The sequence below is a fragment of the Linepithema humile genome, chromosome 2 (genome assembly GCF_040581485.1).
Source record: "Linepithema humile isolate Giens D197 chromosome 2, Lhum_UNIL_v1.0, whole genome shotgun sequence".
In the NCBI taxonomy this organism is placed as follows: Eukaryota; Metazoa; Arthropoda; class Insecta; order Hymenoptera; family Formicidae; genus Linepithema; species Linepithema humile.
This window is the reverse complement of record NC_090129.1, coordinates 13,965,729-14,079,707: the sequence shown is the minus strand read 5'-3', so window position 1 is coordinate 14,079,707 and position 113,979 is coordinate 13,965,729. Positions and strand designations below refer to the sequence as shown.

The 113,979-nt window shown below is 38.4% G+C and overlaps 9 protein-coding genes, 3 long non-coding RNA genes and 1 pseudogene across 17 annotated transcripts; 4 read left to right on the top strand and 9 right to left on the bottom strand.

The window, feature by feature from the left end:
- Positions 1–16,111: 16,111 nt before the first annotated feature.
- On the bottom strand, positions 16,112–16,984 carry LOC136997851 (uncharacterized protein F54H12.2-like). Its single transcript, XM_067349247.1, has one exon. It carries the CDS (start codon positions 16,982–16,984, stop codon positions 16,112–16,114), a length of 873 nt encoding a protein of 290 aa, XP_067205348.1.
- LOC136997850 (uncharacterized) lies at positions 16,984–17,451 on the bottom strand. The gene has a single exon (XM_067349246.1). It carries the CDS (start codon positions 17,449–17,451, stop codon positions 16,984–16,986), a length of 468 nt encoding a protein of 155 aa, XP_067205347.1.
- Positions 17,452–22,230: 4,779 nt separating this feature from the next.
- Positions 22,231–25,240, bottom strand: LOC136997735 (uncharacterized). Its single transcript, XR_010888354.1, has 2 exons — positions 22,513–25,240; positions 22,231–22,433 (listed from the first exon to the last, which is right to left on the bottom strand). It is a non-coding gene; the product is annotated as an uncharacterized lncRNA (long non-coding RNA).
- A 3,541-nt stretch (positions 25,241–28,781) lies between these two features.
- LOC136997736 (uncharacterized) lies at positions 28,782–29,196 on the top strand. The gene is made up of 2 exons (XR_010888355.1): positions 28,782–28,914; positions 28,994–29,196. It is a non-coding gene; the product is annotated as an uncharacterized lncRNA (long non-coding RNA).
- Positions 29,197–30,239: 1,043 nt separating this feature from the next.
- On the bottom strand, positions 30,240–32,766 carry LOC136997849 (uncharacterized). The gene is made up of 3 exons (XM_067349244.1): positions 31,765–32,766; positions 30,386–30,811; positions 30,240–30,305 (listed from the first exon to the last, which is right to left on the bottom strand). The coding sequence occupies exons 1-3, from the start codon at positions 32,671–32,673 to the stop codon at positions 30,240–30,242; spliced, it is 1,401 nt and encodes a 466-aa protein (XP_067205345.1). The 5' UTR covers positions 32,674–32,766.
- Positions 32,767–43,965: 11,199 nt separating this feature from the next.
- On the bottom strand, positions 43,966–44,587 carry LOC136997848 (uncharacterized). The gene is made up of 2 exons (XM_067349243.1): positions 44,502–44,587; positions 43,966–44,458 (listed from the first exon to the last, which is right to left on the bottom strand). Exons 1-2 carry the CDS (start codon positions 44,585–44,587, stop codon positions 43,966–43,968), a joined length of 579 nt encoding a protein of 192 aa, XP_067205344.1.
- A 3,118-nt stretch (positions 44,588–47,705) lies between these two features.
- On the bottom strand, positions 47,706–48,656 carry LOC136997847 (uncharacterized). Its single transcript, XM_067349242.1, has one exon. It carries the CDS (start codon positions 48,654–48,656, stop codon positions 47,706–47,708), a length of 951 nt encoding a protein of 316 aa, XP_067205343.1.
- Positions 48,657–49,978: 1,322 nt separating this feature from the next.
- On the bottom strand, positions 49,979–50,770 carry LOC105668093 (uncharacterized). The gene has a single exon (XM_012360277.1). The coding sequence runs from the start codon at positions 50,768–50,770 to the stop codon at positions 49,979–49,981; it is 792 nt and encodes a 263-aa protein (XP_012215700.1).
- Positions 50,771–51,121: 351 nt separating this feature from the next.
- LOC136997846 (uncharacterized) lies at positions 51,122–52,114 on the bottom strand. Its single transcript, XM_067349241.1, has one exon. The coding sequence runs from the start codon at positions 52,112–52,114 to the stop codon at positions 51,122–51,124; it is 993 nt and encodes a 330-aa protein (XP_067205342.1).
- A 22,700-nt stretch (positions 52,115–74,814) lies between these two features.
- On the top strand, positions 74,815–76,098 carry LOC136998174 (uncharacterized). The gene is made up of 2 exons (XR_010888817.1): positions 74,815–74,973; positions 75,135–76,098. It is a non-coding gene; the product is annotated as an uncharacterized lncRNA (long non-coding RNA).
- A 17,818-nt stretch (positions 76,099–93,916) lies between these two features.
- Positions 93,917–95,761, top strand: LOC136998171 (uncharacterized; annotated as a pseudogene).
- Positions 95,762–96,230: 469 nt separating this feature from the next.
- Positions 96,231–97,059, top strand: LOC136998173 (ATP-dependent DNA helicase PIF1-like; the record flags this gene model as incomplete). The annotated part of the gene is made up of 1 exon (XM_067350591.1): positions 96,231–97,059. A coding segment is annotated over one exon (717 nt), but the record flags the coding sequence as incomplete, so codon positions are not given.
- Positions 97,060–97,199: 140 nt separating this feature from the next.
- On the bottom strand, positions 97,200–112,056 carry LOC105667321 (uncharacterized). Of its 6 annotated transcripts, XM_067350589.1 has the most exons (16): positions 111,686–112,056; positions 111,097–111,287; positions 110,089–110,337; positions 109,846–109,991; positions 106,843–107,024; positions 104,087–106,166; positions 103,365–103,972; positions 99,113–99,947; positions 98,820–98,984; positions 98,562–98,708; positions 98,375–98,467; positions 98,232–98,318; positions 97,901–98,130; positions 97,626–97,785; positions 97,417–97,535; positions 97,200–97,293 (listed from the first exon to the last, which is right to left on the bottom strand). In XM_067350589.1, the coding sequence occupies exons 9-16, from the start codon at positions 98,971–98,973 to the stop codon at positions 97,240–97,242; spliced, it is 1,044 nt and encodes a 347-aa protein (XP_067206690.1). In that variant the 5' UTR covers positions 98,974–98,984; positions 99,113–99,947; positions 103,365–103,972; positions 104,087–106,166; positions 106,843–107,024; positions 109,846–109,991; positions 110,089–110,337; positions 111,097–111,287; positions 111,686–112,056; the 3' UTR covers positions 97,200–97,239. The 6 variants fall into 6 exon arrangements, 1 of the variants encoding a protein (XP_067206690.1); XR_010888812.1 differs by lacking the exons at positions 97,200–97,293; positions 97,417–97,535; positions 97,626–97,785; ... (4 more) ...; positions 98,820–98,984; positions 99,113–99,947 and adding an exon at positions 102,056–103,015 and having other exon boundaries at positions 111,686–112,055; XR_010888814.1 differs by lacking the exons at positions 97,200–97,293; positions 97,417–97,535; positions 97,626–97,785; ... (4 more) ...; positions 98,820–98,984; positions 99,113–99,947 and adding an exon at positions 102,056–103,015 and having other exon boundaries at positions 109,846–109,980; positions 111,686–112,055.
- Positions 112,057–113,979: the final 1,923 nt, after the last annotated feature.

The window sequence follows — 113,979 nt, the reverse complement described above, 5'->3', positions numbered from 1 at the left end:
GAACGCCCTGCTCCTAGAACGACGGAAGGGATGGGAGCGAGTACGACCGGAGCTTCAGAGTGCGCCCTGAGGCTTGTCCGAGTCGTACTCGGGGAAATGGTGTCGGTCTGCTCCGCGAGCCGGCTTTTATACCGATCGCGCTACCCCCACTTGGGGTGCTACCCTACCCGGCAGCTACCCCTTCTCAAACTACTACCCTCGAGTTGGGGGATCGGAATGCGGCCCGTAATGGGGGGTGTACACGTGACGCCCGTGTGGCGCTTAATAACAGTGCGTACTGTTACACTACTCTCCCCCCTTGAAAAAGAAAATAAACATATTTTTGTAAAAAAAAATTGCTGCCGGAACCGCTTGAAAAAAATTTACTAAGTGGTGTATAAACCTCTTATATTTATTAGAACGGTGTACACATAAAATCGGCCGCAAAAATCTATTTGTATATAATTACTTATAATATTGGTCGGTAACGGACGCGATAATTTTTTTCAAACTAGATAACAGACGCAAGAATGAAACAACTATGAAATGAGGAAAATTAAACGCTAGTAGTTTTAGACGATAATGAACGCAATACTTTCTTAAACGCAAGAACAAAAACGTCTATTAAATAAGAAAATTAAACGGTAATAGTATTAGACGGTAACGAACGTGATATTTTCTTAAACGCAAGAACAAAAACGTTTATTAAACGGTAATAAACGCGATTATAGCAATAAAAATTACTCTTCCTCGACTGACTTTGCGGTTTCTATTAAACGACGCGTGGACCGGGGCTGACCGGCGTGATCGAACCGGATCAGCCACCGGCCCGTTGGCGTGGAGGCCCGGTATTTACGGGCTTGATGGGCGGCATGGTGCGGGACGCTCACCACGGTCCCGTCCAGTGATGCGATCTTTCCCACAGCGGTCCCGGCTCTGCTGCCTCACACAACCTTACAGAAGCGCTACGTCACGTATCCGTGTGAGCTCGGTCGTTCAACCAATGGAAGAGAGCGAACGTCTCCCTTCCACCGAGCCGACACAACAGACGATAAATGCATGCTACTTGCTTGTTAAAAGCAAGCGTTTCTGATTCAGAAAAGAAATTTTGAGGCGAGTGGCTGGAATATTAGAGATCACCTGTTCGAGACCTGCTTCGTGCAACTTTCTTTTCTTTTTTCCGCATTTGTTTCTAACATAGTAAATTATTTGATAATATTTTTTTGCCCAAAAAATAATATTTTCTATTTATTATTAACCAGTTGAGTGGTAATGTATCATATATGTACAAAAAAAGTGCCAAACGTGATAATGTATCATATATGTACATTTCTAAATATCTCCACTAATTTTCAATAGATTTGCATAAAACTTGATATCCTAAGGTTTTTTGGGTTGCTGAACTCGAATCTGTTATCAAAATTGCAAAATTCAAAATGACGGATCCAATATGGCGACTGTTAATTGTTAAAACGACTAAAATATTAGATTATAATATTAGAAAATATTAGAAATGATACGTTCAGAAATCAAATTGAGGTCAAGAATCAGATTTAATAAGGGTTGTATTAGAGAATGTGTTGTTCCACCGCATCTTGAATCAGCACTTCTTGATATACATTTTTACCAAAAAAGTAATGTAGACAAATTTAACCGAATAAAAATCAAATTCACGAGGTTAATTTTGAATTTGGAATTGCGAGATGCTCATAAGCATTTACAGGAAATCAGATTTAGATTGTATAAAAATGCGAATATAAAATCTCATAGCCTTCCTTTTTATATAGAAAGTGAATTTTTCAAAAAACAAGAAAATCTCAAAATTAGGTTGCTAATGGATTCGTTCAAAAGAATAGATAACAAATTTACTAAGACATTGAAAAAGCATAACATGAATTTGAACATTAAGCAGATTAATTTCTATTGTAAATATAATTTCAAAAAAAAAGGTAAAGAAAAAGGCGCCAAGTACACGCTCTTGTCACAACCAAAACAAAACAGTATTGTTTTACATTTAAAAAAAATTGCCGTATATATTAAACCTATCAAAAAACCAGTCGTATATATTACCCTTTCAAAAAAAGCTGTCGTACATATTAAAACCTTTCAACAAGTAATGCTGTTGTGTATATTAAAACTATAAAAAAATATGATATCAGGAAATGACGCCAAGTGGGATTAAAGAACTATGAAAAAAGTTGTACACTATTTCTATAAAACTCTTCTATAAAACTTTTATACATAAAGCTGTCGTATATATTAAAAAAAAAATCTAAAAAAATGCTGTCGTATATATATTATTATATTGCATACTATATTTCACCATATTTTACATTTACTATACTATATATATTATATATATTATTACATATACTATACGATATATATTATTTATAATATTACATATACTATATATATTATAACAAATTAAACTCATAAATAAAAAAAATAAAAAAAATATTAAAAAAATAAAAATATTTTAGCAAAAAAAATTTTTAAATATTAAAAAAATTTAATTAAAATAAAAAAATATTTATTAAAAAACGCAAAAAAACTTGGCGTTGCTACAGTAAACTACATGTTAACTTACATGATGTCAACTTATTACATTATGTCAATTTATCGTCAATTGTTATATTATTACTAATTTTTTTGCTTTATAATATTTTGAGGTGTAGCAACGCCAAGTTTTTTTGCGTTTTTTAATAAATATTTTTTTATTTTAATTAAATTTTTTTAATATTTAAAAATTTTTTTTGCTAAAATATTTTTATTTTTTTAATATTTTTTTTATTTTTTTTTTTTATGAGTTTAATTTGTTATAATATATATAGTATATGTAATATTATAAATAATATATATCGTATAGTATATGTTATAATATATATAATATATATAGTATAGTATATGTAAAATATGGTGAAATATAGTATGCAATATAATAATATATGTACGACAGCATTTTTTTAGATTTTTTTTTTAATATATACGACAGCTTTATGTACAAAAGTTTTATAGAAGAGTTTTATAGAAATAGTGTACAACTTTTTTCATAGTTCTTTAATCCCACTTGGCGTCATTTCTTGATATCATATTTTTTTATAGTTTTAATATACACAACAGCATTACTTGTTGAAAGGTTTTAATATGTACGATAGCTTTTTTTGAAAGGGTAATATATACGACAGGTTTTTTGATAGGTTTAATATATACGGCAATTTTTTTTAAATGTAAAACAATACTGTTTTGTTTTGGTTGTGACAAGAGCGTGTACTTGGCGTCTTTTTCTTTACCTTTTTTTTTGAAAAGGTTATTTTTTGAGATATTATTTCTTTTTTTTTAGTAATTAGTTTTGATTGTGACAAGAGCGTGTACTTGGCACCTTTATTTTACCTTTTTTTTAAAAAAGGTAATTGATAGAATTTTTTTTTCTAATGATATATATACGACAGTGTTTTTTAAAGCTAAAATAATGAAATATTAGTTAGATTTTGCTAAAGACGGCCCATCATCACCCCAGTTATACTTTCAGTATACAGCATACGACGGTCCTCTTTAATTAATTAAGTTACAAAAATACAAAATTCTATAAATATCATATTGTTTCTAGGCCATTGTGTTTTTCTAATTGAAGCATCATCAGCTTTAATCCAATCATTTTTTTCTCTATACAGGGTGTCCCATTTAACTTGAGACAACTAAATATTTCGAAAAATAAGCATTGTACGAAAAAATGTCCCAAATAAACTTTTAATATTATCAAGGGGGACGTCTGCCTGTATAAAAATTAACCCGCCCCCACCGCTCCTTGGGGGTGGGGCGGGTGGCAACTTTGAAATTTCAAATGGGAACCTCCATTTTTTATTACAGATTCGGATTCCTTGGAAAAAAATACGTAAGTTTTGTCTGAGACATTTTTTCGAATCGTGATAGATGGCGCTGTAATCAGTGAAAATTAGTTTTTGCCATTTTCTCTCACCATCGAAGTGCTTTATTTCAGTGAGTCCCTTTGCCTCTCACTATTCAATTACAATAAATGCTCGAAATGATGACTTTCCATTTCGATGCATTTATTAACTCGAGCTTGGAATACTTGTACACATGTAGAAAGTGTATCTGGCGTTATTTGTGCGCAAGCATATCTAATACGTTCCACCATGTTTTCTCGAGTATTTGGTACTTTTGTATACACTTTTTCTTTAAGGTAACATAAAATTATTTCAACTTTCAAAATTATTTCAAAATTATTTCAACTTTCTTCTTTAAAGATAAATAATCCATTATTTATTTGCTGAAATAAAGAACGCGTCCGTAAAAAAACAAGTAGCTAGCGTACCAAAACTATGAGGCATCTACATATGTAGTAAATTTCTGAAATACTGAAAATACTGAAAAGGAGAAACAAAATAAATGAAAGAAATTAAGTCAGAACAATTCTTCAATAACTGGATTTTTTAAATTTCAAGTCAAGTAAATTTTAGTAATACGTACGCTAGCTACTTGTTTTTTTACGGACGCGTTCTTTATGTCAGCAAATAAATAATGGATTATTTATCTTTAGAGAAGAAAGTTGAAATAATTTTGAAATAATTTTGAAAGTTGAAATAATTTTATGTTACCTTAAAGAAAAAGTGTATACAAAAGTACCAAATACTCGAGAAAACATGGTGGAACGTATTAGATATGCTTGCGCACAAATAACGCCAGATACACTTTCTACATGTGTACAAGCATTCCAAGCTCGAGTTAATAAATGCATCGAAATGGAAAGTCATCATTTCGAGCATTTATTGTAATTGAATAGTGAGAGGCGAGGGGACTCACCGAAATAAAGCACCCCGATGGTGAGAGAAAATGGCAAAAACTAATTTTCACTGATTACAGCGCCATCTATCACGATTCGAAAAAATGTCTCGGACAAAACTTATGTATTTTTTTCCAAGGAATTCGAATCTGCAATAAAAAATAGGGGTTCCCATTTAAAATTTCAAAGTTGCCACCCGCCCCACCCCCAAGGAGCGGTGGCGGCAGGTTAATTTTTACACAGGCAGACGTCCCCCTTGATAATATTAAAAGTTTATTTGGGACATTTTTTCGTACAATGCTTATTTTTTGAAATATTTAGTTGTCTCAAGTTAAATGGGACACCCTGTATATATTACAACGTTTATAATTATCTATTTTATTTAGTCTCTATTAGGCCCTGACCTATTATCATCTCTTTCAGTTTAATAAATAATTTAATTATAGTTGTTATAAATAGAATTACAAACTCGTATTACATAGTTAAATTAAATTTGCAATTTATAAGTGGCATTCAAAAATGATATTCAAATACATTGAGTACATGAGTTAGATAATTAATTAAATATGTTAGTACGTATTATTCATGTGATTAGTTATTTAAAAACAATATACTACATATAATTATTTTTAACATGTTCACAATTTATACTGACAATAAAAAATAGAAACTAGCAGATATTACATTATATTACCACGATTTGGCCGTTCTGCACGTGCGCGACGTCTGTAGCCTGCGTACGGGATATATGTATAGGTACAACGCTTGCGCACAACGCACAGAGTCTGCTCTAAAGTGAGAAACAAATATCATCCGCACCGTAATATTTTTCGAAACTCTCAAGCACAATCAGCAATGTAGGAGTATTATACATATTTTATTTCACACACGTATACCGCTATGTGGCCAGATTTGAGACACAAACAGCAGCAGCAGCAGCAGGAATAAAAGGATTACCGCATATATGCGCAAGTCACATTGTACATGTGAGCTCCGCGCTTCGCATGTACATGGCTTGTGCATGCGTTGCCGGCGATACATGCCGATATGTGTACATCTGAGATACTAGCCATCTATCGGCAAGAATTTATAAAGTACATCCCAGACGACTGAAATAATTTTCATAGTTTTCATGACATTTTGACTTTAGACTTTAATATCTTTATTTATACAGCATATAGAGCAAAAACAAGCATACTTTTATTATATATTTTGGGTAAGCGCTATCGATTGAGCCTATTTTTAAATCGATCGGCTCAGGCATTACTGAGATCCAATAATCTCGGCTCGTCTCAACTTTCGGTCTCGCGTAAAGATACACGGTCGGTCTTGCGCTGCGCGTGAACTTGGCGCGAGACACTGCCGTGTCTCTTGATAATTCAGAAGAATTGAGGTCAAATCTGATAACGGGTGTCAATAATGGTAGTGTTGAAAGGGCGTATTCTGTTGGTCGTCCTCCGATTTGTGACAATAAAATTGAATCCGTTACTTTGTCTCCAGATGCTTTTACATTGGAGATTCCATTTGATACCATTTGGAAAGAATGGTTCATCAATCTTACTAGCTTTGACATTCCAAAAAAAGTTCAATTGTTGTTACAGTTGGGTGACCGATATACTCCCTTAAAAATAAAAGACAAAGATAAAGTCTTGTTAGATTATATGAAGTATGTAGAAATAAATATAAGTAAAATTGATGAGGATTCTGAACAGACATCAGGAATAAGACTATTCCAATACTGAAAAATTTTTATAACAACAATATTAAATACAACTCGCAAGAAAGAGCAATTCTTAAATGGATGGATTGTACGAATGATTTCATTAAAAAACATCCTGAAATCATTTTAACTAATGCGGATAAAGGCAATGTAACGGTAGCGATGAATAGATCGGATTATATTGACAAAATGAATGTTCTTTTATCTGATGGGAGCACATATAAAATTGTGAGAAAGGATCCGACAAATAAAATTGTGAGTGATCTACGCTCGCATTTAAATAGATGGAAGAAAAAGGAAATTATTAACAAAGAAATGTATGGTCGTTTATTGTCTAGTGAAGGTATCCTACCACGTGCTTACGGACTTCCTAAAATCCACAAAGAAGGCTTTCCTCTTAGAATTATTGTTTCTAGTATCAATAGCCCATTATATAATTTGGGTTGCTTCTTACATAAGATCCTTAATAATGGTATTCCCAAACCTAATAGTTATGTTGAGGATAGTTTCCAGCTTGTGAAAGAGTTGAGCAGCATAAGCATGAGACATGATTATGATCTTGTCTCACTTGATGTTGTTTTGCTTGTCACTAATATACCTATGAAAATGGCTATTTCCAGTATTAGAAGTAGATGGGAATTTATTGACAAAAAAACAGGATTTTCTCTTGAGGAGTTTGTTATAGCTATTAAATTCGTATTGGAATCTAAGTATTTTAAATTTCAAGACAAAGTATATAAACAAACCTTTGGTAGCCCTATGAATTCTCCTTTGTCCCCCTTTATCGCAAATATTACTCTTACGGATATAGAAGAAAGGGCTCTCAAAATCTTGGTTTCGAAACCTCTCTTCTTTTACAGATATGTTGATGACATAATTTTGGCGGCTCATAACAACGTTATCAATGAAATAATAGAAATTTTTAATTCGTTTCATGAAAAAATTAAATTTACATGTGAACGAGCTAACAAAGGACATTTGAGTTTTTTGGACGTAGAATTGATTGAAGAAGGTGACAACATTATTATCAAATGGTACCATAAACAGACTTTCTCGGGGAGGTACCTAAATTTTCTCTCTCAACACCACATATCACATAAGAGAGGAGTTATCTTTGGAATGGTTGATAGAAGTATAAGCTTTCTCATCCACGCTTTCTTCAAGATGATCTTAACAACATCATTAATATCCTACGGAATAATAATTTCCCTCTTCCATTTATTTTTTATAATATAGAAGAAAGATTAAAATATTATTCTTTTGGCAACAAAAGAATACAAGGTGGAGAGAGTGGAGTGTCAGAGGATCGTAGAAATAAGTTTTAAATAAATTTTACTATTCTATATGTTAGAGGCATATCTGAGAAATTTACGTCCATGACTGAGAAACATGGTTTTAGAATGTCTTATGCTAGGGAATGTGATATGAGGTACTTCATAAAGAGACACAAGGATATTTTAGAAAAATGTTTACATTGTGGTGTGTATACAAGATTTCTTGTGTGGATTGTGAGGCAACTTACATAGGTCAAACAAAGAGAAGGTTGGAAACTAGGATTAAAGAGCATAAAAATGACATTAAAAAAAGCACTTCTCCTTCAGTTATTTCTCAACATCGGTTAGAATTTAATCACCAAATGAATTGGGAAAGAGTTAGCATTGTAGATAATGAAAAATCATATGTGAGAAGACTAACTTCTGAAATGATAAACATAAAAAACATAAAAAATAAAATAAGATATGTAGATGACATCTTAATTGCAACAAGAACAGACAAACTCAAAGAAACATTGAACGTTTTCAACTCAATAGAAGACAGACTGAAATTCACCATAGAAATAAGACCAGACAACTCAATCAGTTTTTTAGACACCCTCATTACAACAGAACAAAATGAAATAATTTTCAATCACTACCAAAAACCCAAAAATTCAGGCAGATTATTAAATTTTAACTCAAACCACCCAATACAACATAAAAAAGCAATCATTAGCAATATGACAGATAGAATCTTAACATTGTCACATCACAAATTTCACAAGAGCAACCTTAATAAAGCAATAAACTCATTACTTGAAAACGGATACCCACTAAAATTTATTTTCGAGAACATGAGAAATAGGATTAACAAATATAATAATGACAAAAAAAGTACGGTAAACAAAGAACATAGCAAAAAAACAGAAGAAAAAGAAAAGAAATATTTCACTATACCATACATGAAAAATGACACAAAAAAAACTAGAAAAGAAAATCAAAGAACACGGATTCTCACCCGCATATAGTTGCCACAATAAATTAAATACATAGGGGAAGGTGGGGTAAGACGGACCCCCTAAGCAAAAATGGTTATATTTTTTATATTAATGACAAAAAATAACTGAAATTTAGCATGAAGAAACTGTAGAATGTTTATTATAAGATTATAATGTTAAATTTTCAAAATTTGCAAAAGTTTGAATTATTATTAAGATTTTTAAAAACTTAATTTTGGTCCGTTTTACCCCATAGGTGGGGTAAAATGGACCAAGCCGAGATAATATGGATCAAGAAATAATTTAACTGATCAACTCAAAATCAAAACTATATAGTATTTATTAAATATTTTTGAATAAGAATAGAAATTAATTTAACATTAATCATTTTATTATACACACAAATCTTTAAAATAATTATAATCTTTATAATTTTTAACGTTTATATTAAATATAACATTAAATATAACATTTTAAAATAAAGCATGTAAATAAAATAAATAATTATTATAAAATCTGTTTTTATTTGAAGACATTATTTTCAATAAATTTCAAGTTTCTTCTACTTTTAACAGTGCGTTTTTTATTTTTCATAGCTTTTTTCAGTAAAAAAAAATGAGATGTAAAATATTTCTCAAATCAGAGCAAATATATAAGCAGAAAACTATAAGTAGAAAGTATAAGTAGAAAATATAAATAGAACAAATATATAAATTGGTCCGTTTTACCCCATTTAAATTGGTCCATTTTACCCCACATGACAACATTAATATTATCTTATTTTTATTTACCTGTATCAAAATTATTTTTTAAATGTAACTGATGAAATATTACTTCTCAATAACCAGAAATATGGAACTTGTAGAAAAATTTAAAAATATTAAGTTTTGCAATCTTAGTCACTTAAAATGTAATACTAAGAAATTAGATCACGAGATCTATTTGCAAGAATTTGACGTTTCTTTATAAATAACTTACGATAGTCTTATGATATAATGACGTAATTTTTAAACAGTTAAAAAGCATCAAAAAGGAAATTAATTTTATGTTTATCCAGCAGATAGAGGTACTTACTAATAAGATCTAGCAAATGGACCATTTTACCCCGCGGTCCGTTTTACCCCACCTTCTCCTACATAAAAACCGGTAAAGACAAATTAGAACACAAAAAACAAAATGACATAGTATACCAAATAAATTGCAGTCAATGTGAAGCCACATACATAGGACAAACAGGTAGACAATTACAAACCAGAATAAAAGAAAACCGTAAAGATATAAATAAAAAAACGGAAACACTATCAGTAATATCAGAGCATAAAATAAAGTATAACCATGAATTTGAATGGGACAATGTTAAAATATTAGACAAGGAACCAACATACAGAAAACGGTTAATATCAGAAATGATACACATAAAAAGACACACACAAGCAATAAATAAACAGAGTGATACGGATTTCCTACCAAATACTTACTTACCTACACTGAGATCACTCCCTCCAATCAACAAATAATCATACCATCAGTAACGATCTCTCAAGACAAGACGACTCAGTAAGAAACGAACAACACCAAAAGTAACAAGTCACAATAAAAATCAATCCAGACAGTCAGAAGAATTAAGTTGCCATGTCTGACACACGAGGAAAAAGCAAGGGGTGGACAAAAAGTTCGTAAAAATGGACAAAAGAGACCTACACCAAAAAAACAACCAGTTTAAATTTTGACTAAGAGACGCAACAAAAATTAGATTGTAAGTAAAAACAGCAATAGGGCCGAAGAAGACCCAAAAATTACAAGTAGTCAGTTTATATGTAAGTTTTCAGTAGTAAAAACAATGTAAATTTTATCCGTTATAGCGCTGAAGAAGGCCCAAAAAAAAAGGTGCCGAAACGTTCGACAATTAGATGTAATATATACGACAAACACATGTAAAATATATTAATAAATAGCACCTAGAACAAGCTAAGGCTCAATAAATAAGCGTGTATCACCATTTTAAAGTTTTAATTGAAAAACTGAGCCTAATTAAAAAATTCTTTTTATAATAAAAAATAAACATAAAAAGACAGTCACACGGTCTAAACAAACAAAGTGATACTGATTTGCTTTCTGATTCTTATATTCCTATTCTCAACTTATTGCCTACTCTATAGTGTTAGAAAAATAATATTTTTCGCAAAAAATATATTTTTGCTGGCTGGGATTGTGGTTGCCCCTTCTCCTTTGATTCTCTCTCCCTTATTTCCTATAGTATTACATGCCTTCGGGTCTTCAATTTTAAAATGTAACATCAACTCACAGTTGAGAACATGGTGACTTGAGATTAACACCGCAACTGCAATTTCTCACAATCACATAAGTGATCACCAGTATAGACCTCAATAATGATGAATTGAATCAACATAGTTTTAAGTACAGGTATGCGACATAAAATATTAATTAAAAAAATTTTTTTAAGCAAATTATTATCTTGACCTCAATTTTATATATAAAATCACTAAGATGTACAAATATTTAGATTAAAGGAACACTGAAGATGGTTGAATGATCAGCCGAAACGTTTGTTCTAACATTGGTGTAATAAAAAAAAATATATATCAAGAAATATACGATCTACTTGGGCTTGAGATCCTCCTACTACTATATCTATTTAAAATATTAGAGTTAGGTAAAATATTTATAAGACCTTATTTGTAGAGCTTTTTATGAGCTTCATTTTTTGTTTGATAACTTTTTTCGTACAATGAATATTTTCTGAAATAATTAACAAAAACAGTTTTATTTTTTAATCTTTGAGGGGGCTGAGGGGCGGAGGGGGCATTTGCGCCAAAAATCCATTTAGGAATATTATTTACTAGATAAAATAAGTATTTAGGCTGAATATAAGCCAAATCGGAGATGATAGCTGAAACCGTGTGAGCTTTTCGGGCGCGGTATAGCTCGCCGGAATCCAAGTTCGGTCGGTTGGGGGTGTGTCAAAGAATGTACGCGCTTGGTTGATAATAAATTAGAAGACGTATTTATTCAATTAATATGTTTGATGACTGTGTGTACATGCGATGTGTGATTACAATGTATGTAGCGAGATTTGTATAAATGAGCTGTACGATTGTGATGCGAAAGAATATACAAGCAACGGCGAAATAAGTAGAAGAGTATCGGTGCAATCGGTATAATAACAACGGTGAAATGATTATAAAGCAACGGCGAAATAATTATCGAGGCAGCGGTAAAATAAATATAAAGTTTGACGTGAGGCGTCTTAGTGCAATCGGCGGAACGATCGGCGCAAGCGCTGTGTGATCGAGTCGTGACGGTTGGCACACGACGGAGCGCTTGTCGGTGAGTGCGTTCGTAGAGTATCGCGAGTCCGTTCGATAATATATCGATGCGGACTATTCGGCGGCGCGGATTGATCGACGCGGTTTTGCCTGCCGGATGGATTATAATTCGAAATCCCGGCGAATAAACGCGATATATGGATTAGGATGCCGATTACGCTTGGCAGGAGTACGAGAACGCTCGTACGAAGGCGAGAATAGAACGGCAATCCGGCTTGGTGCACGGGAATGCCCGTTGCACGAAGATCGGTGCCTAGAGAGGCCGAGTGCGCTCGGCGGGAGTACGAAGATGCTCGTACGAAAGCGGAATTAGAACGGCGATCCGGCTAGGTACGCGGGAATGCCCGCTATACGAAGATCGGTGCCTAAAGGAGCCAAGTACGCTCGGCGGGTATACGAGTACACTCGTATGCTGAGGCAAGAATACCGAGGACGCTCGGCGGTACACGAGAACGCTCGTGTGCTGGAAAAGGCATAGAATCCGAGTACGCTCGGTCGGACTACGAGAACGCTCGTAGAGTGATGTTCGCTGTCTAGCAGCGAACGGGATCTGGTGAGAAGACATACAGCCGGGCCTCTTTTATACCCGGCTGGCAGCCGACTGAACTCGGATCGGCAAGCATCGGCGGTTTCGGCGGCGGGCCCCCACTAACGAAAATTCGGAACGGTCGGGTGTGGGGGTCTTTTCGGCGATTGACCGTCGTTGTTTTCGATAAAAATTTTATCGGCGCTCTATGCGCCCTTGGTGGGCTACAGACGATGGACGGTCCGTAGCCGTAACGATGCAGCTTGCGGGCTGCACCGTTACATAGCTTTTCGGAAGTCCACCCCCCCTTTTTGATCCACCTCCACTTTTGACTGAAAAGTCGTAGTAAACATTTTCAAAAATCATTGTTCTTGTCTTGAAACGCCCTTTCAAATGATCCCCATTCGACCCATAGTGCCATTTAACATTTTACACTTCTATTCTGCCCCCCCCCCCTCCGTCCCCAGGCGGTAGAGGGAGATCCACACCCATTCCGAAAAGTTGCTTTTCCGAAAACTTTGAACCCACTGTTTCACCGTTTTCTGATATTTTAATTTTTGGAGTAGTATGTTGGCAGGTATAAGGCGTCACAACAAACCCCCACCACCTACCCCATATTTGACCCAGTGACCTACTTATGGTCTGGCGTCAAAACATTCCCCCACCCCTCTCTGACGGGATGGGAAAAAAGATGGCGGTCAAACAAGATGGCGGCTACGGGTAAACAAGATGGCGGATGTTGACAAGATGGCGGAAATTTTTATTTTTTTGAATTGAGAAAATCCAAACGGGGTTCGAACCTGGATCGCTGGGTTTCTAGTCCTGGTCCTAGTCTGCTGGGCTACCTATAGATCTAATGAAGTAAGTAGTAGGGTCATATTTATAGTAGGAGTGGGATGACGTAAATTTTTATTTTTTTTGAATTGAGAAAATCCAAACCGGGTTCGAACCTGGATCGCTGGGTTTCTAGTCCTGGTCCTAGTCCGCATGCCTACCTATAGATCAAATGAAGTAAGTCGTAGGGTCGTATTTATAGCTATGGGGCCTGGCAGGTATGGGACCTGGCAGGTATGGGGCATCAAAACAAACGACGTCACGCAGTCGAGAAGGGGTCGTATTTATGGCGGGGCCGCGTCTATATGAGATACCCCGGACTCTCTGGCAAGTATGGGGCGTCAAAACAAATGACGTCACACAGTCGCGAAGGGGTCGTATTTATGGTGGGGCCGCGTCTACATAAGGTACTCCGTACTCTCTGGCAGGTATAGGGCATCGAAACAAACGACGTCACACAGTCGCCTCTAGTCCGTGAAGGGAAGGGGCGTATTTATGGTGGAGCCGCGTCTATATGAGGTATCCCGGACTCTCTGGCAGGTATGGGAAATGTAAACAAACATCGCCAAGGTGTCGGGCGGGGGATGATAGAACTACGACCTGTGAGCGGGCAAGTATGGGAGAACAAAAGAACGACGGAGTCAAACGGTGGATTCTGCTAGACCAATATTCGACGAGATGACGACTAAGGGGGTGCAAACGGTATAGAACATGCGCCGGTATAGCGAACAAAAGAACGCAGCGACGAATGATCGGACGCCTTTTAGTCTGATATTCGGCATGTTGGTTAAGGAGGCAGCGATATCGCGTGAACGGAGTGAGCGTCAGCCACCCGTTTTCGCGGATTGAGCGTGCTGTATGGAATGGGGAGTGCAGGAACATGCAAAAAGAGGAAGGAAACAAACACGAGAAATGGAATACAAAATCGTTTATTTAGAATTTTTCTTAAGAATACATAATTGAACATTACAGTCAAAATATAAAAATATTTTATTTGACTTACTGAATACGTTCTAAAAATATTATTTCAAAGCATGCATCGAGAAATGTTAAACATATAAAATAAAATGTTTTATTTGAAATTTTTAAAAATACATCGTTGAATATTACAACAAGTACTTGTACGTACTTTCGTTTGCTCATTTTTTTTACAATGAAAAATTTTGCGATATAAGCATACTATCAGTCTGTCGTTTTGGTTATAATCATCGGTGAAAAGACGAAGAAATTGCTCAAGGTTGTAACCAAGAGACAAATAGTAAAGAAACACGCAACAATATTGACCGCATGTTTGCGAAAAAAATCCTTGTAGCTGCTCGGTGTTCCATCGATACGTGGTGAAATTTTGTCGAAGTCGCAGATGAAATCGTTGATCCGAGTGTGGCGGGATTCCGTAACTATCGAAATATGTGCCGGTACCGTGCTCGTCGATGTAAAAGGCGACCCAGTGTCTTCCGGGGCGATCATGCTCGTCTGTATTAGCAACAATGGCTGTCGACCTCGTTCACACCCTCGGTAGTCTGTCGGCAGGATAGACTCCCGCATATCTGACATTGAGACGATGCAACGCATGTAAGATTTCCAGCGAATTCATTTGTCGCGTAACAAGGCGGTGCTCGTGCGCGAGGAATTATTTGTATAGTAGAGTCGCAGGGGTTTATCTCCTTTCGCGTAGAGTAGACGTTCTCGAATGACTGTGCGGAGATGATTTGTTGAGCGTTGCTATCGGTAGGATATTCTTCTTTCTTTACACATGGTATATCTTTTGCAATGTAATTACGTGATTGATTTTTGTCTTCTTCTTCTTCTTCTTTTTCTTCTTCTTTTTTTTCCGTAGCGTTACGCCACGCCTCGATATTGCGAATTATATCGAGATTTTTATTCTTTTTCATAAAAACGCCGCTGTCAGCTTTTTCGCTTATGCTCCAATTTTCACGAGAAAGATCATCGCAGCTCGAAACGATGCTACACTCACTGCTGGTGTTTTGAGCACCTATCCAACGTTTCAATTTGCCGGCGTTGCGTAACGCGCAAAGAAATTTGTCTGTAGAGCAAAATCGAAAACCGTGGTGAGAGCACCGATGTCCGCTCTCTTTGTCTTCCGACAAATTTTTAAACGCCGGAGAAATTCCTTCTAGATTATATACGTTTCTGGAAAGTAGACGCCTCAGATAGCGGGCCTTTTCTTGCCCCCTGCTATAGATGTAGCGCACTCGACGTGTTATTTCTCGCAGTTGTATTACGAAACATTTAGGATCGGTTTCGTCATCGAACCACTCGATTCCGTGATAATTTTGCGAAAGCCAGTTGTTTTCTCGTCTCGATTTTTTAGGTAAATCGTCAAAGGGATAGGGTGGCGTCATAATCCAGTGTCCGATGATTGCGGAGTTAAGCGCAACAACAGCCACTTCTTTAGGAATAAACTTCTCGTCGGCATCGCGGAAACCCTGTATATCGATGACTATATCCATGGTTATGTCCAAGTACTCGCTCTTTCTTCTCAAACGAAACGACGCCGTTCGCATCTCGAACAAAACTGAATCTCTTTCCGCTGCTTTACACGTCATTTAAGAAAACAGACGTTAGGGAAAAATGTACGTAGTAGTGGTAGTAGTAGTAGAGGTGGGGGGTTTGACGTTATAAAAACCTAACCGCCAAAATCGACGATAACTTGTCGAGAGGAGTCTATTTCTAGAATATTGTCGAACTCTGCATAAACGATACAGTTAACGGTCGTGGTAAGTGCCTTATCAAATTTCACTTCTAATCGCAAACTACCATGTTTCGCGAGATTCCAATGCCCGGCGCAATGAGCGGACAAGTCGGGGGTAAGATCAAAAGCGAAAAGAGTGTAGCCCTGGGCATAATTCTCTCTACTTATAGAATTTCCCTCGTTCAAGAAGTGAATGCCGGTTCCCGAGAAAAGCGTGTGGTAGGCTTCGACGTAAAGCTTTTCGTTTTTCGAGAAGTTCGGTTGTAACGGCCTACTGGGAATTTGCATACCATCGGCATACAGAGAAAATAAATTTATACCGTAGTTTTTGAAATTAAACGGATTCAATTTTCTATCGCCATTAAACGCTCTGTTATCGACAAAACCGACTATTACACGTTTCGGCAGTTGTCCGAATATTACATTATCTATCGATTCTCCTACAAGTCCGGCGTGAATCGTAAATGTTTTAACCTTGACTTTTGTGAGAGGATATTTGGCGGTGGTTTTACTCAACATTCTCGCGTGCGAGAGTAACACACCGGGGCTTATCTTAGCTCTTCTAACGAGCAGACTAGCGTCTAGAAGGCGTATTTTTGACACCGAATTAGATTCCATGAGGCAAAACGAATCTTTCGAGCGAACGAGCCTCATTCTAACTTCCACCCCGTTGATTAAGAATTTATCCTGATTGAAAACGTCGCAGTGAAGATGACCTATGAGATCTAGCGCCTGTCCGTCTCGAATGTAACGCGAGCGTCTCACGAGAGCCTGATTCGTGGCTTGCGACTCTAGGAGAGCGTCCATTAAAAGCCCAGGGTATCCGCGTCCCATAGGCAGGAGGTCAGATGGGAGTTTTTTGCGGGTGAAGAATAATTTAATAACGCCTCGATGTAAGCCCGATACGCGTAAGCGTTGTTTGGGGGTGACACGAGTTTTTGATTAAAATATATGTCGATTTGGTTGAACATGGAATGCAGTAAATGATTTACAGGGCCTACTTTGAACTCGGTGTTGCCAGCGGCGGTACCGCCTCCTGCTAGGGGGGAAGATTCTACGCGCACGCGAAGACTCAACATGGTGTGTGTAAGATCTAGATAATCGTCCCCATGGCCAGGTATGACGAATTCTATAGGCGCGTCGTCCGCGAGCGACGTTACGGGTTTGTAATAAATCCATTGCGATCTCTCGATGCTGGTTTGTGTAGGCGGTAAAGAAAAGAGATCGAGTTCACTCTTTAAGCACTCGTTTGAATGTGTATGAAGAAAGGACATGCTCCGTAAATTCCTAATTCACACGCCAATTAAGAGAATATGTCGGCTACACTGCGTTTCTTGACTCGACGACAGCGTGCGGATGGCTTTTTTTTGTTGTTGGTCTTTCTACCTGCCGTGCGTATTTTCTTCGTTGCCTTTTTTTTGTTCGTAATTTTTCTTCGCGCGTTGCTATTCTTCGCCGATTTCTTTTTGTTCGTCTGACGATGAGGACGACGACGGCGCTTAGAAACAGCGTTGCGTCTTACGTGACTGAAGAAAGGAAACTGAAGCGCAGCTGTTTTCGCGGATAATTTATAACCTGTTCTCTTCATCAAGCTAGTTATTTTTTTTTTGGCTTTTCTTTTGAGATTTCCGCTCGATTCCTTGAGACGAGATTTGACCGCCTCCTTGAATGGCGTATTATTTTCGACATCCTCCATCACGTTAACGCCGGCTCGTAAAGCTTCTTTACCAACCGCTCGTACACCTTTACTCAGATAAGGAAGCACCCTCCTGAATAATCCTCCGAGAAAACTACCGATTCCGTGTCCTCGTTGATAGGGTGCTCCGACGAAAACCCTCGTGATTCCTCCGCTCCTACCTCCGCTATCGTAATATTCGTGGTCCTCCGGTCTAGCCATAGCGAGCGGCTTTTCCGACTGATTTTTTTTTACTGGAAACGTCTAAGTGCAACGTCACCGTTAGCGTTCCCGATTGGAATGGTATTCTTTTTCCGAATTGATCTTTTATATCTATTTCAATCCTGCGGAAATACGTTTGTCGTAATGGGATATAATGCGGGACGGAGAAATGTTTCACTTTATTCGCGCCGTACGCGTAATAATGTCCGTAATATTGCAGCTCGACCGGTACTATTCGAAGAAGTGGAGTTTGCACATCGCCGGTTATATAAGGTTCGCAAATATCGCAATAAACAAAGAGTTTATCGAGAATACCACGCAGCAATCCGTGCAGTTCGACGGTATAGAAACTTCCAGCGCGCACTCCTTGTTCCGTTTTAAACCCAAGTTTAATAAAAGGCGCTGTAAAAATATCTTTGGAATTAGGTTTAGTCGCAGTGAGCGTAGTATAATATGCGGTTTGTAGGCGATTGCTAGGCGTTGGTATGGCCCCGCCGCAGCCGAGTATTCGTAGAAGATTATCGGAAATGTTCATATGATGAATCAGATTGCATTTATTTTCATCGCATGTAATGTTGAACAAGATTTTACCGCCGCTAGCGTCTTCTAGTTTTAAATTAATATGCGAATTCGCATCTTTGCAAGCCGAATTAATAGCGGAGATAAGTTCCTCGATATTTTTGTAAATACCATTCGGTATTACGCCTTCCGTCGACGTTAACGGCGCCCCGTTTTTCCTTGTATCGTGTCCATTTTCAATATCGACGAATCTAATGACATTTTCAACGTGGTTTATGTGTAAAAAAGTAGTGGGAAATTGGATCTCGTTAAGCGCGACTTCCCATTCGCCATGTAAGTGTATAGGTTGAGGTAATTCTGTGGTGAAGGAAGTGGTTGCATTGTGCGGAAAATAACGCATGCTGCTATTGCTGGGAAGAATCAAGAGAAATTGATCCGTCCTCATTTTGAACAAGCGGAGTTAAACTCGAAGCAGGAATCCAAGAATCAAACTTACTGGGATAACCACGCCAACTAACCAGCACCTGCTTATTATTACCGCGACCCCGGCTTCTTATCACACGGTCGACGATAAACTCCTCCTCCTGCAAGTTTTTCTCAACCCGAGCCAATTCTTGTTCGTAAAAAATGCCGTCTATGACTTCTCCCGCTAAATCGCTCAACTCGTACACACGTGGTTTTCGCCAATCGAGTATGCGATGAATTCGAAATATCTCCTCACTCCATCGCGCCTCGTATCCTTTCTCGAAGACGACTTTTGCTCTACTGATACGAACGTGATCACCGACGTGGTATTTAGCCTTTTGGCGTTTTTCGTTCGCTTCGCCGTTGCTCTTCCATCGTCGCGTTATATTTTCACGCGCGATACGCGCATTTTCTCTCATAACAGCATACGGTTGCATTCTGGTGCTCGAATGACGGGTGTGATTATAGACGTTTACGATATTCTGCAAAACATCGATGTAGCGTCGTGTATTTTTATGCGTAAATTAACGCCACATTCGTTCTTTCAACGTTCTGTTGAAGCGCTCGACGATGGCGGCTTTGACATCCGGATTGCGGGCTACGCGAAAACGAATGTCATTTTCTTCCAAAAACTTTTGTAGCGATCGCCCGACAAATTCTTTACCTTTGTCCGTTTGTAGGTATACGGGCGCGCGTCCGTTACTTCTCGAGAGCACGTTCTGAAAAGCTCTCATTACGGAATTACTCGTTTTGTCGCGCAATGGTTCTACCCAGACATATTTACTAAGTACATCGATAATCACGAGTAAATACGAATATCCCTTGTTGTAACTTTTGAGATTTCGGAGTTCGATCAAATCTGCCTCCCACAGATCGTCGATATTCGTTACGTTGTAATGCATTCGCGGAAATTTCCGTCGCAATGGACGATGCAGCGTGTAGGCGTCTTGCGCTTCGAGCCATCGCTCGACATTGTTACGGGGTAAATTCGCCGCGCGAAACAGATTATCGACAGCCGAATAGCCGGCATAATGCGCGGGATCGTAGTACAATTTTTCAAGAGCCGTCATTCCAATTTACTCCATTCGAACAGGCGTCTCGCTGGTGGAGAATCCGTGTTTCTCTGAGGAGTGGAACTCGCCGCAGGACCGGTAAATTTCGCGATATTTTGCGAAGAACCGGCTGTTAATAATTTTTTATTTCTCACTAGTGCGGAGGGAATGTTCAAGTCGTGAAGTAATCGCGCGAACTGAACTCTTCCCGCCGCTTTCACGGTTTTTCTATCGCGCATCGCCTCGTTTATCAGGTCTGAGATATTTGAATCTTTTACGACGTTACCGTCTATGGTCACGACTTCGTATTCATCCCAGTTAATTCTAGTCGACGATGCTTTATCGAGTAAGCGTTTCGTCAGTAAGCGAGCTTCGGCACGGTAAGATTTCGGTACGCTTTCCACTATTCTTTCGACGCTTTTCATCACTCCGAGACTCGCGTCGTGTTCTTTCGGGAGGCTTCTCGTATGACTAGAGCCCGGAGCGAATGAGTCCGTGAGATCGCTCGGCGGTACTTCTTCGCGAGTGTCCATCACGTCTTCTTCCTCTTCTTCTTCCTCGGCGTTACGCGCGTCTTGATTTCGTCGTCCGTGTGCTACTCGTACAAAGTGAAGATATCGCCAAAGAACCTCTTTGTACATCTTCCATTTTTCGGCTTCGTCGTTCGGATAGGGCGAATTAAGAATTCGACTCATCTCCGCATCGAGTCTGGATAGAGCGGTTCCGGGTGTTCGTACGGAATTATAATTATTATTATTATTAGCGCTTTCGTCCGGTGTGTTTTCCACGAGCGGTGCGCCGTAGTCGGTAGTCGGTTGATGCAATTGACGCTGCATTCTCTCGAGATTTTCCGTAGAAATTAAAACCATTTTTTTCGCCCTTTCTATAACACTCGATATTATTTTCTCTCTTGTGTTTTAAGCCGTCACCTTGTCTATGATTCGCGAAAATAAGGCCTCTAATAGAGAAACGATAATATAGGATAAGAATCCACCTTGTTGTACCAATAGCTTTCTTTTATTCTTCCAATTTCCACGCTTTGACGCGATACGACGTAGCGTCGTTTTGTATTTGCTCAGACGATTTTTTTCGCGCCGTTCGAGCGCAACGTTACCATTGAGCGTGTTGAAAACGCATTCGCAAATACAGCGAATAAATTTTTCGTCCGCGGTTCGCAGGAAGAAGCTGCGTTGATTTTTGTTCAGATGACACAGCGCCTCTAAAAGACACACGTTTCTCTTTCCGACCTAACGTCTAGCGGTTTTCGTTGCACCGTCCGACGCCGCTTCTTTCATCGTGAGAAAGTCTCTTGCAACTGTCGTCTCGCGAGTGTTGGTGCATACTTTTTATACGCTGGAGAACGATCTGCGCGGTACGTAGACGTAACGCAACGCATCGTCGAGAAAGATGCTTGTCCGAAATCGATATTTGTCCGGAGTCGATTGTTTCAGATCGAGTAATAAATATCCGTGGGGGCGCGAGGTTGCGTCAAAGTATGCTTCTTCTAGAAACTTTGGGTCATCGGGGTATACCTGTCGCGCGAGATAGCGAATTTGAGCGCGATCGCGCGGGTTCTTGAAGACAACGATGTAATTGGTATTAAGCGATATGTCGCGCTGACAGCGTCCCTGGTGAAATAGATTTTGCGTGATAAGTATAACGCTGAGATTCTTATGGTGACTACCCTTTGTAAAAAGATCCACGATGACGTCGCACGAGGATGATTCTCTCATAAGATCGTCGATTATCACCAACTTTGGTGTGAGAGGATCGTGGGAATAATCATGCGCTTGTGGCAACCCCTCGCGAAACTCGATTGCATTTTTCTTTATTTTTCCCGCAGCGTTCCTTTTTTTTTTTTCTCAAACGCGTATTGAAGTTGTCGATAAGCATCCTGCTATTCGGCGTAATAAAATAAAACTAAATTAAAAATATAATATTGGCTCAAATTATTCAAATAAATTATTAACAACAAGCTACAGAGCCCAAGCTGGATTTTCGTGCTTAATTTATTAATATATTATAACAAATGTTTAGGTCAATCTAGACGTTTCGACCATCTGGTTGTGGTCATCTTCAGTAGTTAGTTATTATAAAATCCGGAACATATTAATAAACAATCGTTACTTATAAAACTAATTCGGATATTACAATCTTCTTATATTCGTTACATTTAAAAATTGTTTAGAAGGACAACACATCTTGAAAGTCATGTCTCTTCTAATAACACCAATCTTAAGATCATCAGGAAGGAAATCATGTTTTACATTAAACATACACGATGTCCTTTTTAAGATTTGAATTGTGGTTGATTGCAATTATTCTAAAACCAGCATGAACCAATGTCTACTTTTATCTTTATATTACTTGTTATTTATTAAAATTACTAAAAATATTCTTACCTCAATGCATAGCAGTACCGTCATGTTGTGTTTTCGTGTAAACTTTCTTATTTTAAAAAAACTAAGAACCAAAACTATTCGGTGTAACGAGTCAGTTTGCTAAAAATGATATTGGAGGTCCGTGTCGTTTGAGTGGACATGGCAAACTAGTTGAATATAATAGAGGATATATTAGAGAACTCGTATGTGAAGGAGATTCGTGGTGGGAGAGTGAGTGATCTTTAAGCAGTAAACAAATTGAGAACTGGCAAATACAAGTTTGGCAGTAACTCAGTATCGTTCTGCTTATTAAGACTCGTTTTTTGCCGTTTTATGTGCAACATCTCGGAAATAAGCCTTTTGCTATAAGACATTTCCTTGTCTAATATTTCTACATTCTCCCAATCCATTTCATGGTTTTTTTCTAATCTATGACAAGAAATGACAGAAGGGGATCCCGTTCTTTTATTTATATCCGACTTGTGTTCTTTAATTCTAGTTTTCAATTTTCTCTTTGTTTGTCCCACATAACTAGCCTCGCAATCATGACACGTTACCTTATATACTACATCACATTGGCTCATGGATTCAATAATGTCTTTCCCTGTTTTTATAAACCTATTAAGTTTATTGTTACACGAAAAGGCTAAATGATGATTGTATTTTTTCATGTTCCGTGTGAATTTATCAAAAGTTTCTTTTATATATGGTATCGTAAAATAACCCGTTCTATCATTGCTATTTTTGTTTTTATTACAACAATTATTGCTAAATTTTTTAAGTCTTTCGTTAATACTATTAAAAATTAATTCCAATGGATAGCCGTTAATTAAAAGTAGGGAAATCATTTCCTCGATGTTCTTGTGCCAATATTGTGGGTGTGTTAACTTTACAACTCTGTCAAATAAGCCAATGATAACACCTTTTTTGTGTGCCATGGGATGATGCGAATAAAAACTTAAATATCTGCCCGAAAAAGTAGGTTTGTGGAACAAAACAAATTTAATAAAATTGTTTTCCGATATTAGTTTAACGTTTAGGAAATTGATATGATTATTTATTCCTTTTTCCAATGTGAATTGTAATCTGCTATGCATTGAGTTGAATGTCTCCAAAACTTCGTCTAAATGATTTTCTGGAGCCGTAAATAGTATGTCGTCAACATACCTAAAATAAAACGGTAATTTGTAAGGTAGACGTTCGATTGCTGAATTTTCCAAATCTTGTAACACAAATTCTGCTATTATTGGAGAGAGAGGAGAACCCATTGGAGTGCCAAAAATTTGCTTGTAAATTACTTTATTAAAACTAAAATACGTTGAATTTAAAACTAAATTGATACCAATTAAAAATTCTTCTATTGGTATGGAATTGTACCTTCTAATCCATTCCCATCTGTTTTTTATGCTTTCTATTGCCTTTTCAACAGGAATGTTCGTAAAAAGAGAAACAACATCTAAAGAAGCAAGGCAATGATCCGATTCTAAAAAAACACCGTTCAACTTTTCAACTAGATCAAAACTATTTTTTATGTTTCTTTTCGAATTAGGTACATTGTTTGCAAGGATTCCATGTAAAAAGTTAGCTATCTTATATAACGGGCTATTAATCGAAGATACTATTACTCTGAGAGGATATCCTTCTTTATGGATTTTTGGCAAACCGTAGGCTCTAGGTGTGTTTCCGTCCGTTTCCAAAAGACACCTGTATTTTATGTCATCTATGTAACCTCTCTCTCTCCATCTGGCAAGTAGAGACCTCAGTTTATCAGTTAATATTTTAGTTGGGTCTTTTTTAACAATTTGGTAGGTGTTGGTGTCAGAAAGTATGTCGACCATTTTTTCCATATATTCTGATTTTTTCATGACTACTGTACTATTGCCTTTATCAGCCCTGGTGAATAATAGATCAGGGTTTTCATTTATAAATTTTTTTGTTTTGTACAACCAATTGAGTAACTTTCTGTCATCAACACTATTGCGGGAGTTTCCCTTACAGAACCCATTTATAATTGATATAGTATCATTTCTAACAGAACATTTGTAATCTTCACTCTTTCTTTCAATGTTTCTTTCAATGTTTTTTATGACTTCAATTGACATCGACATTTTTTCCGTGATAGGCATGTTAAAGCGTTCTCCCAATTGTAACAAAAGCTCGACCTCTTTGGGAATTACAACATCTGATAAATTAACGAACCATTTTTTATGTTTGTCGTCTAAGGTCGACTGAGAGTTGAAATTGTCAGGCATTATTATTATATTCGAATTAATATCAGACCCAAAATTATTATGTGTTTTCACATTGTTAGTATTGAAAGCAATTGGTTTGATACTTGCTCTTCTATCAATGTTCTGTTTAGAAACTAACCATTCAATTTTTTTGTTTATCTTAACTAAGTTCCTAAACCACAATTTTTGGGAGCGTCTCTCTTGCCCATTAAAAAACGTATTGTATAAATTGAGTGGTAATATTCTAGTTACAACCTCATATATTTTATGGCATTCTTTTCTGACGCATTGTAAAGTCGCGTAGGCATCATCTAATTCTAATCTTATTATTTTTCGAATATGCTCCTTCCTGATATTATCAAAGATTGCTACTGATCTATGGTGGTATAGTTGTAGGCAATTTTTAAAAACAAATTTCAAATGTGAAGGAGTTAGATCTTTTTGTAGACAATTTTTAAGAAACCTGATTCGAATGCGTAATTTAATGCTTAAATTAACATTATTCATAAAATTCTTCAGTTGCAAAGTTACAAATTTGCCAAAATGAAATTGGACAAAATTAAAAAAGGATTCACGCATTTTGAAGCTTGCGTTTATAAAATAAATTAAAAATATAATATTGGCTCAAATTATTCAAATAAATTATTAACAACAAGCTACAGAGCCCAAGCTGGATTTTCGTGCTTAATTTATTAATATATTATAACAAATGTTTAGGTCAATCTAGACGTTTCGACCATCTGGTTGTGGTCATCTTCAGTAGTTAGTTATTATAAAATCCGGAACATATTAATAAACAATCGTTACTTATAAAACTAATTCGGATATTACAATCTTCTTATATTCGTTACATTTAAAAATTGTTTAGAAGGACAACACATCTTGAAAGTCATGTCTCTTCTAATAACACCAATCTTAAGATCATCAGGAAGGAAATCATGTTTTACATTAAACATACACGATGTCCTTTTTAAGATTTGAATTGTGGTTGATTGCAATTATTCTAAAACCAGCATGAACCAATGTCTACTTTTATCTTTATATTACTTGTTATTTATTAAAATTACTAAAAATATTCTTACCTCAATGCATAGCAGTACCGTCATGTTGTGTTTTCGTGTAAACTTTCTTATTTTAAAAATAAGAAGATTGTAATATCCGAATTAGTTTTATAAGTAACGATTGTTTATTAATATGTTCCGGATTTTATAATAACTAACTACTGAAGATGACCACAACCAGATGGTCGAAACGTCTAGATTGACCTAAACATTTGTTATAATATATTAATAAATTAAGCACGAAAATCCAGCTTGGGCTCTGTAGCTTGTTGTTAATAATTTATTTGAATAATTTGAGCCAATATTATATTTTTAATTTATTTTATAAACGCAAGCTTCAAAATGCGTGAATCCTTTTTTAATTTTGTCCAATTTCATTTTGGCAAATTTGTAACTTTGCAACTGAAGAATTTTATGAATAATGTTAATTTAAGCATTAAATTACGCATTCGAATCAGGTTTCTTAAAAATTGTCTACAAAAAGATCTAACTCCTTCACATTTGAAATTTGTTTTTAAAAATTGCCTACAACTATACCACCATAGATCAGTAGCAATCTTTGATAATATCAGGAAGGAGCATATTCGAAAAATAATAAGATTAGAATTAGATGATGCCTACGCGACTTTACAATGCGTCAGAAAAGAATGCCATAAAATATATGAGGTTGTAACTAGAATATTACCACTCAATTTATACAATACGTTTTTTAATGGGCAAGAGAGACGCTCCCAAAAATTGTGGTTTAGGAACTTAGTTAAGATAAACAAAAAAATTGAATGGTTAGTTTCTAAACAGAACATTGATAGAAGAGCAAGTATCAAACCAATTGCTTTCAATACTAACAATGTGAAAACACATAATAATTTTGGGTCTGATATTAATTCGAATATAATAATAATGCCTGACAATTTCAACTCTCAGTCGACCTTAGACGACAAACATAAAAAATGGTTCGTTAATTTATCAGATGTTGTAATTCCCAAAGAGGTCGAGCTTTTGTTACAATTGGGAGAACGCTTTAACATGCCTATCACGGAAAAAATGTCGATGTCAATTGAAGTCATAAAAAACATTGAAAGAAACATTGAAAGAAAGAGTGAAGATTACAAATGTTCTGTTAGAAATGATACTATATCAATTATAAATGGGTTCTGTAAGGGAAACTCCCGCAATAGTGTTGATGACAGAAAGTTACTCAATTGGTTGTACAAAACAAAAAAATTTATAAATGAAAACCCTGATCTATTATTCACCAGGGCTGATAAAGGCAATAGTACAGTAGTCATGAAAAAATCAGAATATATGGAAAAAATGGTCGACATACTTTCTGACACCAACACCTACCAAATTGTTAAAAAAGACCCAACTAAAATATTAACTGATAAACTGAGGTCTCTACTTGCCAGATGGAGAGAGAGAGGTTACATAGATGACATAAAATACAGGTGTCTTTTGGAAACGGACGGAAACACACCTAGAGCCTACGGTTTGCCAAAAATCCATAAAGAAGGATATCCTCTCAGAGTAATAGTATCTTCGATTAATAGCCCGTTATATAAGATAGCTAACTTTTTACATGGAATCCTTGCAAACAATGTACCTAATTCGAAAAGAAACATAAAAAATAGTTTTGATCTAGTTGAAAAGTTGAACGGTGTTTTTTTAGAATCGGATCATTGCCTTGCTTCTTTAGATGTTGTTTCTCTTTTTACGAACATTCCTGTTGAAAAGGCAATAGAAAGCATAAAAAACAGATGGGAATGGATTAGAAGGTACAATTCCATACCAATAGAAGAATTTTTAATTGGTATCAATTTAGTTTTAAATTCAACGTATTTTAGTTTTAATAAAGTAATTTACAAGCAAATTTTTGGCACTCCAATGGGTTCTCCTCTCTCTCCAATAATAGCAGAATTTGTGTTACAAGATTTGGAAAATTCAGCAATCGAACGTCTACCTTACAAATTACCGTTTTATTTTAGGTATGTTGACGACATACTATTTACGGCTCCAGAAAATCATTTAGACGAAGTTTTGGAGACATTCAACTCAATGCATAGCAGATTACAATTCACATTGGAAAAAGGAATAAATAATCATATCAATTTCCTAAACGTTAAACTAATATCGGAAAACAATTTTATTAAATTTGATTTGTTCCACAAACCTACTTTTTCGGGCAGATATTTAAGTTTTTATTCGCATCATCCCATGGCACACAAAAAAGGTGTTATCATTGGCTTATTTGACAGAGTTGTAAAGTTAACACACCCACAATATTGGCACAAGAACATCGAGGAAATGATTTCCCTACTTTTAATTAACGGCTATCCATTGGAATTAATTTTTAATAGTATTAACGAAAGACTTAAAAAATTTAGCAATAATTGTTGTAATAAAAACAAAAATAGCAATGATAGAACGGGTTATTTTACGATACCATATATAAAAGAAACTTTTGATAAATTCACACGGAACATGAAAAAATACAATCATCATTTAGCCTTTTCGTGTAACAATAAACTTAATAGGTTTATAAAAACAGGGAAAGACATTATTGAATCCATGAGCCAATGTGATGTAGTATATAAGGTAACGTGTCATGATTGCGAGGCTAGTTATGTGGGACAAACAAAGAGAAAATTGAAAACTAGAATTAAAGAACACAAGTCGGATATAAATAAAAGAACGGGATCCCCTTCTGTCATTTCTTGTCATAGATTAGAAAAAAACCATGAAATGGATTGGGAGAATGTAGAAATATTAGACAAGGAAATGTCTTATAGCAAAAGGCTTATTTCCGAGATGTTGCACATAAAACGGCAAAAAACGAGTCTTAATAAGCAGAACGATACTGAGTTACTGCCAAACTTGTATTTGCCAGTTCTCAATTTGTTTACTGCTTAAAGATCACTCACTCTCCCACCACGAATCTCCTTCACATACGAGTTCTCTAATATATCCTCTATTATATTCAACTAGTTTGCCATGTCCACTCAAACGACACGGACCTCCAATATCATTTTTAGCAAACTGACTCGTTACACCGAATAGTTTTGGTTCTTAGTTTTTTTAAAATAAGAAAGTTTACACGAAAACACAACATGACGGTACTGCTATGCATTGAGGTAAGAATATTTTTAGTAATTTTAATAAATAACAAGTAATATAAAGATAAAAGTAGACATTGGTTCATGCTGGTTTTAGAATAATTGCAATCAACCACAATTCAAATCTTAAAAAGGACATCGTGTATGTTTAATGTAAAACATGATTTCCTTCCTGATGATCTTAAGATTGGTGTTATTAGAAGAGACATGACTTTCAAGATGTGTTGTCCTTCTAAACAATTTTTAAATGTAACGAATATAAGAAGATTGTAATATCCGAATTAGTTTTATAAGTAACGATTGTTTATTAATATGTTCCGGATTTTATAATAACTAACTACTGAAGATGACCACAACCAGATGGTCGAAACGTCTAGATTGACCTAAACATTTGTTATAATATATTAATAAATTAAGCACGAAAATCCAGCTTGGGCTCTGTAGCTTGTTGTTAATAATTTATTAAAATAAAACTCTTTGGAAAGAAACATCGGCCATTTCGGATAGATATTTGAGAAAAGTTTTTACAAAGACCGTTTTGCCGCATCCAGTGGGACCGCTGACGATAGACGTCCAAGGATGTTTCCAGCGTATGTCCATCTTGCGAAATGAACTCTTCGCCGTTCGCTCGCGCCTTCATAAACGAAAAAAATCAGCGAAACACTATGACGCGATAAGCTTACTGCCCACTGACGGCGGCGGCGGCGGCGGCGGCGACCGCTTGCTCGCGCTAGCGTACAACTCGCGGACTCGAACAAGCTGATTCGGTCCGCGGAGACGCTGGACAAGCGCAACCACCGAAATTGCTCGCGCCAGCGTCCAAGAGTGGAAACGCTACTTTGCGCTTTTTTTTCTCGGAAAAAAATGAGGGTTTTATACGGGAAAGTATTAGGAGGAAGAAAAATCTTTAAGAAAAATTATGCGAGAAAACATTTATTTTTACGAATAAAAGTACATGATTTGAGAAAAATAAAAATATTCATTTTTATTTCTTAAATTTTTCATAGTTTTTACAAAGTTTTTATACAATTATACATTTTACATTTTAAAACTAACAATATTTTCTTAAATTAAATAAAAAAATTTTTTATTTATACTTTTTACAAAAATTTATAAATCTACTTAAAGCTATTTATATAAAGTCGGAAAACACGCGCTAACCGTCGACAGCGAAAGAGCGAAAGAACAATTCTGTAAAAACTATCGAATCGCGTAACCGTAAGGAACGGAACAACTACTATTGAGAAATCTACGTTTCAATAGCACAGGAGTACAAGCTTTCACTTCGTCGCGAGTTATTAACTCGTGAAAAGCCGTACGCCGAATTGCTCTGAAACGTAGATTTATCGATGTTCTATGTGACTTTCCTTCTTCTTCTTCTTCACTTTCCTCTTCTCGTCCCTCTCGCTCTTTTTGCAATATTAATTCTCTTATACTATTAAAATTAACTAAGCATGAGTGGCCCGGTGGCCCGAAATTTTATGCTTACGTTGTTCGCACACCGGAAGGACTCACGCACGAAGTTTGCAAAGTTTAGGGTTATACCCTTTACTTTGCAAACTTCGTGCGTGAGTCCTTCCGGTGTGCGAACAACGTAAGCATAAAATTTCGGGCCACCGGATACAAACGCCTCGATGTAACTACCGGACTCATAGCTTTCGAGTTCGTTCGTCATATCGCCCAAAAAATTATCCGTACGCGGCTCGTATTCGGAAGGATCATCGCTGCTTACATAAATGCAAGAATCGGTATCGTAATATAAAACGCGCCGATCTAAGCGTTCTAAATATTTATACAGCACTAATCGCGCTAGCGCCGTCGTGTACGCCGCTAAAACGACGTTGGTAAGAGGCGAGGGAACGTCGGCCTCTTCCCGCAGTCGCCATGAAACATACCCCGAGTCGAAATTTTTAGCCTAGATTAAACCTACAAGTTTTGTCGAATTTGGAGAACCAATGTAAGCTTTAATTCATATATATAGATATAACATTACATTGGCTATTGCCCTCCTTTGATACTAAAAATTGTTACTTATTGCCGTTTTTTCCATGTGGAAGCTCAAAAGAGTACCTACTGAGAACCTCTAAAAAGGCTCCAGGTTCTATAAATATGTATTTCTAGAAAATAAATATTCAAAATTACTTAATAATCTATTATCTCGTATACTCTACTTGCATTTAATGTATGGATCTTGATTTCAATAAACAATATATTAATTATTATAATTTGCTTAACTGTAAATAGGCTACTATAAGCAAATATTATATAAATAATATTCACTTATCTCTTACATATCTATTTGCAGTTAAGTAAATTACATAATTAATGTATTGCGCTTATTGAAATTAAGATATGCATTAAATACAAATAAAGTAAATGTGGTAATAGAACATTAAATAATTTTGCATTATAGGTCAAATATGTAATAAAATTTAAATAAAATTTTGAATTTCAATTGTTTTTTGTTTATTCGAATAAATTTTTAGTTATTTATAATACTAAATATAATACTGAGTTGCACTTAATTTTTAAAAATATTTTTTACTATTCATTTGTTATTATTTATTTTATATTATAACATTTATTATATTAATCTGAAATAATAGAAATTGAACTCAATTATAGATTGAATATTAATATTTTTATTGCTAGAAATTTCGATAAGATTTGGAGATTCAAAAGAGGTAGGAGTTGTAAGAACGAAAGTAGGAATTGTATATTTAACATCAATAAAAATAAGGGTTTTCTAGGACAACAAGATTAAAGAAAGGCCAAAAGAAGACATAACATTTTCAAGATAGAACTTGTAGGTCAAGGAACATTATTAGAGGCACAAATAACCATGTATGAGGTTTATAGTAGGTTTTAAATTTCGACTCGGGACATCACATCTTCGTTTACCGGCAGTATTTCGGTTATTTCATGTTTGGGGCTTGTGAGCAAACTCACTAATCGTTGCTGAGTTTTTACGATTTCGGTATTCGTTAGATTGGATCGTTGGCCGAATTTCCCCCAAAAAGAATTTAAACACAACTTCGCGACCGAACGTAATCCTGAATTTTTCGCGATATTGTTACTTTCGAGAACGATACCTTCGGTTTCCTCGTAATCGCGAAGATATCGTTCTTTAGCCTCGTCATCGGTACATTCACTCGGCCACCCGCTGGCTTCTTGTTTTAATTTTAAAAATGTATTAATATATTCGGCGAATAACCCACCCTGCCGCGTACCGTGATCGTAGCGTATTGCGTTGTACTGCCAAATCTCGCTAACCTCCGACACGAAATAACCTTTTTCAAGCGCTTTGCGCAATTCGCATGATACCCATGTACCTGTAAATTCACGTTCGAAAGGCACGTGTGTACAATCTTGGCGTGAAAATGTTTCGCAGCAACTGCGGCACAACGCGAATAACAATTTTCCGCGTACGCGATACGGTAACATGGGGTGAAAGAGATCGCGCGGTGCGAGTACTTTGCAACGTACAAGGCCTTCGACGGAGTCGAAATTGTAATTCGGGCCTTCTCCGATTAGCACCGAACATTCCTCCCCGACATACACCGTGGGATGTCCGATCGGAAAAGTACCCGTTTTTAAAACATACGGATACAGAGAACATACATCGATGTATCGTATCTTCTCTGTACCCGTAATTTCATACCGAGTCGCGACATTCCCCGTACGGCCGCCGTAAAACGCATCGCGCGGATTGAGCGGTTCGTTTTCAACCATTTGATGGTGCTGTAAATATTCCCGCATTACGCTATTTACAGCCATCGCACGATCGAAATCGCACTCCCATTTCTCCGTCACCGTGTATCCGCGTTTTCGAAGACGATATGTCGTTGCGACGGTATGCTCATAACGCAAATCGATCGTATCCCTACGTTCGCTGTTTACGGAGAGGTTACTGTCGCGGTTAATTCTAAAGCACGACGGGCAACCGTGCCAAAAGCATCCGTGAAATTGAAACACGTGATGTCGCGTTACGCTGTTTTCTAACGATTCGTAATATCCGTCGACGAGTGTGCCGTCGAGTACGCGATATTTGCGGGTACGCCCTGCGTGAATAATGGGATGACCGAGCTCTCGCTCCATCCACACCAGCCAACGCAGTGCTTTGCGCGATTGCGTATTCGCGTGTCTGTACCCACCCGATGGAATTATACCAATCTCGCTTTCACGCAGAAAGTTTTTTCTAAAAACCCTCATACACGTGGAAGCGATTGTTGTATATTCCTCGAATGGGCACACTTTTCCGCGCCTCAGGAAAATTTTCCTAAAAGCCATGCACGCTCGCCTAAGAATATCCACGTCGTTGCGACAATAGCGCGATATCTCGAGTTGAAAATCAAAAACAAAATTCGTCCGGGTTAACTCGTCATGCCATGCTAAAAACTGTTCGCGTTCTTTCGTATTCATAGTTTCCGGAGAGTAATACTCGACGCCCGGCAACGGCCCTACATAGAATTGATTATCGAGTGTGTTAAATAAATGCGGAAAGACGCCTTTATCCAAAGTATTCGCCAGCCCGAAAGCCTTTGGTAATTCGGATAACCGCATCGGCATATAATTAACACTGTCGATAAATTTGGTATTTCCTACCGTTAGTACTATGATTTTAGTACCGCTCAAAATTACACGAGGTTCTGTCGAAATACCACTTTTTACTAAATATCGGAGGATAAATTGCGCGTTGAACGATTTTGCGTTATGAGCAATACAAATTATTTTTTTTAAATATGTCGTCGGACGCGTCGCAAAATTTACAAATTCTTTAACGGGATCGTGACAAAATGTAAATTCGCGGATATCGCACCAACGACACCGCACCAACATATCTTCTATTTCCGCGCACGATTCGCAAATCTGCTGCGCGACGCAGAGAGTAGGCACGTGAATTTTTACATTAGCGGTACCTCGAAGCGTTTCATCCTGTCGTGTTTCGAAATCGTAAAACACGAATGCGGAGCGGTTTTCTGTTTTCGACACGTGTTCATCCTCATTTTGATCTTCGAAATGCTCTTCCGAAGAGCGACCCGCGATGCTACTCGAAGCTCGATTGATCGGCATCATGCAGCAATAATGATTTAGCGGTTGGTGAGAACGACACGTGAAACAGAAAGCCGCGCCGCATTCGTGCTGTTTCTTTCGTTCGATTACACGACCGCACTCACTGCAAAATCGTATAACGCTGCAAACGCTTTGAAGCGAATGCCCGTCGTACGATTTTTGCGCGCGATGACGCTCGAGGCACGCGCGATTAAAAAATTCGCGATTACATTCCGTGCAGCGTATTCGCTCATATTCGAATCTCTCGCAAGTTGGAACCATGTTACAACGCGGGCATTTATTAGAACATCGATGCCCTTTCGCGTCACTGCGATAAGCTACGTTGCACGGAATGCAATACCCTCTATTTCCAGCAGCGGCTCTTAAATTTAAAATCACGCTATAATGACGCGATTCGGCGACAAATAAAATATTTAATCGAGATATAGGTTCTCGATGTAGAGAGGCTAGCACCGCTGTTCCGTCGAATAACGGTTTACCCCCGCAACCAAAAGTGTCGGAATTGTAAACTATTATCGCGACATTTTCCGCGGCTAAATATTGTTGGAAATGTTCGATTTCTCTAATTCCGCAACCGACTTCCGGAATCGCGATACCGACTTTTTTTATCAACTCGCCGGCGAGTTCGCGTTGCAACGACGAATTTCGTGTTCTCACCGCGTTCCATCTCGCATGCAACTCGCCCGTACGCACATTTCCACGCTCGTTATAAATCTGTGCCGTCACGAGCGCGCGAGGAAAACACAGATTATCGCTGTTGTTTATTGTTAAAATCGAACGTTTACCAACAATATCTAGAGCGTTATATCCGCATCCCGCGGGAGGAGTGATACGAAAAACACGGATATTAAACTCTTGCGCTACGTTTAACCCCCCTAAACTTTGAGCTAATAAACTCACGAGATTCCAAATGTTCTCGGGAGTCAAATCGTTCGCCGGACGGAACGATATTCCAGCGGGGCCGTGAGAAAGAACCGAAGAGTCGAAAGACAATCCAACATAATCTCCCGGTACGCATGAAAATATCGCGTAAGAGTGAATTTCGCGAAACGCGTTTTCCAATCGTGTGTAAACCTCCCCTCCTCCCTCGGGAAACGGAAGTATACGGAATCTAGCTTCTCTACCCTCTATCCCGAAATTTCTAAACCTACGCGTGTTTTCCGATACTAATTCTATATAATTAAAATTATCGCCGACCTGATTATTATTCCTTTCCGCCGCCGATGCTGCATCGATATCCTCCGCTCGCCTCGTTTCCTCCTCCTCCGTTCTTTCCTCTTCCTGCGGCGCTCTTTCGTCGGTTTCGCCACTCGATTCCACGCTCGACCGAGTTTCCTCCGGCTCTTCTACTCTACCACCACCTGTTTGAACTGCAAAAGTCAAAATTAAAAAATTAGCGAATTAATTAAAAAATTTGATAAAATATTATATTTTATATCTTCATGCTCGAATTTTATTTGCAATAAAAATCGAAAAAGTGTTAAATCAGCTCACCTCTAGATTTTCTTCTTTTTTATTTTACACTCTCGTTTGATAATTGTAATCGGGAGAGTAAGAAATCACAGGGGGTCTGTATCCTGTGAAAATTTTAATGTTTAAAAAATAAAATTCGAGCATAAAAGCAACTAAAAATTTTCAATCTTTCTTACCTCTGTCACCCATTCCCCATCCGTCGTGGCTTTGTTCATCCTCTCCTTCATAATTCCTCTCCTGTAATTCCTCTTCCTGCTCTTCCTCCTCCTGCTCTTCTTCTTCGTCTTCCTGCTCTTCCTCTTCCTCCTCCTCCTGCTCTTCCTCCTGCTCTTCCTCTTCGTCGTCAGCCCCGGGTAATATTACTCTCTGTTGACGGTCGTTATCTAAAAATTTACGTTATTAATTTTTCAAATTTTTAGTTATTTTATGCTTCTGCTAAGATAACTTTTCTTATCACTTACTGTACAAAGGACTGAATATTTCCTCCTCATCGAACGAGCTCACTTCGCGAGGAGCCGGCTGACTCGTCGATTCGTTGCTCACAAGATCGACAAGCTCCGGCGTAAGAATAATTCGCGCGCGAGCTAAAACATTAAATTTTTTGAAAAATTTCCTAATATTAAATCAATGCTGTTATTTCATATAAATTACTTTTACAAAGATCTATTACTTACACGAAGGTTCAGCCTCAGGCGAGGTATCGGCTCGCCGTCTTACTCCGCGGCGTTGAGTAGCTCGCTCTTCGTCATAATTTTGACGCACGCTACGCGCCACACCCTCCACCGCTATGACTTTTTTCGGCTCGTGACATTGTAGCGTTCCTAAAAAATATTGATTTTAATTTTTTTAAATTTTGTTTTAAATATTCATAATAAAAAATAGAAACTTACCATTTTTTACCGCACCACGATAGTAATTCAGCAGGCCGGCGATATAGCCTCCCGCATCCTCTTCTTCGTTATCGTTAAACACACGCCTCATCTTGATTATTTCGCCGGCAATAATCAAAAGCTGGAGGTAAATCGAGAAATGCCCCAAACGGAATAAAACCGCGAGCACCGCGCTAGGGCACGCACCCGCAAACTTTGCGAATACAACATAATTATTATCGTCGTTGTCGGATAACGACGATAAATAATTATCGATGCAGAGCCCGTTTAAACTACGCGTCAATCGCAAAACACGATTCGATAATTTCCCGCAAACTAGACATTTTTAATTCAACGCGGCTTCGATACGCAGTGAAATCACACGAAGACGGAAATACAGATCGCTATAATCCCGAATGCGCGAGAAAATGTGAAACTGCGATTTTTCAGCGTCTTCCCGTTTTATATCAGTTTTCCCCCCACCTTGAGAAAATTTAGGAAAAAAGCATCGTTTTCAAATATTTTTATTACACTTCCTTTGAAACTGGACAACGGCCCAGGTCCTTTCGGCGTACAACGTTTCGGTCATTTCGTCATACTTTTCACGATAATCCTATTATTCAACGAACGATAGTTCAAGATAGGAGAGCAAGGTGCTTCGGAAAAAATAAAATATCAAGTTGATTGATTCAGGGTAAGAATAATCCTATAGTATTGAACACGTAGTAACAATTCCTATGATAAACTTGTTAAGAAATACTACGCGACGGGTAGAAATTCTATTGATTGAATAAGAATAATGCACTATATATCAATTGCGTAGTAAAAACCACAATAGGGTAGCAAAAATTTTTCCGTTGTAAGATCATGAAAATTTATTCCGTAACATGTCGCGACACGAAAATTTATTCCGTAACATGTTGCGACGCGAAAATCGAAACTTTCTTTATCTAGTAGAATTTTCGTGAGAATTCGGAAAAGTAATATTTGTTAACGCGTCGCCTTTGCGACCAATCATAGTGCTTAAAAGTTTATATGTGTTCAAATTTCCCCCACCATTTTCCGATTTTCTGTTACGCGAAAGATTGTAACATTTTTCTCATTCGTCTCCTAGCATTCGAACCTACAAGTTCAACAGCGAACAAGTTTCAGTTTTCGTATTTTTGTTTCGCGTCTGCGTATAAAAATCAGTGTCATGGATAAACGACGGGAAATTGTGAAATCCGAAAAGCCGACAAAGTGCAGCGACACTTCCGAAGCAAAATGCGACATCTCCGAAAAAATTGTGCAGAATTGCATGCTGTTATCTACAACATATGGATTGAATTTTTCCTATACGAAGAAAATTCATGTTGGGCTGCAAACTTCAATCAACGGCGACGAGTTTGATTTTCAACCTTTCGTTAAATTTTCATCCAAGGGAGCCGATGGTATTTGCTTCAACATGGCGGAATGGCAAAAATTTCAAGAAAATATGAAGCAAATGTCGGATTACTTAAATGGAAATAGTATTACGGCAAACTCGATTATTATCAACAAGATAATTATAAATTTCACCACTGCCTATGGAGCAAGAGCTTTGTTATTGACATATCGAGAAAACGGACAAGAAGTTCAACCTTTGGAAAATACCACGACTAAAAAAGAAATTCATGCTCCGAAGAAACGCCGGACTTATTCGCTCGCTATAGCAATGCAGAGAGCTAGTTTTCTGGGGCAAGAAAATATACTCGAATGTGTAAACGCTAATTTGAATCGACTGAATATAATCACCACTAGTGCCAATGATTGCGCTAAATATCTTATTAATGAAATACAAATAAGACTACCTATCGTGGGCTACATCGAAAACGATATTATAAAACTCGCGTTCAAATCTAATTGTTACGAAATACAAACTAATGTACGTACGCAACTAAAAGATTTAACATTTCTCGACGATCAATTTGAAATTGTATTTTTAGAATTAATCGCTCTTTACTTCGATCAAATTGTACATATAATTAGATTTCAACGAAAATTGTAATTCATACATTAATGTATACTTTTATCATTTATAATTAAATTTGATTCTATTGAAAATCATAAAATGTATAAACTTTATTTTGTCAGTACAATTATGTATTCTTAAGAAAAATTTCAAATAAACGATTTTGTATTCCATTTCTTGTGTTTGTTTTTCTTCCTCTTTTCACATGTTTCTGCACTTTCCAATCCATACAGCGCGCTCAATCAGCGAAAACGGGTGGCTCACTCTGTTCACGCGATATCGCTGCACCCTTAACCAACATGCCAAATATCAGACTAAAAGGCGTCCGATCATTCGTTGCTGCGTTCTTTTGTTCGCTATACCGGCACGCGCTCTATACCGTTTGCACCCCCTTAGTCGTCATCTCGTAGAATATTGGTCTAGCAGAATCTACCGTTTGACTCCGCCGTTCTTTTGTTCTCCCATACTTGCCCGCTCACAGGTCGTAGTTCTATCATCCTCCGCCCGATACCTTGGCGATGTTTGTTTACATTTCCCATATCTGCCAGAGAGTCCGGGGTACCTCATATAGACGCGGCCCCGCCATAAATACGACCCCTTCTCGACTGCGTGACGTCGTTTGTTTTGATGCCCCATACCTGCCAGGTCCCATACCTGCCAGGCCCCATAGCTATAAATACGACCCTACGACTTACTTCATTTGATCTATAGGTAGCCATGCGGACTAGGACCAGGACTAGAAACCCAGCGATCCAGGTTCGAACCCGGTTTGAATTTTCTCAATTCGAAAAAAAATAAAAATTTACGTCATCCCGCGCCTACTATAAATACGACCCTACGACTTGCTTCATTAGATCTATAGATAGCCCAGCAGACTAGGACCAGAACTAGAAACCCAGCGATCCAGGTTCGAACCCCGTTTGGATTTTCTCAATTCGGAAAAATAAAAATTTCCGCCATCTTGTCAACATCCGCCATCTTGTTTACCCGTAGCCGCCATCTTGTTTGACCGCCATCTTTTTTCCCATCCCGTCAGAGAGGGGTGGGGGAATGTTTTGACGCCAGACCATAAGTAGGTCACTGGGTCAAACATGGAGTAGGTGGTGGGGGTTTGTTGTGACGCCCCATACCTGCCAACATACTACTTTTTGGCTCTTACCATTTTTGGCACAAATCTTTCGGAAAAGTCTACCTCTCAACTGGTTAATATTCGCATATGTTAAACTAACAATTTTAGAAATAATACAGATCTGCTATTGTCAATAAAAAAATGAAGTTATTTTAAAATGTTGCAACAAAGTGCTAATTTAACATATGCAAATATTTTTAATAAAGATAAAATAATTTCTTTTAGCCAAAAACATTATCTAATAATTTACTTAAAATAAATATTGAAAAAGGAAAAAAAGTTACAAAATCACAGTTTTCAAACAGGAGATTTTTAATATTCTTGCCATTTGCCTTACTCGTTTAGCCATGCTTGCTATTTTACATTTATCAACATGAAAGATTACACACCTGCAAAACTTTTATTTATTTTAAACTACTGCATATTAGCAAGAGTTACTGCAGTAACTACATATACATGTACTGTGGAGATTAGTGGAGGAACACAGTAACATATTAAAAATGCAGTCAAATAGATGTAAGATTAGTAATTTTATTAGTACTAATAATATTTAACGAGATATTTCATAGTTTATGTAAAATTATGTCAAGTTAAAATATAAAATATCTTGTAAACCATTCAATTTTTGGCCATCCTAGTCTTATAACTTTTTACGACAAATATTACAAGAAATCGATTTATATAAAAAAATTAGTGTCCTTCCATTTGAAAAAATAAAAATAAAATCTCAGAAGCGCCTCCATCCAAGGTCAAACTAATATCCCTATATTTTTTCCCTCTCCAAACCCTACAACTTTTATTTGAAAAATTTTTTTATTTAACTCAGTGTTTCTGAGATATTTGAGTGGATCGTTTAAAATGGGACACCTTGTATTTCTCATTACTCTTGATAGCATTGCAGGCATAATAAATACAAAATATATTTTGTATTTATAGAAAATTATAAAGTAAGTAATTTTCCCAATTCGCCAATATACGCGCAACGCGCGTATATCAAAAGTACAAGTACAGTAAGTATACAAAGGTACAAGTACAGTGAGTATACAAAATACAGTAAGTATATAGATACAAAAATACAGTGTCAACTACTGTAAATTATTTTAACCTGTAAATAACGGGTGTAAAAAAGTGGTACAATAGGACTCCAGCCGACGATCCACTTAAAAAAAAATCGAACGCGCCATAAGTGGAACCTCAAAGGTAGTGCGGAAGACCACTACTTATTATTAGTACTAATAAAATTACTAATCTTACATCTATTTGACTGCATTTTTAATATGTTACTGTGTTCCTCCACTAATCTCCACAGTACATGTATATGTAGTTACTGCAGTAACTCTTGCTAATATGCAGTAGTTTAAAATAAATAAAAGTTTTGCAGGTGTGTAATCTTTTATGTTGATAAATGTAAAATAGCAAGCATGGCTAAACGAGTAAGGCGAATGGCAAGAATATTGAAAATCTCCTATTTGAACACTGTAATTTTGTAACTTTTTTTTCTTTTTCGATATTTATTTTAAGTAAATTATTAGATAATGTTTTTGACTAAAAGAAATTATTTTATCTTTATTAAAAATATTCGCATATGTTAAATTAGCACTTTGTTCCAACATTGTAAAATAACTTCATTTTTTTATTGACAATAGCAGATCTGTATTATTTCTAAAATTGTTAGTTTAACATATGCAAATATTAATAATAAATAGAAAATATTATTTTTTTATGCTAAAAAATATTTTCTAATGATTTACTATGTTAGAAACAAATGCGGAAAAAAGAAAAGAAAGTTGCACGAAGCAGGTCTCGAACAGGTAATTCTCTAATATTCCAGCCACTCGCCTCAGAATTTCTTTTCCGAATCAGAAATGCTTGCTTTTAACATGCAAGTAGCATGCATTTATCGTCTGTTGTGTCGGCTCAGTGGAAGGGAGACGTTCGCTCTCTTCCATTGGTTGAACGGCCGAGCTCACACGGATACGTGACGTAGCGCTTCTGTAAGGTTGTGTGAGGCAGCAGAGCCGGGACCGCTGTGGGAAAGATCGCATCACTGGTCCCGTCGTCTAGACGCATCCGAACTGGCGTCGGCGGTGCCGGATTCTCAGTGGGAGCGACGGCGGCGGCTGTGCTTGTCATCGTCGGCGGCCTCCTTGCTACTGTTTCTGTCCGAGCGGTGGTGCTTGTCGGCGGTGTCCGACGCTCGGTGAGAGTGGTGGCGACGGCTGCTTTCTCTGCCGGTAACCGTCTTGCCGTCGTTTCGGGACGGGTAGCGGTGCTTGTTGGTGGCCTGGCGGTGGCATGGGCTAGCGGTGGCGGTTAGGGCCTTGGGTGGCCTGGTGACGACGGCCTTTGCTTCCATTGCCTATTGGAGAATTTCCCGGCGCAGCGACGGTATTTTTGCCGGGATCTTCGTCGGCGGTATGGCATTTGGACTAGGCCGACGGCGCTGAGAGGCTGTGCAGGCATTTATTCGCCGTTTTGGTTGTATTGGCGGTGGCGTCGTAAGCCAGACGGCCTTACGGCGATGGTCTGCGTCTGACCGCTGGATTGACGTTCCTGATTTCGGAAGTCGTTTCCAATTGGCGACTTCCGTCTTTTCCTCTTCGGAGCTGTCTGTAACTTCTCCGAAGAGTTCGGTCACCTTATCTCTATAATTAGTTATTACAGCTCCGAATAGTTTAGATACCTTATTCTTATATTCGGTCATTTTTGCGGTTTTACTTGCTGCAATGCGAAGATTTGAATTAGAAAACTGTGTGACGTCGCGCTATTTATACTGAAATTCCCGGGTACTGCGAGGGGGCGCGTTCGGGGGGTGGTTGCCGTGCTAAGTACGCCGCGTAGCAACGGGTTGTTTACAATGGCGTAGGATCTCGGGGACCTGAAATCCACAGGTGTCGCCTCAGGGGGGCCCTTCTTTAGAAGATAAAAATTTTATTTTTAATATTTTTTTTTTCCAAATACAGTGGTGTAGGCTCTAGGGGGCCGCGGTACAGTGGCGTCGGCTCCTAATTTTTATTTGGTTATTTCTTCGCCTGTTTCTGTTTCTTTCGGTGCTCGTTTTAAGTCCTGGACGTGTACTTGTCGGTACCATCTGCCTTCAGAGTCTCGCAGGTCGACAATTACCGGTGAAACAATCTTTCGGATTTCGAGTGGCCCAATATATTTAGGGGCTAATTTAGCATTGAATGCTTTGGCTTTGTCGGATAGTGGTCGTTCACGTTTCCACACGTGTTCTCCTATTTTCGGCCGCCAATTTCGTCGTCTTAAATTATAATGACGCTCTTGTTTTTGAAAGGAGCGTGCTAGTTGTATTTTAACTAGTTCGAAAGCGTCTTTAAGTTGCTGGCGACTATTTTCAGGATCTCTTATGTTGCATTTATTACTCCGGTCTTCTGGATGCGGTCGAGATAATTCTCGGCTGTGGTTGAGATAAGCCGGTGTGAAGCAGGTGGCTTCGTGTTTCGCGGTATTCATTGCAAACTGCAATGCTGGTATTTGCTCATCCCAATTTCGGTGATCCCGTCCAACGTATTGAGCAATCATTGTCTTTACGATTCGGTTTGCTCGTTCGACAGGATTACAATACGGTGCGTAGACTGGAGTCGTACGGTGCTCGATGCCGAAATCTTTTACAAGATCCTGGAATTGACGGGACGCAAACTGAGTTCCATTATCGGAGATAATTTGCTCAGGACAGCCATCGGTATATTAAACGGCTTGTGACCTCACGGGCAAGATTCGTCGCGGTAGTTCGGCGTAATGGAACCATTTCGATCCACTTGCTGAATCTATCTAGCATGGTTAATAGTCATGTGTGACCTTGCTTGGAACGCGATAAAGGGCCTATCAAATCGACGGAAGCTTGTTGCCAGGGTGCGATTACTGGAGCGGTGTGTAAATTTCCGGCTGGTTTTTCCTGTGGTGTTTTAAATGCCAAACAATTCTCGCAACAACGTACATATTTCGCGATCTCCCGAAATATGTACGTTCCGCTTCTTCGGTACACACTGCTTCCATTGCTCGGTACTTGGTGTTTCATGGAAGTTTAGATCATGTATTATGTGCCGAAAAAATTGCCCGCTTATTACTTTGTAGTCTGGTAGCTCTTCCGGTTTATTCTTTACTGCTGCTTTCATTCTATCGTACCATTGGCAAGCGGTGGTTCGACTGACAGCATTTATTATTGGTTCTCTGGAAAGAGCATCGGCAACGCGATTTAGTGCGCCTTTACGATATCGAACATCGTAATCGTATTGCTGCAATTCAAAAGTCCATCTGCCAAGTCGTCCGGTAGGAGATTCTAATCGTTGTAACCATCGTAAAGATTGATGGTCAGTCAATACAGTAAAGTGATACCCTTCGAGGTAGTCACGCATTTTACGAATTCCCCAAACAACAGCAAGGCATTCCAGCTCGGTAGCGCTGTAATTCTTTTCTGCCGGATTAAGTGTTCGGCTTGCATACGCTATTACTCGCTCGCCATTCTCATGGTTTTGCGTGAGTACTGCCCCTAAACCTTGAGTGCTGGCATCGGTTTACAGCACGAAAGGTTTTGTGAAGTCTGGACAGGCATGCACCGGTGCTGTCGTCAAAGCCTTTTTAAGGTGTTGAAAAGCGGCTTCTTCTTTTTCTGTCCACTTCCATCGTGCATTTTTGCGTGTTAATTGCGTAAGAGGCGCAGCGACAGTCAAAAAGTCTGCTATAAAACGTCGGTACCAGGAGGCCATTCCGATGAATTGCCGTATCTTTCTTATGGTTGTTGGAGTTGGCCAATTCGTAATTGCGCTCACTTTTTCTGGATCGGTGCGGATGCCTTCCTTGTCAATTATATGTCCAAGGTATCTTAGGTTTTCACGGCAGAAATGGCATTTCTCTGGATTGAGCCGTAATTTAGTCTTTTGTAATCGGCGGAATATTTTGGCTAAGTGACCTAGATGCTCCTCGAAAGTTCGGCTAGCGACGACGATGTCGTCCAGGTAGACTAGCACGTGCGGTTCGAGCTCTGGTCTTATAACGGTGTCGAGTAGCCTTTGGAAATTGCGGGTGCCGAGTGTAACCCAAAAGGCATTACCCAAAATTGCTTGAGTCCTTGGCCAGGTATGGTAAATGCGGTAACTGGTCGGCTTTCTTTAGATAAGGGTACCTGCCAATACCCATTTTTTAGGTCTAGAGTTGAGAGATAGCGGGCTCCTCTTAATTTCTCGAAGGTAGCAGTGATGTGCGGCAATGGATAGGCGTCTTTCTCTGAAGCATTATTTAATTTTCTGTAATCTATACAGAATCGGTGAGTTCCGTCTTTTTTTCTAACTATGACAACCGGAGAACACCAGGCACTAGTTGATGCTTCGATTACGCCTTGGCTTTCCATTTTCTAGATTTTATCGTCAATAATTTTCTGCATGGCCGGATTTCGTGGCCGATATCATTGCTTTATTGGAGGTCCTGGTTTTAATCGAATATTATGTTCGATTAGGTCTGTGGGGCCTCTAATCCTTTCGAATTTCGGTAACTCTTTATCTAAAAATTCTTTTAGCCGGTATGGTTCTTTTGCCTTATCAAGAGCCGGAGCGGTGGTAACAAAGCCGATAGTCGAGTGCTTATATTGCGGTTGAGCCGGAGGGGCGGTAAATTAATTTGCAATTTAGCCCAAAGATCTGTCCCAATGAGAATGGGCGTACTTAGTGATGGTAGTACCGCAAATTTATGACGAACTGTCTTTCTTGGTATTATCAACGATAAATGGACAGTCTGGTTAATGGTTACTTCTGAACCATCTGCTAAATGTATTATTTCGCTCGTCGTGGTCGGCTTTCTTTTTATTAATTGAGCGGTCTCGCTATTGAGCAGTGAGGCTTCAGATCCAGAGTCAAGCAGAGCCCAAACGGATTTTCCTTCGATCTTCAGAAGGACGTGCGGTCTCGGCGTGTACTTTATTTTGATTCAGGCCGGGCGTACGCCGCTTTTCCCCCGACCCGCGTTTCGTTTCCCTTTAGAGAATGACAATCTTTAGTCAGGACTCCATCTTTCTCGCATTGGGAGCAAAATTTCTTAGGCGTATGTTTGCAGTTCCAGCGGGTGTGTCCTCGCTGCTTACATCGCCAGCAGCATTCATCTTTGTTATATGTAGCTGGGGCGACTGAGTTTCGGTTGTTTTTCTCGGGGAACCTTGGTCATCGCTCTTTTTGGCGTTGCTGAATCTTTTTTAGATTCACGACCTTTGCGTGCAGTTCGCTCAGCGTGCGTATATTCTCAAGTGGAATATATAATTGGAGATCCAAGTTTATATTCTCGTAGATTTGCTCTAATTTCTCTTGTTCCGAGTACCCTCCGGCTCGTCGCATTAACGTCTGTAATGCTATGGCAAAAGCGTCGAATGGCTCGCTTGGTTGCTGCTGCCTGCCTTGTATCTCTCGTCTGAGTTGTCGCGGGTATCCTGGTGGCAGATAGAACGCTTTAAAGTCCAGACAAAAGTCGTACCATGAATTCCAAGAGGCCCTATGGTTTCTAAACCATAAAAAGGCATTGCCTTTTAATGCTTCCGGTAGGCCGAGGAGTAGCTGCTTGTTTGTGAAGCCATATTCCTGGCCGAGCTCCTCTACCCGTTCCAAGAAGAAGAACGGATCCTTGCCATCAAAATGGAGGCCCCATTTCCTCATTTTGTTTAGGAGCTTTGCCCGCTCTATAATACTTAATACCGGTGAGACAACCAATTCCTCCGCTGGCGCGTCGTCGACTTTGGCCGAATAATTGCTCTTCGGCATATTGTCCAGGTTACCCGCGAAAGATTGAAACAGATCAGGCCTTTGTGAAATAAATAGCCGAAGTCGTTTTCTAAAGTCCCGGTACTATCAATGTTATAAGATTCTAATATCTCAACAACTTGGTCTTTAAGTAAATAATTAACCTATGTACTCATTTGTCTCTAAATCTGGAGTCTTGTTTTAACTTTAAACCGGTCCCTGTTTGGGCGCCATGTAACGGTGCGTATTTTTACGCCTCACGGGCGGTGCGTAACGATGCGGAATTTCGACGGTGCGTAGGTAGCAAAGCGGATTCTTACGACGCGGAATAACTCGCCGGTTCGCCAGAATTCGTTCGTGTGGTTTTTCGGAAGACTCCAAATTAATCAAAACAAATTAAAAGCAAAATAAATATTTATTCAAGAGAGCGTTTTGGATTAACGATATAATTATAAAAGAAAACATTTAACAATGAGTACATAAGTATTTCCCTATCGGTTAAACTATTTAATATTTCGTCGGTATAAACGGATACAAATATCGGAAATAAACGGATAATGAGTAAACTGCGTAATTTCTTAAACGTGTCGCGCCTTTGGCCGCAATTAAACAACTATGAATATGATTAATCCTAAGTCGGTCGGTTTGTACGGTACGGAGTCAAAGTATTAAAAAATAAGTGATACCGCGTGTATCCGAGCCTTGCTAAGTCGTCGACGGTTGTCGGTGCGCTGTGTCCGAAGACAGAGAGAATCTTTTCTCGTGCGAGGGATATAGGAAGTCGAACGCCGGGAACACCCGACCGAAGCAGGGAACGCCCTGCTCCTAGAACGACGGATAGTCGGAAGTCGAACGCCGGGAACACCCGACCGAATCAGAGAACGCCTTGCTCCTAGAACGACGGAAAATCGGAAGTCGAACGCCGGGAACACCCGACCAAAGCAGAGAACGCCCTGCTCTTAGAACGACGAGATATAGGAAGTCGAACGCCGGAAACACCCGACCGAAGCAGAGAACGCCCTGCTCCTAGAACGACGGAAGGGATGGGAGCGAGTACGACCAGAGCTTCAGAGTGCGCCCTGAGGCTTGTCCGAGTCGTACTCGGGGGAATGGTGTCGGTCTGCTCCGCCAGCCAGCTTTTATACCGATCGCGCTACCCCCACTTGGGGTGCTACCCTACCCGGCAGGTACCCCTTCTCAAGCTACTACCCTTGAGTTGGGGGATCGGAATGCGGCCCGTAATGGGGAATGTACACGTGACGCCCGCGTGGCGTTTAGTAACAGTGCGTACTGTTACAAACGTTTGTAAACGAATTTGTGATTGGCCTTATGTGTGTCCAATATACTCGCCGGTTAGACGTAGCGTGATCACTGTCAAATTGTGCAAACACCTACCCGTGCCCGAACATACCGCCCGCCTCGTATCCAGAACGGTACGATAGGTATCGGAGAGTAGACACAGCATAAGCAGAAGTTCCAGGAAGCGAGATTATAATAATGGTTCATATGGAACGGAGCTTCGCATTACCAACGGTTCACGCGGAGTCACAGTCTACAGGGAGACGACAGACCTGTGCGATAGGTCGCATGAATACCAAGTCCTTGTTCCTCACGCGCACATGTCCGTCACCACCTGGATCAGCCGCGACAACTCTATCTAGGCTCCATTTCGACGGCGGTAGCAAATTGTTGCGTAAGAGAACAAGCTCTCCGGATTTAATTTCAAGGTGCGCTCGAGTCCATTTTGTCCGTTGCTGAAGAGTGTGTAGATAATCGCGGGACCAACTCTGCCAGAAGTGCTCGAGCATCGCTCGTACCCGTTGATATCTCGACCATCGATTCTCCTGGAGCTCGAGCACTGACTCCTCGGGAACGGCTGCCAATAAAGCTCCAATTAGGAAGTGTCCAGGGGTCAACGTCGCGAAGTTTTCTGGATCAGCCGTGAGGGCGGAAATGGGTCTCGAGTTGAGACATACCTCTATTTGGCAGAGAAGCGTCGCGAACTCGTCCGACAAAAGTGTATGATTACCGACAACCCGACGTAGGTGATGTTTCATACTCTTTACGCCCGCCTCCCAAATATCACCGAAGTGAGGCGCCGCGAGGGGAATGAAGTGCCACGAAGTGCCATCGGTGGCTAGTTGCGTTCCCAAATCTGAACTGTTGACGATACGGCAAAATGTCGTCGATAATTCTTTCTCTGCTCCTTGAAAATTGGTTCCATTATTGGAGTAGAGGTCGCTCGGAATGCCACGACAAGAGGCGAATCGCTTAAAGACGGCGAGAAATGATTCCGTCGACAGATCGATAACTAATTCCGAATGAACAGCGCGTGTCGAGAGGCAAACAAAAACGGCGATGTAAGCCTTGTAGGCCTTCTGCCCTCGACTTTTGCGCATAATAATGGCAAACGGGCCAGCATAATCGACACCCGTATGCAAAAACGGACGTGATGGCGAGATACGAAACGCCGGAAGGTTGCCCATCAGTTGGATCGGGATAACTGCTCGCTGACGAACGCATGGAACGCAACGGTGTATCATCGATTTCACGAGGTTCCTCGCACCGACGATCCAATACATCTGTCGAATGACGCAGAGAGTCAATTGAGGGCCTCCGTGTAGTGTTTGCGCGTGAGCGTGACTGATAATCAATACACTGATTCGGTGTCGGGGTAGAATTACTGGGTGCTTCTCTGTGAAAGCAAGAAACGAGTTTTCCAGCCGCCCGCCTAGGCGTAACGTACCCTTGTTATCAAGAAATGGCGTGAATTTGAGCAGTGGATTCCTCGACGAAATCGGTTGGCCTTGTTCGAGCGCGTTTATTTCGGAAGCAAATGAATCGGCCTGAGCCTATTTACATCAAAAGTCTTTCGCAGCGTTAATTTCGGTGGCCGTAAGGCGGGAACTAATCCCCTTTGTCAATATTGATCTTATCCGCACGCGGGCAATGAATCGGAGCACATACGCCGTAACTCGTAGTAAGCGAGTCCACAATGACATTCTATTAGGGAGATCGTTAAGCGCGAGTAGATTCGGCGTGACTTCGGCGTGACTTCGGCGTGCGTCACAACAGCTTTGCGAAGTTCGGCCGCTATTTTGCGATCCAGCTCGCCCATCTCTTCATGGATACGACATGCTGAGATCGGCCATGACGTAGGTGATTCTCGCAGCCAGGTGGAGCCGGTCCACCACTTATCGAAAGATGGAAGCTCATTGGGAGCGATGCCGCGTGACGCAATGTCTGCGGGATTTAAGTTTGTCGGTACGTGCTTCCATTCCGCCGCGGGGAGCGCGGTTTGAATTTCCACAACCCGATTGGCCACAAATGTCGTCCACGTGGCTGGGTGTTTCTTCAGCTACTCGAGAACGATAGTGGAGTCTGTCCAACAATGGGTCGGAACGTTGATTAGTGGCATAGTCTTGGTAACGTAACGGAGGAGCCTGACGAGAAGCACGGCCGCGTTCAACTCCAATCTCGGGATGCTAAAGATTTTAACAGGCGCTACCTTTGATTTCGCCGCAATGAGGACTACCTTAACGTCGGCGTTAAAGTAAGTAATTCGCATTTAAGCGACAGCTCCCATGGCCTTGAGTGAAGCGTCGGAAAAGCCATGTAGCTCTGTACTCGTCACTTGTGTGGATTGTCCAATCCAGCGAGGAATTCGGATTTCGGCAAGAATCGCGAGAGATCTACAATAATTCTCCCACCTTTCGTTGAGGTTTTCGGGAAGATGGTCGTCCCAGTCACATTTCCGTATCCATAGCTCCTGCATCAGTATTTTTGCGACGATGACTACAGGCGTAGCCTACCCTAGAGGATCGAAGACTCGTGCGACTGTAGAAAGCACGGACCGTTTAGTCGAAGCCGCAGAGGGCGGGAGCGAGACCTTGAATTTAAACGAGTCGTTCCGCGGGGACCACGAAATGCCGAGAACCTTGATGCTGGGTTTCTCTTCTAGCGGGTACTCGCTTGCCATAGCTTGATCCTTCTGTGGTACGTCTTCAAGCATTGCGTTGTAGTTAGCGGCCCACTTCCGAAGACGGAAACCGCCCGCCGCGAGCAAGTCGATCAATTGAACTCGCGTAGCATTCGCGGTTTCTATATCGTTCGCGCCAAAGAGTATGTCATCAACATAAGTCTCGTTGAGCAGAATCGAACGTGCGAGAGGAAAACGATCACCCTCATCCCTGGCCAGTTGATGAAGTACCCTTATCGCGAGATAGGGCGCTGGAGCGATACCGTACGTAATCGTACGTAAACGGTACGACTGAATTGCAGATTGCGGAGAAGATCTCCAGAGTATTCGTTGATAATCCCTGTCCGCGGGGTGCATGATTATTTGGCGAAACATCTTCGCGATGTCCAAAATGTAGACAAATTTATGTTGCCGCCATCTCATCAAGATGGTCGGTAAATTGGTCTGGAGTTTGGGTCCAACGAACAAGTGGTCGTTCAGCGACGTTTGGTTTGACGTATTGCCTGAAGCATTAAATACGACCCTGATCTTAGTCGTCAGGCCGTCCTCCTTCCTTACCGGGTGATGCGGAAGGTAGACAACGGAGGAGCATGATGGTTCCGTCGCGGAGATGAGCTCCATGTGGCCTAAATCTCGATATTCTTGGAGGAACGAGTTGTATGCAAGGGCGAGATGCGGTTTGCGAGAAAGTTGTCTTTCAAGTTTGCCGTAAAAGCACGAAGCGATTGGCAATGATTCTCCGATCGGCGGAGGCAACTGCTTAAACGGAAGGCAAACGATATAGCGTCCACTCTCCCCCCTGTGTGTCGTGCAAAAATGCGTTTCGCAGCTTTCTTCATCGGCCGTGAGAATTGATTTCGTGGGAACCTCTTCTGTTTCCCAAAAACGCACGAGGAGTTTATCAAGATCCACAGACATGCTGTTTACGGAGGCAGCACAAACTGACGCTTGTGCGTCTGTCTCGGTAACAATCTAACTGAAAATTGTGCATTGCGCAGTAAGACTTTCCAGTGGACCTTTGCGGAGCCCTTCTAATAATACAGCTCCGTATAAGTCCGCTCCAATGAGAAGTTGAATCGACGAACGATCGGCGGGATCGGGATCGGCGAGGTCGAGACCGCGTAAATGTGGCAACTTCGAGACGGGGCTTCTCTTAGAAGTACCGTATGAGGTGATCTTACTGAATACGTAGGCTGTCACCGGAAGCGATGGGTCATTTGATTTACGCGACTCGAGAGCGAGGTTGACCATGGATTTTGCGGTGCCCGAATATTGCTCTCCGAAGCAGGTCACAGGCAGTGTCGTACGTTGACGGGACGTGCGGAGATTTTGGCTAATGTTTCCGAGATGAACGAATGCGTTGATCCCTGATCCCTGATCGAGCAGAGCACGCACTCGTACCGTTCGGTCGTCGGGGGTACGCAATTTCACCCAGGCGGTGGCGAGTAATACCGTGGCATAATTCCTCGGCGCTCCTGTCGACGCAGTGAGAACTGATGGGCCAGCAATTGGCTTGTTTACATTGGCAGTATTTGCGGAATTGTCCTCGGAATTTGCATTGGTTTCGAAATGCTTATTATCGCGGTGCAAAGACGTATGGTGTGGCTTATCACATTTATAACATTTGCGCGAATTTGTACAAGCAGTGGTCGCATGACCAAGACGCAAACAATTGACGCAACATTTTAACTTCTTGACGAGAGCGAAACGCTGATCCGCATTCAAGAAAAAGAATTGTTTACACCGGAAGAGCAAATGGCTCTCAGAACAAGCAGGGCATTTTCGTGATTCATCGATCAGCTGTTTATTAGAAGTATGAACTCTCGCATTCAAACTACGCGATTTCACGGCTACGCTTTCGCTCGCGCCAAGAGGGCTCTCGTTATCGAGTCCTCGTATTCGCCTTGATATGAATTTCGAGAACGCGTCGTAAGTGGGAGGTTCATACGTGTCTCCTAACTCCATCTGCCACTCTTGACGTGTTCGAGTAGGCAATTTCTTGACGAGAATTCACCACGTCGCGTAAATTGCGAAGCGCGCTAGCCGTCTCGTTCTTGAGAATTGGCAATTCCGCGATCGCGTGTAAGTGTGAAAATTGATTATCAAACGCGTATTCGCAAATTCATCGGTTAATGCCTTCCACGCAGACTCGAAGTTACTCTCGGTTATTTTGAAATGGCGCAATAAAAGAGCAGCATTGCCTTTGAGACTCGCCTTTAAATGATGTAATCGCGTGACATTAATTAATGACAGGTCATTTATAACCAACGATTCAAACATGTCGCAAAAATGCTCCCAGTCTAGTCGATCGCCGGAAAATTCGGGAAGTTTGATTCTGCGGAGTCTAGTCGCGGAGATATTCGCTATGGTCGAATTAATTGCACTAGCGTCTCCGGAGATGGTCCGAGAAGAAACTGCATGGTCCAGGGATCCGATAGCCTCGGTCATGTAATCGGAAGCCTCGAGGTATGTTTCTTCCGCTCGGAAGAAAACATTGCGCGTGAAGATTCGAGCTGCCCCTTATCCTCCTCGGAGTCAAGATAGAGTAGCTGGAAGTTGGTGTCCCGCAGCTTCTCCTACATCTTCTCCAAAGCAGCAAGCCGATTCTTCACCTTGGAAATCGTGAAATTGTTCACACCGAGTTTTTTCAAATTAGGCAGGGCACGGGAAAGTTGCACGATGTTGGCGTCTTGCCTGGTGAGCAGTTCGTCGAGCGACGACATTGTACCTAACTGCGTGAGAGTCGATAAGTGGTAGAATAATCAGGAGCAGCAATGTACACCCGGTACATTCACACGCGTGAATTGCCGGACTCCGTTTTGCGCGCGCGCAAGAGGAGAGGATCGCGCAATCGGCGAGCACCGTTTTATTGACGGCTGATGTGCGTCGGCCCGATGTAAACACAGCTCAAGGCCGTGTTAATGTTAGAAAACAAAGAAAGCGCTATCCCAAGACAACGAGCTGGATCCACTCTCGAATCAATGTTTGACGCGTGGCGAAAGGAATTTCACTTAATCACGCACGCACAAATAGTGGCACTGAAATTACGCCCTGGAATTATTAGAGCGACTTGCGATTAATATCGAGGTGTTAATTGTACTTGTTTCACTAATTTGTCCTTGTGTAATCCGCCCGCAATCCAGCTCGAAGGACCAGAAAATGTCGCAACACCTTCGATATTATCAAAACATTTCTTATTTTTTGTTTTGCCGGAGCGGGTTTCTGGGAATGGTGTTAAAAAAATAGAAATTCCACTGGACTGGCTTAGCTGTTTTATTCGCGCACACACTTTACACGCAGAACCGACGGAATAGACAAGATTTGAACAATATGAATCTCGGAATACTCAAATGGGAACCTTTGCTAATTCGGCCCGAGTTCTGAAAACGACTTGACTAGAAGCCTTTTAAATGAATAGTAGTCAGGCTCGAAATCGTGGCCTTCCCCTGCTAAAGCCACGTAACGACCGCGCGCTTGATCACTTGGCTGCGAAACGTTTGTAAACGAATTTGTGATTGGCCTTATGTGTGTCCAATATATTCGCCGGTTAGACGCAGCGTGATCACCGCCAAATTGTGCGAACACCTACCCGTGCCCGAACAGAGATGAAGAGGCTCTCGGAATCCTAAACAAGGTCAACATGGCTACGCGAAATCCTGAAACAATAATGGACAAATTCATCTTGAGCGGAGATGACGAGCAAACCAAAGTCTTGTAACGATGCAGCATGCATCGTCACGGCTACGGACCGAACATCGTCCGTAGCCAAAAAGGGCGCATCGCGCGCCGATAAACTTTTCATATAAACACCGACGGTCAATCGCCGGACGGCCCTCCACACCCGACCGTTTTCGAAATTTACCAGGTGGGGGTCCGCCGGCTAAACCGCCGATGCTTGCCGATCCTTCGCCAGTCGGGCGGCAGCCGGGTATAAAAGAGGCCCGGCTGTACGCTTTTACCACCAGATCCCGTTCACTGCTCGCCAGTGAACGTCCTGTTGCGAGAGCACTCGTAATCCTTCGAGAATACTCGAAGTCTATGTCCAGCAGCCTCACGAGCACGAGCATACTCGTGCACCAACCGAGCATACTCGGCCCCAGGAACCGCTTCCACGTTACGGGCACACCCGTATCCTCGCCGAGCATACTCGGCTCTAGACCACGATACGAGAATACTCGTATTCCTGCCGAGCATACTCGGCCGCCAAGAACCGTCCTCCGTTCCTTCGTGCGAGCATACTCGCACGTTACCGAGAATACTCGGTTTCGTTTCCTCGCATACGAGCATACTCGTATATTACCGAGCATACTCGGTTTCGTTTCCTCGCATATGAGCGCACTCGTATTATAACCGAGCATACTCGGTCTCGTTACCTCAATACGAGCACACTCGTATATTACCGAGCGCACTCGGCTTCATTCTTACATACGGGCCTACCCGTATACCACCGGGAATACTTGGCTCCACGTTAGAACACCAGCCATTTCGAGACGCGGGCAATACGCGCGTCCTCGCTCCCGTCTTCATCCTTTTAAAATCAGGTCCTCAAATCCGGCAGGCAATCGCGAACTAATCGAACCAGCGGCGAACATCGACACCACCGCGCACGCGGCCGAACATATCGATCAGTCGATCGATCCTTGCCGTCGCTCGAACGCATCGACCCACGCGCTCGCAGTCGCCTAGGGGCCACTGCAACACCCGCGCTTGCGCTGACGCTTTCTCGTCAGAATTATTCATCACCGCCGAGATAATTTATAAACCGCGTTCAAACCAACACATTAAAACGCTCTGTATCCACACGGATTTGTAAAGTATAGACTTCATCAGTTAAGAAATAAATCTTGTTTTATTACTTCATTTTATTTATTTCATCCGAGCATTCTTCTGCGTGCCCCCAACCGACCGAACTCCTGACTCCAACGAGTTACTCCGCGCAAAACAACGTACCGTTTCAGTCTCACTCATCGTAAGCTTGAGTGTCCAAAGATTCGGGCGAAAATTAGAACGAAAGATAAAACCATTTACTCTCGTGTACAAAATAACAAGCGGCAAAGCCAAACGTACAATCTACGCGGATTGGGCCACAAATGTCACAACGTGCCCAGCGCGAAACACCCAAACAGATCAAAATACACCATCGTTGGAGGAATACGTGGAGACGAGCAAAGAAGAAGCATCGCGCAAAGAAAACGTCAACCCACGTCAAAACGATGAGAATGTCACACCGGAAGCTTCAATCAGCAAAGAACTTCCTAAAATAACTGACATAACCAACATTTCAAGGGGGATGCGGCATATCATCGACAATATCAAGACTAACGTAATCTTAAGAGAAAAGCGTAAGCGAAGCGACACGCGAATATCCTATAGAGAATCGTCTTTAGATGAGAACGACGAACAAATCATGCGTTTAAAGAATGACAAAAACCGTCATTCCTAGCGCAGAGACCAAAAAAAGCGAAGGCGCAATATAAGAAGGCTTTCCGACTCAACTGAATCGATGGCATCGGAAACATCCAAATCTATCGAAGAAGGGGGAATGCGACCGACAGAAGTGGGTCACGAGGCGGAAACCCCAGCCCAATAAAGGAGCGAAACCACGCGGCGAACGCTCCGGCAACCAAAGCAGCGGACCTTCGGTGATGGAAAAATTCCCAAGATCACAATAAATTTTAAGTTAGTTTTTTTTTTATTTTGTAAATACGTAAAGATAGACTTTTTATTTGCCATCCGAGCAACAATTATTCGCTGTTTAAATTACATTAAAAAACCAATAGATTAGCGTAACAACCGTTCCGCGTATACGTAGGACACGCGAAACGGCGTTCTAGCAATTAGGACTACACGTAGAATACGTAGTGATAAGTAGTTTAATAAGGTAAACCGCGTTAGACTAATTATTAAGGAACCGGACAAATCCGGGAATTATGATTTCGTATTAAAGATATAACGTACAATTTTCAATAACGCAGCAAGAATAGATTCTTTTAAATTCGAATCACCGCCGTGGCGAAACGAGTCACATATTGATAGCGGTGATTTTTTTATTATTATTATTATTGAAACGCCAAGTCGCATACGTAAAGCGACGCCATAATAACCGAACGTCGGCATTTGATCAAAAACCTATGTCGGCGAAGTATTCAAAGGCGACCGAAAAGTAAAAACTCGGTCAATACTAAACCGAGCGCGGCAAAACATTCGCCGCGAGACATTCCATATAAGACGAACAACAACAAACGCTTTCCGATGCGGTAAACAACCGGCGCCTTTCATCAACGGCGGCGGAAACATGATTGGCGGACGACAGCTACCACCTGTGAGAATCCGGATTGGCTGAACCCAAGAAGGAAGGGAGGCGATCGCTGTCGGAGTATATAAAGAACGGAATTCACCATCTCGAGGAGTTGGTGCGCAAAGACGGGTTCCTGGCGTGTCTCACGGCGAGTCACGCTTCGAAGGGACACCATGGCCACCTTATACCATCTTAATCGTTAAACAGTAGTGCGGTGATAGATTATCGCGACTCCTACCGCAAAGGAGGATGTACGTGAAGTGTTACTTTTACCATTATGTAAAAACGATCAATAAATTGCGATAACCAATTTATGTTTGATGTGGCGACGCGAAGAGATCGCACATTCGTGCAAGTGCGTGCGCCGTTATAATATTTTTTTGATGTACTTTTGTGACAAACAATAAACTGTAATTTTATTATCATACAAAAGTGTCAAGAGTCATTCCCAAATACTTACCTCTCACGTGCGTTCGATATAAACTTACCTCTCGATGGGCTATTCTCTTCGTAGTGAACATCCTGACGTACCAACTACGATGGAGATCCTGGAGGCATCTTGGAAATCTGAAAATAAAAGGAGAAATTAGTAAAGTCCTGCGTGAGAGTGGCGCGAATAGTGAAGTTCAAAGTATTCGTCGCAAATGGATTGCAGTGGTACCAGCCAACTGTTCCAGTGGCGAGATCCAGCAGGACATTGAAGAATCACAGCGACGGGGAACTCTTGCTGTTGCTTTGGATGGGTCAAAGCAGCTGGCGACCGTGACGCCTGGCGAAACCACTGATGTCTGCGGGCCGGTAAATCACGCATGGTTCCCTTCCACCTTACAGGTTCGGTTGATATCGTACGTGTCCGGTCACAACCTAACCTTGAGACCATCCACCGGTCACGAGCCGGAAAGCAGCAGCGGAACCAAGGGCAACCGGAGCGGAGCCTGAAACACCGCTGAGGCAAGGGAGCAAAAAACCGGAAACAACCGGAAAACAAAATACCTCGCGAAAACGGCGAATAATCTGGCGTGAATAAAAACACTAAAAGTTTGTTTATTTTAATGTATTAAATGCATCCGTAAAAACGGAAAACAAATTATTTTGATTTAATTAGAAGCCAGTCGCAATATGTTAAAGCTACGCCTCGTAGATATTAAAAGGGCGTAGAACTTAGATTAAGTGTTCTATTTACATTAGTTATTAGTCAGTAAGTGTAAATATAACCATAATTTAGTGTCTTGACCGACAAGACGCTAAATTAATTTTCAATAAATTTTATGTTCGTCATTGACTCGCGAATTCATTATTTTATGTTATCTAGAAAACAAACGCGAGTCACGTAACCTCAAAAGGAGGATGTTTCGTTATTATTAGTATAATTTCGTTGTCATCCGTAACTACAGGCAAAAACCAATTTTATTTGTCAACACGAGTAAAAATATTCGATCGGCCTGTAGCATTTGATTTCTATATAAAAAATCAAAAGAACGATAGCGCAGACAGCGGTAAAAGCTATCAAAGAAACCTGAAAATAAAAATAGTCGGTCAATATTTAACCGAGCACCGCTAAACTTTTACCACTACGCATGAATGGGCTATTGTCCTTTTGATGGCTCGATGCCGCCGCCGCCGACGTCAACAACATGCGTCTTTATCGGGTGACCTTTACACCGATTGGCGGAAGTCTAGCTACCACATAATCTGGAACCGGATTGGCGAGCGCCGCCAAGGAAGGGGAAAGCGGTAGCCAGGAGATATAAAAGGGAACGATCGAGCCAAGTGGGGGAGTCGGAAAGAGTCGCTCTCGAAGGTGAGAATCGAGAGTCGAGAGCTCTTAGCGATCGGATCCCGCATCGACGGCAATAATCTTACACGTAAGCAATGATGTTTCGGCGAATAGTGGGCCGAACATCATATTGAGGTCCGGAATTGTCGGCCTCACGCGACGCGAACCGCGTAGTGCATAATACCAAAATGTATCGTGCGTGTAATAATCACTTCGGTGATAACTGTGAATAAATATTTTACTTCATTAAAATATTTCAACCTGTGTCGAACTGAATTACATCCATACCTACCTTAGCGCGAGTCATCCAACGATCCATGTGGCAATCTGGCAATCCTGGGAGTCCTGTCATCCTGTCATTAAAATTCCATATTTTTTATCCAAAAATTATTATTTCAATATTTCGATTATCTGAATTTTATTTCAATTTTTATAGTTTTCAATGTAATAAATAAACCAACAGAAAAGCTACGATTAATAAATAGATGCGCGAGTGTAGTGTAAGCCGTAAAGCTCGCGGATGGGATTACAATGAGTCCGATTCGACCGAGAAGGCCGACATCCGATAAGGAGGCAGTGGATCAACCGACGCAGCGTTCAACCTTGCTGTTGGTAAAGGGAAAAACAGCTGGCAACTGTTGATAGAAGCGAAAGCGCTGAAACCTGGAGGCTGGTGAGTCCACGTTTGGTTCCTTCCACCCTACGTGTCCGGTCACAACCGCATGGTCGGTCGTATTAGTCCGCGATTAGCGTATTTCATTTCTTATTACAAGTTTATTAAATATATTGGCCTTAGCCATATTAGTGTTCAACCCAAGTCGTAATTAATTCACAACCATCCACCTAACTTAGTAAAGACATTACATTTATATTTTGATAATTCAAATAATGTTTCGTTTAATCGTTCCATAAATTTGGATTAACTTTATTATTTATAGAGATAATTTCTAACAGCATAAAAAAATTTAAATAACTAAAATTAAAATTCCATATTTTTTTGTCCAAAAATTATTATTTCAATATTTCGATTATCTGAATTTTATTTCAATTTTTATAGTTTTCAATGTAATAAATGTTTAAATTTATTTTACTTAAAATATATAGATTAATGAGTGGAAGTGGACTGATCCAGTTGCTGCATCTCAATCACATACTGGCTATAACAATAAAACTACTACTAGCACCTTCTCAAATACAAAGTCGTCGTTTCTATCTGTGGGGCTAACTAAGACGATATAATATATGGCGATACGTATTTTATTTTTTTCCTTATTTTAATGTAAAAATAGACTATTTTTAAAGATTATGCAAAACAAAAATAACTTTCCCTTATTTATTTTTGTAGACATTTGAAAATGAGAAAGAGTGTGAGAGAGAAGATTTAACACCGCTTCAAACTCCTCAGAACACAGAATCTAAACAGTCTTTCTTTTGTATACAATCGCCAGTGGCACCAGTTTAGTATACATTATTATTTTTATAATTAGAAGAAAACTTATTAACGTATCAAGCTAAAGTATTTGATCAAGCTAAAGTATTTTTACGTAATACTTAAACCTTTATCTCAATATGTATTTATACATTTGTACAAATTGTTAATTCTAGATTTTGACTAAAGATTTATCAAATAGTTCTGAGGTAGCTGAAATTATTCAATCACAACAGTAACTGGATAGTACTCAACATAGAATTAGAGTTAATGATAAGACGGTTTGTTATCTCCAACATAATTATAACATTGTAGTTTTTATTTATTCTTTCACCTAAATTATAAGTTTTATTTGTCTAGGAGTCGTATAACTTTTTAATTGAAGAGGGGGAAGGTCTGTCTATTTTGTCCATCCAAAAACAGCACGGATTTTTAACACCGAGTGCTCGCAATTGATTATCACGGCTTATAATACGAAGAGAATTAAACAACATTCTACTGAAACTTCCTCTACAACAGAAACTCCGTACTTTAGAGTAAGTCTAATTTTATTTATTAAATTTTTATATGCAATGTGTAATAAAAAAAAGTAAAAATTATTTTTTAATATATTTTGTTTCAGGATTTCAAGTGCAAAATTTCAAGCGTTGGCAAAGGAAATAACAGAAACATTTTCTGATGAAAAGGAAAATACATATTACGAACAGTTCGTGGTAGACGGTGAACCAATTAATGCAAGTGGCAAATTATGGTATCACTATAATTATAGAAAAACTGTTCTTTATAAAGACAAATTATTATTGCAAAATCGTAAATCTAATACTGTCAACCTACATTGTCTGAAGACACAATTGCCAAACTTAATGTTTTGAAGACATTAGTCGATTCATGGATTAAAGTGGCAACTTTATGGCGTGAAACGTTCGAAGCACGGCGGATATATTTAATGAAAGAAAAAACAGAAGTTAAAAATTATTTGAAATCACACGCGTGTTTGCGAGTTGAGAAAGTTCTTAAATTATTTTAATCAGATTTCAATTATTTGTATCCTGAAAGCTCATCATTACTATTAAATTGGTCAAAAATAAGAAATTTTTTGATTAAAAAACTATCAACAGTAAAAATTACAAATGTAGAAGATAAAGGTCTTGTTCATTTTTTATCAACATTGTCACTTAAGGTTTAAGGCCACTTGTGGTTTGTTTTCAATTTTTTTAGTAAATTAATCAAAATATTTTTTTTAAAACCTCAAACAAAATTAAAATTTGTTACAGATAATCAAGATACGATTTTATTTTATTTGTTGCCATATTTTAGCGCTCAGAATTAGTTGCACATTTCGGGCCGATTTCCGAGACAACGCCTCCTGTTCCCCCACCACCGCTCGGCCGCTGGCGGTCGATAGCTCTGGCTCAGGAGCGTTTTATATTAGAAATAGGCTGGATTGTTTAGGCATCTTTCGGGAAATCATAACATTTTCTTCACTACATAAATAATGTTTATTTTTATTAATACATAATATATATATATTTAATTATTAAATGAAAATAAACATTATTTATGTAGCAAAGAAAATATTACTATTTTTTGAGAGGTGCCTCAACAACCGAGCCTATTTCTTATATAAAACGCTCCTGCGTCAGAGCTATCGGCGGCTCGACCGCCAGCGGCCGGTCGGTAGTGGGGGGACAGGAGGCGTCGTCTCTTGAATTGGCCCGAAATGTACAACTAATTCCGAGCGCTGCTTTACAGTACATATAATATTACTTTAGATATTGATTACTATGATTACTATATTACATTACATATAGATTTATCGGGAAAATAAGAAAATTTTTTAATTTAAAAATTTTTAATGATTAGATATATACAGATTTGCAGGAAAGTTTATGTAAACAAATTTTTAAATTATAAATTAGCATTTTGTATGTTATTCAGTAATTTACTTTTATCGAATTGTTTGACCTAACCAATTGATTAGGTCAAACTGTTACACTATTTACTTATACGATAAATTGACTGGGTAAATTCGACTGGGTTCTTATTCCTACCACAATTATGTCGCCACTGTCAACGCGGAGTTCACGGCTACGAGACCAGGAGCCTTAAGAAAATAAATATCTTTATACTTTTTTTCGTTAATAGTCTGCTGGTACCTTGGAAACGATATTAAATTTAACCAAACTCAAAGTTGGAAGTATTCTCGCTCAACAGCCAGTTCCTGTCATTGTTGGACCTATCCTTGAAAACACGGCGTCATATATTATTTTAAATAACAGAGTCTACACTGTTTCAAACACAGGTTCGTGTTTACGTGCAATAGATTTTGCGTTCAAAATTTGTTTCGCAATCGACTGCGAATATCCACCAAATGCATATTCCTTATGGATGTTTCTTCAACAAGGTTATTATAAAATAAAAAACCGCGGAGATATTGTTCCAATAGCTTTGCGAGCAATTGTAGGTAAAATTTGTAAAGTTATTAACACACAATAATACCGGTAAGATAACGTTGTAAATATTTTTTTTGTTTTGAAAATTTTAACGATTTCAATCAAACAAAATGCTTTGCTTTATTTGTAAATGTGATTTTGCGCATAATATACGAGTTAGTACATTACATTCAGTCGGTACATTCAGAAGAAAAAGTTTTTCGATGCGCAGAAGAATTTTGTTCAAGAGCTTATTCGATATTTAGATCTTTTAAACGACATTGTTATAATGTTCATTCGATACGAAAGTCTCCAATTTCTCAGAAGATAAAATCAATTTCTCAAAGTCGCGACTTTAGTACTGATAGTTCTCTATCCAATGTAAAGTTGTACGTTTCCGATACAATAACACAAGTTTTTGTCACTAAATTGCAACGGATGAAATGAATATTGCTCAAAGAGAATTTTCAAATGGACAATGTAATGAACTGTCTAATGACATTACTATTAGAACATTAAATCAATCAGATCAAATTCATCATTTAACAATGATGATTTTTCCAAATGAACAGTCTGCATCATCTAATCGTTCTGATTATATAAAATCGTTGGAATTAGAATTAATATTTTTTTCAAGATTATATGTTATGTCAGAAATTCCACAAATAAAAGTTATAGAAATAATAACACACTTTTCAAAATTATTTAAATTATTATTTGGCATATTACAAAATTGTCTTCAACAATTGCAACCAGATAATGTTTTATCAGAAAAACTTCAATTTATAATGAATACTGTTAAACAATTTACTGTGTCTTTAGAGAAATATGAAACTGAGCGACGATGTTTTAATGAATTTCAAAAGATTGATACATTTATACCACCTGAAACTTGCAAAATTGGAGAACGAAAAGAGTATCAGATGCAAAATGATACTGTAATTTTCTAAAACTATTCCAGTATTTGTCCAATTTATTCCAATTTCAAAAGTTTTGAAAGCTTTTTTTGAACTTCCTGACATTTTTTCTCATACACTTAATTACATTCAAAAACTTGACAATGCGAATAAAACAAAGTATAATTTTATGCAAGGATCTCTTTGGCAAAATAAAAAGATTTTATTTGGTACAAAATTGTATTTCCTGTAGCTATATATTATGATGATTATGAATCTAACAATCCTTTAGGTAGCCACAAAGGCATAGCCAAATGTGGAGCTGTATATATGAGTGTGCTTTGCTTACCTCAGGAACTTCGTTCAAAATTAGACAATATTTTTCTTTTTATTTTATTCAATACATTGGATAGAGAAACTTTTACTAATGAATCGATTTTTTACAAAGCTGTTGATGAGCTTTGTAAATTACAACAACAAGGTATAGAAATTTATCATAATGAACAAACTAGTCGAGTTTATTTTTCTCTTGAACTTATTCTTGGCGACAACTTAGGTCTACATAGCATTCTTGGTTTTAGTGAGTCTTTTCACGCCAATTATTTCTGTAGATTTTGTTTAACGCATCAAAGTAACATTAAAAAAGTATTGCATAAACGTGATTATAAGCTGAGAGATAATAAAACTCACAACGTACATATAAAACAATGTAACATTTCTAAAAGCGGAGTGAAGGAATCATGTATTTTCGATTCTGTGCCAGGTTATGATTTATTTGAAAACATGAGCGTTGATGTACAACATGACTTTTTAGAAGGAATAATTCCTTACGATATTGCACTTTTTATAAATCATTTTATTAATATTGAAAAGAAATTTACTTTGATACAATTAAATATTTTAATTCAAAGCTTTCCTTTTAACAAAAACAAAAAAAATAAACCAGTTGAAATTAGTCAGACCCATTTGAAAAATAAACGCCTTCAAATGTCAGCCGCTGAAATGCTCACTTTCGTAAATTATTTAGGACTTATAATTGGTCATTTGATAGATAGAGAAAACAAATATTGGAATTTGTATCTTGTGTTAAAACGAATTACTTCTGTTATTACTGCTACAACAATTCATGTTAATGAACATGATTTATTAGCCGTTGAAATAGAAGAATATTTGCATTTACGCGTTGAATTATTTTCGGAAAATCTGAAATTTAAACATCATATTGCTATACACTATCCAGAAAGAATGAGATTATTAAGTCCGTTATGGAACATTTGTTCTATGCGTTTTGAGAGCAAACATAGAGAAGGAAAAATTATCACACATTCTGTCATTAGCAGAGTTAATATTTGTTACACTGTAGCATTGCGACATCAATTAAAATTAAGTCATCGATTATTAACAAAAAAAGTAATATGTGCACCGTACGAGATAAGTTCAAAGCAGACTGAGAGTATTGCAAATATTTCACATTTACCACACAACATTGATTCAAGTTTCGGTGTTGTTCAGACTTTAAAATGGATTAAACGAGGTAATTGTAACATAGAGTGCAATACAATCCTGATGATTCCATCAGAAAATGGACCTATCTTTCACAAAGTGACAGATTTAATTTGACAATCAAATGAGAATATATTAATATTAACAGAAAATTTAAACTCGTGTTATTTAAATGAACATTATGAGGCTTATAAAATAATTGATAGTCAAGATTTTTATAGAGACTGTATTAAATTGCAACAAATACTTTCATCTACAATAATAATTACATGCCAAATTAAATCACCTAATGGTCATAAATATATACCAAAACTCTGGATATAAGATGCGAAAATTTGGTGTATACGAATTTCACTTCTTTCAATCTTGGTTATTATTTATAGTTTATATTATGGTTTAGATTATATATTAGTTTAAATATGATTTATATAATGGTTTATAGATTATTATGTTACATTATACGAGAAACTCAGAGGAAAAGTGGATCAAGTCTATTTTTGTTAACTGTTAGAAAATTAGTTCAAAAGTTATAAAGTTGTTTCTTTATGTTTCGACAAAATAATGTAATAAAATTGTAGTTAAAAATATTCTCTGTTAAATTTTCTTAAATTAATCGAGAACGGTCGTTGTGAAAAGTCGAATCACTAGCAAGTATTATTTGTAAATGCTATCGCGCTAAATTCTATAAACACCGTTCTCCGCGTACTTATTTGCGCGCTTTTTTTGTTGTTTTCGAGCCGACTTCGAGTTCGCATTACAAGGGACTCATATGTCCTTTATATTTATATATGTATACTCTCTCTTTATCTGTACTTTAGATATCATAAATCTATCGACACTGTTCCCCCTCTTTATATCTGTTTGTCAAAATTCACGGCTTGCCGTCTGCAGACAGCGCAGTCGTCTCTCAGCGTTCGAAAAGAATAAATCGATTTACACGACAAGTTCTCCTCTAATCACTTTCCTATCTCGAGATATTTCGACGTCGCCAGTGCCGGATCCTCACGTTTATCTCAACACTCTACTTATGTGCAATATGTATATGGTACTTTTTCATAAGTATCATAATTTCTTTTAATTTTAACTTAAACATTTGCACTCACTTTTAAATCATTCAGTGAAAACTGTTCAGTTTTTTTTTAATTTATGCATGAAATTGTAAAAAGACGGTCCATTTTTCCTTTGAATCCCATAATCATATAATATTTTTCTTTTATTGTGAAAATACTTATTGTACTTATTATTTTGTACTTATCATCAATAAATTTTTATCAGATTAAGTAAAATTGTATATTCTTTGTCTATTTAATAATAAATAAAATATTACTAATTATAAATAAAATTAATAAAAAAAAAAGAAAGATTAGAAGAAAAAATAATTAAAAAAAACATAAAAAATACATTTTTTAAATTATAAAAATTAAGGTTTATTGTGTAGCATTTTACAATGTTACACAATAAAGATTATGACTTTGCACCTATAAATTTTTATTATGTTAAATGACAAAACATGTTAGGTGAGATTAATTTTAAATTTTACTATGTTGCATTGTAATTTAGTTTATAAAGTCAAGATGGTCCACCAATAATACGAAAAATAGTAAAATGTGACTTAAAATTGTATTAAAAATAAATATAAAATTTTCTTTGTGTAGCTTTCGTTGAGATTAATTTTAAATTTTACTATGTTGCATCGTAATTTAGTCTATAAAGTCAAGATGGTCCACCGATAATGCAAAAAATAGTAAAATGTGACTTAAAATTGTATTAAAAATAAATATAAAATTTTCTTTGTGTAGCTTTCGTTGGAATCCTGCCTTATTAAAACGTTAGTTTAACCGGAGCTTGGTAAAAGTGACCCTTAAGCTCCTGATCAGTTGCCGCAGTCCTTATTTGATAATGTTAGAAGCGATAAATCACATGCCACAAATTTTTGCAAAATACGTTGAAATAAAGATATATCCATAAAACTATACTTCTGATCGATTCAGCAAATTTGTAAAATGCTCTGAACACTTTTTTGCTGTGACAATCAATAAATAGCTAAAAAATTAACGTAACAGATCATGAAAAAAGATAGCTGAAAACATAAGTTAGATGTTACACTAATTTTACGGATATTTATTGATTGTCGTAATAAAAGGAAAGTGTTCAAAGCATTTTACAAATTTACTGAATCAATAATATTCGAAAGGAGCGTAAAGAGCCAACAGCCGGTTATTCGTGCGAAGGTTATCGTATATTAGTTTATAACTAATATAACATTTACATTAAAACAATATGTTTTGATTAGTTATATTAGTTTATAACCAATATAACATTTACATTTGTAATCAGACTTCCTAAGAACTCCCAGACTATTTCCTTTAAGTGATGTAAGTGATCTGTAATCGTTCTTTGCCGCAAAGAAAGATAGTCGGAATTCCTCGTCCGCCATATTAGTTCCGCCATTTTAAATTTCGAAACTCCAATGGCAAATTTGTTATCAGAGATCCCCAAAACCCCAGGACCCTAACCTTCAAGTGACCTGAAATCGTTATGGTACTGTTATATGGGTTTTATGTTCACCATATTGTAGGATGTATTACAAGAACTTATAAAACTCTTTTATTAATGCTCAATGCAACGCGTAAGTAGTATTCGCTGTCTTAACGTCTCGCAAATCTTCGGTTCGCACACACTGACTCACAGACTCTTATCTCTGACTCTCACTCTTTCTCTCTGTGTCCTCTCTCCAGGACTCGTCACACCGAACTCTATCCTAATTGCGCCGCACTTCGGCCGCTCGCGGAATCTATTCAACAGCCTTACATACGCACGCGCTCGCGTACGCGCGCTTCTTAATTCTAACACTTAATTCTAACACCCTACACTCGGCCATTCTGCATAGATATTCGACCTCGAATATCCTAATTTCTAATCGCTGTCTGACTCATCATCCGACAAAACAGGTAATCAAGATTTTATGTTATCTGAAGAAGTCGAAGTTGTATATGGTCCTTCATGATCGCCTTCTCGTTGTACCAAATATCTGTTATTGCGTAAAACTCGAGTCACTTTATAAGGACCAAGAAATTTTGCTGCCAACTTCAAGCCTGGTTTTAATTGGGTTCGCTTAATGGCAACCAAATCGCCTTTTTTATAAATTACTGCTGCTTTCCTTTTCTTATCATATCCTCGACGGTTCTCTTGTTGCACTTTCAATATATTTTCTTTCGCACAGTCTCTCAATGCATCGCGTTCTTCTTGAAATGTTGTAATCCACTCATTCTCAATGAATTCTCGAATATCAGGATCGTCTTGTAAACGAGCTTTAGTACCAAACAATAAACGAAATGGATCCGTACCTATACTTTGATGCAAAGTAACATTCATATACAACTGCGCTCGTTCCAGATACCGATACCATTCATTACAATTGGGATCTGCTAGCTTTGTTAACAACGGTATAAGTGCACGATTTACACGCTCAACTTGTCCATTCGCTCTTGGGACGCCAGTTGTAACCAAACTATGCTCAATGTTCTCGCTCTTACAATATTCGGAAAAATCATTGGAAGTAAACGCTGTATCTCTATCAGAAATTATTTTACGTGAATTTCCAAAAATAAACGCTTGCTTACGCAGTTTGTTCAAAACTTCACTCGTGCTCGTAGTCTTAGTCGCATAAAGCCATACAAATTTAGAAAATGCATCTATTGGACTCGCATAGTCCGATAACGACGGTTGTATCACACCATCACGCATCCATTCATTCATCTGTGCATTCGCTAATTCCTTTTCAGGTATCGCTAGTCGCCTCGCCCGCTGATAAACAGGTTCGTCATCTTTCACAATTATCGACATCTTAAGATCTATTTCTCGCGTCTTATTCGGCTCATACTCTCGCACAAATCTCTTTATTTTTTCTTTATATTTCGGTTCCGGAACGTGGGATACATCGACATCGTCTTTTCCAAAATCTAAATCAATTTGGAGGATCTCCGGTAAATTATCATCTACAGATATATATTCTGACAATGGACGGACTACAATTTTTCCGGCTTTTATCTCTAACTCAACTAAATTCAAAAAGTCAGTACCAACGAGTAGATCTTGATTTATAAGTGTATCCCGCACGACACGCACAAGAATGGGATATGAATGGTCGTCTATCGTTAATTCCGTATTAAATTCTCCTAACGTTGAATTGCCAGTTGTACCCACACCTCGGAATCGAATTTCTTTTAGCTCTAATCGCGGACAACCTAACTGAATATACGAACTATCTCGCATTAGACAAATGTCATTCCCTGTGTCTATCAGGGCAATCAATGCGCAATCGCCTATACTAACGCTTTTAAGGTACTTATCGCACCTTTTATTCACGCTCGCATCAACGTTGCTCACTACGCTCTGGTTTCTAACACAGTGCGCAGCAACATGTCCTCGCTCATTGCACTTAAAACATTTCGGACCTTCTGCTTTTGTGGGACATTTCACAGCCACGTGATTTCGCTGACCGCAGTTGAAACAACGTCTCTCCGTCTCGCTGCCCGCCGCCTCCTTCCGCTCATCTTTGCCTCTCTCGTTCAGTCGTCGTCGCCAGTCCCCGTTGCTCCGCCGTCGGCGCTCCGCATTTCCGGCACCGCTAACTGAAGCTCTATCGCTCAATGTTACTTTCTCGAAAGCGCTCAGTAACGATGCCCTTGTCGTAATCTGTCCAATGCGCGCCTGATCCCGTAGTCTCGCTTCTGGTATTCCATCTATCAAATATTCCACCACCTCATCTTCAGGGATCGGCACTTGGTTGGCTAGAATGACCTTATCATGGACGTATTGACAAAAGGTTTCGCCCGAATTCCACATGCGTTCCTCGAATTGTTTGCGTAATTTTATCTTGCTGGGACGATGATTGTACATGTCACGTAGCTCATCCAGTAGCTCATCAACGGATAATTCAATATGCTTGGCCTTCGACTGGAACCATTCAGCTGCCTTTCCTTTTAAACGCATGCCGATAAGAATTCTGACATAATCGTCGGACAACCGATACGTCGTCTTCAGCAGTTTAAGCTGTAACTCCCAGTTCTCAAAGTTACCGATGCTGCCATCAAAATAACTGAGTAAATCTGCTATGACTGAGATGCTTGCCTTAGCGACATCGCGAGAAGCGTTCTCTCCTCCCGCTATTTGTCCTTGATTCGTCGCATATAGCTGCCGCATTTCTCTTAACAGCTCGATCTCTCTCCTCATCATTTGTATTTCCCGTTCTGCTAATTCTTTTTCTCTGCGCTGTATCTCGCTCTCTCGTTCATGGATGGTTGATCCTTCCTCGCTATCGGATTCTATCTGATTTTCATGTACGATGGTACTAGATCCTGTCGCCTCAGGATCTTCTATCGCCCATCCACCGGCTGGATCTGCTTCACGTAGCCGCATCAACAGTTCGGCCTTATTCCCCACAGTTGACAATTTCAACTCTCGCAGCTTCTCCTTCAACTGGACCATCGTACATCTCACTGGGGTTCGCTGATTCATTTTAGCGCACACGGTTAATAATCACTTATGGCAATCGTTACACTCACGACTTCGCAGTCTATCTCTACCGACTGTCCTTCTTCCTCTCGACTCACGCGATCGGTTCTCTTCGCGCTCGGCAAACAGATCGACTCGCGTGCTGTATTTACGCGATTGGTCGGACGGATTGACTCGCACGTTGTACTCGCGCGATTGGTCGGACGGATCGACTCGCACGTTGCACTCACGCGATTGGTCGGACGGATCGACTCGCACGTCGCACTCACGCGATTGGTCGGACGGATCGACTCGCACGTTGCACTCACGCAATTGGTCGGACGGATTGACTCGCACGTTGTACTCGCGCGATTGGTCGGACGGATCGACTCGCACGTTGCACTCACGCGATTGGTCGGACGGATCGACTCGCACGTTGCATTCACGCGATTGGTCGGACGGATCGGCTTGCACGCTGTACTCGCGCGATTGGTCGGACGGATCGACTCGCACGTTGCACTCACGTTCGCAACGGTTTTTACAATAACTTGACAATCTTTTTTCTCGCGCACGATCCTATCCCGTCGCGTATGGTCTTATCATGCACGATCTAATCCCGATCTCAATTCTGTCGCACACGATCCAATCCCGTCTCGTACGATCTCGATTCCGTCTCGCACGATCTCAATCCCGTCTCGCACGATCTCAATCCCGTCTCGCACGATCTCAATCCCGGAGGGGCCCCCAAAGTTTGTAGGATGTATTACAAGAACTTATAAAACTCTTTTATTAATGCTCAATGCAACGCGTAAGTAGTATTCGCTGTCTTAACGTCTCGCAAATCTTCGGTTCGCACACACTGACTCACAGACTCTTATCTCTGACTCTCACTCTTTCTCTCTGTGTCCTCTCTCCAGGACTCGTCACACCGAACTCTATCCTAATTGCGCCGCACTTCGGCCGCTCGCGAAATCTATTCAACAGTCTTACATACGCACGCGCTCGCGTACGCGCGCTTCTTAATTCTAACACTTAATTCTAACACTCTACAATATTGAATCCGCCATTTTGAATTTCGTATTTCCGATGATCCCGGGGGTTGAGCTACCCATCGGGCGCGTCTCCAGGTGGCGGATAGGAGGACGCCCAGTAGGTGTGAGTTTTCTGAGGGGATGGCTGCATGTCACTGGGGGAGCAGTGTCGCGAACGATGCCTCTGGGGAACCGGGCAAAACCCCAGAGTATCCAGCCTTACCCACGCATGCGGGGCTCTGCGTGGGCGGACTGTGTAGTTCCCTAGCTACTCGTGGGACCACTATGGATGTGAACGTAAATTTAAACTTGGAGAACGAAGGGGGAAATCGGGAGGGCTCGCGTGACGGGTCTCCGAGGGAAGGAGCTGGGACGGTGGTGACGGACGGGACCCTTAAGGGCTCCGGAAGTGAGGCCGGCCCGGCTGCGCGGCAGGAGGCTTCACCTCCAGCGAAGAAGAATTGGTGCGGGGCCGAAAGAAGGAGGGCGAAGCGGATGAGAGCAGCAGCTTTGGAAGGGGCTCGCTTTCTTCCCGTGGCTCCCCCTTGTACGCCGATGGAAGTGGTGAAGGGGCACGCCGACGGTAAACGTCGGAAGGGTTCCAAGGATACCCCTCCATCGGGCGGCCGTCCGCTGAAGAGGCAAAGGACTCACAACGGGCACCATGCTTACTCGGACGCTGCTGACCCTCTGGCGAGGGTGATTGTGGCGGAGGGCTACTCCGAGACAGAGATCACTGCTGAGCAGTTGACTCTGTTGAGGGGTGCGGTCTCAAAGGAGATCGACGGGATCCAGGAGGGTCCGGTGCCCAGATTCTACGGCACCTCTCTAAGGAGTGGTGCGGCGGTGGTAAGATGCGCGGATGAGGCGTCGCTGGGTTGGCTCGTGGGGCGGATCGGCGGCATCATTCCGTGGGAGGACGCCAGGCTCAAGGTGATGGGCTTGGACGCGCTTCAAAAGCAGCACAGGGCGGTGGTTTGGGTCCCGGAACCTCCCGAGGGCGCGGCCACGGTCCTGAAACGGCTGGAGAAGCAGAACCCAGGTCTCGTCACCGGGAGCTGGAAAGTGTTCGCGGAGGGGATAGGGGCCACCAGGGAGGGTGGGAATCTAGTCCTCGGTGTCCCGGGGTCCAGTGTTTTCAAATTGAAGACACTGGACTTCAGACCATTTTTTGGGCTCGACAGGGTTGCCTTTCGGGTAAGTGGAGCCCAGGGGGGGGGGGTAAAGGGGGATAAGGAGGAGCCCCCTAAAACGATCTCGTAGCAAAATGGCGGGATCGAGAAGGGTGGCCTTCACCCAGATTAATCTGCATCACAGCAAAGGGGCCTCGGCTGTTTTGGCCAGGCAACAAGCTGGGAGACAAACATGCATATCACTGATGCAAGAACCCTGGGTAATCCGAGGTTGCATTAGGGGTTTGGCAGCCTGCGGTAGGCTCTTTAGGGCCCCAGTGGACCGGCCCAGGGCCTGCGTGGCCGTTAAGGGTATGGAAGCCCAGCTGATACCTCACCTGTGTTCCAGGGACGTTGCGGCTGTAGAAGTGAATTTCACTGATGACTCCGGTGACAGGAAGAAAATGGTTATTTGCTCGGCCTACTTCTCTCATAACGAGGAGGAGGCGGTGCCGCCTGCACCGGTGATAAAACTGGCAGAATACTGCCAGGAAAAACGGCTTCCCCTAATCATGGGATGTGACGCTAACGCGCATCACACCGTGTGGGGAAGCTCGGACACCAATGAAAGAGGGAGGAAAGTGTTGGAGTTTCTAGCATCTACGGATCTGGAGATCCTCAACACAGGAGACGAGCCCACCTTCTGCACTATAGCATGAAGAGAAGTGCTCGACATCACTGTCTGTTCCAGGCAGTTGATACAGGAGGTAGTAGAGTGGAGGGTCTCGACGGAGCCCTCGCTCTCTGACCATAGGCAGATCACCTTCAGGATAGCTAAGGCTAGGGGGAAGGAGGTCAAATTCAGGAACCCGAGGAAAACCAAGTGGGACTCCTATAGGGAAGACCTGGCCAACAGTCTCAAAGGCTTCCCTAAGAGGCACGGGACAGAGGACGAACTGGAGACCTGTGTGGACTACTTGCAAAGGTCTCTGGTAAACTGCTACGAAAGTAACTGCTCCGAAAGGGCGGTTACAAATAGTTAAGGAACTTCCTGGTGGACCTCTGGACTGCAGGGTCTCACAGTGGCGGCTCGTAGGGCCTGGAACAGAGCCAGGAACACGGGCCACCAATCCGACTGGGAGCTCTCTAGGAGGGCACAGAAAGAATATAGAGACTCTGTGGTTAGGGCGAAACTGGAAAGCTGGAGGAAGTTTTGCAAAAAAGTAGAGAGAATGCCTGAAACGGCAAGAATCTGCAGGATCCTCGCTAGGAACCCGGATGCGACTCTGGAAGCCATCGCACTCCCTGATGGGACGGTGGTAACTGGAGAGCAATGTCTGGAGCATCTACTGGAAGTGAGCTTTCCGGGCTTCCATAGGGAGCCGGGAGAGCTATTTGCATATAAGGAGCCGGGCTCACTCAGAAGAGCCCGACAAGCGGACTGGCGAATGGCGGCCAAGATTGTCATGCCCGAGGTCAAGTGAGCAATTAACACTTTTAAGAGGATGCTGAAGTGACGGGCGAACTCCGACGCGAAAGCGCCATCATTTCGATGGTACTAAAAATGAAATGACATTATCGGCGCAGCCTACGGACCTATGCCGCGTAGGTCCGTGTGTACGCATTTGTTTGTAGTGGTGACTCACTACACTGACGTGTGGTCTGTGTACGTGTGTCATCGGAAGTTTGTAAACAAACGATGCTTGCGCTTGTTTCCTCGACTGAAATTTCGTCGCAAAGCTGCAATATAATGTCCGAGAAAACATAAGCGTATACAAGATGTCAAATAAATACAAACTAAATATGACAAAATAATAAATGAAAAATATACATATAATACTATATATATCATTGAAGAAAAATGTCATATACTTTTCTTACTTTTATCCTTATGTAGTAAATACTAAATAACTAATTAATCAATTAATTAATATATACATATACACATATATTCAATAAATAGTTATCTTTATTTTGTATTTTATATGATAATGACTGAAATAATGTAAGTATATATCATTTCAGTTATATAAAATACAAAATAAAGATAACTATATTCAATATGTATATGTATGTATTCAATAATTAATTAACTTATTTATTTATTTTGTATTTATTACATAAGAATAAAAATAGGAAAAGCATATAACATATTTTTCCAATTAGATATATAGTATTATACATACATTTTTCAAATAAAATATTTTATCATATCTAACTTATATCTATTAGACACCTTGTATAAGTCTATTTTGTCTCGTATGTACATCATTCAGCCATACGATAGAATTTCAATTGCGAGAAAAAAGGTTAAATGACCTTATAAATTATCTGATAAAATATAAACAGACCACACGTGCAGTAAATTGCTAACTAAAATAAATACGTATTACTTCAAATCTGTCAGCTGACGTTAGATCGCCTATGACAATATTTCTTAAAATCTGCCAGTTCACGAATAAATCGTCTTTAGCTCTCTTTTTTCTAAACTGTCAGCTGACGTTAGATCGCCTCTGACTATATTTATTAAAAATTGTCAGCTCACAATAGATCGCCTCTGAAAATATTTCTTACAATTTGCCAGTTCACGAATAAATCGTCTTTAGCTCTCTTTTTTCTAAACTGTCAGCTGACGTTAGATCGCCTCTGACTATATTTATTAAAAATTGTCAGCTCACAATAGATCGCCTCTGACAATATTTCTTACAATTTGCCAGTTCACGAATAAATCGCCTTTAGCTCTCTTTCTTCTAAACTGTCAGCTGACGTTAGATCGCCTCTGACTATATTTATTTAAAATTGTCAGCTCACGAAAGATCGCCTCTGGCTTGTCTTATTCTATATTGCCAAGTCCACGACAAAGCCGCCTCTGGCTTGAAGACAAGAATAAGAATTTTCTTCTAATGCCAGTCCACGAGAAAACCGCCTTTGGCTTGTCTTATTCTATATTGCCAGTCCACGAGGAAACCGCCTCTGGCTTGAAGACAAGAATAAGAGTTTTCTAATGCCAGTCCACGAGAAAACCGCCTCTGGCTTGTCTTATTCTATATTGCCAGTCCACGAGGAAACCGCCTCTGGCTTGTCTTATTCTTTATTGTAAGATACTTTTATTACGTCATATGCTTTATGTATATATATATAATGTATATTATATGCTCCACATTATCTATATTTATATCAAAATATCTTTCTAAGAAATTGACATCATTTTGTATACTCTTTTTACAATAAATGTATATGATATATGCCATATTTTTTATTTCTAAAGCATGAAATATAAAGATATTTTTATTTTTTTGTGTCTATCATTTGTAAAAAAATCTTGATAAAAGAAACAACATTAATTTTGCGACTTGCAATAATCTGTTTCATTATATGCTTCTTTTAAATACTTACAATTAGCCTTATTTTATGTGATTAACTTGATATTTAAAATACGTATCAAAATCGAAAATGTATTTTTATTACAGTAGAAAAGAAACATTCTTGTCTTACAACAGAGAGAAATGGCAAAATATAATATTGTCTAAAGTACAGTCCAATAAAAACGGTTAAAATTGAACATTTTATAAAACCACTGTGATTCATGAAAAATCAGAATTATTATTTCAAAAATATAGACATATTTCGACTGTGTGTTTTAAACTGCACTACACATTCAAAATTCACAGAATAAATTTATTTCTGCAAAGTTGTGTATAATGTCAGTGGAAAAGTGATTTATTTGTTATTACATATACATGATATTTTACCATTCCTCTCTGGTGTAAGACTACAATGTTTTTTTTCTACTAAACTAGAAATTAATTTTATATTTTGATGTGTATTTTAGATACCAAGGTAAACGCATAAAATAAGGCTAGTTGTAAGTATATAAAAGAAGTATATATTGAAACAGATAATTGCAAGTCACAAAATTAATGTTTTTTTTATCAAGATTTTTTTACAAATGATACATACAAGAAACTAAAAATACCTTTATATTTCATGCTTTATAAATAAGTTATATGACATATACATTTATTATAAAAATATATACAATATACAAAATGATATTAACTTTTTACATAGATACTTTGATGTGAATATACATAATATGGAACACATAATATACATAATATATACACATAAAGCACATAAATAAAAGTATTTTGTAGAAATTAAAATATAAATGTATGTAATTAAATAATATAAATGTTTCCAAAAATGTTGCAAAATTAATGTATAATACATACACTTTTTTATCCTTCAGAGTGCCTTCAACCCATTTTTTTTAGCCGGGTTTCGTAGCACATAACACAAACACACACACACACACGCACAACTAACCACACATAACTAACCTAAAAGATTCTGTATATGACAGATAGCACTGAGAACTGTATAGCGCCTCTATCCCAAAATCTCGGAATTAATCTATAGCTCTTTTTTACCTTATTCTTTCTATATTGCACACATGCAGTGATGCGATATCTACTACCGGGCTCGCGGCTCTCGAGCCCCAACACAAGTAAGAAGCGCTTACGTCACGCGTCTGTGTGCGCTCGGCCGTTCGGCTATAGAGAGAGAGCGGACGTCTCTGTCTTGCTACCATCGAGCCGACGTAAACACATTGCGGACGGCAAATGCTCAGAAACAAGCGCTTTTAATCGAGTAAGGCGAGTGCCTAGCGGATTCGAAGTCCCGTATTCGAGACTTGATTTTCGCAACTTTTTTTTTTCTTTTTCCCACATTTGTTTCTAACAGTGTGTGACGACGCCTTAAGGCGTCATCCCTACGGACCGCTAGTTCGGAGACCGAACCCGGTCCGAACGGCGGCTAGGTGGGAGCCCGTCACGGGTGGGGATCACCGGGACGGGTATAAAAGGCCGGTCTCGGCCGAGACCGGGACAGTCCCGTCCGGCTTCGAGCGTGACACCTCGAAGCCAATCCTATACGAGCCAGGGCGCTCCCTGACTTTACCGGGTGCTCCCGGTTCCCGACCGATCTCCGTATACGAGCCAGGGCGCTCCCTGACTCTACCGGGTGCTCCCGGTTCCCGACCGATTTCCGTACCCGAGCCAGGGCGCTCCCTGACTCAGCCGGGTGCTCCCGGCCTCCGACCGCGTGCGCTTACCGCTATACTTGGCTTACCGCTATTCGGTACGGTACCTTGCGTTTACCGCTGTTCTCTGTATTCGTTACTTTGCGCTTACCACTATTCTTGGTATCTTACGCTTACCGCTATTCCTTATTTTCGTTACGGTATCTTGCGTTTACCGCTATTCTTTGTATTCGTTACTTTGCATCTTACGCCTACCGCTATTCCTTACTTTCGTTACGGTATCTTGCGGTTACCGCGATTCTTTGTATTCGTTACTTTGCATCTTACGCTTACCGCTATTCCTTATTTTCGTTACGGTATCTTGCGTTTACCGCTATTCTTTGTATTCGTTACTTTGCGCTTACCCCTATTCTGGGTATCTTGCGTTTACCGCTATTCTTTCGCCTAGCTTGGCCGAACCAAGTCCGACGGCAGAACACCCTGTATATATTGTACATAAGAAAGCTAAAATATATCATAGTTTACGACTTAACCGCGCCTACTTATTTGGAGTCTCACCCGTTCCGCATTCCGAATCCTGGCACCGGCGAGCTTAACCGCGCTAACCGCTCCCATACGGGAAGTCGCACCGTTACATGGCGCCCGAACAGGGACCGTAAACCCGAGACTCCAAATATAGTAGTGATCGATGTCCAAGTGGGTATATGCGCTGAGCAAGGAGGAAGCGAAGAAAATCTTGGACCGACACGGCCTGGACAGCAGTGGGAGGTTGGACGAGCTACGCAAACGGCTCGTGATATTCGCACGGCAGAACCCACACTTTGAAACAGACGACATGTCCAAGCCGGGGACAAGTGGCTCGGTGGCCGACCTCATGGGGAACGAGGCCCCACCACCGCCAAGCCTGACCGAGAGAACTGAGGTTCTCAACCAGATCCGGAAGTGGGGACAGCACTTCGATGGGAAGGACCCCATCACGTTCATCGAGCGCGTGGAAGAGCTGGGCCACGAGTACGGGTACGAGGAGAGTCACTTACTCCTCGGCCTACCCGAGATGCTAAAAGGCAATGCCCTACTATGGTTCCGGAACAACCGGGCCGCCTGGGCAACATGGGCCGAATTCCGGTGGGCCTTCCGGACACATTACTTACCGCCGGGGTACCAAAAGCAGCTGAAGAGGGACATCCAAGGGCGGCAACAGAAAGCCGGCGAGCCATTCCGAGACTTCGTCACCGTGCTCCAGACCATGATGCGACGGGCCGGGGGGTTCTCGCCGGAGGAACAGCTCGAACAAATTGTGGAGAATATGAGCCCCGACTACCAGCTATACATTCCGCCGGGCACCGTCCCCAGTATTGAAGACCTGACCGCACGAGTGGCCGAGCTCGAGAAGATCCAGGCTCGCCGGAAGGAAAGGCAGTCTGACTGCCCGCGGTCGACCCAGGCTGGCCAAGGCAAGGTAGCCTCCACCGTGTACAATCGAACCGAGTGCTGCTGGCGCTGCAAGCAGCGAGGACACACCCGGCGAGACTGCCGCCAGCCCGCCAAGAAATTCTGCTCGCAGTGCGGCCGGGATGGAGTGTTGACCCGGGAATGCCATCCACCGACGGGAAACGGCGTGAGGGCCGGGAAGACCGTGGCAATCGCTCGGCCCAACTCCGAATCCGATACCGGCCACGACCGTACCTGCGCGTGCAGATCGGAGGCCGCGCCGCCTGGGCCTTGCTAGACTCGGGATCCGAGATATCCTTGCTGAGCGCCCAGACCGTCCGCGCACTGGAACAACGCGGCTATCGAATTGCCCCGGGGCACGGTCAACTACACATGGCAGACGACACAAGCACTGGGATACAAGGCCGTATGGAGGTACCGGTCGCGATACCCGGCCGAACGGTGAAGCACCGATTCGCGGTCCTCCCCGCATTGGACACACCGCTCCTCATCGGCACGGATCTCTGGGCCAAGCTGGGGATCGCTCTCCCACCACCACCACGTGACCAAACGCGATGGGTACACCAAATCGGAGCCGCACGCCGTGACCTAAAGGAAACCGCAGACCAGGCGCAACAGCTGGAGGCATTTCTGGCAGAAGAACTGCCCAAGTTCGACCGAATTAAAGGGCCCACCGACCGGACCGAGCACCACATCCGGCTGAAGCAGGCGACTCCGATCAAGCAGCGGTACCGACCGAGGAACCCGGCCATGCAGGCCATCATTGACCAGGAAGTCGAGCGGATGGAAAAGGAGGGCATCATCGAACCGTCCACAAGTGCCTGGAGCTCGCCGGTGGTGGTAGTCAAAAAGAAGGACGGCACCTACCGCTTCTGCGTTGATTACCGAAAGCTGAACGAGGTAGCGGAAAAGGACGCCTATCCTCTTCCACAAGTGACCGCGACGCTCGACAAACTCAGAGGAGCACAGTACCTGTCGACGCTGGACCTCAAGAGCGGGTACTGGCAAGTCCCGCTGACAGAAGCAAGCCGACCGCTGACCGCTTTCACCATACCGGGACGGGGGCTACGCCAGTTCAGAGTGATGCCGTTTGGACTCCACTCGGCACCGGCTACGTTCCAGAGGCTGTTGGACTCCGTCTTGGGGCCGGAGTTAGAGCCCCACGTGCTCGTCTACCTGGACGATATAGTGGTAGCGAGCCCCACCTTTTCGGATCATCTGCGCCACCTGGCAGAAGTCTTCAAGCGGCTACGGGAAGCCAAACTGCGGCTGAACCCGGATAAATGCCACTTCTGCCGGCCCAGCCTCCGATACCTGGGCCACATCGTGGACCGAGAGGGCGTACGCACGGATCCGGAGAAGATCAGTGCTATTGCCAACTGGCCGGCGCCGACAACCGTACGCAGGATACGGCAATTCCTCGGGATGGCCTCGTGGTACCGAAGATTCATCGCCAACTTCTCCACCATCGCCGCACCGCTCACTCACCTGACCGGGAAGAATGTCCGGTGGAAATGGACGGCCCAGGAGGAAGAGGCCTTCCAGAGCCTAAAGAGGGCCCTGACTACCGCTCCGGTATTAGCCTGCCCCGACTTCAGCCGCCCCTTCATCCTGCAGACAGACGCCAGCACGGTGGGGCTAGGGGCCGTACTCACCCAGCCGCACGACACCAAGGAACGTGTGGTGGCCTTCGCCAGCCGCACCTTGAACCAGGCAGAGCGGAATTACAGCGCGACCGAGCTGGAATGCCTGGCGATCGTCTGGGGCATCCGCAAGATGCGGGATTACTTGGAGGGCTACCACTTCACGGTGCTTACGGATCACCAGTCTCTTAAGTGGCTACAGCGACTGGAGAGCCCCGCCGGACGACTAGGCCGATGGGTAATAGAACTCCAACAGTACGATTTTGAGATCCGTTACCGCCGAGGCGCACAGAACCAGGTAGCCGACGCTCTTTCCCGGGAACCGGCCGCGAGCGCCATCCAACAGGGCGACCGGAAGGGGTGGTACGAAACGATGAGGAACGCGGTCGAGCAACGGCCAGAGGACTACCCGGATTATAGAATTCAGGACGGGCAGCTCTACCGACACATCCTGCATGACCTCAACTTCCACGAGACACCGGCCCACGACCAGTGGAAGTTATGTGTGCCGAAACACCAGCGTGCCGCGGTGCCCCAACGCATGCACGACGAACCGACCGCCGGTCACCTAGGGATCGCGAAGACGATCGCACGGACCGCCAGACGGTACTTCTGGCCCAACATGTTCCGGGAGGTCGCACGATACGTGCGGAGTTGCGAGAATTGTCTCGCCCACAAGGTGCCCACGCAGAGACCGGCCGGAAACCTGCACCCCACGGCCGTAACCGCACCCTGGGAACGGGTTTCCATCGACTTAGTGGGCCCGTTGCCCAGATCTCACCAGGGGCATACATGGCTACTCACCATGCAGGACCGATTCAGCAAGTGGCTGGAGATGGTGCCGTTACGGAAGGCCACGGCCCCTAACGTAACGCGAGAAGTAACTCACCGGCTGGTTTATCGGCATGGCTGCCCACACGAGATCAGCTCCGACAACGGGACGCAGTTTTGCTCGCGCGAGTTCCGGGAATTGTTACGGACCTTCGGCATCCGGCACCGAACCACTCCCGCGTACGCACCTCATTGCAATTCGGTGGAAAGGGCGAACCGAACCATCAAGACAATGATCGCTCAGTACGTCGACCGAGACCACCGGAATTGGGACGCCCGTATCCCGGCCCTGCAATTCGCTTATAACACCGCACGCCACGAGAGCACCAGTTACACGCCGGCGTACCTCAACCACGGGAGGGAACTAGCCGCACCACACGCAGAAGACCGGAGCCGGGACGGCCCATCGCCGGGAGCCGAAAACAACCAGCGACAATTGGAGGAAGCCTACGAGGTCGTGCGCATACAGCTCGCCAGGGCGTTCCAACAACAGGAACACCACTACAATCTGCGACGCCGTGAGTGGCGGCCAAAGATCGGCGACCGGGTATGGAAACGAGACCGACCACTGTCCACGAAAGCAGAGGCGTTCAACGCGAAGTTAGCGCCGCGGTATGTTGGCCCAATGACCGTGCGACGGATACCTTCACCGGTCATTGTCGACCTCCAGGACTCACGTGGGAAGTGGTACCGACATGTGCACATCCAGGATCTGAAGCCAGGCCCACCGGACGATTTGGAGATAACCGAGGCAGAGCCCGCCGCGACGGGTGACGAGGTATGTGCAGTGTCGGTAAGGGAAAACACTGCTGACCGACCGAGCTACCGAACCGAACCCACCGGAGAACCGCTAAAGGCCACCGGCGGGCGCCACGGGCGATCCTATCGAGCGCGGCATTTAGCTCACACGCCAGTCATGAAGAGATCGCACACGATGACGTATTATTAGTTCATTAGTAATTTTAAGTGTTATTAATAGTGGTCTTCCACACCACCTTTGAGGTTCCACTAACTAGGCGCGTTCGATTTTTTTTAAGTGGACCGTCGCCTGGAGCCCTATCGTACCACTTTTTTAAAATTGAAATTCAAGATAAAAGTAATTATTATTGTTTTGATGTTGATGGACCATCATCTGCAATATGTAACGTTATATTTTTTTTTATTTTCCCAGGACTACTGGCGTACAGTGTCTTTGCCGACATCAAAGACAAATGCCTCTCATTAATGTCCATATTTAGCACTGTTTCCTTACGCGATTTTAATGCTGATTTTAAAACACAAAGAGCGTTAACATTGGTGACCGAAAGTTTGTTGCGTTTTTTGGTTTTTAAATCAGATAAAACTGAAAACATCCTTTCAGGATCTGCATTAGAATTAGGCAGTGTTTGAATAGCATTCACCAAAGATTTCATATTAGGATATTTTATAGTGTTGTTACTTCGTAAAATTTTTTTCCACATATCATCAAAATTTAAATTAGAAAAATTTATTTTGTCTGTCTCAGTAAAATCTTCATGTAATTTCAACCATTCTTCCCGCAAACCGTTTTCGTCAAATCCGCCTATAGTTTTGGCAATAAAAGAAACATCGTTAAATGATATTTCTCTATCATTATCTGATAAAGCTACATTTGCTTCTAAAACTGTCAATGTGGACAAAAATTTGTCATTAATTGGTAATCTTTTACTAATTTCTTCAGCAGCGGTGACGTAAAATTGTAAACAATTTTCTCGTACATTTGTAATTATGTTACATTTGTAATCGTACATCGTGTCTGTAGATCCTTCTTTTATTAATTCATCGAGATATTCCTCGCATTCGGATCCCAAATTTATTTCTTGTAAAGATTTTTGATTCTCTTTTTCAGAAAATTTAATATTAGTACATACGGTTTTCAATAATTCTGGCTTCAAAAAGAATTTGCATATTGTTGTTAAAAATTTTACTGACTTTGGTTGCAATAAATGAATTCTTGTTTCTGTTGCTTGGAAAAATGCATTAAATGAATTAAAATAATCTAAAATATGCTCTAAAAATAAAAAATATGCTTTTACATCGTAACTTCCCACGACAGACATTAAATCTTTTGCAGACTTTGATTTGTCTGCCAACGCCATATCAGTGAGAAAAAGCTTGATAGCATCCCAAGATTCAAGAATTCTTTCAATACATGAATGGCGAGAAAGCCATCGCGTATGAGACAATTTTAAAATATTGTGACTTGTTTCCAAAAAGCAATCACTAAAGTCTCTATAAATAGCTGAACGCTTAGGACTACTATTAATATAATTTAAAATTTTTTTCAAAAATTCTTCGCAATACTCTGGTATTTTTGCACATGCAGAATGTGCAATCAATGCAGCAGAATGGCATGGACACGCAAATGTTAGTAAATGTTTACAAGTTTCTTCTAATTTTCTTTTAAATGACGTATATTTTCCTACCATAACAGGCGCATTGTCACATGATAAAGCAATAATATTTGTAAATGGAATCTGTAATCTCCACATCTCATTTTGAAATGCATGAAATATTTTGTCCGCACTACTACTTTTCGCGTCAATATTAATTAATTTTACTAATTGCGTGCGAATATCTAATGTTTCAGAATCAACAAATCGAACAAGAAACGTCATCCACTTTTCATTAGAAATATCAGACGTTTCTATAAAAATAGAAAATTTGGTATTTCGAATGCTTTCAACCACACGATCTGTTTCTATTGGGCATAGTACATTTGAAATAATGTTTGTACATTTCTTTCGGCTCATACTCATTTTTTGTAATACGTCCGAATCCTTTCCTATCTCTTGGAAAAAATTGAGAATATCTTTCGCAGTTTGGAAAGGAATATTTCTATCTGCGATCAACGCTGCATATCGAATTTCTGCCAATTTCCTTCGCTCTTTAAGTGAAATTGATTCCTCTATCATATCGACATCTTCGTCTGTTTCTTGTTGTTTGTTTTGTTCCACGTGTTTTTTAGAAAATGCGTGACGATATACGTTAGATAAATCTCCAATAAATGATTTGTTGCAAAATGTGCAAAAAAATGCACGCTTGTCATTTGACACTTCGCGTAACCATGGCTTAAATAATGCTATATCCAACCATTCTTTTTGAAATTTAATGTCATATTTTGAAATTTTGGTTCTTGGACTTATATCGTCATCTGATATATTTTGTTTCATCTTGTCCTTATGACTCGCAGAATTTGCATGTCTTGCAACATGCGATGAATAGCAAGACATTTCTTTATTGCATATAATACTGTTGTGTCCCTGTATTTCGTCTCATTGAGAGCAGAAGATTCGTCTCCAGGGAGACGCTTATTTGTAAATAACGTTAGTCTGTCAGTCTTATAGAAAGAGTAGAAGATTCGTTTCTAAGGAGACGCTTGTTTGTAAACAACGTTTGTCAGTTTAGTTTCGGAGGAGCTGTCAAATTGTGCGGACGCGTATTGACAGTTCTCTTGTATTTATCGGTTTTGGTTGCAAAGATTGTAAATAAGTTCTATTAAAGTTCTCAATTCGTTAAGAAGTGTTCTTTATTTCGTGTGTGTGAGTCTTTCGAGTGAGTGAACATTATTCTCAAATTGATCGGCCGATCCATTACGTTCTACGGGAACGTAACATTTTGGGGGCTCGTCCGGGATCGGCGAACGACATGTCCACAGTCCATTCACCAAGGAGGACGCGTACTCAAGCTGCGGCGGTGTCAAATGAAACGGCAGTGGTTTCGGCTGAGTCGGAAATGCTGCGTACAATCCTGGAGGAGCTAGGACAACTCCGAGAGGAACGACGAGTTGAACAGGAGCAGATACGGACAGAACTGCATCGTTTGGAACAAGATATAGTCCAGCTAAGTCGTTTTAATAATAGCGAAATTAGGAATCAAGGAGAGAGTTCCGTGTCACGAAATAGCGAAATTAGGAATCAGGGAGAGAGTTCCGCGTCACGAAATAGCGAAATTAGGAATCAGAGAGAGAGTTCCGCGTCGCAAAATAGATTAAATATTGAAAATTCAGATTTAGGTTATAAATTAAAACCGGACAATTACGATGGAAGTGTTCCTTTGCAGGAATTTTTAATTCAATTTGATTTGATTGCTCAAGCAAATTCTTGGACTGAGTCAGTTAAAACGGTTGCATTAGCGACTAGTTTAAGAGGCAAAGCGCGTTCTATTTTGGATGGGGTCTTTGAATTAGAAAATTTGCGATTCGAAGACTTGAAATCAAAATTAGAATTATGTTACGGGGAAGGACATTTGGCTCAAACTTTTTATATTCAGTTTACTAATCGTAAACAAAAATTTTCTGAAAGTTTAACAACATTAGACGCGGATATAGAATGATTATCGCGTATGGCTTATCCCGAATGTACAAAAGAAATAAGGGATAAAATAGCTTGCGCTCAGTTTATCACTGCATTGTCAGACGGTTTTATCAAACGTACCCTTCAATTAGAAGGAGTGACATCGTTAAAGATAGCTATGGAAAGAGCGATGGCTATTAAAGCTATTCAGGAAAATAGCTTCTCAAAAAGAAAAGATGAAAGAAATAATTTTTTGAAAAAAGATTTTGAAAAAGATAAATTTGAATTTGTAGAAAATGATAAAAATTCTGAAAAGAAAATAGAAAATAGAAGAGGTAATTTTGTTAAAAAAAATAAATTTAGTGAAAAATTTCAAAAGAAAGATTTCGAATCAAGGAGAGAATGCTGGCAATGTGGTGAACAAGGGCATTTTCGATCAGAATGCCCTACTTTAATTAAAGAGGGAAACAAGGAATAGTCGAGTTAAACGGGGTAAACTCGGCTGAAAGAAAGAATTCCTCGAAAATTATTTTTAAAAAAATTTCTATGAATAGAATTAAAAAAAATCTTTTCCATTATAAAGGGAAAATTAATGGATTAATTTGTAATTTTTTGGTAGATACAGGTTCTGATATTTCAATTGTAAATAAAAGATTTGTTGGAAAAATTTGTCGGCAGATGAATTTAGAAAATTATTTTCTAAAATATCCGACGGGAGAAACGGTGGAAGTGTATTCCAAAGTTGTTATAAAGGTGGAATTAGGGAAATATTCTTTAAATTTTCCAATGTTAGTTGCTGAGATTTCAGACGATTGTATTTTAGGAGCTGATTTTCTTGAAAAAATTAATTTAGAAGGAATTTTTGAATTTGCTTTCGGGAAAGATCTCAAAATAAACAATTTTCTTGTTCACGAATTGAGTCTTCTGGAAAGATACCTGAAAAATTAGAGAAACTTTTTGAGGAAAATTCCGAAAATTTAAATTTTAATCAGAGAAAAGTTTTTGCAGAATTTTTAGGAGAATTTGAAGATTTATTCTCTGAAGAGATAGTTGCAGGAAATTGTGATATTGTAAAACATAATATTAATTTAAAAGAAAACACATCTATTAAACAAACACCTCGACGAATTCCCATTCATCTTAGACAAGAAGTTGATAAAATAATTCAAGAAATGAAATCTCAAGGAGTAATTGAAGAATCGCAAAGCCCTTGGATTTCTCCTGTGGTTTTAGTAAAAAAAAAAGACGGAACGTTAAGATTTTGTGTTGATTATAGAAAATTGAATTCTTTAACTATCAAAGATTCTTATCCTCTTCCACGAATTGAAGACATATTAGATCAGTTAGCTGGAAATTCTTGGTTTTCCACTTTAGATTTAAAGAGTGGATATTGGCAAACAAAAATTAACCCGCAAGATAAAGAGAAAACTGCGTTTTCTATAGGAAAGGGTTTATGGCAATTTACAGTGATGCCATTTGGTTTGTGTAACGCTCCTGCAACTTTTGAACGTTTGATGGAAAGGGTTCTTAAAAAAATTTTATCCAAAATTTGTTTAGTGTATTTAGATGATGTCATTGTATTTAGTAGAACCTTTGAGGAAATGTTGAATAATTTAAGAATAGTATTTCTTCATTTTCGTGAGGCTAATCTTAAAATAAATCCAAAGAAGTGTGTTCTTTTTGGCAGACAAGTTAAATATCTTGGGCATATAGTTTCAAAAAAAGGAATCACTACAGATCCGGAAAAGATTTCTGTGGTAAAGAATTGGCCTGTTCCTCAAACAAAGAAACAAGTGCGAAGTTTCTTAGGGTTTTGCTCTTATTACAGGAAGTTTGTTAAAGGATTTTCTTTAATAGCAAAACCTTTATTTCTTCTTACAGAAAAACAAGTTAGATTTGACTGGACTTTTTCTTGTCAAAAAGCTTTTGAAGAATTGAAAGAAAAAATGATTGCTTCGCCTATTTTATCTTTTCCTAAGGAGAAAGGACAATTTGTACTCGATACTGATGCTTCAAACCATGGAATAGGAGCTGTTTTGTCACAAATTCAGGATGGAAGTGAAAAAGTTATAGCCTATTATAGTCGAGTATTAAGTAAAACGGAAAGAAATTATTGTGTAACTCGTCGTGAGTTATTAGCTATTGTTGATTCAATAAAATCTTTTCGTCATTATTTATATGGAAAAAAATTTCTGATTCGAACAGATCATGTTTCTCTACGTTGGTTGATGTCTTTTAAGGAATTAGAAGGACAACTTGCTCGTTGGTTAGAAAAACTACAACAATATGAATTTGAAATTATTCATCGGAAAGGAAGGCTTCATCAAAATGCGGGTGGTTTATCAAGACGACCTTGTGCCGAGTCAGGATGTACTTATTGCACAAAAGTCGAGTTAAAGGAAAACTCTGTTGTACGAATAATTTTAGGAGGAGATGATCTAGAAGACTGGCGCAAGAAACAGTTAGAGGATTCAATTATTTCGTGTTTAATTCAAGGAAAAGAATTGGGTAGACGTCCTTTTCGTCAAGAATTAATTTTACAAGAAGTTTCAGCAAAAATTTATTTATCTTATTGGGATGCTTTAATTTTAAAAGACGGAGTTTTATTTAAAAAATGGGAAGCTCCAAATTCAAAATCTGTCATTTTTCAAATTATAATTCCTAAAAAAAGTGTTAATCAAATTTTGGAAATGGCTCATGATTCTAAATATGGTGGACATTTTGGAGTTAACAAAACTCTAGAGAGAATTCGGAAACGTTTTTATTGGGCTACTTGTAAAACTGATGTGGAAAATTGGTGTCGTTCTTGTAAGATTTGTGTGGCTAGAAAAGGTCCTTCTGAAAAAGGGAGATCTCCTTTACAAATTTATAATTCAAGTTCTCCTTTTGAGAGGGTTCAAATGGATATACTTGGTCCTCTTCCTTCTACTACGTCAGGAAATAGATATCTTTTGGTTATTATTGATTGCTTTACAAAATGGGTTGAAGCTCTTCCATTAAGCAATATCAGAGCTAAAACTATAGCAGAGACTTTTGTTAATGAGGTTGTTTCTCGTCATGGTGTTCCTTTGGAAGTACATTCAGATCAAGGAAGAAGTTTTGAATCGCAGATTTTTCAGGAAATGACACGATTACTTGGAATTAAGAAAACAAGGACTACTGCCTTACATCCACAATCTGATGGTCAAGTTGAACGTCATCATCAAACTATCTTGAATTATTTAGCTAAATTTATTTCTGAAAATCAGAGAGATTGGGATAAGTGGATTCCCATGTATTTATTAGCTTATAGATCTTCAAAACATGAAACTACTGGTCTTTCTCCTTCTGAATTATATTTTGCTCAAGATTTACGTTTGCCATTAGATTTATTGCGTGGAAGTCTTCCAGTTCAAGAAAAAGAGATTTTAGTTGAAAATTATGTTCAAAAATTAAAAGATAAATTAGAGGAAGTTCATAGAGAAACTCGTCAACGTTTGAATTTTCGTTCACTTCGTACTAAAGCTCGTTATGATCAGAAAGCTCGACAAATTAATTTTGAAGAAGGTCAAGATGTGTGGTTTTATAATCCTCGTAGAGTTAAAGGAAAAGCACCTAAATTACAAAATCATTGGGAGGGTCCTTATAAAGTAATTAATAAACTTAGTGATGTTGTATTTAGAATTCAAAAATCTAACAGACACAGACAGAAAGTTGTCCATGCTGATAGATTAGCTCCTTTTTATAAAAGATAAATTCTGTATTGATAGTAATTGTTTTCTTTTTATTGAATAAGTTACTTGTTTTGATCGTTCTTATTTATTTATTTTAGAAAGAATGAAATGAAAATGGAAACTGAAGTGATTCTATAAGAAGTTGACGACGAATTTGACGAAGACTGTCTCGCTCACGGTTTTTGAGCCGTGGTTTTCCCGTGAGCCGCAGGGCAAATGCCGAGGCAGGGACTTGAGGAGTCTTTTAAGACGATGGGACCACGGTGAATACCCCCCTCTTGTCCGAAGCTTCACGAAGAACATACAAAGATTTTAAAAATCGATTAAGTCAGAGGAAATAAGTTGCCTGGTAACCTGTAGCAGCAGCTCAGGGTAGGGCAGAGAAGCTTATTAAAGACTTGGACATCGATGGATCAAGAAATTTAAACTCAAGCTAGAAGAGAGCTAGGAGTTTAATTGAAGATCCAAAAAATGAATTAGAATGTCGGGACGACAATCTGAAGACGAGGGGGATAGTGTTGCGTCCCTGTATTTCGTCTCATTGAGAGCAGAAGATTCGTCTCCAGGGAGACGCTTATTTGTAAATAACGTTAGTCTGTCAGTCTTATAGAAAGAGTAGAAGATTCGTTTCTAAGGAGACGCTTGTTTGTAAACAACGTTTGTCAGTTTAGTTTCGGAGGAGCTGTCAAATTGTGCGGACGCGTATTGACAGTTCTCTTGTATTTATCGGTTTTGGTTGCAAAGATTGTAAATAAGTTCTATTAAAGTTCTCAATTCGTTAAGAAGTGTTCTTTATTTCGTGTGTGTGAGTCTTTCGAGTGAGTGAACATTATTCTCAAATTGATCGGCCGATCCATTACGTTCTACGGGAACGTAACAATACAATAAAAAAGACTTTCGTCCGATGATACTTTACGAATCCAAGGTTTGAAACGATCATCTTGAAGCCAAGATTCCGAAAAACTTCGTTTACGTGTATTTTTTGCCTTGTCACTCATTTTTATAGTAAAAAATAGAAGTTAGAGAATAATATAGAATAATTTGAAATGCACGATCGCAGTCGGAATCCCTGCAGTACGAGTTAACTGTCTGAACACGAAAATATTACAAATGCATATAAAATATAAAATATAAATAAAATATTTACTTGCAAGTATAAAGTAACAGGACTTTAAGACTCCAGTTTCGTTTGCCAATGCGCCAATAATTAAAAAACTATATAATAATAAAACATTTTAAAAAATATAATAAAAGAAAAAAGAAATATAATTTATATCTCACTAGTTACGGCTATAATATCTTCTTCAAACAGCAACAGGCAGCGAAACAATGTCTCGTAAAATATTAAATTATAATTATTATAATAATTATAGCACTGGGAAAATAAATATACGTATTCAACAAAGATTTTCAAAGATTTTTACTGGACTGTAACCGACGGTAACAACCAAGAAAGTGAGCATTGTGTTTTGATATTAGGAATTATATTTTATAGATGTATACAGAATTGACCGTGAGACGTGCGAGTGAATAAACGCAAAATCTTGAAACAGACGAAGACGGAAGAAGTGTGTTAAGATTGCTGTTTTCGTATTCAGCTGTTTTAATAGAAAAATCAAGAGACACGGTAGTGTCTCGCGCCAAGTTCACGCGCAGCGCAAGACCGACGTGTATCTTTACGCGAGCCCGAAGAGCCCAGAGAGCCGAGATTATCGGAACTCAATAATGCCTGGGCCGATCGAGTTGATAATAGTCTCAATCGATAGCGCATACCCAAAATATATAAGAAAAGTATGCTTGTTTTTGCTCTACGTGCTCTATAAATAAATATATAAAAGTCCAAAGTCGAAATGTCAAAAATATTATCTTAATTTCTAGGATGTACAATGAACATTTTTCACAGTAGATGGCTATAGTGATGTTAGTAGTTGGGTTTGTGTTGGTGGCGCTATAGTCACAGATCTGTGACTGTAGCGCCACCAAAGCCACGCTTATTTTGATACATCTTTAAAATTCGTTATAAGTGTATTATAAGTGAAATAAGTGTATGAGAAAGGAGTATCAAGAGAATAAGTAAAAAAGTGTATGAGAAAGAAGGAGTATCAAGAGACACGGTAGTTATACTTGAAAACACTTTTCAGGGAAGAAGATATTATTTACGATCATGTCTCGCTTTACAGACGGTTATATTATTGCATGGCAGACATATTTGTCGTTCATCATCAAACACATTCTATGCCATTTAGAATGTCCCGTTATGATATTATGTAAGTTTAAGTATAAATATAACTAAAATATTTTATTATTTAGAACCAAAAAAATTATGGACAAATTATGTTGCTCATAAAATTCCATATAACCTCTCATATTATATAATCTTTATTTTTCGTATATAGAAGTTAAATAGAATGTGTTGCAAATGTATATGTTTATTTTTAATCAAGAATTTAATCAAGAAATTATTCTTGCAGAGGCTTTAAATGGGAAATGATATGGCATTCCGACATATAATATATATTAGATGACGGAGATATTTCCAAATCTTTCTAGATAGTCACAAAAAAAGACAAAATGTAAGTTAATATAATTAAATTTTTAATCAAATTGTGATAATAATTTTATATTAATCATACATTTAAAATAAAACAGATTAAACAAAGTAATAAGAGCAAGAGAACTATTTTCATATTAGAAGCCGGTATTTAAATCAAGCTTTAATATTTCCATCAAGCACCATGAAAACTACACATTTTTATCGACTATGCCGATATAAAAACAAGTTAAAAATATATGGATAACATGCTGTGGACTTATTTTGATACATCATCTCCAGTCTGTTGAATATTTAACAATTGTGATGACAACATTCAATTATTGCGCAATTTACTTAACTTCTATTGCAAATGTAAAATTTTGGTGTAGAATATCATCACTTGCATCGCTCTTTCTGATTAAATTCTTATCTTTATTCTTATTTCTATTTTAAACAAAATATTTAAATAATTATTTCTACATCAAATCAGATTTTAATTCAGATTTCATTATTCAAAGCATGAAAGGTAATTGCAATTTATGTTTTACGAACAAGTAAGAATAATATTCTAAAATTAAATAAATATGTTAATTTTAATATGATTATTGAAAAATAACTAAAACATATTACTTGCATCACTTTCTGATTAAATTCTTATCTTTATTCTTATTTCTACATATATACACTCACCCGAAAAAAAAGCGGTACACTGAAAATGTGGGAAAAATTCATCAAATTTCAACTGACGATAACTTCGTAAATAATAAAGATAGAAAGTTCTATAAAATATGGAAATGAAGCTAAAAATCTCTACTTTAAGAATCAATTTATTTCAATGTTGCAAAATAAATTTATTGAAAATGGCGGATGACAAAGCGCGAGCATGCAAAATTGAAAAATAATGGTTCGAGTTTGCGACGGTGCACGGTATAAACAAAAAATTGTAGCTTATTGGGATCAAAAGCGTACGAAAGTACAGAGTCTCCTCTTTAAAATGCTTTTTTATGCATCTCGATACGATGATTTTTCGCCGAGAGATTCGCATTTGAAGAAAAAGGCAGATTCTTACTTCAAATGCGAATCTCTCAGCGAAAAATCATCGTATCAAGATGCATAAAAAAGCATTTTAAAGAGGAGACTCTGTACTTTCGTACGCTTTTGATCCCAATAAGCTACAATTTTTTGTTTATACCGTGCACCGTCGCAAACTCGAACCATTATTTTTCAATTTCGCATGCTTTTGCTTTGTCATCCGCCATTTTGGAGAAAATTGTTGCACATTATTGCGTTATGAATTTTCGAACACTAGACATCCAAACTTTTAAAATGGTTTTTAAAAAATCCTGCTAGCTGTATTACGTGCCGAGATATTCAATTTTGAACCAGACCGAATTGCAAGAATAAGAATTCCGTGGTCATCAGCTCCGCGGTATTTTAAAACTCCAAACTCTTCTTACGGTTGTAAGTGTCAATTCTGCTTTTAGCGTTACCCAGGATCAACGGCGTGGACGTGGCAGAAATCTGATCCCGTGTGTGTGTGTGTGTGCGTGCACCACTGGGATAAGGACCTCATGGCTCGTCAGGTCCACGATATTTAACGACTCCAAACCCTCCCGGTGGTGCGTGTACAATTGCGTGTGCGCGCGCGTATATTAATAATGGGTATGACCTCCTCGTGCGCGTATTACCTCATTCATGCGACGAGGTATACTCCTTATTAATGTTCTAATTTCAGACTGCGTAATGTCATTCCACTCTATTTCAAGAACTCTTCGAAGTTCTGGCAATGACTGAGGAGCAGGTATATGATTTCGTACTTTTCTGTTAATATTGTCCCATAGGTGTTCAATGGTATTTAAATCTGGACTCATTGCTGGCCATTCGAGTCGATTTATGCCAACTTCATCGCAGAAATCAAGCACTTTTCTCGCAATGTGCGGTCGAGCATAAACAAAAAGTCAGGGCGGAGAAATCACAAAAGATCTGCAGACATCTCCTTCGGATGCAAAACAATTGATTGAAAAATAATGGTTCGAGTTTGCGACGGTGCACGGTATAAACAAAAAATTGTAGCTTATTGGGATCAAAAGCGTACGAAAGTACAGAGTTTCCTCTTTAAAATGCTTTTTTATGCATCTCGATACGATGATTTTTCGCTGAGAGATTCGCATTTGAAGTAAGAATCTGCCTTTTTCTTCAAATGCGAATCTCTCGGCGAAAAATTATCGTATCGAGATGCATAAAAAAGCATTTTAAAGAGGAGACTCTGTACTTTCGTACGCTTTTGATCCCAATAAGCTACAATTTTTTGTTTATACCGTGCACCGTCGCAAACTCGAACCATTATTTTTCAATTTTGCATGCTCGCGCTTTGTCATCCGCCATTTTCAATAAATTTATTTTGCAACATTGAAATAAATTGATTCTTAAAGTAGAGATTTTTAGCTTCATTTCCATATTTTATAGAACTTTCTATCTTTATTATTTACGAAGTTATCGTCAGTTGAAATTTGATGAATTTTTCCCACATTTTCAGTGTACCGCTTTTTTTTCGGGTGAGTGTAGATATAATGTTAATACACAACCGGAAAAGTATTTCTTTTCATTATTACTTCTGTTCAAACCGTGGAGAGAATTAGAAGAACTTAGAAATGGATGTGATACTTATGCAGAATCATTTCACAAGGTAAAACCATATTTAATGGAAGCATTACAATATCATAAAAAACTAGAAGAATTGCAAAAAGCATTTGAAATTGCTAAAGAGTTAGTTCAGCAATATTTAGATGAAGTACAAAAACAACATGAGTCACAGGATGATCCTGACAATCCAATAGGTGTTCAAAATATAGAAGCTGGTGAAGCGATGCAAGATTTTAAGGATCTCGGTGATAAGAATATTCAAGAAATCGATATATCAGAAATGATAGCGAAATTAAATATGGATCAAAAAAGAGTATTCGACAGAGTTATTACCACTGTAGGGTCAGATAATTCAATATTGCGATTATATGTTAGTGGAGAAGGTGGTACTGGAAAAAGTTATTTAATTAAAACTATTAAATGTTGGATAAAACAAAATCTAAAAAAAGATACTGCTGTAGCAGCACCTACTGGCATAGCAGCATTTAATATAGATGGTTTGACAGTTCATAGATTGCTTTAATTACCTGTTGAACATGGTAATACTCCTAAATATAAACGATTGTCTGATCATGTGTTAAAACTTTTACGAGCGGAGCTTAGTGATGTTATTCTTTTTGTAATTGATGAAGTATCGATGATATCTAATTTGACTCTAATGTACATACATCTTCGATTGTCTGAAATATTTGATTCTAATGATTGCGATGATGGTTGGTTTGGTAAAAAACATATTCTTCTGTTTGGAGATTTGCTTCAATTACCTCCTGTACATGAAGATTCTGTCTTTGTAGATTTGTCAAAAGGAAAAATTGATAAATATATCGGTTGCCTAGGGAATGTGAATTTGTGGACTACATTATTTGATTACGATGAATTGACAATTAATATGCGCCAGCAGGAAGATGCGTCTTATCGTGAATTACTGTCAAGAATTCGTATTGGTTTATTAACAAAGTCTGATTATGAAATTCTAGAAAATAGAAGGGTAATTGTTTACTATCACTGCCTCACCTCCGATTTTGATCCAATTAGGCTCTTTCGACGCGTTTTTTTTTTTTAAAAAACTTTTTCCTCTCGCAAAATTGTCGCTCTCCTCCGCGAGACGAGATATTTAGCGTCAAAGTTGACGACTTTCCAGTTTAAGAACCTGTCACTTCGATGAAATGGATATGTGCTGTGGTCACGCGCGCATGCGTACTAATAGAATTGTGCACGAAATATAAAATATATTTTCGATAATCATTAATTGTAAATCGCAAACCCACGTTAAGTAGTATAATTATGAACTTTGCTTTGCGTAGACACAGGGTATTCCGCCCCCCCGGAGGGGGGGCGGACCCCCTGTGTAAAATAAAAATAATAAAACTTTCGTGCGTATTCCAGAGCGGCATAGATTGCTTGATCTATCAAACTAGCTTTAGCATTATATATTTTTGTACAATCTAAAGCTACTTTAATGCTAAAACTAGTTTAGATTGCACAAAAATATATAATGTTAAAGCTAGTTTGATAGATCAAGCAATCTATGCCGCTCTGGAATACGCACGAAAGTTTTATTATTTTTATTTTACACAGGGGGTCCGCCCCCCCGGAGGGGGGGGCGGAATACCCTGTGTCTACGCAAAGCAAGGTTCATAATTATACTACTTAACGTGGGTTTGCGACTTACAATTAATGATTATCGAAAATATTTGTATTTCGTGCACAATTCTATTAGTACGCATGCGCGCGTGACCGCAGCACATATTCATGTTGCTGCAATTCGTCGAAATGACAGGTTTCTTAACCTGGAAAGTCGTCAACTTTGACGCTAAATATCTCGTCTCGCGGAGGAGAGCGACAATTTTGCGAGAGGAAAAAGTTTAAAAAAAAAAAAAAACGCGTCGAAAGAGCCTAATTGGATCAAAGTCGGAGGTGAGGCAGTGATAGTAAACAATTACCAATAGAAGAATATCTTTTAAAGAAGATTCCTTCGAGTTTAGATTAAATAAATTATGTAATTTTATTAATAATTTGCCATCAGACACCGTTTGTTTATTGCCCACTTGTCATATGTGTGATGTTTTAAATGCTGCAATGTTAAGTCGTTTTGCTTCGAAAGAAATATTATTAATTGCTGAAGATACAATCGAATGTATTCCATATATAAAAAAGAAAGTATTAAAAGTGTTGGAAAATAATGATGATGATAATTCTAAAACAGCTGGGCTTTCGAAACAAATTGCTATAAAAAGTGAGGCAAAAGTAATGATAAGGCGTAATATTGATGCTAGTTTGGGTCTTGTAAACGGTACAATTGCTAAAGTCATTTCAATTGTACAAGATATGTCTACCGGTTATGTAGAAAAGATCAAGCTTCTTTTACCATCAGGTTTAGAATATTTTATTGAAAGAGTAAGTGTTAAATTTGCGTTGATGGAGAAAGCATATGTTATTAGAAAACAATTTCCATTGTGTTTGAGTTATGGAATTACTGTTCATAAAAGCCAAGGACTGAGTTTGCAGAATGCTATTATGGACATAGGTAATTCTGTATTTAGTCGCGGCCAAATTTATGTTGCATTGTCACGAGTAACATCTTTAGATGGGTTGCATTTAATTAATTTTGACCCTTCATCTGTAGTAGCTAGTGAAGAAGCTACCCAGTGAACATTTTGACGTCTTAAAGTAGTCTCATAGTCGTCCTAAAATAGCTTGGACGTCTTTAAAATCTGTCAAAAATACGACTTTAAGTCGTCCTAAGGTAGTCTTATGTCCCGATTTTCGACCTCCTTAAGTCATGTCTTAAAGACGTCAATTAAAACGACCTTTAAGACGTTTTTTAGTACACCTGGACGCAATTTTAGACGTTTTTAGGACTTGGTTAGAATTGATTTGTGAAATAAATTATAGAAATTTAAATATATTTTAAAAAATTATATTTATTTTTAAAAATTTTAATTTACACTTTATGCCGATTCTGAGGAGAGCGCAAAACCGTCGTTATCGTCGATTGCTGCAAAATAAAAAATATTAAATTAAAATAAACATTTATAGTACATAATTAAATATTTCTTAAAACTTTACAAATATTTATAATAAAACAAATAATATTTTATGCATTATAATTTATACACACCGTTCTTTGTTCTCCTTTTTTTAATAAGTAGTTTATGCGATCTCCTGCGTGCCGTAACCACTCTTGTATAACCTTCTGCACATCAGTAAGAGTGCATTTTTCTGTGCTACATATATAATCTGAAACAATTAGAAAATAATTTTTTTGTTAAATAATACATACTTTTTTAAAAAATATGTATATTTATAATTGTTCTTGTTTATAATTACCTATAATAATGCTGACAAATGAAGTATTTTGTATACCTCTTGATTGCTTTTGCCCTGTCCAAGACAACATCTTCGCTACATTATCATGAACTGTATATTTCATGATATTTCTGATTTTATTGGCAAACGATTTGCCTCCAATTTTAGCTAAATAGTTTTTCTGGAATAAAGACAAATAAAGTAGTGATTATATAATTACATACCAACTGTGCCGTGATACTAAGAACTTAAAAGCATTTTTTTTAAATTATAAAAGAAATGGATAAAACACTTACAAATTGTTTTCGGATGTCTCTATCGTTTTGTAGATCCTTCTCAAATTCAAGAAATTTTTCTATTGTTGAAAGTGGAAAATCTGGCAACAAATTTGATTGTATTGTGACCTCCTGCTTAGTTTCCGGATTGATAAGGACATTCATAATCATATTTAGTTTTCGAATCACTCTAGCTTCTGATTGACTAATTTTCTGACTAATTTTCATTTCAGTTTTTAAACGACATGAATCTATAATAGAAATAGGAAAGCAGCATTAATTACTAGACACTCTGTAAATTTATAATTAATATATTTGTAAAAAATATTTATAACTAAATTATTAAACTTACTGCAGCAAGTACGACAAACATTTTCATCGTTATTAATTGCCACATCGAACTCCCATTCAAGAGGAGGAGTATTAACATGAGGCGGATCTAAAATATAATAATTTTTAATTATCTTGTTTCTTTTCAGATTTAATTATACATACCATCCACTTCTTCATCTCCATAGTTACAAATACTGCTTGCACTACAGGGAGAAATCGGTCCTGATGAATTGTTGTTGGCTGTTGTTGAGCTTTCTGTACATTAGAAATCAAATAATGTTTAGTTTTAAAACAGTTTCTTTTATTATTTACTAAGGCGCTGTGTGTGTGTGTAAAAGCAAATACGTACCATTTTGTTCTTGTTGATTAATATCACTGAACATTGAAGTACAACTAGCAGATCGCATAGAAGTGGATACATTTAAATTGTGCTTAATTGCACGTTGCATATAATTACAAGGAGGATCTGGCACACAAGTTTTTCTTTTGGCACATGCTGTAAAAAATTGATTAATACTACTGTATTAAAATGTAGTTTGTTATTTAATTACAATAAATATATTTATGTAAAGTTAAAAAAATAATAAAAATAAATGCAATAACTTACTTTCATCACAATCATCTTGCAATTCATCATAAAATTTCGGTTTTTTTATTAATCTCTTTTCTCTATCTTGAGAACAAGGTTGACTCAACATTTCAAATTGTCCATCTTCTGAAGTAGAAATATTTGCTGCCTTTTTCTCCATTTGTCGTGCCATCTCATATGTGTCTGCAAAAAATTATGAAGCTTTTCAATTAAATTTTTCAGTATCTAACGTCTTCATATATTATATATTACATTTTTAACATATACATGTACATGTATGTTAACAATGTTAACAACTTATTTATAATTACCATACGGCCCTGCAATGCGTCGATAATGCTTTGTGCTCCAACTACTATTGGGCGGAAGACTTTTCTTAAGGCTCCTGGTCCCGTAGCCGTGAACTCCGCGTTGACAGTGGCGACATAATTGTGGTAGGAATAAAAACCTAGTCGAATTTACCTAGTCGATTTATTGTATAAGTAAATAGTGTAACAGTTTGACCTAATCAATTGATACGATAAAAGTAAATTACTGAATAACATACAAAATGCTAATTTATAATTCAAAAATTTGTTTACAAAAAAATAAACGCGATAAATACAGAATATATATAGCTTAGTACCGTTACCGACATGTCCATATGACAGAAATTCTCATGCAGCGTCTTAGGTGGAGAATCGATGAACTATTAGACGTGAAAAAATGACATGTTGACTACCCAATTTATTCTTGCGTGCCATTTCGTTAATATTCGTTAAATGTTAGTGCTGTGATATGTGACGTGTTCATGAAACCTGTAAAATTATCCGAAAACTAAGATTAGCAGAGAAAGCCCAACGTAGAAGGAGTATTTTCTACTCATACAGACAGCTGTCAACCGTGTATTTTCTCGCATAATTAGGCTTCGCTTCACGGTTGATTTAACGATTGTTTATAACCTGTCAAGGAAAAAGCATAGTTTTCGGACAATTTTACAGGTGTCTTAAAGCGATCTAGAGTGTTACTTTGTTAAATTATCATTTTATTTAGAAATGGCACGCAAGAATTCTCGGCGTGTCATTTCTCGCTTCTGACGTCACGAATCTAATATGGCTGCGGTTAGGGTTGCCAGAAGTTAAAAGTATATAAAGAGAACTTTTTCCCCTAAAAAAAGAGGACAAAAAGAGGACATGTATGAAAATATGCAAATATCCATTTATTTACACTTATCAACAGTAGTTTATATTTATTACGTAAATAAAAGTATAATTTGTTTGAAAAAGAACATTTTTATTAAAATATTATTCACTTTTTCAAATAAAAAATAAAATAAAACATTTATAAATTATAAATGAAAAACAAAATAACTTAATTTTAACTTAAATTTAATACTAATAGCTAATAATAGTAATCATATAATTTAAAAAAAAAATCACAGTAAAGTTTCCTCAGTCTCATAATCAGTTTCATATTTCTTTGAACTAAGAACTTGTGATAGCAATTTACTATCATTTTTTATTTCGTTATGAAATTGTTTGCATGTTACATTTTTATAATTGTAAGTGACTGACAATATTGATTTAATACTTTCTATATTGAGACGATTTCTCTCCTTTGTCCATTGTGCTCCAATCATCGAAAATAATCTTTCTACATTTCCATTATGTCCTGGTATTGCAAAATAATACTGACAAATTTTCAATATTTCAGAATAAAATTCTAAATTATTTGATTGTTTGAAGTATGTAATCCATTTTAAATTTAGTGACATTTTTTCAAATTCATCGCTATGAATATTCTTTTCAATATACAGTTTTAAGTTACAATATTGATCGAAGCATTTTACATCATCAATATAAATATAACTTTCTATTTTTGAATTAATATATATTATTGCGTTGGCAACTTGTTGCCATTCAGGTACATTAGTAAGGGATATCCATTCAAAAACATTCAAGTCATGAAATTGACAAGACCAGGAAATGATATACTCTAACATTGTTTTATAGCAACAAATTGTTTCGTTCTTAAAATTAGTAACTTGGAAGTCAGAACCATCTTTTGACATAGTTTGCAGAATACTTGAAACTTTTATTGGAAGGAAAGACTGTTCAATTCGTTGTTCAAGCATAGTAATTAAATATTTTAAAATATTTATAGTTTCTTGTGGCGGCTCACCGCCACACAGCTGTACTGAAGCGGCATAATACGCCGCGGCGCCGCTACGCGCCGCAGGCCTTCTACCAGTTATAAGCTTGCGGACCCACCGCCAGGTGGCGCAGGCGGTGAAGAGCTTTCTCGCGATCAAGCTTCGATCGACGAGATATAAAAGAGCTGCTCCGCAGATCTTTACCCACTCACTCGCTTCAAGGCGAGCTCTCACTAAGGGCCCTTGAACGGAGTCACAGCTCTGCTTCGAAGAGCGCAACCAGCAAGTCTTCTCGACTTTTCACAGTGCCTGGGAAGGCACGGAAGCGAAAGACTCAGTCTCAGCTCTGACCGCACACCTCACGTAGGATGTTCAGCTACGGTCAGCTGACGCACCAGCATCGCCGTCGCCGCCACAGACTCTACAGCGGAAAATAATTCCCTTAGAGTTCTGTGCCCGGTTGACTCGGCCCCCACGTGACACTCACGTTCCGGGGACATCCGAATGCGAAGGCCTCTCCCGCCTCGGCTCGCAGACTCACTTGCGACTCACATCGAGAGCCGGACGGTCGCAGCGCATGGCACAACGGAGACAGACTCCACCGCAACGCAAACCTCACCGCCGGGATGCAACACGCACCCTCGCATGAATCGTCCTGTTAAGGACCCGATTCCAACCACGCAGACGCGGCCGGTAATATCTTACCGCGCCCGTCACCTTTCATTCGAAACTCGCGGCCTTACACTCTGCCGCGAATGCGCCGCTGGCGCACTCAAGTTACACACACACCTGTACATACATACTTCTCTCTGACAAAGAAATAAACACATTTCTACACAATTGACTCTATCTCACTTCTCACCAAGTCGAACACAATCCATTAGGCCATACGCCTATATTTCTATAATAGAATTTTTTTCTGTTTCTAACTCTTTTGCTTTTTCATGAAAATTATACATAATTGAGTGAGCAAACCACAAAGAAGCCTCGCTTAAATTTGATTCAAAAAAGTTTTGCAGAATTTTTGGACAACTATTGTTAGATAAAAAATAGGACTTTAAGGCGGGATACATTTGCAAAACGCGATTTAAACCAGGAAACAATGATAACCAACGCGTTGGACTATGATATAACAACTGCCTGTATTCAATGTTTACATTTTCACAAAATTCCTTCAATCCTTCTGTTCGTACAGTATATACCGAAAAATGATTGTATATTTTCATAATTATTGATTGGACATCAATACTTATTGTGTCCAAGCCTTTTTTTGCAGCATTGTGTATTATATGTACTGGACAGCCAATACCAATCAAATTTTTTTGCATTTCCCGGTTTAATAAGCTATATACATTTTCTGTCCCAGCTCTGCGCACTCCACCAAAATTTGTATTGCAGTTATCTGCTGAAAATGCAATGCATTTATCAACCAAATTCCATTTCTTTAAAGTTTTTATTAATAAATCACAAATTGTTTGTGCTTTTTCATTAGATAAAGTTTCCAAATTAATCAATTTTGAGCAAATTCCTTCATTAATGGTAAAATACTGTATCAAAATCGGAAACATTTTTTCTGAATTATGGTTACTTGCATCTGTAGATATTGATATAAAAGGAATATTAGATATAGATTCAATAATTTTACTAATGCAATAGGGAGCAATAACTTTTTTTCCAATCATTGCTGTTTTTGTTTTAGCAGATGATAGATGTTTAGCAGTTTCAGAGTCTTCGAACATATGTTTCAATAAATCTGTTGTACAGTTTGATGAGTTGAAGCTCATGTGATGCTTTAAAATATGGAATCCTAAGGTTGCTTCAACAGCCGCTACTTTCTCATCCAATTTTTTATTTTTGGAGACGAAAGAATCTAATTTGCTTGATGTTTCCATGGATCGGATATATAACTGATGTTTCTTTGATTCAATATGTTGTTGTAAATCATATTTTCCTTTATTTCCAACAGAAACTCTAATCTTACATACCGAACAGAAAGCATCGTATTTAGAATCATCAACACCTTCAAAACATGTATATTTTGCTTTCAATTCAGAAGAAAATGTGCATTTTCTTTTACTCATAACTGTAAAAAAAAAATTAAAATATCCTATTTAATAAGAGAAGATAACAATTAATTTTAGAACCTCTAATTTAAAAAATTACAGAAATAAAATTGCAAATTAAAAATTAAAAATGCATTTGAACATTGAATACTTTTGTTGGAATTAAAACATATTTATTTTTGAGATTATGCCTTTATATTGACAAATTAAATCACAATTAGTGATCAAAAAATTCTGACATCTAACAATTTTGATTTTATTTTGAAGTTTTATACGATAAGATTTGGTGTTTTAACCTCACTTTCACTCAATAGCTAATTTTTAATAAATAAAATAATTTTTACTGCCTTCTGCCTATTTTATAATTACCTGCTAATAAGAAATAAACACGAAAAAATACTTGTTGACAAAAGTAAAGAAAAATCTTTTTGTAATTTATTTCGTGTTGACACTGTTGACTGCTGACTGCTGATATCAGTTGGCTGTTACTGTGAATTGTGAACGTTTGTGCGTTTGCGCCTTGCGCCGCGTAGCCGTGTTAGAAAAGTTTAACCTTATCTATTAGTAGATGGCGTAAAATTTTGTTTCTATAAAGGTTGATTTCCATTAACATTAAGAGCACTTATTAGTGTTACCTGTTATCTGTTATTAATACCCGTTTATGTCACAAATCTAATTACCAGGACGTTGCAAGTTGCAATATAAAAAAAAATTAGACAAAAAGTAACTAAAGAAAAAAAGAGGACAAAAAAGATCAGAATAAAAAAAAGAGAGTGAACAAAAAGATCAGGACAAAAAAAGAGGACATGTTCTCTTTAAAAGAGACACTCTGGCAACCCTAGCTGCGGTGACTACCCAGGAGCCTTAATAGCTGTACTAGCTTGTTTTATGGGCCATTTAAAAGTTCTTGTGGTTTCGTTGATCCAGAGATGTGGTACAATTGAACACCAGTCATCAACAAAAATAATGTAATACATCTAAAATAATATTTTACATATTAAAATATTTATAATAGATAAATATTTATTTCATATATTCAAAAATAATTATTATATAAATATTTAGCAAAAAATACACATATTAAAAATTACCTTCATGTTAAATATATTTTGATCACTTATAAAAATTTTCATAGCTTCTACATTAAATGCAGAAGAGGCATTACATAGTACATATCATTAAAGAAGACTTTAAAGCCTTTCATGTAAATTTCTGTTAAATGTACTACTTCTAAATCCAGTGTTTCGCCATTTAACATGTGTATATTCAAATTTTGTGAATTGCAAGGATATGTCGGTATGGGTCGAAGATCAATATATTTTCTTCCCAAAACAACTGGAATGTCATTTTTAAAACCAATATGTTTAATACAAAGAACCGATCCATCTTTTAAGTAGCAGCAATTATTTGGAGATTTACATGTGAGCACAAAGTCTTCGAATTTTATCTTCTTGTGTGAATGCGTACAATTGAGAGGTAAAGTTTTTCCATCTGGTTTTAAAAGTAATGGTTTATCTGTGCTGTGATAGTTCACGTTATACATACATCTTGTTGTATATTCATGTATCCTGTTATTTAATTGCGATAATGGTTTTTCAGATTTTCGTAACATTTTTTTTAATGTCTTCATATAATTCTCAAATGGAAATGCGCTAAATGTATCTAAACACCCATTATTCTGAACATCTTGACAAAGATGTATCAAGTTGTGTACATTGTAAACTATATTTGATTCACCATATAATACTTTGAATGTTTTAACAAAGTATGTCATTAATTCATTTGCATACGCGTTATTGCGCAAACAATCTTCTGGATGACACAAAATTCTTACTGCGGTATGTATAACGCAAAAATGTTTCAAATAAACTTTGTCTAAGTATTTATCTAAAATTATAGGTTCAAGATATAAAAGAAACAATTTGAATTCGGTTGCTTTCCATTGGTCTACTTCGTTTATACCATGCGTGTGACGAGCAAACTCAATTGGTATATATTTATGTAATGTTAGTATATCTGTAGATAACGAATCTATAGCAATTGCACGTAACCGAGATATGTGATGTCCCTTGATCCATAAATGTATCATTCTTTTCATAACTCCCAGACATATGAGATGCATATAATCTAAAGGAAAATTGTTTACCATATCTACAGGTAAATTTTCGAAAGACGAAATGGAAACATGATGATCCTCATTGTCTCGATTATGAAAATTGATATCAGTTCTTAATGGGGCATCTTCGTCTAAAAAGACCATTCTGTTATTTAAGTAATCACCTTCGCACCAACATTTTCCGCAACCAAAATATGCGTTATGGCCTTTTGTTGCAGTTACAAAGGATTTAGCGGGAGCATCGCAAATAACTGCTCTGATCGTAACAAGATATTTTTTATTTTTGAACAAAATACCTTCCGTATGTAGAATTCTATATTCCTCACAAAATTCTTGTAATAAATCTGTTGCATTTGTGGGTTTTTTATAGCCATGATAAGCCCCAATAAGAAAGATATCTTTTACACTAACATTACATATTTGACCAAGTATAGGCCATAATTGACTCTGTGAACTTTTGGCAAGAGGTAAGCCGTCAATATTTATATTAATTTCTATAACATCCACATTATTAATATTTGTGCAGTGTTGCAATTTATCTTTCAGCGCTTTTTCCAAACCGTAATGGAAATAATGCCCATTTCCACATTCGCGAGTAATTGTTTTCTTTGGTGTTTTTAGAAGTGACCTAGCATCTCCGGGTAATTCATTACGACCATCTTCTTTTAATATATGCAATAAAGCCGTAAAAGATCTTTGAGTAATGTTATACTCAGTAGCCCATGTACACAACTTTTCATTTAAAGTTCTTTTTTCTGTACTTATAGTACTATCTGTGATGCAGTCTATATTTATATTTTCTACATCCAATACATTATCTACAACATCATCTTCTGAGTGGACCTCGTTTATTGCTTCATTTATTATATTAAGTGATCCTATTGTATTAAAAGTATCTTCATCCGTACATTCCGTATGAATAGAATCTTTCATATGAAGAATATTTTGTTTACATGTAACAGACTTCATTTGAAGCAATAAACGTCGATTTTGTTGTCTGCGAGATAAATCGCGAAATTTTTTTGTTTTGGGCATTGTAATTTCCTTATATTTATCTGTTAAAAAAATATTTTTTGTTCAAAAAAGTACGAAAGCAGAACCTACATTATAACCCATGGAGGTAAGAATTACAGGAGGAAGTGTTAGAATGAGAGAGGTAGCACAAACGGCTATTTTTCTATGCTTTTGTTTCTATGACTGCTCAAATATTTTTGAATGTAATTGTACTATAGATAGCAATATGGCGCCATAACCTCCCCCCCCCCTTCTGGCCGATGCAATCCTCCCTAACACTCCCTCCTGTTATTTCTTACCTCCATGTTATAACCTACATTGTAACATAATCTACATTTTTATTAATTTTGCAGATATGGCTCAGCTACGAATATATTTGTTATTATATTTCTTTATTGTTTTACAAGATTCTCGGCATATTCGACGAGCTATCCCACGCTAAATCGTAAGAATGCAAAATCAAGCAACCGAGAGAAAACACGACCATTTTATATTGTGCACCGCGCGATCTCATTTTCGAGATTCTTAAAGTGTACAAAAATTTACTTAAAATATAAGAAAAAATGAGGAAAGAAAAAACGCCAAAAAAAAGATCAGGACATGACCCCGGTTTAGCCCATTCATAAACAACCAGCGTTGTCTTAAAAAGTCAATACTTAATAATTATGATGTATATTTTTTTTACAACATAACATTATTTTAAATATATATACATACCTTATTTCTGTGGAAAACTTCTTTCTTCTGACACAGATGGAAATATGCCGTATTATATTTGATTTGATCGCAGGAAACCATGCAGACATGCATATCCCATAACGGCACAGAATCAAAAGAGCGTCGAGAAAAGATGCGTTACTCACTTGTTCAAAGTTTTTATTCTCCTTTGTTAATGGGAGCTGTAATATAAGATGACTGTAATGTGCAATATATATAATGTATTATATGAAATTTATGTGCAAAATGTACACTCACCCGAAAAAAAAGCGGTACACTGAAAATGTGGGAAAAATTCATCAAATTTCAACTGACGATAACTTCGTAAATAATAAAGATAGAAAGTTCTATAAAATATGGAAATGAAGCTAAAAATCTCTACTTTAAGAATCAATTTATTTCAATGTTGCAAAATAAATTTATTGAAAATGGCGGATGACAAAGCGCGAGCATGCAAAATTGAAAAATAATGGTTCGAGTTTGCGACGGTGCACGGTATAAACAAAAAATTGTAGCTTATTGGGATCAAAAGCGTACGAAAGTACAGAGTCTCCTCTTTAAAATGCTTTTTTATGCATCTCGATACGATGATTTTTCGCCGAGAGATTCGCATTTGAAGAAAAAGGCAGATTCTTACTTCTAGGCCTCTCACTTACAGTACAGTCTGCAAATCGTTCTCCAACGCGACGGTATACTCGTTCTCGTCCGTCTGAAGAATACAGACAAAAACGAGATTCGTCGCTAAAAAGAACGGTACTCCATTCTGCATATGTCCAGCCTGCATGCTCGACAGCAAAATTGAGTCGAGTTACGCGATGGCGACGCATAAGCGAAGGTACATTTGCTGGCCTGCGCGGAAAAAGACCGTGTTCCGCTAATCTATTTCGAATAGTGTCAACGGATACATTACATTCGCGGACATCTCTTAAATTGTTTCGAATTTGAACAGCCGTTCGATGTCTGTCTCTTAATGAATTTAAAACAATAAATCGGTCATCGTTTTCATTCGTACAACGAGGACGTCCCGAACCAGGTCTTCTTTGGACAGAATTAGTCTCCTAGCATAAGCACGTTGCACGGTTGACACTGATAAATCAAGTGCCTCAGCAACGTACCTTCGACTTCTCCCATCTTCAATTAACGCTACAACTTGAGCAGCTTTTTCAGGACTTATCGTCGCCATAATTGACCAATAATTTCAATGCGAAAAGATTAATTATTGTTTACTTTGACGAAGTCGTACGAATAAGTAACGCGTCTCGAAAGAAAAAGATCAAGAGAAATCAAGCACTCTTCTCGCAATGTGCGGTCGAGCATAAACAAAAAGTCAGGGCGGAGAAATCACAAAAGATCTGCAGACATCTCCTTCGGATGCAAAACAATTGATTGAAAAATAATGGTTCGAGTTTGCGACGGTGCACGGTATAAACAAAAAATTGTAGCTTATTGGGATCAAAAGCGTACGAAAGTACAGAGTCTCCTCTTTAAAATGCTTTTTTATGCATCTCGATACGATGATTTTTCGCTGAGAGATTCGCATTTGAAGTAAGAATCTGCCTTTTTCTTCAAATGCGAATCTCTCGGCGAAAAATTATCGTATCGAGATGCATAAAAAAGCATTTTAAAGAGGAGACTCTGTACTTTCGTACGCTTTTGATCCCAATAAGCTACAATTTTTTGTTTATACCGTGCACCGTCGCAAACTCGAACCATTATTTTTCAATTTTGCATGCTCGCACTTTGTCATCCGCCATTTTCAATAAATTTATTTTGCAACATTGAAATAAATTGATTCTTAAAGTAGAGATTTTTAGCTTCATTTCCATATTTTATAGAACTTTCTATCTTTATTATTTACGAAGTTATCGTCAGTTGAAATTTGATGAATTTTTCCCACATTTTCAGTGTACCGCTTTTTTTTCGGGTGAGTGTATTTATAAAAAATTCAGAAAAACATTGAAAATTTTAATATACATATATATATATAATACTATGCAATGCAAATTATATTATTATATTTATATTATAAAAATATAATATATTAGTTTTTTTATTCTAATAAGCAGAGAAATGTAAAATAAAAATTATTTAAAAGTTATTTTTTATAATGTATTTTTTTTAATTGTTGAAACGTTTATCATTGATTAATTATAATAAATATATAATTGATCAAACGTTAATTATGTCGAAACAAATATATACAATTCTCATCAGCGTATACATTTTGCTCATTAATAAATTTCTCCCAAAAGACGTACCAAAATAATCGCATATACAAAGCCTAAGTACTTTTATAAACTTTTAACTGCCATAAATGTATCGACAATATACAATTCCAAAATTTATCTGTAGCATTTGTCTTTAGCGTTCTACAAATATTTATATATAAAAAATAAGTAATTTTATTAATAAGAATTAATGAACACCATAGTGTAATCAGTTTTTTAAAATACTATTTAAATACTGTTTTACATTATTATATATGTGATATTTTCTTTTAGAAAAAGATTGAAGATAAATTTTAACATGTTAGCGAAATTTACGCGCCTATTCCCGAATTTATCATGCTTAATTTTATCTGTAATTTCATCTGTATGTGTTCTTGTGGCAGCTCTCGCGCGCGCGCGCGCGCGTACGTAAGGTTGACATAACCACGGTGGTAATTCTAAATTATAATCTAAAGAAACCCTTAAAGTATTATGAACTGTGTGTGTGTGTGTGCGTGTGCGCGCGTGAGAGAGAGAGAGAAAGAGAGAGAGAGAGAGAAAGAGAGAGAGAGAGAGAAAATGTAATTATATAATTAAAATAACACTTGAAATCATTCTTTAAGAGATCTCTAAGAATGATCAAACGCCTCGCGTTAATGAAATTTACGTCAAAATTATACATGATATTTTGATGTTTTTGTGAAAAGAGTAGATTAATACATGGAAATATCTCTTTTCTTCTTTTTAATGACGTATTGAATAATACTTGAAAAATTAAATATCAAATTTTATTTACTGGTCTTTTCTATCTGCCACGTTAAACGTCTTTCGTGATACGGTAAATAACAATTCCTTAAGGCACATGCAACACTCCTGAATGCTTCCATAGTGAAGTTTGTGGCAAGATTTTTTCTTTCCTCTTGATTTTCTGCTAAACAAAATCTACTTTCTATTTAAAAGCATGCTGTGCAATAATGCGTCAATTAAATATTAAATGATACAATTTGCGATTTACTGTAATATAAAGATTGGTACATACGCATAATGAAACAGCTTGAATAAGTGACCATGGATATACGAAGCCGGTGTTGGATATTGCTCTACGAGCTCTAAATATTCCAAGGCGGACTCCCAGCAAGCGAGATAACGAGACTCAAATACATATGGATTGCAAAGATTTTTTTTTGCCAACATAACACCCTGCACTTGGATCTCCTCGATACACCGCTGCAAATCTTGCATACATTGTATGTTACCGTTAGTGATTACAGAAATTTTCACAGCATCTCTAAAAATTTAAATATTATATATCAAATATCAATATATTTGTATTTCTCAACTATGCGTAGTTGCGCGCTATATTACACTAAAAATGATTTTGCTAAAAAAAACAAATTTATAAATTTATTTATAAGATAATACTAATTTTATATATAAGAAAATACTAAATTCAAATCTGCAGTTAAATTTTTAGAATTTTGTATTATGGGCTGTATATACTCAGTAATATACATAGCTATTAGAAATTACAAATGTTGTATAAAATCTATTTTCGAAAATTTATGAATTTTTAACTTCAAAATTAACATGTAAAATTTTGTAATACATAAACTCTAGATATAATACATTCCATCAAAATTCATTGTTTCTTTATATACCTATAATCTATGTTGATAAGTATATTGACAATCTAACAATAAGATGTAATCTATATAATTGGCGTTTTGAAAATTCATCATCTTTCACTTATTCGCTGCTTTGTTTTGTAAATTAAATAATATGTATAAATTTTGTTCTCTAATGATTCGACGCATATAAATGAAAATGTCGTATATGTGTAATCAACATAAAATAGAGATAAAGTTTGGAAAAGTTTAAATAGTAAAGCTAAACAAATAATTGCACACACAATATACAGATGGATTATAAAATTCCAGAATTGCACAGCAAGTTTAAACATAATATTACGAGAAAAGAATTGTTGGCTCATTTTACACATTAAGATTGAATATGTCAAATAAAAAACAAGAAGAAATAGTCATCTTACAGCTTTAATGTGTTTCCAAGATGCTAATCCTGTCAATGGACCTTTTTGTTCTCTCGTATGTCCGTGGACAGTGAGTAAGCTAGCGCCTGCATCCTCCTGCATGCAAGCATATTCTACAGTGCGACCAATCTCCAGAAACACTCCTAATTTATAGGTGACAGGCACGCATAATCCATTCTTTAAAGTCGACACTATGTATCAGAAATTCACTATATTACATCGTTGTTAAATTCTTCCCTTATCAAGTATAATAGAGACCAATCTTTAAAGTTTCTTTTTCAACAAGAAATTTCTACAATATAAAATGACTATTATTTCACAATTTTTTCCTTTTTAATAATAGCTTCAAATGTATAAAATAAATAAAAATTAAAAGTGCATAAAATAAAGCAGTACGTTTTAAATGCAAATTTGCTCATCAAATGCGCTTGTGTAAGAATTTTCTCTATGTTTACAGAAAAACAAAATGCGCTGAAAAATGTTTATTAAATATATATTTATATACTTAATATACTATATAATCAAAAAGTAAATATTTTTTAAATCTTTTTTTAATGTGATTTCAAAACTATGTGTGTGCCATAATTACCTGATAACATTCCGGAAGAGAACCATGTTGAATGGTAAGTACGATCTGATCTCCTGGTTTAAGTTTCATCACAGCTTCTTGATGCGTATAACTACTTTTCAATCTATCCCGAGTTTTCGGAATCATCTCGTCTGGACGATGAATTTCTTCACACCAGTGATGCAAACTCGAGCCGGCCAGCACCAGGGCTCCGTGGTAGGGAAAGCATGCACACAAGCGAGAATCGGCTCGAGTTTGCATCACTGCTTCACACCAAACTCACCGAATCCATCGTCCAGACGAGAATGTGCATGGCGATGGCGAGAATGCTGCAATGGCCGTAACAACGCTGGCGCAACGCTGAACCGCGAACAAGACCGCAAGGAGCGCGCACGTAGCAAGTGCGTTCGTAAAATCATCAACACAAGTCTATAATTGATTATGATTCATGCAACGAAATTCCGCAAATATATATAGTGAGTGCCATAAATATGAAAAATATATTGCCGATAAGCAACATTAATATTAGAAATATTTTTTGTATTTATGGTGCTCGTTATATTAGCGGAATTACGCTGTATGAATCATAACCAATTAGTACTGTGCTGGTGATTTTATGAACGCACTTATTGTTATGCAAAAATTATTAAATTGTCTCAAAACTGCCATATAAAAATGTCTGACAGACGTCTTTTTTCTAATATTTTAAGACGTCGTAAAAAGATTATCCAAAAGACGGCCGTAAGATGTCTTATTTTAAAAATCCTTAATGCGTCTCAAAAAATTGTCAAAGATACGTCCTTAGGACGTCTTTTTATAATGTCAGAAAGACGTCTTAAAAAAGACGTCATTCGGCCGTCTCTAGGACTTGCATGTTGTCTGGGTATTATTGAATATAATCGATTAAAACAAATATACAAACCAGAAACAAAAATAATTTCTGTTTCGAAAGAAAAGTATCGTAAAATAAAAGATGTTTCATGGGTACAGCCAAAAGTGATTAGTTCTGTTCAAAATTCACATGAAATAGTTCGAAAAAATACTGCTTGGATCATCCATGGTTTCCAAAATACAAATAAGGTTTCATGTTATGCAAATGCAGTATTGCAATGTCTGTTACATTTAAGTGCTATTAGAAAACAAATATTTGATTATGATAAATTAAATGTTTTAGGTACATTGATGCATCAATATGAAAACAAACTGCCTAACTTGAATACATACGTAATACGGCAATGTTTAGGAGAATTTTTTTCAAAAAGCGTTAAACGAGATGTATGTGAATTTCTTATAGCTCTTTGTACAAAATATGATTATATTAAAAGTTTAATCGAGCACCAAGTCATTTCCATTAAACGATGCAAAAGTTGTGATAATACAACGACTATTGTTAATAATAATATCCTTCTTTCAATTCCTGTAAATAAATGTAAAAAAAAAAGTTTTGATCTTAATGAGTTAATTAATGTAACGTTTTCTCATTGGTTTCAATTACACAACGAATCATGTGAAAATTGTACAGGAAATGACATATTATGTAAAAGTGAATTTACATTAACCAAAGATATAATTGTCATTCATTTAATATCAATTCAAGACGGTACATCAACAAAAACAAATAAGTTTACTTTGCTTGCTGTCCCAACAACTAAAATAACTATTGTTGGACAATTGTACAAAGTAATGAGTGCTATATTTCATCATGGATCATGTATAGAAAAAGGTCATTACACAAGTATATGTAGAGAAGGAATGTCTAACACTTGGATTGAAGCTGACGATGCACAAATTAGAAAAAGACAATGGCCTAGAGGTGCTAAAGATATCTGTATCATTTTCTTACAGAAAATTGATAAGTAATTCCTGGTATTATTTCAGTTTTTGACCGTGTCCCTTGATAATAAGTGGTAAAAAGAATTATCATATAGTGCAATATTCTATTAAATTGTACTAAAATAAAAAAAAATAAATATCTATCAAAAAATTACCTTTTTAAAAAAAAGGTAAAAAAAAGGCGCCAAGTACACACGCTCTTGTCACAACCAAAACAAAAGTGTTGTTTTACCTTTCAAAAATCCTGTCGTATATATTAAGGCCTTTAAAAAAAAATGTCGCATATATTTAAAAAACCTTTAAAAAAACTGTTGTATAAATAAAACTTAAAAAAATCCGTCGCATATATATTTAAATCAAACCTTACAAAAAAAGCTGTTGTATATATAAAAAACCTTTCAAAAAAAGCTGTCGTACATATTAAATAAACCTTTAAAAAAAAACTCGTATATATTAAAACTTTTAAAAAAAATGATGATGTG

Coding starts and splice junctions, on each gene's coding strand:
- LOC136997846 (XM_067349241.1), bottom strand. CDS start 52,114: ATGGAGTTAGGAGACACGTATGAACCTCCCACTTACGACGCGTTCTCG.
- LOC136997851 (XM_067349247.1), bottom strand. CDS start 16,984: ATGGACGCTCTCCTAGAGTCGCAAGCCACGAATCAGGCTCTCGTGAGA.
- LOC136997850 (XM_067349246.1), bottom strand. CDS start 17,451: ATGTCCTTTCTTCATACACATTCAAACGAGTGCTTAAAGAGTGAACTC.
- LOC136997847 (XM_067349242.1), bottom strand. CDS start 48,656: ATGGGCAACCTTCCGGCGTTTCGTATCTCGCCATCACGTCCGTTTTTG.
- LOC105668093 (XM_012360277.1), bottom strand. CDS start 50,770: ATGGAGCTCATCTCCGCGACGGAACCATCATGCTCCTCCGTTGTCTAC.
- LOC136997849 (XM_067349244.1), bottom strand. CDS start 32,673: ATGGCTGTAAATAGCGTAATGCGGGAATATTTACAGCACCATCAAATG. Junction 30,812..31,764: donor TGATGTCCCGAGTCGAAATT/TAAAACCTACTA, acceptor GGTTTAATCTAG/GCTAAAAATTTCGACTCGGG. Junction 30,306..30,385: donor CCTTCCGGTGTGCGAACAAC/GTAAGCATAAAA, acceptor TATTGCAAAAAG/AGCGAGAGGGACGAGAAGAG.
- LOC105667321 (XM_067350589.1), bottom strand. CDS start 98,973: ATGGCACGACAAATGGAGAAAAAGGCAGCAAATATTTCTACTTCAGAA. Junction 98,709..98,819: donor GCAAGATGATTGTGATGAAA/GTAAGTTATTGC, acceptor AATTTTTTACAG/CATGTGCCAAAAGAAAAACT. Junction 97,294..97,416: donor AAAAAGGAGAACAAAGAACG/GTGTGTATAAAT, acceptor TTTATTTTGCAG/CAATCGACGATAACGACGGT.
- LOC136997848 (XM_067349243.1), bottom strand. CDS start 44,587: ATGGGTATTGGCAGGTACCCTTATCTAAAGAAAGCCGACCAGTTACCG. Junction 44,459..44,501: donor AAGGACTCAAGCAATTTTGG/GTAATGCCTTTT, acceptor CAATTTCCAAAG/GCTACTCGACACCGTTATAA.